General features: G+C 31.3%; 3 protein-coding genes and 1 long non-coding RNA gene across 4 annotated transcripts; 1 reads left to right on the forward strand and 3 right to left on the reverse strand.

The window, feature by feature from the left end:
* Positions 1-4,890: 4,890 nt before the first annotated feature.
* LOC143053643 (uncharacterized) lies at positions 4,891-10,919 on the reverse strand. Its single transcript, XM_076226431.1, has 6 exons — positions 10,799-10,919; positions 9,041-9,160; positions 8,025-8,108; positions 7,351-7,656; positions 5,643-5,714; positions 4,891-4,910 (listed from the first exon to the last, which is right to left on the reverse strand). Exons 2-6 carry the CDS (start codon positions 9,156-9,158, stop codon positions 4,891-4,893), a joined length of 600 nt encoding a protein of 199 aa, XP_076082546.1. The 5' UTR covers positions 9,159-9,160; positions 10,799-10,919.
* A 15,588-nt stretch (positions 10,920-26,507) lies between these two features.
* Positions 26,508-69,930, reverse strand: LOC143055535 (caspase-3-like). The gene is made up of 9 exons (XM_076228689.1): positions 69,535-69,930; positions 69,016-69,306; positions 63,858-63,908; positions 62,513-62,644; positions 59,699-59,741; positions 49,353-49,606; positions 39,304-39,482; positions 33,110-33,266; positions 26,508-32,432 (listed from the first exon to the last, which is right to left on the reverse strand). The coding sequence occupies exons 1-9, from the start codon at positions 69,629-69,631 to the stop codon at positions 32,188-32,190; spliced, it is 1,449 nt and encodes a 482-aa protein (XP_076084804.1). The 5' UTR covers positions 69,632-69,930; the 3' UTR covers positions 26,508-32,187.
* On the forward strand, positions 30,280-31,041 carry LOC143053644 (uncharacterized). The gene has a single exon (XM_076226432.1). It carries the CDS (start codon positions 30,280-30,282, stop codon positions 31,039-31,041), a length of 762 nt encoding a protein of 253 aa, XP_076082547.1.
* A 2,123-nt stretch (positions 69,931-72,053) lies between the features above and the next one.
* LOC143054735 (uncharacterized) lies at positions 72,054-77,246 on the reverse strand. The gene is made up of 3 exons (XR_012971809.1): positions 77,152-77,246; positions 75,471-76,358; positions 72,054-72,254 (listed from the first exon to the last, which is right to left on the reverse strand). It is a non-coding gene; the product is annotated as an uncharacterized LOC143054735 (long non-coding RNA).
* Between the last annotated feature and the right edge of the window lie 66,933 nt (positions 77,247-144,179).

Here is a 144,179-nt window from a genome sequence, read left to right on the forward strand (position 1 = left end):
ACTGATGTTCTTTAACCCTGCTGACTGCCATTGGCGATTGCCAAATAAAATTGATCACAAGATGTAATAAAATGGATCTTAATATAAATTTAATACTAAACAAAAACAAAAATTAATTTGTGGCCACGATGATATGCCACAAACATACGGTGTCAATATTTTTTTAGTACACAAGATCCGGATTTCGACAATAAATGTCTCTTTGGTGATGTTAGGGATCGAAACGGTATTTGGAAGGCCATATAAAAAGTATCCTCATTTTTGGAAAAAATACCCTCATTTTTAGATAGACTCTTGAATTTAAAGAGTCAATATAGGATGAACGGATAATATAAACCGGCGGGAAAATATGATACAAGCCCAAACGAAAAAATATAAACGAGTCTAAATTGAAAACTACGTTCAAACCTATGATTGCGTTGGATAAAAACCGCAATTTTTATACGTGTGCATGTAAAACAAATTTCGTTGTAGAAGGGTTTTAAAAAATCACAAACAACATTTTCCAAAAGACCAAAAAGTGAAAAAGTATATTTAAACAAAACGCATTTGACTAACAGGTCGAACAACTGATGTTCTTTAACCCTGCTGACTGCCATTGGCGATTGCCAAATAAAAGTGATCACAAGATGTAACACAAGAGTGCACACGCTGAAATGTCTCGCCTTCTTTATTAATCATTGATATTATGTTGACAGTCCTAAGTATAAAGCTTTATTACAACTGTCACATAAACTAAACATTTACCAAGATAACTAAATAAAGACCAATGAACCATGAGAATGAGGTCAAGGTCAGATGAACCATGCCAGGCAGACATATACAGCTAACAATGCTTCCATACAACAATTATAGTTGACCTATTACTTATAAACACAAAAACTTAACACTAATCAATGAACCGTGAAAAGGAGGTCAAGGTCAAGTAAAACCTGCGCCACTGACATATAGATCATAAAATATTTCTATACACCAAATATAGTTGACCTATGGCTTATAGTATTAGATAAAGAGACCAAAACTCAAAAACTTAACTTTGACCACTGAACCATGAAAATGAGGTCAAGGTCAGATGACATTTGCCCGCTAGACATGTACACCTTACAATCATTCCATACAACAAATATAGTAGACCTATGGCATAAAGTATGAGAAAAACAGACCAAAACACAAAAACTTAACTATAACCACTGAACCATGAAAATGAGGTCAAGGTCAGATGACACCTGCCAGTTGGACATGTACTCCTTACAGTCCTTCCATACACCGAATATACCAGCCCTATTGCTTATAGTATCTGAGATATGGACTTGACCACCAAAACTTAACCTTGTTCACTGATCCATGAAATGAGGTCGAGGTCAAGTGAAAACTGTCTGATGGGCATGAGGACCTTGCAAGGTACGCACATACCAAATATAATTATCTTATTACTTATAATAAGAGAGAATTCAACATTACAAAAAATCTGAACTTTTTTTCAAGTGGTCACTGCACCATGAAAATGAGGTCAAGGACATTTGACATGTGACTGACGGAAACTTCGTAACATGAAGCATCTATATACAAAGTATGAAGCATCCAGGTCTTCCACCTTCTAAAATATTAAGCTTTTAAGAACTTAGCTAACGCCGCCGCCGTAGCCGCCGCCGCCGCCGGATCACTATCCCTATGTCGAGCTTTCTGCAACAAAAGTTGCAGGCTCGACAAAAATGGATCTTAATATAAATTTAATACTAAACAGAAGAAAAAAAAATTTATATATATATATATATATATATATATATATATATATATATATATATATATATATATATATATATATTTATCGAACTATCGAAAGTCTTTTTTCTTTTGTTTAAAACAAAAAATGATGTGTGATGCATTAAGTACACTAAATAAATTGCATTTTAAACATATCAGCAACACTAAAAAAAATACTAAAAAAACTAGACGTGTCAAACACGAATGGCCCCGTCCCAAAAAGTTTAAAAATCTGCAATTTCAATATAAATACATGTGGACACAAACATGATGGTAGTCTCACATATCAAAAATCAGCTCAAAATCTGGAGGGGAATAGCGAAAAAAATCCGTATAACTGTGATTTTCAATAATTTATCAAAGTCCAAAGCCCGATATTTCGGCAAAAACAAGCGGAGCGGAACGAAACTTAAGCTTGACCTATAATTCATCATGGTTAACTCACATACCAAAATTCATCCCAATATCGGAAGGCGTTTAGAGAAAAAATCCGTATAACTGTGATTTTCAATCATTTATCAAAGTCCAAAGCCCGTAATTTCGGCAAAAATAAGCAGAATGGAACGAAACTAAAGCTTGACCTATAACTCATCATGGTTAACTCACATACCAAAATTCATCCCAATATCGGAAGGCGTTTAGAAAAAAAATCCATATAACTGTGATTTTCAACAATTTGTCAAAGTCCAAAGCCCGTAATTTCGGCAAAAATTAGTGGAGCGGAACGAAACGTAAACTTGATCTGTAACTCATCATAGTTAACTCACATACCAAAAATCATCCTAATATCTGAAGGCGTTTAGAAAAAAAGTCCGTATAACTGTGATTTTCAACAATTTCTCAAAGTCCAAAAAGTAAAATCACAAAAATATTGAACTTAGAGGAAAATCAATTCGGAATGTCAATAATCACATGGCAAAATCATACAACAATATGCATCAAAAACGAATGAACAAGAACTGTCAAATTCCTGACTTGATACAGGCATTTTCAAATGTCCAAAGCCCGTAATTTCAGCAAAAATTAGTGGAGCGGAACGAAACTTTAACTTAATCTGTAACTCATCATAGTTAACTCACATACCAAAAATCAGCCCAATATCTGAAGGCGTTTAGAAAAAAAGTCCGTATAACTGTGATTTTCAACAATTTCTCAAAGTCCAAAGCCATTTCGGCAAAAATTAGTGGAGCGGAACGAAACGTGAACTTGATCTGTAACTCATCATGGTTAACTCATATACCAAAAATCAGCCCTATATCTGAAGGTGTTTAGAAAAAAAACTCCGTATAATGGTTTGTTGCGGAATGACGGAATGACGGAATTACGGAAAGACGGAAAGACAGAATTTCAGACAAGGTTAAAACTATATGGCACCGACAACTTCGTTGCAGGGCCATAATTTAATGAAACAGTTTTTGGATGTCATTACAGTGATTGTTTAACACAACATATAGTTAAATTTATATTGTTACAACGCTTTGTTCTACAACCTAAGTGTTCGGCTTACCTTGGACACTGTCTTGTGCACCTTTTACACTGTCTTTTGCCTCTGGTTGTCTTAATATCTTTATGCTAGTTGCTGGAGTATCACTGTGCAGAGCTACATGTATCTTTTCACGCAACAGTCTGTTTTCCAAGGCTAGCTTTGATCTTTCACGATCTTGCCACTCGCCAAGTAGCTCCAGCTCAATAATTAAAAACATCAAATCTCGATTTTTACATTCTAACAGACCAATAGTTGTCTGCTGAATAATGATGTCTGTCTTCAAATTTTCACAATTCTTGCAATTGTCTTCTATGTTAACTTGTCTGGCGTTATTCTGGCAAACAACTGCGGGATTAAAAGCAACAAAATAAATGGTTAATATATATACTAACAGTTGATTTCATGCATTCTTTTTTTATGTTATGCTTTTCCATTTATGTATACAATCAGTAGTAGAGTGTGATCATGCTAGGATACACATTATACGAGGGCTGGGACAATTTATTTGTTTTTAAATTGTTCGTTATATTCTCAGGATTGTTTTGTCTATTTTTTGTTTTATTTCTTTTCATAAAAACTAAGTTTTATTAACTTATTAACATTTGTTGATAGATTCATCAAATACCGGTACCTTATCCCGGCCTCGTTATCATCAGTATAGAACATCTATTATGGTTAATTATGTTAATACACACATTTTCATTAATCCGGATATAATTCATGTCTACACCTGAATAATTTTTTATATTAGTTTCTTTGTTATCAAAGAAGCTAGCTTACACGTGTAGTGCTTTATATGGAATATACATTAGTGCAATATTCAAGGAAATTTTCCAATATATTTGTATTGAAAGGATTATTAATATGCCGTTATCTTTTTCTGTTGTATTGGCTAATTTGGATCGAAGCGATTCGAGTTATCTTCATTTTATACCTTTACCAAATAAACTGTTGGTATGTTTTTAACATATTAACCGTTAGACCTATAATCCTGTAATCTTTTTATTTCAGGTCCCTAGGTCCTAACTTAGGAAATAAAGTCAAGGCCACAGGTCAAGTTTTCAATTTTTACTTTTCCATGCTTTTGCATTTTTTCCAACACTTTTATTAAGAGATATTTAAAAGTACGAGTGCAAAATGATTACTTTATTGTAATGAAATATGTTACATTTGGTCTGAAACAATTTAATGGTATCATTTAGAAATAAGTGCCCCTGAAATGTCTAATTATAAGGTTAAATGATTATCACTTCAACTTGGTTCTTTCTGAAGCCATATGACTTTTTACTAAAGGTTAGCGACATATGACCTTAAAGATAATACAACCGGAAGTGAACTCGAAAAAAAACGGAAGTAGCCATTTTTGCAATGTCTTCATAGGAAAGTACTCGGAATCAATATATTTAGTAATTTTATGTTGGCTCGCGACTTTTCGAATTTGCTATCAGAAGTGTCGTATTTTTTGTTATCTTAATCTTTATAAAGGTTAAACCGAATTGGTCGAAAAAAGGGGGATCACGGACCATTTAAGATGAAAAATATAACTTTAAAACAAGTATGTAAATGGGACGATTTTTCAATGAAATGATAGGGGAAATGCGGGTGTTGACATATTTTTATCGGAATATCCAATAAACCGTCTAAGACACTTGGTCCAAAACTGTAATATAAAAGCTGCAGTATATTTTCAAATAATAGGCAAATTAAAAATATAGGTCACCAATAAGGAAAAACATGTTTTGCCTTACAACCCAAAATTTTGGCGGGAAAATGATGAAATTTGGTGAAAAGCCATTTTGAGCTTTTAATAATAATAATATTTTTTTGTGACAAATATACAATAATTTAACATTTTTATTAAATAAAAATCTTAAAAAATAATAGTTAATTTGCGATACTAACGTTTCGTGTGCATGGTAATTCATGCGTGAAGTTATGCGCAGTCGAATAGTCCTAATCCACCTTAATACATTAACTTATCAATAAAGACTATAAATTACTTTCGATACATGCACCGGAAGTGGCCAATTATCTCCTGGTTTACAAGCAAAACTATATACTAGGTACTTTATATTTTTGGAATTAGTGTGAGAAAAACTATCATGTGAAACCGGAAGTGACATTTACTCCCCAGAAGTACCTAATTATCAACATTATTCCACTCAGAAGTATACCGAAGCCACTTGTTTATCGCGTCAGTACTAACAAACTGATGATATGATGCCAATTTCAACTTTCAGTAAACACGAACTAGCTTCTTTTCAATAAGTTTGAAAATTGTTGTGGTAAGACCTTCAATTGTTCTCTGAACAATTGGTTTTTAATTTTTATTTAAATCGTTCTTCGGGTTTTTATCTTGTAGCTGCGTCACTTAGTTGTCATGAATACTTACAATTTGCACTTGCAACAATCCTTTGCGAATGGAACAATTGACCAGATGTCTCTTTGATTACTTTGATTTCATCTGTAAGAAATGAAATGCAAACGATAAATTTACAGAACAAAATGCTGTAGCAGATTTAAAATATTAGAAATCTCGTTTTTTTATAACATGAATACCAAACACCTCCGAAAAGAAAGATGACTTTTTCACTCCTCTAATTGGTCATTCATTTTTTAGTTCTGCATCAATCCTGCTAACATTCAACAATTTATAGAAGGGAAACTATATATGAGAGATGTATGTATAACGTATTCTTTCATGTACAACGAATTATACATAACAAACATGAAATTAATGTACAGTGACGAACTTAGAGTGAGATAATGTAAATATTGACCGCCAATATTGCTTGAATATGAATGAAAGCTTTAAACTGTAAAAGATGTGTCTCATTAATTTGCAGACATTATAACTAGAATGCATAAGAAAATAAGAAGTTTTGTTAAAATATTTGATCAATTCTAGTTCAAATGTATGAGTACCATTTATCATCTTTGTACACATATGAAACACTGATTTATACAGGATCAATTACAATTTCGATAGTTTCTTATAAAAAATGTAAATCAAATTCATGCAGCTATCGATTATAATTTAAGAGAAGATATGAAAGATAACTAATAGACACTCAAATTCCTATGTCGAAAACAAACTGGCTACGCCATGACAAAACCCAAAACCGACAAAGACGAATCACTGTTGACGAAACAAAACATAAAAAACTCAAAACTGAGCAAGGGAACCCTACCAACAATGGATTTGATCTCATGAGCTCCTGAAGAGTAAGCAGATTCATTTCAACATTTAGCACCCGTCGTTTTACTTTTATGAAATATGTTAATACGTTATATTGAGTGTTGAGGCTATATACCAATACTGAGATTCGAAAGATAATGTTTATAGATACAAATAAACTCATCATAGATACCTGGATAACAAAATTGTATTTACGCCAAACGCGCGTTTCGTCTACAAAAGACTCATCAGTGACACTCGAATCAAAACAAAATTAAAGGCCAAATAGAGTACGAAGTTGGAGAGAATTAAGGACCAAAAATTCCTAAAAGTTTTGACAAATACAGCTAAGGTAATCTATTCCTGAGTTAAAAAAGCATTAGTTTTTCAATAATTCAAAGTTTTGTAAACATTTAATTTATGATTATGAAAATATCAATGATAGCTCAAGTCAACACAGAAGTGCTGACTTCTGGGCTGGTGATAGCCTCGGGGAAATACAAACACGTTAAAAGAATAAATGAGTAATCAGCATTTTGTAGTGAATGAATATATTATAAATATAATTAATATATTATATAATATTGGTCTTTTCTTTTTAATGACGAATTATCAGTACACTTATTACATGATTAAAACGACTGCTGTAAGTGTCGAAATAAAACTTTGGAGTATCTTTTTTGATATAGATATGAATCTATTCATCAATGATAAACACGATTCACTCTATCTTGTAGTAATATCTATCTATCTATCTCATTTATTTATTTTTTTGGTAATTGACGAGCATAAATCAATTTGATCCTATTAATAATACACAACTGTAATAAATGAATAGGTTTCTTATATGCTTTTGCTAGATGTCATATTTTTATACCACTTAACACTGTTGGTTAGCTGATTGATAACAATAAAAAAATACCTTCTGTAAGGTCATCCGTGAATATTAATTTCATAGTCATTGTACTTGGCGTGTTGATATCAATTTGTCCAGCATGAGCAACTTGAATAATCAATGCCCTCAAAGCCATTCGAAATGATTCTATGTCTTTTAAAATTTTTGAGGGTGCTTTTAACTCTAGAAGAAGGCACTTCTGCTTAGCTTTAATAATGTTAAAGCACAAGTCTGGAGGAAATCTTTGTTTGTTTTCTTGCAAAAATTTCACAGCTGATTCTTCATCTAATTCTTCACTTTTGATAATACAGGTGGCACGAGTGTGCCTGATATCTGCAAAAAATATATGTTCATTATTATTAAATCAAATATTATTGTTTTTAATATTGATAAACTGTTCTTCCAGTTTCCTGTTGTTTGAAAGCTGTCATTGATATTTTTTTCATTGTTTTTTGTTTATATAACATGAACTAACTGAGTTCAATTTTCTCAATAACTGTCTATCGTATATAATGGGATTGATTCTCTATTTTTTATGCAACGTCGTCGACCACGTTTTGACAACACCGATTGTTGTATGACGTCAGAGGAGAGACATCATCAGGTTCATTTCCCATGGTAAATTATCGGGTTTTATTTCACTAGGAAAGATATGCAATTCACCTCAATCAATGTAATAATAATATGTAATTAAAACATACCTTCAGTCTTTCTCTTTGGTTTTGCTCCTTGTTGAGTATACACCTCTTCACTACTCGTTTCATCCGTTCTATACTTGGAACTGTCTGTTTAATATATGCTATATGTCATTTTGGTATAAAAATAAAGAAAATATGCAACAAGTCTCGAACAAAAAAGAATATCTCTGAAAGTGTGGGTGTTATCTATTCGGTTGATGCATTTAAGCTTTCGATTTCGTTATTTGAGAAGGGACTTTCCGTTTTTGATGTTTTTGTTCTTACCTTGTTTCACTTTCATCAATAGCTGTCTATCCTATATCTAAAAGAATTGTTAAATTCTCGATTTTTGTTTATATCAAACGTCAATAGCGTCTTAACAACACCTATTGCTGTAAGACATCGAAATTAGGTATTTTCGTTATTTTATGTTTTAAATCATTGTGTATGTATTCCTTTTTCCAAGTACAATCCTTTGTTTCCTTCGACAAAGTAATATTGCTGATACTATATACACAATTCGTATCAGATGGTTAATACGTAAAAGTAATAGAAATAATAAATGTTTCACTAAAATGATTAAGATATTAAAATATTGATATATACAGGTAGGACCAACAATCAAGTTATATCATATGGCTGTATAGATGGTAGACTCCAATACAGCTACCAAGGATTATCTGGATTTGATTATGAAAAAAGAAAGATAACAACAATACCGAACTCTGAAGAAAATTCAAAGCTGAAAGTTCGTTATCAAATGGTAAAATGGCAAAATGAAAAGCTCAGACACATGAGCGACTGAATTATTTTGTATACCGAAATCTATATATTGTTTTCGATATTGATACTATCTTTAGGATAAGATTAATTGATTATTTACACTTTTGCTAAAAAAAAAAATTCTTGTAATAGAAAAAAGCATTTGTAACAAAATTTTCATGGACAAAACTCATAAATCTATCACGTTTGAGATTGAGATCTGGTTGTCATTATCATAACCTACATATTTTGTAACGTTTTTGCTTTACAATATTTACCTTTGTGTTCATCATTCTGTGTTTTTTGTGATTTAGTTCTTCTTGTATTCTGATCTGTTAGAATACTAATTGTTGCCCTCAGCTGCTGTATTTGTTCACTTATTTCAGCTTGAAACATTTCTGTTGACATCATATACAAATCAACATTAAAAAAAATGTATTCGATATTCCTCACTTTGCTAGAAAGTCTAGAAATTCCGTAAGCACCATAACAAAATTCATTTTTTCGAAATAGAATACTTTATCAATTGAAAATCACATATATAGTGGCTTGCTAATGTAAAGTCATATGGAACGAGTTTTGATAATTATAATGAAATTTTTTGAACCAATGCATGCATATATTTTACATTTTCTGGTTGAGAGTTGTGTCATTGGCAATCTTGCCACATCTTCATCTTTTTTTATGTGCTTTACAAGAACAAATTTTTACAGCTTTTAAATTCGCAATTTCATAACGTATGATCAGCAAACATATTTCATTGTATGTTTTTAACCTGCATCTGTGATAGCATATTAACATTCGAGTAAATGTTTAGAGGTTTACCGATCATGTCTGTGATATACAAGCAGCACAAAATCATGGAGTACGTACAAAATAAGTGAAAAGATAAAGCGATATTTTTTTATTTCTTTTTCAAATCTTCCATTTGTTCTCATTTGTAAATCAATTACGTGGATCACCAGCTCAGTATTTAGTACTTACATGCTTTGAAACAAAATAGATTCCACTGAATGCATTTTGAAATTATAAACTAAGTTTCAACTCCATCGTGCAAAGTTGACCTTTTTTGTCATAAAGCCCGTAACTGTTTCGGTTGTGATACATCTTTGGTTTTCAAATATTCAGCTTTGAATGTTCTGGATGAAGGTAAATCAATAAGCTTCGGACGCATGAAATTTATAGCGTGTTCAACCCTGCAGTTGAATAATGTGTTTCCGGAAAAGTCCCAAATTAATATTAAATGTATTCAAATATATAAGAAAGTAGTATCAAACTATGGATTATGTTCTTTCCTTAATGGATATCGCTAAAAATGAACCACTTACATAATTAGCATAAGGGAAATGAAAAAGAGAAAAAAACATAGTATTGTTTAACCAGATAGACCCATATCATATGGTGAAAATAGAAATTAAACGATAGATCCTCTCACTTTTTATTTTGAATGTTCTTCATTCGAATTGCTCTCAATTTAATTTACCAGAAACAATGTTGACGTATGACATGTTATTTTTGGTATTGCTGATTCATTTGAAATGTTAAATCCAAAAGGCATTCATTTTTATCAACAAAAAATGAAGTTAATGACTTTACGGTAAAATAAAAAGCGCTTTGTAGGTAAAAGGTAAAATTAAACGTCACGCAAATAAAAAATAAATCTAAAGATACAGCATCACATTTTGAACTGGCAATTACATTTTTAAAAATCCAAAATATTTAATACTGTAACATATTTAAATATTTGTTTATCATGCAACAGAAATTACTTTTTGTTGTTCCGTTTTATAATTTATAATTTATATAAAAACAAAATCTCATCAAAGTTATTCAAATTAAGACAGTCGCAAAGACAAACAAGTTTTATTAAGAAATCAAACAGATTGAATAACCTTGAAACAAAATGTCTCTTGCTCCGATAGTCGTCATAGCGAATACAATTTTTCATGTGCCTTTAGTTATAGCTATTTTTATAATAAGGTCGTTAATTTGCCTCAATCACAAAACAAAAATCTTTGATATTTTTTTATGCATACCTAATTTAGTATCTGTGTTCTCTATTATTTCCTCTTTCGCTTCGAAGATTTTACTTTCGAATGTGGTGAAACCATTTCTAAGTATATTACTGCTTTCATCCTGCTTGCTAGATATTTCAAGTAATACAGGCAATATCGCAATATTATAGTATAAACCAACTTGTATTCCATTTTCAAGTAAAACAACTGTAAGCGACAATAAATAAATATTGGTCAACAGTGATGGATATAAATAAGAAGATGTGGTATAACTCTTCTTCAAATTCACAATGTATAAAAAGTAAACAACTATAGGCCAAAATATAGTCGCCAACACGGAGCCTTGGCTCACACCAAACGGCAAGCTATAAAAAGCCCCAAAATGACTAATGTAAATCAATTCAAACAGGAAAAACTGTCAAATCTAAATAAACAAAAAAGAGAAATGAAAAACGTTTATGAACCACACCAACAAACGGCAATCACTGACAATACAGTTCACGAGACATCGATGTGAACTTGTTGTGTATTCAGTAAGGGTTATGTGTATCGAACTTATCATTTATTGTTTTTGTGTCTAACGCTGTATTGTCTTTAAGGTGGTATGGGTGTCATTAGCTATCTTGGGTTGTAAACAACAGTTAATCTAAGGTCCAATTGTTCAATCAAGTTAGTCAGTTTTTTTTTTGTCATACAGCTCTTCAACTGTTTAGGTACTTATACATCCCTCGGATTTCAAATGTTTAGCTTTGAACGTTGCTGATGAAGGTAAATCCAGAAAAGCGCGTCGTACGCATGACATTATTAAACGTGTTTTTTTCAATTTTTTAATGCACGAATGCAGATACCTAATGTGAATTTGCATTTGAGTGCATTTTAAAGAGTAGAAAACTCTGAAATAGTGTGTTTTCTGAAGGAATCTACATGGAATTTGACTATTTTGTATTTTAGCTGAGGAAAAAAAAGCACGATGACCCTATCTATCCTTTTGATAGTTTAAAAGCATTGTCTAAAAGCTATCTTCTCATATTTAATTTTATAATTCTATCTTTTAGTTAAGCTTCTAATCCCTTAATGGTGTTTTTTTCTGTACAATTTATACAAAATGTATAAAATGTGTCATTTTGTTCCATCCTATAGTTTTGGAAAATGCGCGGTGACTATAAATTTTTACATTATTTTTGAACATATATCAATATTAATACGTTTTGGCAAAGTATGAACCAATTATATCGTTTTTCATTTAGACTCCTATACCAAAAGTGTTTACATATTTTGAATATTAAGCAGTTTGAACCTACATTTATATTTGTATTGTAATTCCTCATTTGTTGATGTAAGTTGTATTCAGCATTTAAACTGATGTACATTTGTCGACGGAAATAATCAAATCCAAAGACCTATTGATCTTGTATGGCCACAGTATAAATGATACACACACATTGTCTTCATTTATTTTAAAGCATTGGGTTGCACGGTTTTATTATTAAAAAAGATTTACTCTTAAAACATAAAATATCATTAAGTAATGAAAACAAAAATTAATACGCATTTGAATGAAACGTTTCTAACATCTGTGCCTAAGTAATGTTGTTGAGATTTGTTATCTGTTCAAATGTGTTTAATGTTGTTTGACCAATAATAATATTAACTTCTATTACGCTTTCAATACTAGTATACTGTATTTTAGAATCTAAAAATTTCACGTATCTTAGTATAACAGAACGAATATAAACGCTAACATGACGATTGTTTTAAATTAATAAGGAACATTTGAAGACAATAAAGAAGGGTTTCTTGTTTGTTTGTTTGTTGGGGTTTTTTCTTTATTGTTTTTTAAAGGTTATGGTTTAATCATCGTTTGGTTATTTATCGATGTGCTTTTAAACAAAAGCAAGGAAGGGAGAAAAAGAGACGTTTGATAAATGTCAATTAGAATCACATAACTCAGGACAAAGGGCCTCTGTACAGTTTTGGGCTGTATTTTCTCTTTTGAATTAAAAAAACCTTTTTCCAAGTATCGGTACCCCTACCGAGAGGAATTGTGCTTGATTTTAATATGATTAAGACATAATCTTTCAGTCAGCTTAGTTGAGGGTGGGGATGACATGTCAGTAACTGCTAGTAGTTCTTTGTTTATTTATGTATTATGGTTTTTTTGCTGAGTTTATTTTGATACTTTTTCTGAGTCTAATGTGACGCCAATATTCATTGGTCTTGCACAAATTTAGTTTAGGGACAAGCTGAATCAGGTCTCTGGGTGAAGGATTACACTGATTGAATGATTATGTCTTCATCTTATGAATACAAGCACCATGCCTCCAATTAGGGGTTTATCATATCAACATGAAATACTATATAGTATATGAGAAGAACATAACCCGGAGCATTTCAAAAACTGGTTTTACAATAAATGAGTTTATTTCTGATGCAAATTCAAACACTATGATTGAATCAATATTCATACCAAATATGACAACTTTAATGTTAACAGTAACGTTTCTACTTCTGAATGTTTGGTTTGCTTTTGAGGTAAATGTCAACATTTTAGTGTTTTGTAAAGACATGCAAGCGTTTTTCCTTTGAATAGACAAGCAAGTATTACATTTCCATGTTTCTTTTTTTAGATAAAACTCTTTAATCCAGGAAAAAGCATGATCAGTAAAAATACACAACTTGAAATTGCAAATAGTCTCAGTATAACATAACGTTTGTGAGAAATTAAATCTGATACATGCCGAAACATACCAAAAGTTGTGAATAACTTTCTTTATCTTCCCTCTAAATTGCATGTTAAATGTAGGATAAATAAAATAAAAGAAGAAATACAGGGGAGAGTTATCAATTAATAATCAACAAATAAAAACAATGTTTAGCTTTAGACTTGTTATCTATATTATAAAACAGTGATAGTCACATACTAAAATTCCTGTAAAAACATAATTCATGCAGAAACATTTTCAACAGGGAAAAACAGGTAAAGGTGAAACAATACTAATTTCTTCTAATAGAATTACTGAAGATTCCACAACTATGACCAGCCTATATGAAATTTATGTTGTAATTATAATGAACATCAGGGTCTGTATTGCATGACTTGAAAAAGAGTTTTTAAGTCTTAATTGACATACTGTGGATTCATTATAATTCGTTGGATACCAATTTTTATGGGTTTCTTGGGTACAGGTGAACCTCGAATTTAAATGTTCAACGAAATATAAATTTATAATAGGCTTTGTTTGCAGAGGTTGTAAAACCACGAAATCAAATATCCACGAAAATGCAGGTTTTCCTCAATCCACGAAAATTAATACCCATGAAAATAAATGAATCCACAGTAATATTTTTTATCTCATAACCAATACAGATTCATTGGTGAACAAAAGATAGTGATGACTCAACAGTCAACAAAGTTAATGATTTTTAGGTAAACGTTTTGTTAAATAATCAATGTTTTCCCTCAGCTGAATACCAGCACACGTGTAAAGCGTATACATTGTCAAATGATATGTAAGAACTTACCCTCCTTTGCTAATGAGTCAGGTTTTTTTCAAAGAACATATTTTTATTTAACTCAAGTCTTTATGAACAGAAGTATGGTCTAGATATTCCAGGTGCTAATATAGTGCATCTTTTTATTCACTTTAGCAGTCTTCATTGTTTAATGATGCAGGAAGACCAAAAGTGCCACTTCGGTTACCTTACATTTTATTTATGTCCATTCATTTTGTTATCCCCTTATTTATATCTTACTAAATGTGTACTTTATTGGGACAGTGTGTTTTTATTATGTTTTACTATTCTAAAAAGATTAGAACTGATTTCAAATTAAAAAAAAATAGAAGAATCTTTGTTTGATGCTATATAGTTTTTTTTATTTGATTTAGTTATGTGTATGTCTATGATAATGTTTATACGGTTTTACCTGTTTTTTCCCAATGATTTTCTAATTAAACCAATTCTGTCCGTTTGAGTTGCGCACGCAATTTTATCAATATCACGGACCTATATACAACTGTCATACAAATGAGAGGTTTAGTAAGCTGTAACACAAGGTTTAACTGAACGGTTTCTAGAGATAATTCAATGTCTGGGATATAAGTGGTTTTCAAAACGTTTGGTGTTTAATAGTTTTATTGATTTCCTTTTTCTTAATTTACCGTGTAGTTCTATATTGTTGTTCTTACAATTTTAAAACAAATAATATACAGATACATGTATATAGCGTTTGTTAAAATACATTAAAACTGAACATCTGGTTTTTCAGTGGTATTCTAACTAAATAAAGGCAAAAGTAGTATACAGTAGTATCAGTAGTATACTTATCGTATTAAAGTGATATGACAAATATCAATTCTCTCTTGATATCGTTTTTACTGATTTGACATTTTGTCTTAGTAACAGACGACCTGGATCTATCTTGTTCTCATTTTTGTTACTTTCAAGTTATTTTTTTCATTGTTTGTTAGACCACACACTTACTTTCTTTTGAATTAGTTATGATGTTTTTCCGTTATATTTCGTTTTTTTTTTCTTGTTTTTGTAATTGTCGCTTTTATTATTATAATGGACAAATTTTATTCCATAATTTAAAACAAAATTTTAATAACACTCTGTATACACATTGTCCACCCATAGCGCTTTTCTGGATTAAACTTTATCTGGAGTGCTCAACACCAAATAATTGAACGCCATGGGTTTATAGGAACCGAAATTAGTAAAGAGGTATCTGACTAAAAGGGACATAAAAGTAATAGCAATATATCATAAGGTCGCTTATGCCTTTTGGACTCTTTTTTCTAAATAATTTTTCAATTTATTAGAAGACAATTTTAGAACGATATGGTATAAATCATGACAGGACGGAAGCACTGGCTTTGGAGCTGATGGTTCCATTGTGAACTATAAGTCAACCAGCATCGGTATAAATCCAGGGCTGTACAAAAAAGATAGGTAAGGTTAGCAGTGATGCTCTATCACCCTATCAGCTATGTGTTATCTAATTTAGCATACTGTATGATTTGTCGGTATTGTTGGGGTTTTTTTACATTGACATGTCCAGGGTTTCCCCTGGGTCAATTATTTTTTCTCTACCTCTTTCGCCAAAACAATATATTTTTCGCCACTTTATTTATTTCTTTTCTAGAACATCGTAAATAAGTAAAACTATATGCTTGAAACACGTGTGTCACTGAAACGACTTTGAAGTACCCACTCAAATCAATGATCTATATGAAAGTTAAATGTTAAAGTTTTAAATCAGAGACCTTCTTGCTTTTGAACATTTTTTGTCATAACAACAATTTTCTTTTCTGGACTATCATTAAAAGAAGGAGAGGAAGCGTAAACATTTTGCTTCAAACACGTGCGTCGCAAAGTGGTTAATAAATCCCTTTTGTGACATGTGACAGAAGCTATTTAACTATATCATTTTGTCATATCATACGATCAACACCTTTATTAATTAGTCCTTTGATGTCGATAGCTATGAATGCAATCAGCTGATTCTTGATTTTCTGTCAAAATCTTAACGAGTTCAAGGTGAATTACGAATATTGTCTGATCGGTAAAGTCAGAGAAACCCGAAAAAAGTAAATAAACAAGATGGCTGAAAATAAATCGTTATATATATTTCTTTCGCCAAATTCTTTCGTCAATGACGAATTTTAATCGCCACAATTACTATTTTTTCGCAAGTTGCGAAAATGGCTACTGCCAGCGGAAACCCTGGACATGTCTTTACTATTACGTCATGTACATAACAACGTTACAGTTATTAGCAAAAGACATAAGTGAAACAAGATTATTTCTTTTTATTTTGCCAGTCTCTAAAAAAAACTTAACATAGAACTTAAGGGATGTCGTTTAAATTATTTATGTGAATAAAATCCATTCTGTCTAAGTAGTTACTACTGTAGTCACTAGCCAGTCAACACTGAGGTTGTCAGTTCTAACCCCGCTGTGCGGGTTCACTCGACTCCAATCTTAATTGACTAGGATTGTCAGTTTTCCTATCGAAGGTCGGTGGTTATCCTAGTACTCCGGTTTCCTCCACCAGTGAAAACTGGCCGCCACGAAACAGCCTAAATGCGGTGCTTAAAAGTGGCGTTGAAACACTTAAAATCAAAATTATTTCAAAATCTCTCGATATTTGATCTGCATGAGAGGGTGACGTTCATAAAATTGTCTAAGCCATGAAATCGAGTAAATTATCTATCTCGTATTTACCAATCAAAATATGGCAATTTTTCGTGAACTATAACAAATTTAATGAAATGCCAGTAAAACAGATTGCCAAACTTCTAACTATAACAAAGGGGGAGAAGGGTAACTCCAAATAATAATTAGACAATACTATTGTATAATTTCAGTAAGAAAGAATCTTTTAGAAAACGTAAAGAAAATGTAAAGCTCCTGCATTTGAATGGGAACGTGTCAAAAAGATGAAAAACACCAATTGTATTTACAAAACCTGATAATACAAAAGCAGCTCAAACGTCAATCATAAACAATGAAAACGCATTTTTTTAAGGGAAGAAGGATTATGTAATGTCTTTCAATATTTAAAGTATATCTTGCTGAATAATCTTCCTGTACAAAAGTAAAATGAGGCTTTGTTTCTGCTTATGAAAATTTAGATGTGAGATTGAGACTAGATTAGATTAGTCTTGTTCCCTTTTCACAAATGTGACATACCGAATTAGACTTTTTACCTTTATTTTTGACATTTTTAACTATTGTGTCTGTTTATTTTGTTCACGCATCATTTATATCAATATCATTTAATTTGATGCGACTGTCGTACAAGTGAGAGGTTAAGCACTATCAAACTATCAAACCAGGTTCAATCCACCATTTTCTTCATTTGAAAATGCCTGTACCAAGTCAGGAATATAACAGTTGCTGTCCATTAGTTCGATGTATGTTATCCTTTGATTTTGCCATTTGATTAGGGACTTTCCGTTTTGAATTTTCGTCGAAAATCAGTATTTTTTTATTTTAATTTTTAGTATCACAATGTTACATGTGTTATCCGACACTTAAGTGGACCAGACAAATATGTCTGATTAAGCAGGGTGTTGGAATACTAAGGGTCTTTCTCTGTAAGGATTAGCATAAATTAGGTTCATGAAAATGTTTCGGTTAAAGCAGGATGTTGAAATAATCAGGATATTCGGCTCAGAACAGAAAGTTATATGATACAAAATATTCGCAGGGATACATTTGTTTGTAATGAAACGCCAGTAAAACAGATAGTCAAACGTCTAATATCAGGTTTACATATAACAAAGGTGGAAAATGGTAACTCCAGATATTAAGTAGACAACTTACCAGTTTATAAGTCCACTCAGTAAGAAAAAAAACGTAGAGCTACGCCATATGAATGGGGCCGATTCATAACAAGAAAAACACCAATTATATTATCAGAACCTGATAATACAAAAGCAGCTCAAGCGTTAAACATAAACAATGAAAACGCAAATTTTGAAAGGAAGAAGGATTATGTAATGTCTTGCATGATTTAAAGAATATCTTGATGAATACACTTCCAGTACAAGAGTAAAATTAAGCTATGTCTATGCTGATTGGAAATGAAATGTTTAGATTAAGACAAGATTTTCAAACAAGGTATAAAATAAAACTTGAAATCAACATCAACTTTAAAAATCCTCCATTTCTTTTAACTGCCTAATTTCATGATGTGAGTTCAATTATTTTTAAATTTGATGTAACTATCTTTTTTTCTTTTTAGTTGATCTTTTCATTTTCAACCTATTTATTATGATTTAAAGACATATTATGGAGTAAGCTTAGTTCCTAAGTGTTCATGTTTACATAACTTGGAAAGGTTTAGTCATACTATCAAGTGTTTGCAATTTATTTCTTAAGGTAAGTTATAATGCACAATATGTCTTTAAATCATAATAAATAGGTTGAATAAGAAAAAAAATATAGTAACATCAAATTTTAAAATAATTGAACTAAAATCATGAAATTAAGCAGTAAGAAGTTATGCAGGTTTTCTAAACTTGATGTTGATTTCCAGTTTAGTTTAATACCTTGTTTACAGTGCAAACTGTGATATCCGACACTTTATGGGACCAGCAAAATGACAGCATAGTGTCGGATTACTGGGTTTTTTGTTTGCAGAGATAGCAAGTATATGCATATATTGGGACCATGACAATGTGTCGATTAAAGCAGGATGTTGGAATACTCAGGTGTCGGATTAGGCAGGTGTCATTGTACTCATAAAAAGAACTATACTTGTTTGCATGGTTTGATTGACTTGTGTTTCAACAACAAAACAACTTTAATTTAACATGTATTTTGATCGAACTTTGTTGCTGATGGACAATAATTGATAGCACTTTATATGATCAGATTTATTTCGTTGTTTATAATTTTTTCTTAAACCCAACCTGTTTATGCAAAAAACAATAAAATAGTTCAGTTTGTTCCATGTTAAACCCAATTATCAAAACATCATACGCTCTGTTGCTTATTTTAATACTTTAAAGTATGCCAGAAGTCTTAACTTGACTTTGAATCAAACTTTTGACTGCAGTTTTTTTCCAAACATAAGTTCAAACTAGTTTTAAGTTTAAATGACCAATCATGTTTTTTATTAATGAGTTTTTCAGCTTGAATGTTTTTTTACAGCATACTTTACCACTAACTATCAGAAACGGTTGCATGTAGTGGGAAAAGTATATGATTACCCTTCCGGAGAGCCTGAGTTGACCCCAAGTTGTTGATGTGATTCGTGTTGTTCAGTCGGATTGTTTGTTTTTGGTTTGTTGTTTTTTTTTTTTTTTTTTGGGGGGGGGGCTATGTCTTAGTCCTTTTTACGTAATTTGCTTTTCTACAATTACATTGGCAGTTTATCTTCGACTAATATGTTTTGCATTAACCCGTCGTGTCATCCGTTGGTTTTTAAATACATGCAGGTATGTTTAATATACATGTAGTTTAAGATTACATTTAAAGTTTTAACAGTCTTTTAACTATTTAGAATTGTCCTATATTGTATTTATTTACGAGGATATTACATTCACCTGTCGAGATGTAACCTATCAAAAAAAAATCAATATTCGTGATGCACACCTATATCAATATTGATTAAAATAAAGTTACTATTACAATTATAGTGTTACTATTAAAATGACTGAGAAAGTTATGTTTTAGTAGGGTATAAACTATCTTCAGACAGACATGTAAATAAACTCACCATAGATACCAGAGTAAATCATCCTCATTATATGATAATGTTAAGACAGCATAAGATTTACAGTTGAAGACATATTTATATATAGTTTCTGATACATTCGGGAACCTTTCGTTCGTAAAGCAAGCCCGTGGTAAATGGTAATGGCTTGCTCATAAGTATAGATATCACTATAGCTAGTGAGCATTGCTATATTTTAATAGTGATTGAAGCACATTATCTTTAATATACCTTCCATATTAATATTTCCAACACCTTTTAAAAATTCTGTGACTTCTTCTTTCTCTAAATAAACTTTGCGCACGTACTCAATATGTTTTTGGATAATCCGTTTGTAAGGAGGGTCCGCTAGATCTACTAAAGCATTCTTGAATTGAGCCCACATTACGTTAAAACATGACATGGAATAGCAGTTAGTAGAATGAGCATGGCAAATCTTGCTTCTTGTATTGGTTATTATATCCAATGCAGATTTTTCGTTTGCGGATAAATTCAAACAATTCCGTAGAAGAAACGATATTGTACTAATATCCAGCTTGTCAATTGCAATATTTCGTGTGACATATTTGTGTAGACACACTTGTACACAATTTCCGCCATTACGGATAATATGTGCTTTATTTACAAGACCATTATCATCATAAAACTTTTTAAATATCCAGTCGTCCATACGACTCTTGTGTTTAAAGTTGTAACCGGCTGGTGGACACTTACAACATAATAGTTTTTGAAATTGCCAGTGGTGAAATAATTCATGCTTTTTTTCCTCAAGAAATTTTTGAAAAGTTTTGTTCAATGTCATTTGTATTCATCTATTTACTATTGTGTAGAGTTTCATTGTCCTATATTTATATTGACCTTTACATAAAAGAGTTATATTCAACAGTTTAGACAGAGTTTTAAGGTCATACAAGGACGTTTATTCAAAAGTAGATGTTGTTGAATTAAAGGTAAAGGTAAAAGAATCGATAAAATACTACATTTACATTCATATACCACTACAAACCATTAAAGTCTGAAATGGCCTATATCTGTACTCGAATGTACTGATTTTTACTCGACCAGTCTGAATTGGTCTGACTTTTACTTGACATTACTCGACCCCAATCTGAACCATACTTGACTGTACTGAATCATACTTGACCCTTATCTTTGCCGTTGAAAATAGTCTGAACTATTACTCGACCAGTCTGAAACAGTCTTAACCCATTCTCGACATGTACGCGACCTATTTTTCCAGTCTAAACAATACTTAACCAAAGGTCTGAACAATACTCGACCAGTCTGAACCATACTAGACCATAAACCTCTACTTTTTTAACTGTTAAAATAAATTTCTTTTTTAACTGACATATATAACAACAGCCAACAAAATTTATAAAAAAATTTAACCTTATAAAAGAAATATATCTTTGATTATATTTAGGATAAAAAAAACATATATATTATTTATAGCTTATATTAAAAAGGAATAAAATTAAATAAATGAATAAAATTGTTTTTCTGATTAGTGTTGAAATATAAAGTATAACCTCTGCTTGGGGGCAAACTCATAAATAAGATCACACCTGGTCAGAGGTATTAAATTCTAAATAACATTGATTCAAAATTGCAACATCCTGTTTAAGTTAAATAACAAGGCCTTTCGAATATACATATATGTACTAGATAAGTAATATATGAATCTAAGAAAATAGGGCTTACTTTTTACCTGTAAAACAGACATGTACTGAGGTAATTAGAACATATTAAGGGAGCTGGCTTCTCAGTTTCAAAGTAATTAACTTTTCAAAACACTAGCATATATTGATAGGGAATTAATAAAGGAATCAAAAAAGCCAAAAAAATATATAGGACACCGTGCTTGTTTTCGAGATATTAGCCATTGAAATTTTGGCGGGAAAATGTTCTCTCTTGACTTTTCATAGCTTTATCATTGACACGTTGAAGTCTTCAAAAACTATTAAAAAGTAATTAAAATTTTATAAGACTTTAACAGACAGCTTATCATTATACATGTAAAAGAATTATAAAAAGAAAAATGGGGGTCACCAGGCAAATTTTGTTAAGGCATTCAAATGGATAAAACCAGAGGATTCCAAAAATGTGACCAAAATTCCAAAACATGACAAGCGAGCTTCCTTAAAGTGCTTTATATACGCCATGTTAATTTGACAAAAAAATACTTAAATTAATTGAAAATTTGTTTTACTGTTATTTTGGAATACATTTCCTTTTTTGAAAAGGTTAACAAGGATTGCTATGGAAATTCTATTATAATGATTATATAAAATTCTTGGTTTAATAAAACTAAACAATTAAGCTCTCATTCTTTTAAAATTTACTAAGTTGTTTTAAATACTATTTTATATATATCTTAATAAAAAAAAAACATTCACTGCATTATTACCTGAACTCAACTAACACTATAAATCTATACTAGGCTTAAGTTAATGGTGAAAATATTCCAGTTACCATAAGAAACTTCCGAAATATTCATAAAATTTTGAATAATATTGAAAATATTAGTCACAATTCATTTTTTTAGATTATTTGATCAGCTTGTTTTATTAATATTTTAAAAGTTGATATTATCATGTAAGTGTTGATTAATATTGAGTTGAAGTTATATTATGATTGATTATTGTGAATTTTTAATTTCAATACTGTATTGAATACATTTTTAATTTCAAGTTGTTGTTCAAATTTCATTTTTATTTAAAAAAAATCCTAAATTAATACAATTCAGTTGATAGATACAAAGAATAGGTCTAGTTTGGTTAAGACTTGGTCGAGTATGGTTCAGACTAGGTCGAGTATGGTTCAGACTAGGTCGAGTACGGTTCAGACTAGGTCGAGTACGGTTCAGACTAGGTCTAGTACGGTTCAGACTCGTATAAAACGATTAAATACTGGTCAAGTACACATTCAGACTGTTAAGTATGATTCAGACTACAGTCGAGTATTAACAAGTAAATCTCAGACGAATTCAGACTGGTCGAGTAAAAATCAGTACAGTCTAGTACAGATATAGGTCATTTCAGACTTTTAATGGTTTGTAGTGTACTGTATGCTTGAACAATCTGCCATTAATTCAAACAAAAAAATGATTTTGAATAAAAGGGCAATATGACTTATCATTGCCTTTCTCTGATAGTAAAACAACAGTGTAAATAAAGTATTCAATTCAGTAAAGCAGGAATGTTTATATAAACATGTGATAAAGTCGATAGAACAGGATAAAGCGAAATCATATTCAATTTTCAAGATTTACAAGTGTTATTTAATTTTATCTGAAATGTAAACTCTGTAAAGAATTTATAATCGACAATTTGTTGTTTTACCAAGCTCGAGAATATATCTACACAATGAAAAACAATAATACGCTTTGAAGGTCATTGTTAAAAGCAATAACAGATTAACGAAAGTCCATTTAACAAGGAATTGTATATTCTAAGTACTTATTAAGTAAAAATAATATAATCAGTTTAATTTAATAAATACCTTTTTAAACAAGAACACAAAGTCAAACCAGATCACAAAGCAGCATTAAGTAATTGTTAACACTGTAAATGGTTTTTAAAGGCATATTCATAAGAAGTCACTGATATATTCAACCATTCACTGAGGGTCACAAAAGGGTACAACGAATTTGTTTTTCTTTAGAAACATTATCTAGCCATGTAAGTATTTTTGGGATACTCAGATTTGCAACTGAATACTCTATCACATACACCAAGTTATCTAGTCTGAATTAACCAGTTGAAGCAATGTACTACTACTAATATGTGCACGAGAGAATCAAAACAAAAATTAATCTAACAAACAAAAAGAAACGTCTATAAACTAAAGATAATTCATAATAAATATGACTATAATTTAATAATGTTCGTAATAAACATAATTAAAATAACTATCATGTATCAATTTTCATAGTACGACTATACTGTATTAATTTTCATAATAAATATAACTATAATTTATTTATGTTCATTATAAATAGAACTTAAAATCATTAACTTTGAATATCATGTTGATTCAATTTGTGTTGCTCCATTACAAAATATATTAACCAAGCTAGGCCTATGAAATTAATCCGTTCTGAATTGATAAATATAAAAGAAAACTTATTGAGAAAGAATTAAAGAGTTTGAGAAAATAGAAGGATGGAGAAGTTTACAGAATTTCATTCTCAAAACAATTGGCTACAAGTATCGACATGTAAAGTTTTTTTACTGTTGATATTTTATTTGTTTTGACATTTTATCATTTATATCGCTAGAATTAAGAGCTTGTGCATTATAAAAAAGACTTGTCCTGCTTGAAATCCAAAATCCAGCTCCCTGACTGTGAACAGGAGACTAAGACTCACAGAAGTGGTACTTGTATTTTTAAATAGATAATTAAGTATTATTATCAGTATTGGTTTATTCCAGATTGTTCTACGTTTTGAATGTTCTTATATAAACAAGGTAACCGTTATTTGATTTTCTAAATAAACAAGAATTGATAAGTGAATGTCCAAAATTTTATTTGATATTGATTTAAAATAAAGTTATACCTGTTATTTGATTCATGTACCTTAGCTACTGTCGGGAATCACTATTATGGATTTGTTTCCAATATACCCACATTCGTTGTAAACTTTGTCAACAGAACTTGTCACCAACTCGTAAGAGCAATCAGGCTTTCTACCACTTACACACAAGGTAGCAATCCTACTACTGATACCAAATGCATAAATAGAAGACTTATGGTTTCGTCTACTTAAATCCTGGAAATTTCGGACTAAATAGCAAATAACACTACCTACAAGGACTATTTCATAAAATAATAGCTTGAAAGAAACAGACAGCTATGACACTATCACCAAACCGAAGAACAAAAGACGACAAACCATCACAAAAAAATCATACACGCTACTGACAACCTCAAAGAAGAGCACGTATCAAAGGAAGTGGCTATGATTCCGTATCAAGACTAACAAAGAGAAGGCAATACACACAATTCAATTACAAAAACTGGAAGACGTTATTCCGCTTCAGTATTCTAGCATTGCTTGTTATTTTTACACTTGGGATAATGTTGTTGCTATTATATAATGAGTTTTGATGTTTATGTTCTGTATTATTCGTGCTTAATTGTTGTTCCTTCTGCATTATATGTGCTTTTATTCTTCATGTCGTGTTTGTGTTTTTTAAATCAATTTAGATGTTAATTAATAATCCGTAAAAAAGTAACATCACAAAAATACTGCACTTCGAGGAAAATGTAAAACGGCAAGTCTCTTATCTAATGAAAAAATGAAAAGCTTAAACACATCAAACGAATAGATAACAACTGTCATATTCCTGACTTGGTACATTTTTATGTATTGCATGATTATAAGATGTGCATGATGTCTGTCTTGCTTGGTTTATCTGACGTTGACCTCATTATCATAGTACATTGATGTTATGGTTGTGAGATACTCTTAAACCTTCATGTTGGATAAGAGGGACGAAAGATTTTAGAGGGACAGTCAAACTCTTAAATCGAAAATAAACTGACAACGCCATGGTTATTAATGAAAAAGACAGACAAACAACAGTACACATGACACAACGTAGAAAACTAAAGAATAAGCCACACGAACCCCACGAAAAAACTAGGAATGATCGCATGTGCACCGGAAGGGTAAGCAGACCCTGCTCCACATGTGGCATCCGTTAAAATGCTTGTAAAATAGGCGAGACATTTTAGCTTGTGCAATCTTGTTTAGAGTGAAATGAAAGAAGAAATTTTATGAGGACTAAGGTTTTAGAAGAACTAAGTGATTTCTTATATATCATAATACTGCAAAGTTATGGTAAAATGTTTTCAGAACCGGAAGTTTTAATTAAACTTATAAGGGTCAAATTTGATCAACATGATAATATGATTTTGTGAATATATGATATTGTTGTTTTAGACTACAGTCAGTATTTAAGCCCAAAAATGTCTTAACTCACGAAATAGCAGTAAAACAATCTAATAATAAAAACAGGATCTTAAGAGGAAATTATACCTGTCATGTAATTTTTATCATTGTATCACAGGTAAATAATTCAGTTTGGAATTTCGTTACCACGAGTTATTGATTGACAAGTTTGTATTGTTTTTCATATCCCAGGGCCTTTTTATAGCTTGGTTTGCAATATGATATTAGCTCATAATTGAGGGCTATAGGGTGACCTATATATGGTTGTTTACGTCTCTGTCATTTGGTTTTCGGTAAAAGGTGTATCATTGGCCGTTATACCACATCTTCTTATGTTCACACTAGTCTAACCATCTTCGTTGATCAATATGACCTCAACTCTTGAAAATTTTTGTCCATGATCAAATTTTAAATATTATGAACTAGGTCAAAATTCACAGCAAGTGGTAAAAGTTATTTTTCATAAAACCAAGTACCTTTTAAGGATAATGGAATGAGGTAAAATAATGTTTTGCTCAAAATGAAACATAAGCAAGTAGAATTTATATTATTTTTATTTGAAAGCAAATGTGTATGGCAGCTGTATAAATTATTCATAAAGTCAATGAACACAAATAGATGTGTACAATGGTGAAATGGTTAATTTTCGTCACAAAGACATGTGTAAAAAGAGTGTCATACAAAAGAGGCAGAAGTTACATGTACCAAGAAAAGGTAACTTTCTGACAACTAAACTTTAAGTTACATCGAACAATGGCACAATTTCATAAATTAATCCGTTTCAAGACGATAGGTAAACACAGTCTGAATTATGCTGTAAATAAGATAAAAATGTTCATTTTTTGGGTAGGCCAAAATTAAAATAACAATGTTTATATTTTACCAGCTTTTTTCCTTTTACCTAACCTTAAGATTTCATACAATTTTTTTATACAGCAAATAATATGTGTTGTGGAACAAAATGACTGTACCTCTTCCAAAAACAAAATAAGGAAAATGTATCCTGTGTCTGTGCACATTTGAAGTATACTAATGTAACTGTATTAGCAATAACAGAATTTTAAAACATGGCAATATTGTAAACTCAGAATTTTTGGCGTTCACTTATTATTGTGATATTTTCAAGAATTGACAACAATGGACAAATATATTTGAAATTTATATTTTTGATTTTAAACAAAAGATGCCGTAAAAATTTCAAGTGTGATTTTTTTTTTATTTTTGCATCACCTATTTTGATGCAATTTTTTTCAATTACAAAAACATTGCAAAAATTTCTTAATCAAAACTACCTTAAACCATTATGGAGCTCAACTCTAATTCTAACATTTTATTTACCTTTTATTCAGTATTTCTAGAAGAAGGAGGATTTGAAAAACATTAAAACCTCTAAAGAAAACTCTTTCAAGAGTAAGGTACTTTTTGATTGAAAAGCATGATAACGTTGATAAAAATAGTTTTTTTTTTAAGCTGAGCGAGTTTCTCTCCAATTTCATGATTATTCAGATGACAATTTACATCATGGTATCATAATTGGGACTGAAAAAATACCATCAATTTTATTGTATTACTATAACGAAATTTCTCAGTAATAATAATACCACTGTCAAAGGAGTAGGTCCGGTAAGGACCGATTTTGGCCTCAAATTTCAGGTTCATATGACGAAAGATTTTGACCACTTTTTAAACACTTAAGTGACTATTTTATTTGAATTAATTAGTTTATGTGAAATATTTTAACAGATTTAGTCATTAAAAACGATCTGATTCAACCTCAAATATGAAAAATCTACCTAATATGCCGAAAAATGTCACATTTCCGATGGTTTTTGGTACAAATGAAAGTGGCCGCATCCGTGTTCATCCTCAACCTTTATATATGTTATGTATTATCATAAAATACCACTTACATTTCAATATTAAGGATGAACACGAATGCGGCCACTTTCGTTTTACACGAAAACCGTCTAAAATTTAACTAAAATGCTAGAATTATGAGGATTTCAGTAATTTAGCATGACTTAATGGTGCTAGTACCGGATATATATGCATTGTATTGTCAAAAACAGCCCATATTTATGTAGCATAAGCATTCTACTGTCCAATAAATAACTAAAGGTTTACATTTTAACAATTTTGTAAAACTGCTATATTTTGGGGCCAAAAAGGGGTCTTACTGAACCTACTCCTTTATGTTACAGTAACTTTGTGGTACAATTTAATAGAAATTCATACACTTAAAGACAGGTTATTGTCATAAAAAAGATACATGCTAGTGCTTGCCCCTTATTTCTAAACAGTTAAGACAAAACAAAATCTATCCCAATTTCCCGTTTGCGGTTTAAAACCTTGTGATACAGTTTCATAGAGATCCATACACTTATACTGAAGTCATTGTCTGGAAATCAAATGTATTTTGGAGAATAGTTTTTTGTTGTGTTTTTGCCAAAGTCTGAATACAGCCTACATAAACTTTGTACTTTATCGAACATTTAAAGCCGAGGTTCACCACCACCAATAAAATCCACGAAAATAAGTGTCCCACGATTAGTAGCCAATCAACATTATAACAGAAATCACAAAATAAAAAAAATAAAATAAAAATATAAAACAAAAAAATGTTTAGCAGAATTGAGCATTATTTAACATATACAGCTTCAGATTGTGTTAGTATGCTGATACTATATACAAGTAGAAAAATAAAGAATATGGGACTGCAATACGATTGTAAGTACTGACCTTAACATTGTGGTCAAACCTGGTCTTTGTTTACAAAAATGTTGTTCATTGAATATTACCTTAGAGTCTGTCCACAATGTTAATGATGAACTATAATCATAGTTTTAAGTATATGAACAATTACATAATAACCACATAAACAAGCAGGTTACAAGAAAGAAAAAATATCTTAAAAGGTTTTTTTTAAAAAAACATTCCAATGTCACTAAATACTTAAAGTATTAAGTAGCATAAAACATAAGTAATTTTCATATAAGAGAAAGCATATATGTGGCTGTAATATGATAATGAAGTGATAATGTTTACTACCTTTTATTGTTAAGAACTTCTAATTCATTTGTTTAAGCAAAAGAAAACAAGCAAAATTCAAACTTATCAATTACTCAATTCAATATGAGTATTTTACGTGGCAATGTACTCAAAATTAAAACTGCTTTTATATTTTTATATTGGTTCCAGCTTTAGCTGTCAAATTGATGTTCATCAATTTGACGCAAATTCTCAATTCAATCATGCCAATGAATTATCATTTAACTGCACAGGGTGAAAAAGAAACAGGCAATAATTTGAGGAATCATGATATTCCTTTATCAATGTAAAGTATTATGTAATGTGTAAAATACATCCACTCTATATAATGATCTGTAACTGCGTTTTAGGATCCTTTGACTTCCTAACCCATACAAAACAAAAATTCGATAAAGTGTAAACATTGAATCTAAAATTATTTGTAGGTAGTTTTTCAATCACATAAAAAGGGTTCTTTTGCCTCCCATAGTTCATGAAAAAACTTGCACTTAGGCTAAACTGTATTTTTCGGTTCATCTCTGTAAGTTACTACACAATTAACAGTAAACAGATGAATACAATTATATATATTAACATAGAAAGTAAATTTTGTTATTTTTTACAATCTAGTTATAAGTATGGACATATATATAATACAATTCATTTAATTGGTTCCAGTATAATAAAGTAATAAGGCATTTTAAAGATGTGTTAATAAATCGTTATTATGCCATCACCTTTTCATTTTATCAAAAGTTGTATGAAATGTTCTCTTATGTTGAAAATATGAAAACAAATAGGCAAAAAAATGAATAGTAGAGAATAATAGGGTGTAAAACATATAATGAATAGAAAAAAAGAGCAAAATAAACAAAGAATAGAGAAAAATTACCACGAAAATTAAGAAAAAAGAAACATAGGACCCGTCGAGGACCTCATGCATAAAACAGAACATACTAAATAAAGGCAACAGTAGTACACCGCTGTTCGAAATTCATAAATCGATTGAGAGAAAAAACAAATCCGGGTTACAAACCAAAACCGAGGGAAACACATCAAATATAAGAGGAGAACTACGACACAACAGAAACACAACATTAAAATGTAACACACACAGAAACGAACTATAATATAACAATGGTAATTTTCCTGACTTGGTACAGGACAATTGAATAAAAAAAATGGTGGGTTGAACCTGGTTTTGTGGCATGCCAAACCTCCCGCTTTTATGGCAATGTTAAATATAACATTAAAATGACAACATTACATGATAGGACTACAATACAAATGATGATTTCTGATGCCGGAACGCAGTTAGTTGCTGCAGGAAAAGAACTTAAGCAAGTAGTACACACATGGGATTGGGACGATATTAAAACATTTGGAACTAGTAAAGGAATGCAATGGAATATAATAAAATCAGCTGATGCACCATGGGAAAATGGTTTTAGCGAAGCTCTTATCAAATCTGTTAAGAAATGTCTTGATGTTGCCATAGGGGATTCAGTGATGACATTTTCAGAATTGCAAACTGTATTATTTGAGACTGCTAATGTGTTAAATGAAAGACCGATAGGTACCAAGAACTGTGATCCGAATGAAGGGACATACCTATGTCCGAATGATTTATTGCTCGGGAGAGCTAGTATTCGAGTTCCGAACGGACATTACAATCAGGATTGTAATCCAAGAAACCGTCATGTATTAATCCAGAACGTAGTGAATTCATTTTGGCGAAAGTGGATTCGTGATTATTTTCATACGTTAATTATAAGACAGAAGTGGCATACATCATATAGAAATCTCAAGAAAGGTGACTTGGTTTTGGTACAAGACAGCAATGCTTTGCGTGGAAAATGGAAACTGGGGCAAATTGACGAAGCGATTCCGAGTCTTGATGAAAATGTTCGTGATGTGACCGTGCGTTACAAAAACATAGGAGGTAGTGGAACCGATTATCAAAATGTCACAGATACAAAGATTCGTCGTTCAGTGCACAGACTAGTCTTACTACTGCCCGTTGAAGAACAAACAAATGTAACTGTTTAATCTGAAGTGTTCGTGGCGGGAGTGTATCGCAAGGCGATATAGTAATTTACGTTCCTTTCCCGATACTAAATTTCCCCTGGAACAGAGAAATGTTGACATTAATTTGCTCAAGCTATTTACATATTGGAGCCCGTCAATGCGTAAGTTTGTTTGAATAAAAGTGACAATATACATCGGACAATACATGGCATAATATAGACTTATCATTCTGTTATGTTTATATCTTACAATGTAGTAAATGTGGTTTGTTCTTTATTTCAGGGTGAAACGTACATCATAATAAAACAATAAATGTTAAACAACCTGGCGTGTATTTCTTGAGTAAAACACAAATAATGGGAGAACATATAGGACAGAGAAATACGAATAATAGCTGACAAAAGGTACCAGGTTTAAAATTAAATACGCCAGACGGACGTTTCGTCCACACAAGACTAACCAGTGACGCTCTGATGAAAAAGTTCGAAGCCAAAATAAGTACAAAGTTGAAGAGCATTGAGAACCAAAAGTTCCAAAGAGCTGTGCCCAATACGGCTAAGGTTATCTGTCTGGGATAAGAACATGCCTATTATTTAGAATAATTCTTACTTTTGCAAACAGTAAATTTTTAGAAAATGATTATATAATAGATATAAATGATAAAATCGGTGACTAACTACAGAATAAAAAACGGATAGATAAAACAACCTAGATCCAGCACATACATAAAACTTCACAGCCGCGTTAGCCAAATCGATAAACGCTCAAAGTGACGTAACATTTGAATTTCTAAAAATTTCCCAAAAATAGGATAGAATTAGGATAGATTTCAAGATTAGGTTTGTAATGCTGGTGTAACATTTATTAATAACAATGAAAATTACAATACTAATTAATATCAAATTGTGATAGTAATAAGATAATTAATTTATTATCTAGCTATGTCGGTGTTTCTTCTAAATCAAACTGTTAACCAAATATATCGAATAAAAGTTGAACCAAACTAAAATCTTATAAATGAACTGGATGATTAATTATCCTTACCATAACACACGAATACAACAGAAAAAAATAAGATTTACAACTACAAACGATAAGACATTAGACACAATCCGATGAGAATAACAAATATAACATCAAAACTAAATACTAAAGCCTATATACTGATTAACCGTCAAATCTTAACGGACTTAGTCGTAAACTTTTGGTTAAATGTGACACAAAACAAGGCATCTGAACTTCATTATTGAGCTTGGCTTCACCGGTATTTGTCTTGTAAGTCATTCCAACTGTTTTGTTCACTGTAGTTAGTACAGAACAGAAATCTTCATTTTCTTCCATTTTTTCGATGGCTTTTGACAGATGTCTAATGAAAGGAGTAACTTCTGCTGCATTTGTAAAAGCATCAGGACCTGCAATATGATAGTTTCTAAAATTCATATATCATCACATGGAACTTTTTTTTTAAATAGTTCAAAATAAAGAACATTAAGACTAACTGACTACTTAACGATACAGTTTCTGAGAATTTATCTATTTTCCTGTGTATCAGTTTTTGAGAATTGAGGACAACTTGCATTTTCATGAATACTTGAATTCTTGGTTCTACCTTTTCTGCATTGAATACTATGAGATATATGTATTTTGTAGCGCTTTAACCCTGCTTCGTATTTATGTGTCTATACCAAGTCAGGAACCTAGTCAGTTGTTTATACATGCAATATCTTAATATTTTCCATAATTCGGAGATTCTGGATATAATAGCTGATATTTGATTGTTTCTGACATAATTGTATATACTGTTTTAGAGGACTCTTTGTTATCCGCTGGATATCTTTTGGTATTTTGACTTATTATGTTCTTTTCTCATTGATGTTTATCTCATATTTAAATTTATTCATATAGGATCATCTCCTTTATGGTAAGTCTCTGCTGAATGCTATAGATCTCCATCAATTTGAAATCTTAAAAAATTCTAAAGATTCTAAAGCATTTGCTTCTCATTGGAACTTGAAATTTACCTCTCTCATTAATGTAATACATGAACCACCTACTTCTAAATCATTTTTGTATTAACCAATTAAAGTACCTTGAACTGTTGCATATGCAAATAAAAAGTCAGCTTCATTTGGAAGAAAAATGCTTGGTATTCCCAACCAATCATTATAATCACTAAGGTCAGCAGGACAATCAGGTGTGTTTCGATCTATAAGATTGACATTACTCCTGATTCTGTCTCTGCTGGACTAAAGAAAATGAAAAACAAAAAACAAATGTAATTGTTATTGTCTATTTGTCTTCCTTAACAAAATACTATATGACCTTCTGCAAACCAAATTATATGTTGCGTAAACTTCTAAATGAAAACAATAATAGATCTAGTAAAAAGTAATCCAGTACCAAATCCTCAAAACAACATTTTCCCCTACAAACCCCTCAGCCTACACTCCCCCAGCTGTACAATGAAATATTTTCACAAGATATCTATGATTTTAAATTTTTTTAAAGAATGTGCAATACAGTATATTTCACAAGATCCAACATGTTGTCAATGTTTGAAGAGACAATCAGTTCTGTTTGACTTTCATATATTTGAACAAGTAATATGTATAAGAATTAATGATAATTATTGAACAATGTAAAGTAGTGTACTGATCAGAAATTATGGTGTAGAGATATACATTGTAAAAGGGAATTAATCTAAAATTTTATAAACTGCTGTCAATTGTTAAAAAAATAATGGTTTTTAAGATTGTTGTAGTTGCATGAATTTCTAGAGCCTATTTTTGTCTTAAACAAGTACTATTAAATTCATTATTTTTTTTTCCATTTTTGAAGGTATAATGAGATACCTGTATATTTGTGAAGAATGTGGTGAAGAATAGATATTATATAACCCACCCTTGCATTATGACTCATTGACTTTGACACTTTTACATAGTTTAGAAGTTAATGTTTGTTTATGTTTGTTTCAAGGTAATGACTTATGAAAAGTCAGCGGTATTTTGTATTCAGTTGTATTAGCATTGAAACATCACATTTCCATGGATATGGTTAAGCCAAGTACTTTCAGTCATGGTGCATTGACTTTTCGAATTTGCATAACTTGTAAAAGTATAGGTATTTTGATTTCAACATTAGTATTATCAAGATAACAAAAAGTCGAGACGTATCTTTGTGTTAACAGTTTATTTGCATTATACAGCTATATTTAGTGACTGAAAATAAAATTGACGGGACATTACATACATAATCGATTTAAATCCAGATTTAGCATGTCATGATTGGTCAATATAAAACTAAATTCAAGCACAAATATAACGTGTGTAGCATAGAAGAGGACAGTCGATACACTGAAAATTGTTATTTAAAATTCTAAACCCTTTTGAAAATTACTACACATCTATTTGAAAACGCTTGTACAAATACATTAAAATATTAGTCTTCCTTAAATGTAATTATAGCTGTTAGAAATGCGATAAACAATAAGAGCGACTCTTTTCAAATTCTGGGAATGATTTCTTTCCGATTTCAAATTATTTTTTTGTGAACTTGGTAATGAATGTTCTCTCTACACATGAATGTGGATATAGTTTTCTCATAACTCGTCGAATTCTTATAAATTATTGTTCATTAATCATGCCATTGAATTGTATGAAAATATTCGAACATGGATTAAAGCCGGTACTAGCATTCATATCTTTTTGTATGCCCCATTCACGATAGAATATGGGCATTATGTTTTCTTGTATGTGCGTCCATCCAGTTGTCCGTCTCTATGTCCCTTTGTCATATACAAATATTGTTCAAAATGTTGGTCATGGTAGTTTAAGAAAAAAATAAAGATGAAATTTGTTAATATATATGTTTTCTTACTGAATTGTATATCAAATAAGGATTTTATACAAGTTTGAAGGTTCGTGGAAAATGAAATGAAGTGAGAGCTGGGTATTGGGACTGTGGACACCTATTTCTATTTTACCGTGCAAAACCTTTACCGGAATACCAGCAATAAAAGGCACAACATGAAAAATTTAAAGCAAAACGAGCTTATTCATATAATACAATATACTTACAGGGAAAAATATGACAAACATAACTGTTGACTTATTTTGTGTGATATAAGTATTTATTATAAGAATAAATGTTCACTTCTGTACTCGTACCTCAACAACAAATTTATTTTCTAAAAAAAAATTACTTTATCTTACGCCATTGTGTCCTTTTTTGACTTTGTTAGATCTTTTAAATATATTTTGTGTCATAGACTAAAAACAATTGGGATGGCAACGTCGGAAGGCCGAGTACCTGAGTATAATTTCGTACTCGGATACTTGATTGACTAGATATTTACATTTCTCCTCGCGTTAGTTCCCTTTGAAATATCCTTCATAATACTAATGAAAATACTATCCATTCACAACGAAAATATCTTTATCCTGCGACTTGTATGTGTTAAAATGTAGTCTCAGGTTTATCTATAATAGCACATCGTGTTATAGCAGTACCAGCATAGTCCGTTTCTTCCGAGAGGATTTTTTCATGTGCAGGACCTTTTGTAACAAAACCGAGAAACAGACTTTCATCTTAACTTGTAAGTCAGATCATATTTCTGAACAAGAGTTAAATCAAAGTGCCCTGCAGTGATCCATATGCAACTAATTAGAGACATTTGTAAGGGCCGGGTGTTTGTACACGGATTAACACTTCCATGGAAGAACAAATCACGAGCCGTTAACTTATTTATGTATGTTAATCAAGACTTGTGTAAACGTGATTGGTATGAAATCTACATTGAATGTAATAAAATGACTATGTATTATTGTTTGATTTATTATTAAATACCGTTTCGTATAGTAATTTGGGTTTCGTATAGTAATTTGAAGTCCAATATTTTGTTGTCAAATTATGAAACAAGTCGTAAAGTAAAATCAATTAGCTCCACAGGAACAGATGATATAGATTGTGTATCAAGTCGGACTTTATGAACATATTGATGGTTTTATTGTCATGTTTCTGATTTGGTTCAACTTTGATAAATCTTGAGATATTTCTCCTAACATTTCCCCTCATGTTGGTTCCCTTTGAAACATCTACATACTACTAATAAAAATTCTATCTTCTAGTATTCATAACGTTCTTCGTACTTTATTTGGCCCGTACTTTATTTAGCCCGTAAACCTTTTTTTTTATTCGAGCGACACTGATAGGTCTTTTGTAGATGAAACGCACATCTGGCGCAAATACAAAATTTCAATCCGGGTATATATAAGTTTAAACACACAAACAAAAATCGCCAATACGATAGTTTATTTTGTAGAAAGGTGGTCCGTTATTCCTTATTATATTGACCCAAAAAGGACTCGAGATACACATAACCAAGAATCAAGTTATATTTTGTAGTCGTCCAGTTTGAGTTCTGCAACAATACGTATGTCTTTCGTTGAGATTTCAAGCCATGTCATCATAATATAATTAGGTTTATGAAAGGTAAAAACCGAAATACTTCATCCCAACAAAAATCAAACATTTTCACAAGACGTTAAAGATTTATCCAAGTACTCGAGCACTCGAGAGTATCATGACCGAGTACTCGAGTGTTATATTTCTGGTATTTTGACATCCTTAGTTTATATGTAACACTCAGAAACGTGTCCTTCTCCCAAAACGTGTCCGATTCCCCCAAGCGTGTCCACATCGACGTCACTGAATTGCAAAACATGTCTATTTTTAAAAGGGTGCTAAAGCGCGTCATTTGTATAAACGCCCAAAGGTGTTCATTTTTTATTAAACACCCAAACGTGCCTAATCCCAAAAACCTGTAAGGTGTTCATTTTTTATTAAACACCCAAACGTGCCTAATCCCAAAAACTTGTCTATATCAACCTCAATTGTTTTCTTTAAATGAACTATGAAGTCTTTCAAATAATGCAGGAAATATTTGGCACTGAACGTAATTTTTTCTTTTGTTTGTTCGTCTTTGTTGATGCTCGAAACCTAAAATTTATTAAAAAAAACCTGATAAACGGTTTATGATTTGAAGAGCTTTTAAAATATCAGAACTATTGAAAAAAAGAAGTAAATTCTGCTGCAAGCCCGCCTTCGGATTAATATAAAAGGCATCATCGGAGTTTATTAGTAACAAATAATTTTCATAAAGTAAACGATTAATTCAACTGCACTATAATTTTGTGTAAGTTCGCTCTAAATGATCATGAAATACTCGCAACTGGACAATAACAGCAATTCCAGTCAAAATTTATTGATATGTTACAGATTAAATTTGCAATTATGATAATCATCAACAACCGGCATTAAACAAACACATGCTAATAATTGGCTACCTCATCAACTGTTTCCCCCATCATAGAATTGCCGTAAACGTTATTGATTTCATTTAGGACATGAATGTATTAGCGCTAAAAGACGCGAGATGTTCTGGCGTTAAAAAGTGGACACGTTTGGGGGTTATGAAATCGGACACGTTTTGGCAAAATTGAATAATACGGACACGTTTGGGGGAATCGGACGCGTTTGGGGGGAGGACAGGTTTGGGAGTGTTACATATATGTTTGATCGAGATGAGCCATTTCAATTTATATTTTATTGTGTGCACTAAAGTGTTCCAGTGTTACACAACTGTTTCAGGTAAGGGTGAAGGTTGGCGACCGTTCAAACGTTAAAACCTGCTGCATATTTTGCATCTGTCCTAAGTCACGAAACTGTTGTTCAGTGGTTTTCGTTTGTAGGTGTTGTTCATAAGTATTTTTCTATTCTATATCGATTAGACCGTCGGTTTTCCAGTTTGAATTGTTTTACATTAACATTTTGGGGTCTTTTATAACTTGCTGTGTGGTGTGAAAAAGAAATATGTTCATGATGTATATCTACAGGGCTTATATACATATCATCAAAGAACAAACAAAATTAAGTGAGCAGTTTAGATATTTTAATATAACTGTCGAGAGCAAATTAATATCGTTTTATTGACGCGTAAGTGGTAGGATATAGCTGTTTCTCATGAATTTTAACGAAATGCATACAATTCAATCCTGCAAAATGATCTGAAAAATGACATACTCTTCATATATGGTCGCTCGTTTCAATTCAGAGGAATGTAAGAAAATGTGACGGTCATAATCGATTGTTGCCCGTTACAGAACTTAAAAACATAAAAATAATAAACAGGTCAAGAAAAGGATAAATCGTGTAAGAATTAGAGCAATTTAATAGCAAGACAAGTTAACAGTATTTTTTCTCATTGATGCTTTTGTTTTTGCAAGAAAATATTTTCATTCAGCCTTTAGTTTATGAACACTTCAAAAAAAAACTGATAAAATTTCTCTTTCCATTTAAAAATTGTGTAATTTTTTTTTCAAGTAATTCTGTTTTTTTACATAAAACATGCAATTTTGAAACTTGAATATCTAAAAATATCAGTCAAATAGTTAGCAAAGGTACCTGATTTTTAAATTGATAGCCAGACGCTAGATCAAAATAGATTCAAAGCCAAACAAGTACAAAGTTGAAGAGCATGTATGACCAAAATTCGAAACAGTAAATTAATAAAAATTACCATATAATTGATATTCGTGTGAACACCGAAGTGCTGACTACTGGACTCGTGATAACCTCGGAGGCGAAAAGTCCACCAGCAGTGGCATCGACCCAGTGGTGTAAATAGTTAAACCAGGTGTAAAAGGTACCAGGCTTATATTTTGATACGCCAGGCGCGTGTTTCTTCTACATAAGACTCATCAGTAATGCTCGGATCAAAATAGTTTCAAAGTCAAACAAGTACAACATTGAAGAGCATTGAGGACCCAAAATTCCAAAAAAAAATTGTGCCAAATACGGCTAGGGTCATCTATCCCTGGAATAAGAACATTCTTAGTATTTTGAATAATTCACTATAAGTAACATCAAAATATCAGTTCATAAGCTTATGAAGGGAACGCATTTAACAGCCATTTTCAAATATACAAACGGTCGTAACTCCAGACCCGTAATAGTGAAATCATCAATAATAACGTGACCTTCATTTTGTCATTTGTAACAATATTTCATAATTTGATTCACATAGGCTGAATGGTTCATAATTTATTGCAAGGAAACTGTCGGCATCTGCCCCCCCCCCCCCCATACTTAGCAATCTCCATGACGTCTCTTTCCCTTCGAATGGGGGTCCATGATCACGACAACAGGAATGAGAGACAGAGGTAAGGACTGATTGTAGGCGAGTCAAATTGTTTGGGGAATTAAAAACGTATTATAATTTCTTACCTGTATAATTACAACTTTTGGTTTTAATCTCAACTGTCGACAATTTGTAGCATTAAAGCATTCTACAATGTCTACAGTCTTCATCAATCGATCTGTGGCATAAACTCCATTCTCTGTTCCATGGGACAAAATCACCAAAACAAAACAATCCACTGGTTTGGTAATTAACTGTCTCTTTACTGCAATACATATTAAAGGGAAATCACACTATTGTTTATACGCATCGCTCTCGGCGCCGCCATAGTGTCGTAACTGTATTATGACGTCGCCGTTTTCGATTCCGCCGTAAAGGTTGCTAATTTATGAAAAAGCGAACGCTCGAAGGGATGTTCCACTAAAGCAGGAGAAATGATAATGGACATATCATATTTTTTACAACTGATATGTTGTACTAGCGAGTTTCTAGATTGCATTGGGGTTTACCTGCGGAATACAAAATAATGGGCAAATACTGCAGAATAAAAGGCAAAAAAAAGATTGAATGATGAGGTGCTAACTGAATATAAAGAATAAAAAACATTGGAAACACAAAATAAATGAATGACCCACTATCCAGACCATTATGATAAAAAGGATCTACTAATACAAAATACATAATCATCATGCATAATCAACACTAAGAACGTTGGAATTTCATAGCATATTCAATGTAACTTAGTACCCTCTCCGACCATTTTCTCGATAACGAAGTCGGTGACATATTTTTTTTTAATTTTCTGATGTATCATGTGTATATATGTTCAATATTTAATTGAATTCTAAATTTCCAAAAATATTATGGACTCATCTTGACCTTAAGTGCAAAAATGAAAATGCTACTCGAAATGGACAAAATGTATGGCAAAAAAATAGCCGAAAGTGGTCATGAAATGGCACAACTTTGGCAGCGTGTCGCCGCGATGCGGTATGTATGGTTCAGCGTATATTTTCGGGGGGGGGGGGCATATAGACCAAGAGTACCAGCATGTTAGCGTATAGCTATCGGAATCTGTAGTTTTCTGTTCAAAAGAGGGTTGTAAATAACAACAATGAGTTTCAACTTACAGTTTTCTCATATCACATGCATGCAACGTCATAACTATTATAGTCTTCTATACTACATGTATAAATAATTCATCAAACATCTCATTTCATATAAGTATTTATCCGGCTCAGTTTGTCGGGTTTTTACAAAGCAGAGTCAAATTCATTTGTTCTAGTTCTGAATATGCATTAACCTTGCCACTGGACGTAAATGTGTGAAGTCCAATTTGAAATCGTTATTTATTTCACATGTGACGACAGAAATGATCTAAGTGTCGTCAATCATTCCCAAATGTTCCTTTGATATCTAACGCCTCTGAACCCTGAACAGTTAGGGCAAGTTTGGATACAATATCAAAGCTTGATACGATCTAAATTAGGATTGTGATAAAATTTTTGACATAATATAGGTTTCTGACACAAAATAAATGTGGTTAAAGGTATTAAAAATTTATTGTGCAATACTTTTGCAAAAATTTGCAAAAAAATATGAAACGCCACCCCATCCCCTCTTGGAGTAATTACAATCAAACTCAATCCCAGCCTTCCCTGTGTGGTATGGAACCTTGTAGTACAATTTTAGATAGATCCATAACACAAGTTATTGTAAAATAGTAATTTTAGTAAAATGCTTGTTTGTGGCCCATAATTCCTGAACGTTTTGAGCAATTACATGTACCCCTTAAATCAATTTCAGCCTTTCATTTGTGATATGGAACCTTGTGGTACAATTTCAGAAAGATTCATTACTTCTCAATGTCATATTTGGAATTTATGAAAATCAAAAGGGTATTTACATCAACAGATATAAACAATTTATCAAAGTTGTATGACAATTGATGAAAGCGATATTTGGTTATAATTGTCCGAAAACTGGAAAGTCCCCCTTTTTTAATGGATAACTCGGAAACGTAAAATCAAATTTTATTAAAAAAGAAAGGGAGCTCACGTCAATAGATATAAACAATTTCTTTAAAGTTTTATGCCAATTGGTTGAAGCGTTTTTTGAGTTAATGTCCGACATGTTGAGGACGGACGGACGGACGGACAGATGTATACCATAATACGTCCCGTAACCGGGCGTATAATAATTCAACACGTACTATACATTTGGCTTTACCAGTCTCCAACAAGAGAAATGTTTAACACACACATAAATATATTTATGTAGAGATATACACATGTCTCACAGAGTACTGCTAAACTGTAACAAACACATTAATGGTCCGTCTGGTGAAAGAATATTCCACTCATATAGACAAATGTTTTGTGCTGATGTTCATGTAATATTTGCCACTGAAAGTTTTGCAAAAATCAAGAAAACAATGGTAAAAAAAAATAATAAATAGTAATAAAAGTTCAGATGTCAGAGGGGTCCTGTTCCCGAAATCCCGGGCTTAAAAACATGAAATCCCGAGGTCCTGACATCCCGAACATCGAAAAAAGAAATCCCGGATCCCGAAAGGGTCAATCCCAAAATCCCGAGCTTAAAAACACTTGATCCCGACGTTCCGAAAAAGGTCCTGCCCCCCCCCCCCCCCCCCCACACACCTCATTAGTCAGTATTGGCAAAAAATAGGTGCATTTACCACAATGAAAGATAAATGTCATAAAAGAATATACATTCAAACAAAAAGAGGTGCACCAACAGAAAATAGAAACTACATTCTTACTCTTAATTTCATCGGATCTCAAAATTAAAACTCTTACCAGAGTTATTACTCTATCTAACAGTATAACTCGAGAAGTTTTTAAGTGGAACTCGAGCTTAAACAAGAAATCTTACTGGAAAAAATATTCAAAATCAAAATAAAACTAGAACTCGAACTTAATTTGTGTAGATTATGGAGCGTTGTGTTATAACAGAAATGTTAGCCAATTTAAAATTTCTTCCGAAAATGGTGTCACTGAGGGCTTTTTTTTTAAGGTGCCGAGTTTGTGGCATTTCGGGTTTTATCTTCCCAGTGCAATGGACAAGTTAGTGAATTTATTCTGTTTGTAGTCTAAATGAAACGTGTTACTTTTCAGCCCAGATACCCTCAATCTTCCGAAGTAGAAGATTCTAAATCTGCAAGCCGTAAATTAATTCTTTAATACGGCATGAGGCACACATTAGTTTTTCCTATACAACAAATGCAATTAAAAATTTTAGATGACTCCAACTTTGACAATTACTTTTTAATAAACTGTTACTGTATGTTTAATAATAAATGATAAAAATACCTTAAAAAAATATTATTATATAAAAAAAAAATATATATATATAATTTTAACCCAATAGTTCCAAGCATTGCAAGAAACTGCTATGCTAGCAACGTCGTTCTATAACGTTAAGAGAAAAAGTTATAATTCCCGCCAAAAATTGATAATAAGATTATTTCCATTGTAGCGGATTTAAAACATCGGTGACCCCCCTTTTTTATTAATGCTTTTAAAACCTCCCCTGAAGCTGCAATTAATGCAGAAGTTTGAAGGAAAAAACATTAGTAGATTTTTTTTATTTCAAGAAAAATCTATAATAAACGGCAATTAAAAATGGCGGGAATTGTAAAAAGGCCTTAAAAAATAAGGAAACTGAGAAAAATAAATGTGTAAAAGATAAAAGTTACAATTGACTGTTTTAGTTAAACCAGTTAAACATCGTTTTTCAATAATTTTGCCTTCTTTTAGCATTTTTGAGCGCTATTTCTATATTACGGTATAACGCAATTCTTTAGTTTTTGATGACGTCATATCTCGAAAACAACATCGGCGACCCCAATTTTTTTTTCGCCTAAAATATTGAAATAAGTATGATCTGTCTAAATGCAAAATTTCAATGAATTATTATTAGTAGTTTAAATAGTGTGATTTCCCTTTGAACACACATTTGTGTACATTGCAAAATAAAAAAAAAATAAAACGAATATTACAGAATTGCCCATCCTATATATTGTTTGTATACATATTCATAGAGCGTTTGGCTATTTTAAGCCATGGAATATTTCAGAAAAGTAGTTTTAACTTATAGACCATATTCATATTAAAATTGAGCCCAATTGATTGAAATATATAAACCAATTTTTAGTTTAACTATAAGTAATCAAATACTGTTCTCTTTCGAGGGGAGTTGACAACATATTTTCATTTGCAGGTAGGTAAACTTTTCAGCGCAGGACATTTTAGAGAAAAAATTTGAACTACCACAGGACATTTATGTGCAGGATTAATCCATTTACAGGTGTATTTGATATCAAGCGCCAATTACATACGTTCTTTATATATGCAATAATAAATCTTCCAGGCTAGCAAGGAACGGACAATTAACATTTGCCTAAACCTTTTAGAAATAGAGTGCTGTATTCTTATGCACATGATATTTATTAAAATATGCTTTCTTTTTTCTATTAAAATTTATTCTTGATGATTTCATAGTAGACCTTTTTCACAAAGCGAATGTTGATGAAAACATTTAATGTTAACGAAACCACATAATATGTAATATGTTTCTCAGCTCGGTTTATTCCCGATTGTCCCACTTTTTAAAATTTTAGAGTTCTGATTGTCCCACATAAAAAGTTCTGATTGTCCCACACTATTTTATGTAGCAAAATGTTCTTAGATAAACAAGGTAACTGTTGTTTGTTTTGCTAAATAAACAAGAAAACAAGAATTAATTACTGCACATTTAATATTAATTTTATAAAAGTATAAATAAAATGTTTTTTAAATCATTAGATTGATACACTTTTGCTTAAAAAAATATAATATTTCTGATTTATGAAATAGATCTTTTAAGGTCTTGAATGAAACTTTTTTTCTGAACCTGATTTTTGGGTTTATATATGACTCTAGAAAAATAATTGTTGACGAAAATCATATGCTGGGGCACTTATTTTTGCTACAGCCATTTGAAAGTACCCAATTCTGATGATTTTCTCAGTTTTCATCACATGTTATCTATTTGGGCTATTATCATGAAAAAAATCACAGTTTTACAACTAAACTTTATTTTTTTCATACAAAAACAAATATGTTACACGGCAACAAACGACAACCACTGACTTACAGGCTCCTGGCTTGGGACATCACCACAACAAAGACACTAAGTACAGATCTGAGAGTACTCGCAGTACTGACTGCTAGTTCAAAGCCAATAAAAAATAATTTAGAAAAAATATGCATCTTAGACTAAAAAAAAAGTTTTTTTTTAAAAGACTTCATATTATTTTATATGATACTTCAATTTTACCTACTATGAGCAAAATAAAATATGTAAATATTATTATTTGTTCTTATTTTGTTCATATTTTATAAGTAACATTGATTAGTAACCTTTGATTAACAGCAACACGCTATAAAAACAAATTAATCACTATAAAAACAGTTCCCAATTGTCCCACATTTAAACTTCCCAATTGTCCCACAAACATATTCCCGATTGTCCCACAAAATTTCATTATCTTTTTACCCGTAATTTCAAAAAGTGGGACAATCGGGAAGACACCCTCAGCTCGGGGCAGGATCTTAAAGAAACATAATTAGTATACATGTTTTTTTTTAACAGTAACTCTAAATCAGTAACATGAGTAATGCGATCAAATTTTACGATTTACTTCATTATTTCGTTTCTGATCTAATATTGTGTAAACCTACATCTAATGTGCAACCTCCGTCTTGCAAGGCTTAGTCTTACTTTAAACGAAATGCTAACTCAAAAATTGTGAAATGCAAACCAATGTGAATGTACTCAATGTATCCATGATAGTACAGTAACATGCAAACAAAGTAAAGAAACAGGCCGTACGGTGACCTATAGTAGTTAATTTCTGTGTCATTTTGATCTCTTGTGGAGAATTGTCTCATTGGCAATCATACCACATCTTCTTTTTTATAATTAATCATTCAAACTGAAACACTCCACATCATTTTCGGAGACAACAAGTGAAAAGGAAAGAATAATCAGTTTCAGACATATTTAATTCTAAGAGATCAAGAAGTCTTTTTTTTCAATCTAAAATTGGTACAAACGCTTTTGTTGATACAGTGTAGTTGGTTATTAAAAGTCAAACTTCGCCAGAAATCCTCACAGACAAGCCTTATAATGCCAGAGGACAAACTTCAATTCTAAAAGCGTAAATTTATGACTTGGATGAAAGGTTGTCAAATTGACTATCATACCACATCTTATATCTAAGTGTAGGGTACTACAAGCACCAACTCAAACTACCGGTTAACCGGTTAATCGGTCGAACGATTATCCGAGTAACTGGTTAGGCAAAAGTGTACGATTTGACAACACTATATGTAATAAATGCGTATCTACACGTCTCAATCTTCAGAATCGCTTATCTAAAAATACTACAATAGCTAACGTTTTTAACAATAAAAATCGTGGTTACCCTTCTATCGATAAGTGTCATGCCAAAAAATGACTTACGTGTCCCCGTCTTTCCACCAACAATACAGTAAGGTCCACATTTAATGGTCGCACATTTTCTCTAAATTTTGAAACTGATATTACTTGAAAAACAAACAGTATTATTTATTTACTCACATGAAACAAACCGGGATGCGGTATTCAGTACGTAGGTGAAACTGGGCGATATTTATCTAAACGCACGCAAGAACACCTGTATCGTTTTAAAAGACCCAATAAATTCAAAAGTATCATTTATCAACATCTTAAGAAGCACAGTCATCCTATTAAATATTTAACAGTTCAACCTTTAGAAGTAGTAAATAAGCAGCCTGGTGAATCTCATTCCAAGTTTGTACGATCACGAAAAATAAATGAATTAAATTGGATTAAAAAATTACAGACAGTCTACCCTCTCGGTCTTAATGATAATATCATGGGAATTGGCAATATATCAAGAACCGATTCTGTTAACATTTTGGATATAGTTTCTAAAACTGTTCGTAAAAATCGTTCTCATGGACGCAGAAAAAATCGCAATCAAAGAAAATTTCGGACCAACCATACAAATATTTCGGACCTAATTTCCATTTCAAAAAACAACGGCAGACATTATCTGTTAACCAAGCTTTGTTCTTTACCTATAAATAAATTAAATAAAATTTTAGAGGATTGCAACACAATTTCATATTACAGTCCTAAGTATGAAATTGTCCAAATTATAATGGCATATTGTTATTCTAAACTGTTTCCAAAAATTGATCGCCCTGAAGATCATAAAAAACATTTTATTAAAATAAAGTATGTCAATAAAGGTTTTGATTTTGTAAATATTGCCGGTATTTTTAACGACCATTCTGTTAAAGACCAAATTCCTGGATATTTTGATAATACTGAACTCCCTCTCATTTGTTATATTTACAAGAAATCTACCCGAAAATATGTGTTTAATTATAGCCAATTGTGTAAAGATGTAAATATCACTGAAAATACACCTATGTCGTGTAATTGCAGTAATTCAGAATACACCTATGGACCAATTTCCCATGTTATAACAGGAGACCTTAACATCGTTCGCGACCGAGAGTTAAAATCATTCCTCAGTAAAGGACCTAAATATCGTCCCCCGTCAACTGTTAACTGGAATGAGTGTCGTAATATCATCAACGACTCACTCCGCGCCTACTGTTTGAAATGGGTAAAACGGGAAAAAGCTGACAAAAAATCTTTGGACTCTTTTTTTAATTCAGTAATGAAGATAGTTGATATTCGAATACAACATTTTAAAGAACATTTTACCCTCAACAAAAACTATAAAAACCCTATTTCGCGTATCAAAAATAAACTAACAGAACTAGCCAAGGAATTTGTTTTTGTCCCGGCTGATAAAGCTGCTAATAATATCATTATTGTTTGACGTAAATTTTATATAGAGGTTCTGCAAAAGGAAATCACGAATTCACCAACATTCCAACTGACTTCATTTTCAGAAAACGACATCTGTAACAAACATAAACTTTTAGCTACTTCTTTACAAGCAGAACCAAACACAATGAAAGTCCCAACTATGTACTGGCTTCCGAAGCTGCACAAAAAACCTTACAAATATAGATTTATTTCATCTTCCAGCCATTGTTCAACTACTAAATTGTCTGTTTTACTTACTAGTACACTTGGTACAATAAAAAACCTGATAATAAATTGTTCAAATAAGGCCTTTGAAAATAGTGGAATTAATTACTTTTGGAGTGTCAAAAACTCGTTGGAAGTACTTGATAAATTGCATGCATATATTGGTGATTTTGAATCTGTTCAAAGTTTTGATTTTTCTACCCTATATACCACTTTGCCTCATATTCTTATTAAGAAAAAATTCACATCCCTAATTAACTGGGCATTTAAAAAGTCGGAATGCGAGTACATATGTTCAAACTCTTTTAGATCATTTTTTAGTAGCAATAAACAAAAGAACTATGTCAATTGGACATGCTTTGATACTATTTATGCACTTGAATTTTTACTTGATAACATTTTTGTTCGCTTTGGAGATTCCGTATATCGTCAAGTTATTGGAATTCCAATGGGGACTAACTGTGCACCACTTATTGCGGACCTGTTTTTGTATTGTTATGAGTTACAATTTATGACTAAAATTAGCAAAGACCCATCAAAACAACATTTGATACAAAAATTTAACAATACTTTTAGATATTTGGATGATATATTGGCTCTAAATAATGACGACTTCAGTATGTATACTAAAGAAATTTATCCTGTAGAACTTACTTTAAATAAAGCTAATGATAACAATGACCACTGCCCTTTCCTCGATCTTGATATCTATATCATAAACGGGAAGCTTAATACAAAAATTTATGATAAAAGAGATGATTTTTCATTTCCTATTGTTAATTATCCATTTTTAGATGGTGACGTTCCCTTGTCACCATCTTATGGTGTTTATATATCTCAACTTGTACGATTCGCTCGTGTATGTAACAATGTATTAGATTTTAGCGAGAGAAATTTATGTATTACTGAAAAATTATTACACCAGGGTTTTCGATATCACAAACTGGTCAAAACATTTACTAAATTTTATCACCGGTATAAGGAAATAATTCGTAAATATAACTCAACATGCAGACATCTTATACGTTCAGGTATTTCACATCCAAAATTTTATGGAAATATTCTTTATAAAGCACAAAAATGTCAGTATTCTCCTCAGAAACTAACAAAACCTTTAAATAGACTTATTAAAAGGGGATATAGTTACGATACTGTTGTCAGGTCATTAAAGATTGCATATTTTGGCTTTAACATTGATTCACTGATAGGGTCTTTGCATCGGAACTAAACACATTTATTTCTAAAAAAACAGTTGTTGGCATGACACGGGTTATGTTCTTCTCATATATTTTATGATAGTATGATACTAAACCCCTAACGGGCGGGATTGTACCTGATATTCATATGATGAAGACATAATCTTTCAATCAGTTTAATTGAGGTCTGGAGCTGGCATGTCAGTTAACTGCTAGTAGTCTGTTGTTATTTATGTATTATTGTCATTTTATTTATTTTCTTTTGTTACATCTTTTGACATCAGACTCGGACTTCTCTTGAACTGAATTTTAATGTGCGTATTGTTATTGTTTTACTTTTCTACATTGGCTAGAGGTATAGGGGGAGGGTTGAGATCTCATAAACATGTTTAACCCCGCCGCAATTTTGCGCCTGTCCCAAGTCAGGAGCCTCTGGCCTTTGTTAGTCTTGTATGATTTTAAATTTTAGTTTCTTGTGTATAATTCGGAGTTTAGTATGACGTCCATTATCACTGTACTATTATGCATATTTTAGGGGCCAGCTGAAGGACACCTACGGGTGCGGGAATTCTCGCTACATTGAAGACCCATTGGTTGCCTTCGGCTGTTGTTTGCTCTGTGGTCGGGTGGTTGTCGCTTTGACATATTCACCATTTCCTTTCTCAATTTTATTTTCTATGTTAAGGAATATAACGTGTAAATGTTAGTGAAGAATATAAATATATTTAATCATATGTCATTCTTTAAACATGGCTTTCAATTAATAACTAAATATAAGTTATATCGAATACTATAATTACCCTTTTCAAACCATTCAACAGTAGCAGATTTAGATAAATCTGTTTTCAGTTCATATTCAAATCCTAACTCTGAAAATCGTTGGGCTATAGAAGAAGCATCGATATCACTACCAGCACGATCTCCTAAACATTCACCTGGTACATGAAATTCTTTGTTGTTGAGTACAAGAACTAATCCTGATTTTATTTTGTAGTATTTACTTTCAAATTCATTCTTTGTTATTGCAACTGACATAGGTGGTTCTGTTCTTATGCTGTCAAATGAGAAGATATAAAATTAAATTTTGAGAATTCTTATGTAATTGGTAAAGTATTACGGTAGGAATTATTACTACAATTAACATTTGTAAATTTAGATAAAATGTTTCGCGGGGGCATCTTGATACGACCGCAGAGGATGAGCCCTTAACAGTTAGGATAAGAATAGAAACTACATTCTAATTCGATACAGCTCTGAATTTGGATTTTATTAAATATGTGACAAATCATAGGATTCTGACACAGAATTAATGTGGTCAAAGAACTGAGAACTTTCAGATTTGATTTTTACCTTTTACAAATGTAAGGTAAAATAACCAAAATCAAAATACACGGTTCTATTCAGCATATCATAGAACCCAAAGATTTTTTTTTTAATCAAACTAAGTTTAATTTTGGACCCCGATTTGTACAAATTCCGCATATTCAAGTACACAATTTAATTTATGTATTTTTCAATGGACAATATGAGGATATTTTGCAAATGGGTTCGCTTCATCAAAGATAAATATACATAGTATCCTAAAAATAAAGTTATACAGAATAACATACAAACCTTCCACAAAATGTACAAACAAAATGTACAAACAAAATGAGAAAAAAAAGAATTTCCAAAATTTCACTCCTCGTTAATACCGCCCAACATTTATCCTCAAAAAATCACATCAAAATGATAATAGATTAAAACAAAATACATGTTTATTCAAATACATTCATGAGTGTGTTGGTTTATGAATACCACATTGTAATAGCTCCATTAGTTATTAAAGTAAATACACAACATCAATAAATGTATTAAAATGTAAATACATAACACAAATTGTGTGTAGTTTTTATAAGAAGAAAAATACATTTTTTTTAATTCTTTTTAAATAATATTAATGATAATAATGATACATTAAACATTAATTCTTTATTCGAGGATGTTACACAGTTAGCTATAAAACTATTTTATTTGAGGCCCTTATGAAATACATTTTATTGTAACAGACATAAAATAACAAAATAATCAAAGAATTACACACACATATCCAATACGTAGGAAATTAATACATCCCAAAGTTTCCTTCATTTATTTCAATTTTTAATATTTATGATTAATTATTAAATGTTTAGAATGATTAAAAAAATCAATTAGCTTCATTGTTGCTTCCACAGAGTTGTAATTTAAGAAACTGCAACCATTCATCTTTACATATAACCACACTTTTTGTTTGGTTTTTGTTTAGTTATATTATTTGTTCCTATTACAATATCATACGACAAATTTACAGCTCTGAATTACCATTACCATTTTATTATTGAAAGTAGATATGAAAGGTGAAGGGCAATAAGGTCCTTATGTGGCCTAACTGTTCCTGCAATTTTAAAGTATTCATACGTATCGTGAAATTTGTCATAACTAGACTAATGTATCAAGCAGTCAGAAAATTAAAACAACTTTCATGTTTAATGAGTTACCATGGCAACAGACCATTTCGAAATTTGTACATTTGTATATTCCTTGTGTTTCATCACATTTTAAGTATATTTTAGATTGGCAAACATGTGCGTACACAAGAAACAACTTTATAGTTGGTCAGTTTATACTAATAGTTATAATCTAGCTTCTCCTAAATAATTTTGTTGTTTATTGGCTGCACACGATGTTTCCGCAATGGAAATTCAGATGGAAAAATTTTGTATTTTTCCTTGTTTTCATAAAAGCTGATATGATAAAAAATCTTATGTTTTTCATTTATATTACCTTATTCACTGTATTTTCTAAAAATATGTGAACATTTGAAATTGTTGTCAAATATTTTCTTTTCGTGGGTAAAAACCGGGCCTCACTTACTTTGCATTTTGAAGGGTTATGATAAAGCTTAAAAAGTTAAATCACAAAAAAACTGAACTCCGAGGAAAATTCAAAACGGAAAGTCCCTAATTAAATGGCAAAATCAAAAGCTCAAACACATCAAACAAATGGATAACAGTTGTCATTTTCCTGCCTTGGTACACGCATTAGACTATGAAATTTTAAATTATATTCAAAATATCTGATAATGAAGTGTAAATTTCAAACTATATACATAATTTCTTCTCTGAAATAAGATTTGATGCTATATCTATTTTCAAATATGACTCTACTTAAAATTTCTATTTGTTGCGCAATACAGCTCTTAAAGACCAAACAGCCTATTCATTTCTACCAGTGATTTTTCCTTAAAATTTTGTGTGAAGGTATTTCATGATTTGAGGAACAAAATATGATGAAAAAAATTGGGGGTCACCGACTTAGTTTTGTCGCTATAGCAACCTCAGTTTCGCGTTTTTCCCGAATATTAACATAATATGTGCTTGTTATATAAACTCTCCAAAAAATACTTTATATCAAACCTACAAACATAATTCTTGTTTCACGTTAAACAGTAGATTTGTATCTATCAAGTACAGGTTCAAAAGTTTTAGACTCGTATTGTTTTGATCTTTAAAAATATGATTTATTTCATTCCTGCCAAAAATAAAACGTAAAAATGAAAAACGTTTCCAGTATTAAAAAATATCTACCAGTGATTTCTTCATAATAATTTCAAGAAGGAAAGTGCCATGTGTACTCTTCAAAATAAAGCATTAAAAAGCGTATGTCACCGACCTTTCAAAAAAGTTATGAGTAATTTTCATGTATTTTTTTCGTTCATTTTGAAGAAAAGAGTTGTCTTTCTTTATAACATTGCATCTGACGTCATAGTACAAACTTTCCTTGCTGGCGCACTTTTTGAAAAAAAATCGCAAATTGGACGTTTTAAACCCACATTCAAATTTCCAAGAATGACAACTATATTCAGCTACTTTATTATCCCTTAATACAAGAGATTAAATGCATGTGTCAGTATCAGATCTTACGATGTTGCCGCACAATATTAACCTTCAGAAACACCATCCGTCGGAATGGAAAATTGTTTAAAATAACCTTTCACGACGCTTTTGTTAGGAAAGTCTGCTTTTGTCCTCTGTCCCACATAAGCAAAATGATTGAAAATAATAAAAGAAATGAAAGATGGCACTGGTTAACTTACAGAGTATTTGACTATACCAGACTAGATGTGCTTGTGTTTTTTTCGCGTCAATTTCAGAAGATTGACGTAACGAACTCATTTGGTACTGTTGAAAGACGGACATACAAAAGCATGGACGGAGTTCTTTATACCATTATTTTTGCCGACCTAGGACAAACGTTTAGAAATTATTGCATCGAGTTTGGGAATTCATTATTTTAGAATATTCAAGATATAAGGAAATTAAAATTATAGGTATAATATATGAATGAAAGTTTTAATTCTAAAACGTTATACATCTATCTTAAAATACAATCCTTTTATTACTACCTCGTGTGTTTTCAATAAACGAGACAGAAAATATAAAATACAAAAAGTTTTTGATTCAAAAATTAATTTAGAAATAATTTTCCGTTGAAAACTACAAAGTAAGATTTCTCCAAAAGGATAAAATATAATAAATCTAAATTGCTCATTTTGGAAATTAAAACAAAGAAAAGGTTGTTGCCGGCATTGAAAATCGAAATTTGTTTTCAATCTTTCCGGTCACAGTTGTAGCTAAATGAAAGGGAGCGATTTTATTTAAGATATTATTCTTGGAGCAATTGTTTTTGTCATAAGTTAAACTTACAACAATTTAGTTTTAAACACCGAAAATTTTGATTTTAATTCACATTCGCCGAGTATTAGTTTTATAAATACTTTTTGCCTTGCAGCTAATTTCCTAATGCATGTAGGGTGAAACTTTGGTTGGCTTCATTAATGTTAACTCAAGCTCTGTTATTAAGATTGACATCTTTATATATAGGTATGTAAACTTGTATACATGCTATTTAATTGAATTGGACGTTATCAAAATATAATTATACAAAATATACAAACAAAGCAAGCAGGCAAACCAAAGTGTTGATCTACATACATTAAGAAATTAGCTGTAAGTTTCAGTGAGATTAGACAATATGTTTATCATTTCTCCTTAAGGTAGCACAATACAAAGATTTTATAAGTCCAACTCCCAAGTTTTAACATGCTGTAACTTTCTTAATAATGCTTGGAAATTTATAAAACTGGTAGTTTTGGATAGCTAACAGATTACTCTTTCAAGTTAATACAATGGTAGTATTATGCAACAATTATGTTACCAATTATAATGTTAACTGAGTCTAAAATATTTTTCACCAAATTTCCACTTTCAAATGAAATTAGCTTCTCCATATGTATCCCTAGAGGGTTGATTTTATTATATGTTGTTCCTATGGCCATTATCTACAAAAGGGTGTCTCAGATTTCAGATAGAATGTATAGACCAAATTTTACACCTAATTAAACATTTTCTACTTTAATGTGGTTAGGATGTTTACACTAATAAGAGATTTATGAGAGAATGGAACACCATAGAGACAATCTGAGACACCCTTTTGAAGCCCATGAAGTGTTGATTAAGATTTGGTTAAAATTTTCTGTATAGTTAAAGAGATGATAGAGCTAAATTCATTCAAGTGAAACTACCCAGATTTTGCCACTAATTACATAATAATTGATTACATAATGATTGCATAATAAAAATATTGCATTCATTTAAAAGATTGATCTTTTATCAATCTATATATACCTCTTTTATTATTTTCTATGCATTCATAAGAAAGTTGCAGCATTTCAAAGGTTAGTGATTGGAAGTAAAAAAATCTTTGTATTGTGCTACCTTAAGACAATTTGAAATGAACCAAATGACAAACAAAAATGACCTTTTGTTATCATTTTTTTTTTACTATAAGATTTTGTCAAATAAGCAGTATAAATAAATTTTAACTTCATTGCAAGATCGGACATCATTTTACGAGAATCATCCAGACATCAGTAATACACACATGTTGCCAGTATGTCAAAACTTTTAGGAATATTTGATTATCGGCCTAACCTTGTGAATACTCTATTTTTTTAATTTTTGAAAAATTGACACTAAAATTAGAAGGATCATTGCATAAGGAACATGTTTACTAAGTTAAAAGTTGATAGGACTTCAACTTCGCCAAAAACTACCTTGACCAAAAACTGTAACCAAAAACTTTAACCTGAAGCGGGACAGACGGACGGATTGACGGACGAACGAACGGACGCACAGACAAGAAAACATAATGCCCATAAATCGGGCAAAAAAAACCTTTCACCTTACCTGTACACAATCGGCGCAAACGAAAGACAAAATCTACGCAAGTGAAAAAGAAAAAAAATGAAATGCAGATCGACGCAAATATAAGACAAAATCTACGCATGTGAAAGAATAAAAAAAAATGAAATGCAGAACGGCGCAAATGCAAAAAGTCGAGATCAAAATTTATATTTTATTATTTTTATTAGAACGAAGGTTAAATATAGTGTAGTATTTTATGTGTCCATTTGTGTTAAATCTCCACAGGATATTAAAGTAGCGCGACGCATAATAGTTCCTCTTTTCTTGGGAGACGTAGCGTACCTTCTTAGCGTACACCATGTTGGAATCCGTGAAAAACGCGAAATAGGACGTTATAATTTGACGTTTTTTCATTGCTAGAAACAACGTCATAGAGCTTTTATGTCACTACCAAGTTGCGTTAGCTGATGCGCATAAACAATAGGCTGTTTGGTCTTTAATTTGGATTGTGATTATATATCTGACAAAGCATAGTTTCTTAAATATAATTAATGTGGACTAAGAACTGAAAGATTTGAAATAGGATATTTATTTATTATGGTCCAAAATTCAAAATCTAAACACATTGTTAAATCGGCGTTTCAAAGAACCCTATTTTTTCCATGGAATCAAACAAAGTTTAAGTGTGGACCCTTTAAACTTCATTGTCAACATGTTTGAAAGGGGCACAAAATCTAAAATTGTTTATTTTTGTTGAAATCAAATAAACGTTTAATTTTGGATCTTAGTTTGAACAAATTTTAAAACTGGGCCCAAAACTCAAAAGCCTCAATACATGTTTATATTCGGCATATCAAATAACCTTTGAATTCAATCTTTATTAAAAGCAAACATAGTGGATCTTTTGGACTTCAAGTCAATTTAAAAACCGGTCACAAAATCAAAAATATAAATACACGGTAAGATATAACATATTAGATAAACCATAGAACAAAGTTGAATGTTGGATCCTTTGGACCTTATTATGGACCAATTAAAAGACAGGTGCTTAACATTAAAAAAGTATATAAATACACGGTTAGAATCGGCATATCAAAGAACACCAATAATTCATTGTTTTAACAAAAACTAATTTTGAACCCTTTAGACCTTAATATGGACCATTTCAACAACAAGGCCCAAACTCCTGATTCTTAATACACGGTTCGATTTAACATAATAAAGAACCACAACAATTCAAGACTATTAATTGAACCCTTAATCGAAACTGACCACCAAAAAAACAAATTGATACAAATTACTACAAAAGTACTATTTATGGTCCTTTTTCCTAACAAGTGATCATAACCCCATCAATTAATCCCTACCTTCTGATATGATGTGGAACCGTGATATATGATAGCATAGCGATCAATTGACTTATACTCAAGTTATTGTCCAGAAACCAAAAAAGCATAGTTTTTTAGCTTCTTTTGATCCCTCATTCCTAAACTATATTGATCATAACCTCCAAAATAAATCCCAACCTTCCTTTTTAAGGAATAGAACTTTTTTGTAGAATTTCATAGAAATCCATACTTTTATACTCAAGTTATTGTCTGGAATCAAAAGTGTCTTCGAACGACAAATGTCTTCAAATGACGAGGCAGACATTGCAATAACATAATACATGCAATATGAACGGTCATATGCAAATACACGGTTAAATGTGACGACGCTGATGACACTGATAAGTTACACATTATTTGAAAGCAAAAAATTTTTAGGTGGTATTTAAGATGAAAATTTTTTTTTTCTAAAAATGGTATTCCTCATTAATACAAAGCCTTGTATTACCAATGAAACCAATACAACTTACTTTTACTAATTTCCAAAAATAAAACAATCAATTTCAAACAATATCTTAACACAATTTCTTCTCTAAAATTGGATTTGTTGCTGTTTATTTTGATTACTATTACTATGTTAAAATCTTAACTATTAAAGTAGCTTCATGGTATACCTTGGATTGTATAATCACAGTACAAAATCGGTCAAGTTATTTGCCCAAATCTGTAAATTTAGAGAAAGATTTGCAATTTAATGGTTAAACTGTTTATTTAAATATCGCAAATTTTGTGATTTATTGTATTATCCAAAATATTTTAACAAATATCATTTTTTGTTGTTTTTAGAATCGTTCTTTCAAATTAGCAATTTAAGGGGAGATAACTCTTTTGGTAAAAAAAATATACTAGACTAATAGGGAGTTTCTTACTTTTACTTGTAGCAAGAAAACAAGTTCGTTTTTTTTTTTATTTTTATTTTCTTAAAACATATAATAAAACCTATCTTCTCACAATTTATTTCAAAATTCTATCTCATAGAATTTTTTTATGCACACAAATATGTTTTTTCATTAACGATCTAACCAAATTTAGGAAATTTTCAACGGCTTATAGCTTTAAAATAGCACGGTGACCCATACTTTTTATTATATTTTTGAAAAATCTTCTCTTAGGCAAATTATAAGAAAATTCTGTCTTAAAAGGTCTATGATCTACCTTAATATAGCATAGTTTCTAGCACAGAACGAATGTGGTTTAAGTACTTACATATCTAAAATTTGACATTTACCAACTATGTTCCAATATCAAAATTCTAAATACATGGTTAGATTCAGTATATCAATGAACCCCGAATAATCATAATTTTTTAGTTGAAATCGAACAAAGTTTAATTTTAGCCCCTAATTCGGATCAACTTGAAAAAAATGCCAAAAATAAAAAATTTAATTATATGCTTTATTCAGCATATCAAAATATCCCAAGAACTCATTTTTTGTTAATTTTAATTTTATATACTTTGGACCTTAAAGTGAAAAAATGTGAGGACAGGCCCAAAATCCAAAATCTTCAACACAGTTAGATTGGGCGCATAATAAAAACATCATCAGTTAATCTCAGCCTTTCTTTATGGAATACAATCGTGTAGCACAATTAAATAGCAATCCATAAACTTATACTCAAGTAATTGTCCAGAAACTAGCCTCTAATACCAAAACGACTTGGGCCATTCTTCTGTGGAATGGAACATTGTAGTAAAACTTCATATAGATCTATTCATTTATATACAAGTTAATCTCTAAAACAAGCAAACTGTGTCCCTTTATTACTAAACAACGACAACAATATCCTCCAAATTCAAACTGAACCGTTCTATTGTGATATGAAATCTTTTGCTAAAATTTCATAGAGATCCATAATCTAATACTCACGCTATTCTCTGCGAATTAAAATGTCTTCTGACGAAAAATGTCTTGGATTAAAGACGCAGACATCGCTATAAAACATGAAACGAATTGCGCAAAATTTAAGCTGTCGTTTGAACGCCTTAACTAAATTCTTTCAATAATATTAAGTTTCTGTTTGGAAGGTTAGCTGTACCTTAAACATCAAATGATCAGATGACCAAATATTCTTAGTTTTTATAGAAAAGCAGCTACGTACTTTATAATGATGTGAGGGGGGTTTAAAATTTAATCATCATTCTCCGTTTTAATAAAAAAAAAAAAAAAAATGCATTGCCATTCAAAAGAAAATATTTTGAAAACTTACTTCGATGAAAATGTCATGAAAAAAAGAAAAAAAACAACATAGCATCCCCGTTTGTATTTTTCTTACACCGTTTCTGGTCGCAACAATTGTTTTGTGTCTTGCTTATGCAGTTATAGTGATATTTTTGTTGTTTCTGGAAAAGGATTTGTTAAGTCCATATCTAAAATAATTAGTAAGTTTTGATTCACATTACTAATTAGCCGTAGGGCGTATTCAAACCCTGAACGCATCAGAAAAGAATGTATCACTTTAGTTTGGTCGGTCAAATAGGATGCACATCCTTCTCAAAGGAGTAGGTCCGGTAAGGACCGATTTTGGCCTCAAATTTCAGATTCATCTGACAAAAGATTTTGACCACTTTTTACACACTTAAGTGTCTATTTCATTTGATTCAATTAATTTATGTGAAAGATTTTAACTAATTTAGTCATTAAAAACGTTCCGATTCAAGCTTAAATATGACAAATCTACCAAATATGCCGAAAAATGTCACTTTTCAGATGCTTTTTGTCAAAAATAAAAGTGGCTGCATCCGTGGTCATCCTCAACCTTTATATATGTTATGTATTATCATCAAATACAACTTACATTTCAATATTTAGGATGAACACGAATGCGGCCACTTCCGTTTTACACGGAAACCGTCTAAAATTTAACTAAAATGCTAGAATTATGAAGATTTCAGTAATTTAGCATGACTTATTGGTGCTAGTACCCGATATATTTGCACTGTATTGTCAAAAACAGCCCATATTTATGTAGCAGAAGCGTTCTACTGTCCATTAAATAACTAAAAGTTTACATTTTAACAATTTTGTAAAACTGCTATATTTTGGGGCCAAAAAGGAGTCTTACTGGACCTACTCCTTTGCAGAAAATAACATTGTTTTGACATTAAAAAGTCAGATAATAAAGTTTCAAGGCTTTTCTTGTTCATTAAGTTCATTAAAATCATACCAGAAATGACCTCATACCAGTTTTTGAAATAAATAACAAAAAATGGTAAGTGGTGAATACTTTTTGAATCGAGTTGTATGGTTCTACATCCTGTTGATCTGTTTGCAATGCACAGCTTGTGCTTTTCTTAGACTGTTTTTGACACCTTGATTCTAAATAAGTTGCATGTGACTTAATTGACATTTTGATATGAACTACATTTATGACTTTTCAAAACCTAGCAGGCTACGGACGAGTGATTCTAGTGGAACTAAATTCAGTTCTCTAAGATGCAGATGATGATATTTAATTATGAGGATTTACGTCGGATAGGTATAGAGAACTGGATGTGGGTGTTCAATGACTAAACGTAAAGCTTAATATTACCTTGTTCTGCTACCAAGTTTAGGTATAGGTCTTGCATCCAATACTGAAAATATTAAATACTAGTATATTAAAATAGCTAAACATGAATTATTAGTTGTTGTTTACTTTACGTCCAATTGAAAATATTCCATGTTTGTTAATGACGAGAACTGATTAACAATAAATACTATAGGAAAGTCTTGTAGTTGGGGTCAGCTGGGATGAAACGAAGTAAATTTTAAATGCCACTAGAAAGTGAAGTTATATTGGATAAGGAAATAAAAAGATCATTATAAAACAGACCACCTACGAATACTCCAAAAAAGTGTTGCAAGTGTGCTCAACGTACAGAGTGTTCTGTTGACAAAATAATATTTTACGTCCCAATTTTGACAGGACGTTGCTGTGAAGTTATATATCCTTCATTACACAAAAATGGTTGTCACATCTTTGAAAGGGTTTTACTACCGGTCCGAAGTAGACCATGACATGCCCATATTTTTATAATTTAGTCACCCTTTGAGAAATTGATTATTCTACATAAGAAAAAGTCAGTGCCTATGACAGTTTTTTTCATTCGTTGATGTGTTTGAGATTTTGATTTTTCTAATTTTAATTTTCATTGGAGTTCGGTTTTTTTTGTTTTTTATTTTAATTTTAATTTTTATTGAATTATACAATACAGGAAATTACAAACGTAAATTAACTTAAGAATATACTTGAACTACTGTGTATCTTTACACCTAAACTAAAAAAAATAAACCTTGCTTAAGCCTACCTTTCTACGCCCATATAACTTATATCATTCAGTTTGGAGTTGTTTTTTTATGCTAAATTATGCTCACAGTAGAACACTCAGATGTGCGCTTACCCACTATAGTACGGTGACAGGTAATGTAAATTTAAAAATCGAATGGACTGAAATAGCTCGCGGATAATTTTATTCGTATTCTGAAGATAAATAAAATACGATTTGATTAAGGCCTCTCATACAGTGCAAAACTGTCGCAATTTTCAGACATTTTGGACAATTTCTCGCTAATCCCTCATGATGACCGAGATACATCTACTATGGGTTCTTGCTCTGGAAATGATTTACGAATTCAGCTAGTCATATGTGTGCCTGATTGCCGATATAAGTGATGTATACCCCTGCTTCGAACATGTAAGAATATGACGAAACAAATCTATTGAAGTTTTCGACCAAAAATATTCATATTTAATATACGACAACATATGGAGATTAATTTATTTTGAAAGTTCTGTTAGAATGTCAAAATGAACATAAAAGTAATAAGTACTGTAAATTTAACACCCGATTCATGATTTAATCATTATTTCAACCCAAAAGAATGTTTAACCTTAGAAAAATAGTATATTTTGCATGAGTGTCAGCATGAAGTTTATTTTATTTGATAGGCCAATCAGTACAAAAACACATATGTCCTCCTTTTTATAAATCAGCAAAAACAATTGAATATATAGCAGACTTGATAAAAATCGATTTGAAAGCCCGATTTATAAGTAAATTACAAACAAACACGATGCAAAGATATTTTACGTTACAAAAGAAGCTATCTATGTCTATATTACACCAACACTAGACATTAATATGCACATTCATTTGAAAAGATAAAAGATAACAGAATACTTATTAAAAATATAATATAATGTAACGTAATACTTTCGATACAAATATTCGATACAAAAATATCTCTAGTACGTTTGAGATCTTCCTAACAACATCAAATCGGAGGCCACTAACAGCAGAAAGAAATATTTGACATTAAGATTAATAGTTCAGTCAACATCTTTATCGTACCAATCTTCAAAAACAATATTATGATAACAATGGTTGTAGTTAATGCCCTGACAATAAGAAATGAAAATTCTGTTCGTAACTTACACAAGATTTGCTACAAATAGGTTTGTCTTTAAATGTACAAACAAGGTCCGATAAAACGTCTGAGGACATTGGACTCAAAATACTAGTAAACTAAAACTATGGAGCTTTTTCTCAATATCCAGTTTTTTTCAAAGATGACCTAGGTGCTTGTTTGGCGGTATAAGCATTCACCCAGACGTTTAGAGTGAAACTTTAAATGTACTGTCTGAATGATACAAATGTAAGAGGTAGTTTCACTAAGTAAGCACTCTTAGAAGGCAACTACTTCACTCTTGGGTTTATTCACCATTTACTGATTTAGCATTGCTTCTTAGTTTAAAAGGTTTCTCAATGAATTGACTTTTCACCGCAACAGATGTATCAATATTAAAGCCATCTAGATTGACAAACATTGATACGTGCATAGGTTTTTTTTCGACGCCTTATTATTGACTTTATTGCAAATTCGGAGTAAAGAAGACGTGTCACATCTGTAAGATCGTGAGCAGCTGGTAGTGTGCCAGATATTAGTGGTCCAAAAACTAAACAAAGTTTTTATATATTAACATCTGGTCATTAGCAATCAGGGACGGCAGCATATTTCGTATATCTCCCTCTTCAATCACTTACAGATCCGGGACAACATTGCTGCACAGTCCATATACTTTGAAAAGATCCCGCTATCAATATTTCATCATGGTCTTGCATATAAAAAAAAAGTAGTGCGGGAGTGCGTAGTTATTTACAAATATTATTAATCCCCGTTTATTTTCGGGTGCACAAAGAAATGTCTTATAATCTCAAATTGATCTAATGCCTTGATGAACCTTAGATTTACCAACATTTGAAATAATTGTCCGTATTCTTTCTGCTAATTTTGTAGAATATTCAACATCATTTCATGATAATGGTCACAACGATCATATTTTATAACAAGTGCTGTCACTTACCGTCCGATATGGTTTGTTCTAACCCTAATGTTCCTCTTTCTTGATTATGTTGTCGTTGTTCAAATAGGGAGAGTTGTTCATCCTTTTTAAAGCAATTACTGCATTCATATGGAGAGGTTTGGGAGGAAGAATCTGAAATTTAAAATTTGAAATTTTGATTATTGACACAGTAGAAAATAAAAAAATCACCAAAAGCATCAAGACATATCAACAAATACAACCAATGCATATACGACAAAAAAAAAAACAAAATAAAGTTATACAGTTACAACAGGTTAATAAAAAAGAGCAATCACTGGAACTACATTATAAATACTGGTTTCAATTTGGTACCATTTCTACGGTACTGGTAAAACAATTCAAAATAAGCAAAACAACTACAATTGTCTCATTGTACCGAAGTGCTGAAGGTGTTTCATCATATTTATATAATTATATGTGCACGCTTATAAAATCTTCTTTTCTATTTAAATAAAACTTATTGACATATAAAAACTAAGATTCCAATTCATTTATTCTGCCCTCCTCACGTTCATTCAAATTGTTATATTGACTTTAACTTAATGAAAAGATATTTCCTCAACGGTTAGCTATATCAAGATTAATCTTAATTACTTCCAGTAAGCTACATACATGTATACAATTGCAGGAATGATTGTTTCGAAACGCATTTTATCACTTCCGTTTTAAAAACAAAACCATGATTCTTGAAAGAAAATTCAAACAGCTGCATTTGAGATGTGACGTCAGGAAAGGCCAAAAACGAATAGCTTTGAGATAGTTAAAGCCAAAAGCGATATCAAATTATCATTCAAGTAAAATATTTTAGAATCAATGATGTTTTTACTCAAAAATCGACTTCAAAGTAGGGCCTAAAATGTCTAAAGGTTTATTGCTACCATCACAATAAGTTTGACTGACATGATATAATAATGGCTAGTCCATACTTCTAAATGTGTTTAGCGCACATCTTTTTCATACTCTGCCTCCTTTCTTATTTTATTTTTAATTCATATTTCTGATATCTGAATGTGTCAATTGATATATGTATAAAAGAAAACATACAAATATAATACTGATAATATATGTAAGGTATATTCTTCAAAATAAATCTTTTTCATACTATGTCTCTTTTCTTATCTTTTTTTTTTTTATCTTTTTAAATCATTTATCAAGGAAATCAAGGCTGAAATAGTTTCTCAGTTTACACAAACTCTGAGTTTTTCTGGTTGATCTTTACTGCTTGTGAAGATATCTGAAGGTGTCAAATTATTACATGTTCAAAAGAAAACATATAAATGTAATACGGATAATATGTGTAAGATAAATCCTTCAAAATACATACGTGAAACGTGTTTATTTTGTCCTTCAGGCGGAAGTTCACAACTAATAGATACTGCAAAATAATTTGAATCAGTTTTACTTAATCTTCATTATAGCAGAAACATTACCATTGAAAAGACATATAAGTTATAATCATGATTTTTTTCCTGCGTTATAACAATTATAATTTTGCATCTTATGAATGGCAACTTATACACCCATTGTGTCAATATTAGCCTTTTCGTTGGCTATAGTTTCTTACAACACTTTATAAACAGTCAGGGGCATTACTTAAACAAGTAACAATTAAAATTACCTATACAAGTAATGTTGAAAACGAGGCTTATTTAAATATAACTTATATAAGTTATTTTTCTGAATATTATTTTTATAGGTGTCCAAGAATACAGATTTTACTAGCTTTAACTAATTTTCACAGTTATCTGGTTATTTTTCCCTTGATATATAAAAACTAATTCTTCAGAAACACTAATCAACTTTCCGACGCACTTATCTTTCGTACCGACGCTTCTGGGTCAAAGATTGGTCTCTTGGGACTATTAAATTATCATTTTCCTCAAAAATCTTGAAGGTAGACTGATATAAATAGATAGATAGTTGTGAATTAATTAAGACCTGAAGTTATTTATAATTTGTAACCTAAATCAATTACATATGTGCCTTAGATAAGTGTAATTGCTATTTTTTTCAAAAATGTTTAAAATAACTTATTCAAGTAATATTTTTGTTATTATTTTCAAAGTAACCCTTCATCTCTATACTCCTCTCAAATTTGATAAACTCTTTATTTTATGATATAAAATGTAGTTTAAAATCATGAAATCTACATTTAGTCTATGTTTCTATTGAAAATTAAAATAACTCTATTAAGTAATTTTATTGTATTTAAAATAAAAAATTACTTACATAAGTAATTAAAAAAAATAACTTGTTTAAGTAACGCCCCTGACTGATAAATAGGTGGCTGAAATGGAATCACCAAGGTGGGCCTCTATTTCCAATAAAATTGCAAAAAACGTTCATCCCTTCCATGCTGACCCAAAGGGTAAATATCGGTATGAATATATGATTATCGATGGACTTATTTCGTACAAGCTGTATTATGTTGCTAAACTTTGGCTGTCCGTTTAACTGTGGGATGTATAAATACGCAGTCACGTTCGGTCAGTATGGGGGTGTTATCTCCGATGCTATGTGTAAATTGGGTATGCTCTTTTTACGTTAAAGAAACCTTATTACACATTTTTGAGTTTATCGGTGGCAAATTGCAAGTCTTTGTCCTTATCAATATAAAAAAGAAGATGTGTTATAATTGTCAATGAGAAAACCATCCAAACGATACCAAATAACACATAAATTAACAACTATAGGTCACTGTATGGCATTCAACAATGTGCAAAGCCCATATCGTATAGTCAGATATAAAAGGCCCCAAAATGACAATGAAAAACAATTCAAACGAAAAACCCTACGGCCTAATTTATGTACAAAAAATGAACGAAAAAGAAATATGTAACACATAAACAAACCTATCAAACATAGTCTCATTTTTAAGTTGTAGCCAACATGTACCGCCATTCGTCACGGTAGATCTACCTAGCAGAACTTACTTAGTGTATGTTAATGCGTTCTCCTCCTCAATATGCATAAAATATTTCGAACTAAACGTTAAAGATCACAATCATTCTATCAATAAATCAAACATTTCTGTTAATTGCCCTATTAAACATGTTTAAGTTTGTTAAATACAAATGTACCTTTCGATTTTTTCCATATAAATGAAGATAAGACTAAGCATATATTTTGCAGGAATTTTCATGGTTTTTTTTCTCTGGTAATACGTAACGTTAATGGTAATAATATTATTATAGCATATGCGTTTTTCGACATATTTTCTTTCTTCAGTGATGTTCGAGGCTAAAATATTCGAAAATTCAAAACTTGTTCAAATAAGAACAGCTGGTAAAACAAAAAAAGAAACAAAAGTGTAAACAAAGCTGGGTAATGAATAATCGCTTTGCAGGAGAGAGATACGTTCCAAAAGTTAAAATAATTTCGTAACTTCAAATTGCAATAATACAATATCCATATTTGCGTGCCAATTACGAAGTACATGTTACTGACCTGGTTGTGCACTCGGGGACTAACAGTCTACTTGCATAGGTGTCACCCCTTTTGTAGTTATAACATTAATGATACCGACTTTACTTTTATAGGTGCGCACGATAGTTAGCTAAAATTGTGATTGAGAAAGAAAAATGTGACATTTTTCTTTTGTTTTATTGAGCTTTCATTGATATTTAAGTTGATTGGAAGTTTCTCTTTTAAACAACTCCTATTGGCTTTGTAAATTTATAAAGCTTACTTAATTTAAGCGTAGAAATTATACGGAATATATATCAAGGGGACATTCAAACATCATAAGTCGAGAGAACCTGACAACAACATGATAAAAAACAAAAGACGACACAAAGTCAAACAAATTCACAAAACACTATAGAAAAAACTAAAGACTGAGCAACACGAAAACATGTGAGGATCCCATGGTAAGTTCATATTCTGTTATGTCATAATCAAGGAAAGAGAACGTAGTATGTCAATAACAATTAGGATTACCAGACAAACAGATGAATAAATATATACTAAGAACTACTTGAACCATATTTGAAAACAACTTTAACCGTTTCAGAGGGTTTTTGGTGAAAGAAAATTACGGACGCCTGCAGATCGGACGCAACATATTTGTAAACGCTATTTGTTTGTCCTTTTGGCCTCAAGCTTAACAAGAAAATAGAAACATCTAAGGAAAAGAGTTAATTCCCAAAGCAAACACTGAACTCTTTAAATTTTGCAAAACACTCATTTGCAAATCTGCACCGCATTTTCTTGAATATACGGTGTCATGTTAATAACCAAAATATCCAGATACCACTGCCTCCATATGTAGCCTTTGCTTTTCTATTAAAAAAACATTTAATTCATAAGATACCAAGTTTTAAAGTTCTAGACTATAAAGTTCATTTGTAATTTAAATGTAAAACATGATAATTTATAACCCCAAGGGATTCTTGGTTAGATACCATTAGATCTGTGTAGTTACATGTGATTTATTTATCACATGGCACAAATAAAATTCTATTGAGTTCCAGTTATGAATATATAGTAACATGTTAGTTAAAATAAGTTTTGTTTAAAAGTAAACTGATTTGCATTTATAAATAGTTTATTTAGTATTAGAAAAGCAAGTCACAAAATTACAATATTTAGACTTAAAATATAATATTTTGAGTCATAAATACGATATAATTTTTGTTTAGCAATGTTATAACACCCAAAGAATTAGATGTACTTTATCATTAAAGTAAAAGAAGTGTTACCGAAGCTTGAAGTATGATTGTTTTCTGTTGTTGGTATTTTGTATATTTCAAATTCTTGTGAAAAATAAAATGTTATTCTTATTTCTAAAGTTTTAAATAAACTCATCATAGATACCAGGACTAAATTTTGTACATACGCCAGACGCGCGTTTCTTCTACAAAAGACTCATCAGTGACGCTCGAATATTTAACATTAATCTACTAGTAGTATACATTTATCTTGGATACCCAAATGTTATAGAGAGGAATACATGATTTGATTGTTATATAAAAATAAAAAAGAAGATGTGGTATAATTGTTAATTTGACAACTCTGCATCAGAGACCAAATCATATAGAAATTCTTGACACCCTACCACCTTCAACAATGAGAAAAATCCATACCACGTAGTATCTGTTTGGTCCTAAAATGGAATTTACATTACCATCAAAATGGGTTTTTGTTAAGGATAAAACTCTTTAAGTCTATTGAAAATCCTTTTTAGAAAGTTACAACCTTGTTCCTTAGAAAATCTATTCAATTTAAAAAAAAAAAAAAAAAAAATAAGAATTTTAACAAATTTCTTGGCATATCAATTTTAGTTGATAAAATGCTGTCAAATGTTTAGTAAATTGACTCCAAATAGAATCCTTCAACCCTTGAATATTGTAGTTTCCATCATCTATTTTATAAACTTATAAAAGAGGGACGAAAGATACCAAAGGGACAGTCAAACTCATAAATCCAAAACAAACTGACAACGCCATGGCCAAAAATGAAAAAGACAAACAGAAAAACAATAGTACACATGACACAACATAGAAAACTAAAGAATAAACAACACGAACCCCTCCAAAAACTAGGGGTGATCTCAGGTGCTCCGGAAGGGTAAGCAGATCCTGCTCCACATGTGGCACCCGTCGTGTTGCTTATGTGATTACAAATCCGGTAAATAGTCAAATTCGGTAGGTCACATTCATGAAAGGGAAGGGGATTGTAGTTACGACGTAAGGAACATATCCGATATCATTTGTGAAACGGTTATTCCACAACGGTCAATATAACAGTTTACTACCAAACAGATTTCATTTTAACCTACAAATTACTGTATATTCATAACGTGATTCCCAAGGGATTTTATTTGTCCCATGGGATAACATAAATCCAATGGGCCTACAAAAATTCAATGGGATAATGTTTAATTACATGGAGTTATGGTAAATCTCCCATTCAAATTACAAAAGACCTCAAAGGTCAAGAGCTTTACAACTTGGTATTTAATGAAAATTTTATAAAAATATCAAAAATTCGTCATCAAAACACTAAAATGGTTATGGCCAATTTTGTCTAACTTTTGGACTCATGTTTGACCTGTTTGACTGGGGTATTGGTTTCAATGCAAACTGTCTGTCTCCATTCAACATACTATCATTTTCAAGTGGCAGTCAAAATTTTCTCGCAGTTATCCTGGTCGACCCCTACATTGCAGAACCTTCCTGTCGTATTCATTGTTAATTTGTTCTAGTCCTGAACATGCAAAAAATATATTTTTCACTAGACGTTAGGAAAACAATCATCGATCAAAAAAAAATTCTTGTGCATTTTGACAGGCACGTTATGTATACTAGTATATGAAAATATATACACAAAAAAAGTTTTTGCATACTTCTCCTTTAATATGTATGTACTGAGACACTGTATAAGCTAATTTGGATCATATAGCATACAACATATAATGGTTTGAGGCCATAGTAAGGCACTTAGTATGTTGCAAGTACAAATGTGCAAAAAGATTAACAAACCTTCATTAGCATTCAAAATATGAAGCTTGACTTCAACTCTGCCAGGTATTTCTGTATTGATATCACAGTCTTCTATCATTTTCGTAAGGAACGACATGACTGCAGCTTCAAATAATTCAGAATCACTGAGTATGCTCGCTGATATCGTTGTCAACATAATCAATGAGCCTTTCCTCACAAATTTTATCTTAAATAGTTTGTTTGATTGATCTCGAAGAGTTACTATTATTGCTTCTGGGTTCCAGTCCTTAGGAATTTCCATGTGCCATAGAACAGGACATTCTGTCGTATCTAGGTTAAGAACAGTACAATTTTATCTCTTTGTGTATAATTAACAACCAACATTATATTTAATGAAATGATAGAATCTTTATAAAATTAAGGTACATATTGTTGCTTTTAGTTAAAGTTATTGCACTTTTTTTCATTATTTCCTCTTTTAAAATACTACACATGTTAATATGAAACATGTTTTAAAAGACTTGTTGCAAATGTGATACATTTCTTAATTAATTTTACCTGTACATGCTTTCTCGGGTACAAATAAGTTAACAGGTCTTTCACACTTCACTGACAGCTCTATGTTATTTATTTTTCTATACATTTCCATAAACATGACTAAAATGAAAACCAAGTTCAGCAAATACTAATGATAAAACATTGAAAGAGTATGCATATTAACGAGTTTGTAAACGGAGATGAACGGCCTAAACATTTATGATTTCTTTCCGTCCAATCGATTAAACGCTATGCCAATAGTTATCAAAGGTACCAGGCTTATAATTGAATACGCCAGCAGCGCGTTCGTCTACATAAGACTACCCAGTGGCAGATCAAAATAGTTAGAAAGCCAAACAAGTATAAAGTTGAAGAGCATAAAGTATCCGATATTTCAAAAAGTTGTGCCAAACACGACTAGGGTAATCTATCCCTGGGAAAAGAAAATCCTTATTATTTGAATAATGAATACATTTGCAAACAGTTAATTTATGTAAAATAAATTGCTTCGCTGAGCGCAGCTCGATATGACCGTATATGTCCAACCCTGAACAGTTGATGCAAAAATTGGCACAATATTAGCACTTGATACAACAGCGAATTGACTCCCCCCCCCCCCCTTTTTATATGCAAAAAAAAATATTTGAAGAAATTTTCTTTTTAATTTTTGAAATCTTAAATGAGAAAAAAATTGTCCGCTCCCACTATTTCTTATTTAACTCCAAGCACCCCCCGCCCCCCCCCCCCCCCCCGATTTTTTTTCACCTGCCTCCCTTTTCCTTTTCCAAAAAAAATGTTTTCCGTCAAAATATGGTCATAATCTCAATTCAAATATCAAATGGAGTTATGCATCCATAATTACCCATTTAAATACATTTTTCATTAAATGTCATTGGATTACCTTCCTTACACTGATTTAAAGTTGTCTTAAGTTTCCATTAACCAGGACGCCCTTGTTTCCCCTCTTTTGCTCCCAATTCTTTAATGGTTTGAGCCATAACTCCTAAAAGTCAATCGTACCCATCCCTTTGTGGTATGGAACTTGTGGTATAATTTTAGAAAGAATTCATACAATTTAACACAAATTTTTTTCCATTTGAAGTTATAAACCTTGTGTTTAAATTTCATGAATTTCTATTCACTTATACTAAGTAATTGTCCGGAAACTAACTGTCTTCGGACGACGCGGACGACGACGACGACAACGTGATACCAATTGTTTGCGGTCGTATAAAAATGACTATATAATTGATATTCATGTCAACACCGAAGTGTGACTACTGCGCTGGTTATATACCGGTACAAAACGTCCACCAGCAGTGGCATAGACCCAGTGGTGTAAATAGTTATCAAAGGTACCATGCTAATAACAATATCGCGTTATACATAACTAGACACAATTAACAAATAGAAGATTAAAAAAACAACCAAATGAACTGAAACTAGAGGCTCCAATGAGCCTGTTTCGCTCACATGATATTTTCATTTACAATTGATGCATGAAATAATACAACCGTTATACTTTTGCTCTAGTTTAAGATATACAAGTCAAAAACTGCATTTTTTCCTATGTTCTGTTTATAGCCATGTCTGCCATGTTTGTTGACATCGGACACATTTCTAAAAACTGAAAAACCTAATGCTTATTTGTGGCCAAGTTTGGTTAAATTTGTCTCAGTTATTTCAGGAGAAGACTTTTGTAAAAGGTTGCAAAAATTTACGAAAAATTGTTAAATTTCACTTTAAAGGTCAATAACTCATTATGGGGTCAATTGACCATTTTGGTCATGTTGACTTACTTTTAGATCTTACTTTGCTGAAAATTGTTGCTGTTTACAGTATCTCTATTTATAATAATATTCAATATAATAACCAACAACTGCAAAATTTCCTTAAAATTACCAATTCAGGGGCAGCAACCCAACACCGGGTTGTCTGATTCGTCTGAAAATTTAAGGACAGATACATTGTGAACAAGTAAACAATTTTACCACATTTCAGATTTGCTCTAAATGCTTCGGTTTCAGAGATATAAGCCAAAATTTACATTTTACCCCTATGTTCCATTTTTAGCCATGGCGGCCATCTTAAACTAAATTCCCCAATGATGATTGTGACCAAGTTTGGTTATGGCCCAGGAGTTTCAGAGGAGAAGATTTTTGTAAAAGTTAACGACGACCATGGACGACGGATGCCAAGTGATGAGAAAGGCTCACTTGGCCCTTCGGGCCATGTGATCTGAAAAAAGTAATATATTTAAACGCATTGTTAAGAACATCGCCATATGAACAATGACTTTGAATATTTCATACCAGTTAAAGGAAACATAAGATCAACGCAATCAACAAACTAATATGTAAATATTATTGAGTAAAAGATTGGTCAATACCAAAAATATACTCTTCTTGTTTACCCTATACTATTTATCTACAACAACATAACTTTCCAAACTCAATAAATAATATAAGAAACTCCATGCCTTGTTTTTTTTCTTCTACCTCCTGCATCTTTGACCAGTGTTCATGCAATTTGGTTCCAATCTCTTTTTGTACGATATCTCCTGTATTTTGTATCTTTTCTGATAGTGCTTGTTGCGCTTGTGCTGCAAAATAGCTTGTTTCTTCAGTTGTGTGTTGTTTGATATCTTCCGTATTATTGATTGATTTATTTTCAAGTCTGTTTTCCATGCCAACTAAATACCCGACATTGTTATCAGAGGAGTTTTTCACTTCTAGTAGTACCTGCAATCAAAACAAACTAATGTAAATTGAACTGCCAAATATTGAGTAGGGTCTCGGAGGGTTACAAACGGCCTTGTCTTAGAAATTGATGAAATTACTGCAGATATCAATATAACTAGTTTAGTTTATTTAATGAATGGCTGTTATTTATTTTGAATTTATTGAACCATAAAATTAATTTTTGACTCTTCACATTGAATAATCCGCTAAGCGGATTATGTTAAATGTGAAGAGTCAAAAATTAATTTTATGGTTCAATAAATTCAAAATAAATTATTGCCATTCATTATAAATAAATTTCTATCAAAAATATGGCTAAAAAAATATATGTAAGAACGAATAACAACGTACACAGATGTTTGCGTATGAATACACAACGTTAGAGTGGGCGTGTCTCCATAAAAATTGATAACATTGAAAATAAAGCTAATTCTTTTAAATAAAGCTAATTCTTTTAACCAATCAGAAGACAGTAAATACACCAAATTTATTTATTTAATTTTGGTTTTTTGTTGCACTTCAGAGATTCTGTTGCTTCGTTGTTTTCCTCCTATAGTTGGCAAATAGTAACAACTTAACAACTTTATTTGATCACTCAGCCACAATTAATACGTGTAACAAGAGGAATACAATATTGACATATATACAAACAATACAAAACAATGGTGGGTATAACAAGGGGGAATTAAAAATACATTTTTAAACAATCATTTTACAAAATGTTCTTAAGTTTACTAATAAACAGTGGTATATTTTCTAATGCTTTTACATTACTTAGTGACAATAAGCCTACATTTTTTTGATAACAAGCTAGGATATCTAGTAAAGTAAATGTTAGGAATATGTATGTTTCGTATGTCTACGACTGTCGGAAACTGACACTCAAAAAGGTAATGAAATTCAGTGCCAATTCCTATATGACATAAGTGGTACATTCTTTCTTCTTTTGTAATGTTTGTCCACCTTCCGGTTTCTATGGGTATTTTTAAATTAAAACACCTCAGTTTTGTTAATAATTGTGGTTCTCTTGGAAAAAAAATTAGAAGGTAATTTTCTAGATCAAATTCTAATTTTAAATTGACCATAAAATTTTCCTCTTGATGAATTTTCTATTTGGCTATGCCATTTTCGGATGAACTGATCTACGAGCCTTTTCTTTACAGTAACTTTTAATTGGACTGAATGGCCTGGAAATTGCTGAGTCCATACATAGCTAAGTCCCGTGTTATCAAAAATAGACTTTAAAAGATTGATCCACTTTAAACTAGTATTACCTGATTGACTAAGCTTATACATTATTCTATATAACACACTGCTTAATTTGTTTAGTTGACAATAGGTTAGTTCCAAAAAAAGATCGTTTAAAGTTAATAGCTACCTCAATTGGAGTTCTTCCAAGTTCTTCATAAGACATAACATTAGGAGTAGTGGTTCTTAACTTTAGTATATTTTTGCAAAATTGTAGGTTAACTTTTTTTATCATCTGAATGTTTTCAAACCCCCACACTTCGCACCCATAACTCAGGATGGGAAGTACGAGGGTATCGAATAAGCTAATCTGTAAATCAACAGGTAATAATATAACAAACCTCTGTACACATGTAGAGAATGTCAACACACAACATTTTTTTCAATTTTAGACGTTACCTGTAATATATGAGGATTTGAATATTCTTCAAATATTCATTTTTAATTTGTATCAATATCCATAATTTTAATGATTTGCCTTTCTTTAACATTTTAGCACTGTCTGAAAACACTATTCTTTAAAGTTTAAATTAATTTCTGATAATTTTTGTGTGTTTTGTAAACATCACCAAGTCCCTCATATAGGCTAAACATTTTATCACAAGAACTATTTTTCAACATATTTCTTGAATCTTGTCCATAACCCTTGTATTTTCAACATTCTCTATTAACAGAAACTTTCTTATATTTCAGCAGTGATCAAGCGCTTCAATAGCATTTTGTATAAATGGCCCGAATACTCGTTTCCTGTATGGATATTCAGGAAATAGAAGACCAGATTCAAATTCAATATTTTAGTATAGTCTGACGACATACAATTACATATAGTTACACAATAGAATATGCATACAGGTTCACAAAACAGATTACAAGAAACGTTATATATATATATATAATCATTTTATGTGCCAATCTTTATAAAGATTTATGAGAGACTGTAAATCAATATTTAAATACAGTTTGATATATATCATACATGTTATATACATTAGAATACAGTAATTGGTAAACATGAATGCGACACTACGCTTTAATTTTTTTCCTGAACTATAATATTGGTATGAATGGATCTTTTTCAAGGTATGAGAATATATTTAACAAGTCGCTATCGCCAGAAGAGTAAATAATTAACATTCATGCAGTGGTATAATAAATTACAAAACGGTTTGCCATAAGAAATAGTTGCTTAGTCTATATATTCAATTTAAAGGATACTTTAATTCAAAATTTTATATTTAATCATTTATAATCAGTGAATACTGCACACTTTCTTTAAATACGTGTCTGTGTCAATATAAGATGGTCCGAGTTGGCTTAACACAGTCGCTCCAAAATTTCTCTGGACCGACTTGTCCTAAAATTAGAGCGATCGGCAGATAGTGATAAAGTTGATGTTGTTCAATACATATTTTTTAATGTGAAAGATCAGCTTATTTTCTTATATTACAAATCAGCATATTATTAAATATTGAAAATTCATTTGACTTTCTCAAAACATACAAGACGGGACTTCTTTCATTTATATTGTCATAAGGGTACAACGCAAATTTAGTTTCGATTGTTATCCAACAAAACGCATGACAGTCACAAACAATGATTACGTGTGATGCCGATAGATTCTTTTTTATTGCTTTTAAGAATAGGCCGATATAAAAGGTTTATTACAGATACAAATGTTTTAATTGACTTCTTCTTGAGATGGAAAAGGAATATTCCTGTATAAGTCTATGATTTCATAAAAAATTGTTCAGCATGAAGCTCGATAATTTACATAGAAAAGATATACAAAAATGGTGTATAAGCTTGGATGTATGGTAATCCCCCTTTTTTTAAAGCGGAGGGGCAAAATTCTTTTTTGCTACATACTAGTACCCTTTTGTTGACATTTAAGAATGGAGGTGCATGATTGCTAACTAACCTTCATTATTTTGGTAGAGAATCAATCACATTATCTTAGATATACAATACCCTATCAACGTTATTTTTTAATTCCGTTATTTCTTCCTTCTCTAATTCAGCCTTGCGCAAGAACTTGACTTGTTTTCTGAGAATCCGTTTGTAAGGAGGATCCGTAAGATCTACTAGCGCATTCTCTAAGTCACTCCACGCTGTATTCATTGAGGCCATGGTATAACAGTTCATTGAATAAGCATGGCATATCTGATTTCTTGTTTTGGTAATAATATTCAATGAAGTGGTTTCGTTTAGGGATAATATGGCCAAATTCCGAAGAAGAAACGTTATTGTACTAATATCAAGTTCTTCAATCGCAATGTTTCGTGTGATATATTTGTGAAGACATACTTGTACAATATCTCTGCTATTACGGACAATATGTCCTGTATTCTCAGGACCACTATCATCATAAAAAGTTTTAAATATCCAATTATCCATACATCTCTTACGTGTAACATTGCAACCGGCTGGTGGGCACTCACAACATAATAGCTTTTGAGATTGCCAGAGGTGCAATATTTCATGTTTTTTGTCATCAAGAAATTGTTTAAAATTTCCGTTGAATGTCGGTAAAAGCTTAACTTTAGCAAAGGCAGCAAGAACGTCAGTACCTGTGTCGACGACACATTTGAATAAGCGTAACAATTCACGGGCTTCGTGAGTGTTGCTACTCATTGTATGGGTATATTCAAATAGATATTAATTTTGTTTGAATGCGTCGATGTATGAATAGATTTATCCCAGATCAGTGTGACACATAATACTTTGAATGCTTTCACTTTTTCACTGGGCGAATATTCTCCGCATTAACATTCCATTTCCTATGATAATTGAATGTTTCTATGGCTTACATACCGTCATCTTTTCGTTTCATGTTAGGCACTGAATTCATAAAATATGCTGCAATGACAAATTGAAAATCAGCAATGGAAAATCTAATACACAAAAAACATGGCTTCTAATCAGTATTGCTATATGTGAATGCAAAATACGACTATAGTATCTGTAATCTTCCATCTGCTATTGTTCAGAGTTTCATTTTACATTTTATATGTGCTGACCTTTAATTGTGAGTGTTGTATTCAGCAATTGAGATATAGGTGAACAGGGACGTTTTTCCAAAAATAGATGTTGTTGACTTAAAGGTAAAGGTAACAAAGAAGTGTGTATTTTCTATTTTATTCAATAAACCGATCAAATACTACATTTAAATCTCACTGACTGCATGCTAGAATAATCAGCCCTTAATTCATACAAAATAAATTGGAATAAAACTTCATTGGGACTTATTAATACCTTCTCAAATTGTAAAATCAAAGTAAAAACAGTATTCAATAAGTAAGCAGGAATGCTTGTATAAACGTGTAGTTAAGTCAGGTCTCGGTCAATAAAACACAATAAAACTAAACCATATTCAATTTTGGTAAAGTTGTACTATTCATATTTATGTCTATATGAGATGTAAATTCGGTGAATTATTTTTAAACGAGGACTTGTTTGTTTAACCGAGCGATACTTTAGCACACGCTCGGAAATACATCTACAAAATGGAAACACATTTATACGCTTTGTAGTCGTTGTTTAAAGCAATCACCGATCCATCAATTTATCTGATGAACGAAACCCAATTTGAGAATAATTGTGTAATATATTTAAAAGCGCATTTATAAGTACTAATTAAGTCAATAAATACCTTTTCCATCAGGAACACAAAGTTTAACCAGATCACAAAGCAGTATTTAGTTAGTGTAAGGAAAACACTTTAAATGATAAAATTGACAACGAAATACACTTTAAATGGTTAACACATGTATGCGTATTCATCAGAAGTCACTGATGTATTTAACTATTCACTGAGGTTCACAAAAGGGTGCAAGAATTTATTTTTAATTTAGATACATTTTCTTGTCATGCAACGATATTAGAGATACTCTGTCACTTCAAATTATTAAGTATGAATTATCAAAGTTAGGGCAAGTTCCTACTCAAGTGTACACGAGATAAACAAAATAAAAAGGAAACAAACCAATAAACAAAATCGTCTATAAATATGGGCGCATTATACATGCGGGCATTTGGAGATTACAAATAAAAAAGCTTCTGATTACATTTACGAGCATTTATTCTAAAGGTAACACAAGTGCAACTAAAGATAATTCATAATACATATGGCTATAGCTTATAAATGTTCATGTTAAATATAATAATAATGACTATAATTTATAAACTTTTATAATAAATATGTCTATGCTTTATTAATTTTCGTAATAAATATGGCTATAATTTATTAATTTTCATTAAAAATTTGACTAAAAATCCGTAATTTTGAATATCTTTTGAATTCAATTTTTTTTTCTCCATTCCAAAATATATTAACCAAGCTAGGGCTATGAAATTAATCCGTTGTGAATTAAAATAAATATAAAAGAAACAATTATTGAGAAAGAATAAAAGAGTTTGATAAAAACAAAGAAGGTTGGAGGAGTTAACAGAATTTCGTTTCTCAAAACAATTGGCTACAAACTGTCTACAGTGTCGACATGTTAAGTTAGTACTTTTACTGTTTATATTTTATATGTTTTGACATTTTATCATTTATATCGCTAGAATTAAAAACTTGTGCATAATAAAACAGACTTGTCCTGCTTTAAATCCAAAATTGCGCTCCCTGACTGTGAGCAGGAGACTTAGACTAACATAATTTGTACTTGTATTTGTAAATAGCTAAATAATTATTATCTGTATTGGTTCATTTCCGATTGTCCCACTTTTCAAATTTTGGAGTTCTGATGGTCCCACATTATTTTATATTTATTTTTAAGTAAAATGTTCTTACATAAGCAAGGTAACAGTTGTTTGATGTGCTAAATAAACAAGAATTAATAATTGCATGTTCAAACTATTATTCTGATATCAATTTGATAAAAAGTAAAACATTTTATAGATTAATACACTTAAGCTGCTGTCAAGAATCACTTTTTAGGATTTTTTAGCCCAATATACCCAGTGTATCTGTCGTCACCAACTCTTAAGAGCAATCAGACTTCCTATCACTTACAGGCAGGGTAGCAATTTTACTACTGGTACCATATGCAGAAAAAGAAGACTTCCAGTTCCATCCACTTAAATCCTGGATATTTCGAACTCAACAGGACATAACACTCCCTTCAGGGACTATTTCATAACATACTAGGCTGAAAGCAAAATGCAGCTGTGGAATTATTACCAAAACGAAGGACCAAGGACGACAACCCACCTCAAACAAAATTATAAACGCTACTGAACGACCTTAAAGAAGAGCAGGCAGCAAACGAAGTGGCTATCATTCCGTATAAAGACCAACAAAGAGATGGCAATAAAAACAAATCATTCAACGCCTAAAAAACTTTAGAAGTTAGTGTGTTACAGTATGCTAACATTGCCTCTTATTTTTACACTTGAGCTAATGTTGTTGCTATTTATGTTATGTACTATGCATGCTTAATTGTATTGTATGTGCTTTTAGTTATCTGCTCTTCATGTCGTGTTTGTGCTTTTAAAATCAATGTTTATCAATAGTGTGTAACTGTGATTCTTAGTGCACGTATATTTAGTATTGAGTATTGCTAGATGTTTTATTGTATGACTTCATATTATGTTAAATATTATATGATACTTCAATTCTCACTTTTACATGTAAAATGAAATATGTAAATATTATTATTTGTTCATGCTATTTCATATTTTATAAGATACATTGCTTAGTAACCTGAACTTTACTGCTACCACTATAAAAAAACAAATTTAATACTATCAAAACAATTCCCGATTGTCCCAAATGTTAACTTCGCAATTGTCCTACATAATTTCCTTACTATTTTGCCTGTTATTTTAAAACTGGGAACAATAGGGGTCATTTGACACCCCTGTATTTACTTAGTTTACCTGTAAAAGAAAAGCGCGCAAATGTAATCAAAAGCTGTGGGTGAACGTAATGATGTTTTAGTGCAAATGAAACGCATCGGCATCTATTGCACATATAGTACTCGCATTGTTTAATTATAAGAATTCTTTTTAAATAGAAGTTAGGATGTCAGCAAGAATTGAGTACGAGTATCGAATACCTAAATTATCTCGACTAATCGGTTTTCTTCTAGAATAGTTAACTGACTCTAGTCTTGCCTATTTCTAATATATGAGAAATGTAATCTCGGTGAATTATTCTTAATCGAACCTTTTGGTTTTCCTAACATTACTCGAGCACATGCTCGGATATATTATCAAAATGAAGTTCCAATTTTATGTATTTTACGATATTTGGGTCGTTGTTTCATTGCGAAAATCGGGTTGCTCGGTCTTCAACTTTCTGTATATTTTTTTCATAAACTGCCGTTGTTTTTTTATGCTTATTCTATTTGGCTATGGGTTTGATTGTTGTTTTACTCTAACACTTTTCGAAATTAATATAAAAATGTTCTTTTTATTCAAATCAATAAACACAGTTTCTTGAGAAGCAAATCACTAAAGAAATAAGTGAAAGAAATATTTCAAATCACATTTTTTATGGAAATGTTTATCATTCATAGATATAGCTGTACAGTGGTAGGTATAATGTCCAGTTGAGATTTATTTCTTCGAGTAAATCGAACCACTTTTTTCGGTAGGCCATTTGCCAATTCCCGTAATAGTCCATTTGCCAATTACCGATTTGATTCTGTTACTACACACTTTTAAGCAAATTACTTCCCTTTGTCAATCGTCGACTGGTTCCATACCGGACAAAAATGGCATTTTCCAATGCAAAGCATGCTGATTTGAAAGTGAAGTATCGTCGGTTTAACTAATTTTTCATTAAAAATAATTTCTGATGTCAAAAGTATTTTGTAAATAAAAATTAATTTCCTTCATAAGGGAGACAACTAAAAAAAAGTATCTCTAACTACAGGGTCAATTACGGGAATTGGCAAGTAGCTAGCCTATTGACCCTCATGCCAAGAAATTCTGCAAATATCACATAGAGCAAATTACATGGATGATTAAAATTGACCATTTGGTATATGACCGTGTTCTAAGCGACACGTACATAAAGGTCATACATTAATTTGTTGAATGCCTTGAATGAAATTAAATCTATATCTACTAATGAGTGCCGTAGGAGGTCCTACGGAATTTTTAGCTAGGATTTCTTGGCATGGTAATTAAAGATCCCCTTTTCAGTTGTCTCCCTTCTGAGGGACATTAATTTTTGTTTATTATGAAGAGCTAGCAGAATGAGCAAATTTACCTGTGCGTAATGTGAGTAATCTTTAAGTTTTTCAAATCTTTTAACTACATTTAATTGTTGTTAAACTAAATACTTTTGACATCAGAAATTATTTTTCATGAAAAGATTCATCACTTTCAATTCATCATACTTTGCATTGACAAAATCCCATTTTGTCCGGTATGGAACCAGTCTACGATTGGCAAAGGGAAGTAATTTGTTTAAAAAGTGTGTAATAACAGAATCAAATCGGTAATTGACAAATGGACTATTTTCAAGACGAAAATCGCAGTATGGGAGACATATGTATTTATTACCAGCAGTGGCGGCAGAGGCGCAACATATTTGTATAAAGCTTTATATTGCATAAGGTAGAAGACCTTGTGATCCATATCTTGTATGTAGATACCTTATATTATGCAGTTTAGGTCTGTAATATGTCCTTGGCCTCATTTTCATGGTTCAGCGACTGCGTGAAAAAAGTCTTTTTGTAATGTGAATTTGTCACTTACTATGAGTATATGAGTAGTAGGATAATTATTTATCTGGTATATGAGTTCCTTGTAACGTCAGACAGGATTTTCCAGACCTCGACCTCATTTCATGGATCAGTACTCAAGATTAAAGTTACATGATTATGTCTGTTTCTCAAATACTATAAGCAGTAGGCTAACTATAGGTGGTGTATGAAATGACTAATGAGCACATGTCAGTCTGGCAGGTTTCATCTGACCTTGACCTCATTTTCATAGTTAATTGGTCAATGCTATGTATTTGTGTTTTAATCAGTTTTTCAAGTACTATAAGCAATAGTCAACTGTTTGTTGGTGTATGGAATGATTTTTAGGGGTACATGTAAGTCTGGCCGGTTTCATTTGACATTGACCTAATTTTCATGGTTCATTTGTCAATGATGCATTTTCGTAATTTTGTCAGTCTATCAAATACTATAACATGTATAAGCAACAGGTCAACTTTATTTGGTGTATTACATGTATGATTGTATGATGTGCATGATGTCGATCTTGACTTGTTTATCTGACCTTGGCCTCATTATCATAGTACATTGTTGTTATGTTTTTGAGATCCTTGTTGAAAACCTTCATGTTAAAATGCTAGTAAAACAGGCGAGACATTTCAGCTTGTGCACTCTTGTTTAGAGTGAACTGAAAGTGGAAATTTTAAGAGTAAGAAGGTTTAAGAAGGACCAAGTGATTTCCTATATATCATAATACTAAAAGGTTTTGTAAATAGTTTTCAGAACAGGAAGTTTTAATTAAATTTAAAAGGGTCAAATTTGACCAACATAATTGTATGATTTTGTAAATATATGGTATTGTTCTCTTAGACTACAGTCAGTGTTTAAGCCCAAAAATGTCTTAACTCACGAAATAGTAGTAATAAAAACAGGATCTTAAGAGGAAATTATACCTACCATGTAATTTTTATCTTTGTATCACAGGTAAATAATTCAGTTTGGAATTTCGTTACCACGAGTTATTGATTGTGTTTTATTTCCCATGGCCTTTTTATAGCTTGGTTTGCAATATGATATTAGCTCATAATTGAGGGCTATAGGGTGATCTATATATGGTTGTTTACGTCTATGTCATTTGGTTTTCGGTGAAAGTTGTATCATTGGATGTTATACTATATCTTCTTATTTTCACACTAGTCTAACCTTCTTCGTTAATCGATATGACCTCAACTCTTGATTATATTGAAAATTTTAATCTTAGTCCATGATAGAATTTTAAATGTTATGAACTAGGTCCAAATTCACAGCTAGTGGTAAAAGTTGTTTTTGATAAAGGTATGTATGTAAAAAGGACAGTAGAATATTTTAATAAAACGACAGCATATAGAATTATTATTATATTTGTTTGATAGCACATGTGTATGACAGCTGTATAAATTATTCATAAAATCAATGGATACAAATAGTTGTTTACACTAGTGCAAGGGTTAACATTTTAACATTTTATTTACCTTAAATTCAGTGTTTCTAGAAGTAGGGGGGAATGTTGATTTTTTTTTTATCTAAGCAGGTTTCTCTCCCATTTCATCACTATCCAAATGACAACTTACATGATGGTATCTTAATTTGGACTGAAAACAGGCTATTAATTTATATTTTATAGTTTTAATAAAATGTCTCTGTAATAATTATACCACTGTCAAATTTATATTACTACAGGAAATATTTGAATTATGTTTATCATTCTTAACAGCATGTGTCTATTGCATGAAAGCTGCTGTTTCTAATACTAAAGTTATTATCAAGAAACGATCCGTTTTCGGACGACGCTGACAATGACATGAAACCAATATACCACCATTTTTTTTTTATTTTTGCAGTCATATAAAAAGTAATACATATCTATTGAACTTCTATGTCATTTGGTCACTGTTCAAAAGTTGAATCATTTGCCATCATACTCCTCTTCTTATTTTCATACTAGGAATTTTACCTTCTTCGTTGATTGATTTGATTTCAGTAAACAACTCTTGATCATTTAGAAAATTCTAATCTAAGTCCAAGGTCATATTTCAAATGTTAGGTCATAAGACCAAGTTCATAACAAGTGATAAATAAAGGCAACAGTGGTATACTGCTGTTCGAAAGTCATAAATTGACTGAGAAAAAATAAATCCGGGTAACAACTAAAATTGTAAGAGGACAACAAGAAACAACAGAAACCTTGAAGTACAACAAAACACCTAAATGACAATGCAACACACACAAAAACCACCTATAAGATAACAAATGTCATATTTCTGACTTGGTACAGGACATTTTAAGACAAGAGTGCACACGCTGAAATGTCTCGCCTTCTATACTAATCATTGATATTATGTTGATAGTCCTAAGTATAAAGCTTAGCTTTATTGCAACTGTCACATAACTTAACATTAACCAAGATAACTAAACAAAGACCAATGAACCTTGAAAATGAGGTCAAAGTCAGATGAACCATGCCAGGCAGACATGTACAGCTAATAATGCTTCTATACAACATATATAGTTGACCTATTACTTATAGTTTAAGAAAAATAGACCAAAAACACAAAAACTTAACACTGTGCAATGAACTGTGAAAATGAGTCAAATAAAACCTGCACGACTGACATAAAGATCATAAAATATTTCCATACACAAAAATAGTTGACCTATGGCATATAGTATTAGAAAAAAAAGACCGAAAACTCAAAAACTTAACTTTGACCACTGAACCATGAAAATGAGGTCAAGGTCACATGACATCTGCCCGCTAGACATGTTCACTTTACAATCATTCCATACAAAAAATATAGTAGACCTATTGCATATAGTATGAGAAAAACAGACCAAAACACAAAAATTTAACTATAACCACTGAACCATGAAAATGAGGTCAAGGTCAGATGACACCTCCCAGTTGGACATGTACACCTTACAGTCCTTCCATACACCGAATATACTAGCCCTATTGCTTATAGTATCTGAGATATGGACTTGACCACCAAAACTTAACCCTGTTCACTGATCCATGAAATGAGGTCGAGGTCAAGTGAAAACTGTCTGACAGACATGAGGACCTTGCAAGGTACGCACATGTCAAATATAGTTATCCTATTACTTATATTAAGAGAGAATTCAACATTACAACCAGATGCTCCGCAGGGGGCAGCTTTATACGACCGCATAGGTTGAACACCGAACGGTTGGGGCAAGTATGGACACAACATTCAAGCTGGATTCAGCTCTAAATTTGGATTGTGATTAAATAGTTGACACAGCATAGGTTTTGGACACAGAATGAATGTGGTCTAATGAACTTAAAATATTTTTTTTTGTCTTTGAGCAATCACTATGCTGTTGAATATTAATCCTCTCAAAAAAATGTTTGAAGAAATTTTCTTTTTATTTATGAAATCTGAAATGAGAAAAATTAACCCCCCCCCCCACCATTTTTTTTCACATCCCCCTTTCCCTTTTTTCAAAACTGATCTCAATTCAAATTTCTAATGGAGTTTGCAACAATATAACTACTCATTTAAATACATCATAAAATATTAAAATGTAACAAAAAGTTCTTGTTATCACTGAATGGTAAAGAGTGTTTTAATTTATCAGTTGGTAGTAAAAGTGAATATACATTGTGCATTGTATAAAACAATGATTTAAGTTGATTCAACTACTATTCTGGACAAAGAAAGATAACTCCAATCAATTGAAAATTTCTTGCTATTGCACACTATTGTGCAATTAGATATTTCTTGCTATTGCGCAATACTGTGCAATTGAAAATATTTGCTATTGCACAATACTGTGCAATTGAAGATTTCTTGCTATTGCACAATACTGTGCAATTGAACATTTTTTGCTATTGCACAATACTGTGCAATTGAAGATTTCTTGCTATTGCTGAATACTGTGCAATTGAAAATTTCTTGCTATTGCACAATACTTAATATAGTAATTTTGGATCCTGATTTGAACCAACTTGAAAACTGGGCCCATAATCAAAAATCTAAGTACATGATTAAATTCAGCATATCAAAAAAGCCAAAGAATTCAATTTTTATTAAAATCAAACTTAGTTTAATTTTGGACCCTTTGGTATTTAATGTAGACCAATTTGAAAACGGAACTAAAAATTAAAAATCTACATACACAGTTAGATTTGGCATATCAAAGAACCCCAATTATTCAATTTTTGATGAAATCAAACAAAGTTTAATTTTAAACCAACTTGAAAACTGGGCCAATAATCAAAAATCTAAGTACATTTTTAGATTCAGTATATCAAAGAACCCCAAGGATTCAATTTTTGTTAAAATCAAACTAAGTTTAATTTTGGACCCTTTGGACCTTAATGTAGACCAATTGGAAAACGGGACCAAAAATTAAGAATCTACATACACAGTTAGATCCGGCATATCAAAGAACCCCAATTATTCAATTTTTGATGAAATCAAACAAAGTTCAATTTTGGGACCCTATGGTCCCCTTATTCCTAAAACCCTGTTGGGACCAAAAAGTCGTAAACCTTGTGTTTAAATTTAAAAGATTTCTATTTACTTATACTAAAGTTATGGTGCGAAAACCAAGAATAATGCTTACTTGGGCCCCTTTTTGGCCCCTAATTCCTAAACTGTTCAGACCTCAACTCCCAAAATCAATATCAACCTTCCTTTTGTGGTCATAAACCTTGTGTTTAAATTTCATTGATTTCTATTTACTTATACTAAAGTTATTGTGCGAAAACCAAGAATAATGCTTATTTGGGCCCTTTTTTGGCCCCTAATTCCTAAACTGTTTGAACTAAAACTCCCAAAATCAATCCCAACCTTCCTTTTGTGGTCATAAACCTTGTGTCAAAATTTCATAGATTTCTATTTACTTAAACTAAAGTTATAGTGCGAAAACCAAGAAAATGCTTATTTGGGCCCTTTTTGGCCCCTAATTCCTAAAATTTTGGGACCAAAACTCCCAAAATCAATCCCAACCTTCCTTTTGTGGTTATAAACCTTGTGTTAAAATTTCATAGATTTCTATTCACTTTTACTAAAGTTAGAGTGAGAAAACTAAAAGTATTCGGACGACGACGACGACGCAAGACAATGCAGGACGACGACGACGCCAACGTGATAGCAATATACGACGAAAAATTAAAATTTTTGCGGTCGTATAAAAAATCTGAACTTTTTTTTAAGTGGTCACTGAACCATGAAAATGAGGTCAAGGACATTGGACATTTGACTGACGGAAACTTCGTAACATGAGGCATCTATATACAAAGTATGAAGCATCCAGGTCTTCCACCTTCTAAAATATAAAGCTTTTAAGGAGTTAGCTAGCGCCACCGCCGCCGTAGGTTCACTATCCCTATGTCGAGCTTTCTGCAACGAAAGTTGCAGGCTCAACAAAAAAATGGTGGGTTGAACCTAGTTTTGCAGCTAGCCAAACCTCAGGCTTTAATGGTAATGTTAAATACATATATAACACTTAAATGACAAAAGTTGTTTTTTTTCATAAAAGCATGTACCTAAAAGGATAGTAGAGTATTTTGTTAAAAGAATAAACAACAGCATGTAGAATTATTATTATATTTATTTGATAGCACATGTGTATGGCAGCTGTGTAAATTATTCATAAAGTCAATGGATACAAATAGTTGTGTACAATGGTGCAATGGTTAATTTTCATCACAAAGGTTGGTGTCATACAAAAGAGAAAGAAACATATAACTCTAAACTTCGACTTACAACTAAACTGCTGCCTGATTTCGATGGCACAATTTAATAAATATTTATCAGTTGCAAGATATTTGATACCACATGTTTGACATGTGTAATAAGACAGTTGGAACACAAATATATTCCTGCCAGATGTATATTTGTAAACTCAAAAGGTTTCTGTTCACCTTTTATTACGATCTTTGATGAATGGGAAAAACTTCTTCATTAAGCGATATCATTTCCAGGAAATACTGCATAGAAATGCTGTAATTTTTTTTTAAATATGAGTTTTTAATTTTACATTGCCTATTCTCATACAATTGTTTCAATATTTAAAGTAATTGCAAAAATACCGAAAATATAAACTGTACATTCAAAATTGCTGCAGCTTAAATCAAATTTGAAAATCATATTTTTAATCAAATCATTTTCATCTCAGTATTTCTAAAAGGAGGATTGAACAACTTCCATAAGTCAGATCCTCTTTTTTTGTAAAGCCTGATGAAAAATTTAAGATATAATATTTTACCATATCTGATTTATAATTTCAACCACTTACAGAAATTATTTAGATACTAAAAACGGACCATAAGGCCAAATAGTAGTTATTTCTTCTCTGTTATAGTTTTATCGAAATTATCTGTACTTATTTTAACTGGCAACTTCTACAACAAGGAGAATTAATTCAATTGATTTGTCATTCTTAAAGAGCATGAAATATTTTAAGAATCATGAGTGAAGTGGGGTTAAGTCTTTGTCAAACATACTCTTCTAATAAGTTCTGAAATTGTGATAGTTACTGTATGACAGAAATTTAGTAAAGTAAGTTATAGATTATGTTAACCTACAGTTTTCAAAAATTTCAAAAAGTATTATGAAGTTTAGTCTAAATCATCTATTTTTGTTTTATTCTTTAAATCACTACTTTTAGACAGGTTTTAGTGTAGTCTGGTTTAGTTCATAAAATATCAATTCCTATATTCATCCTTTGTCAGGTTTACATATTCAATACTTAAACATTTAGATTGTGTTCATGTATTTACAAACATATTTCTATATATGAAACAATATATACATGTTTATCCTGTACATAAGTTTAATAAATCTACTATATAAAATATTCAATAGAATATATAAACCTATACACTCACCCAATGATGCAAACCAGAGATTGCTTTTTTTTTGGTCCAAATTTGCATGTATATATTCTCTTAACCACTTAATGAAGACCAATTCTAAATCTACTGGTGATAAAGCTAATTCAGCCTTAGTAAGAAGACACTTATAGATCCCATGCAACAATTTTCCTATTAAGAAAGAATCCCGAAAATAAAATGTCCCAGGGGAACCATGCTCCTGGGAATATTTTTCAAAATATGCATCAAATCTTTGTTCATTTACATTTGATACCCAAACCATTAGACTAATTTTATTTTCATTTTGGCGAGAAAATAAATTTACCCACTATCGCTTATATGATAAAATGGCTGATTGTATGTTGTATAAAGATTATTTTATACCAAATTTTTATAAAAATCTTCAAAAAGGAACTTTACAAAAATCACTTTCTAATTTTTTATTTATATAACCGCATTTATTTATTACTTAGTTCTACATAATCTTTTTCACATCCAGAAATCTTTGAAAAAAATACCCCAAGAAAATCTGGTCTTGCTAAATTGAATGACTTCTAATTTACATAAAGATCACACAACAAACTGTACAAGAAAGATTTACATGTAATATATATTTACATTCTGTTGGGTTTCTTTGATACAGTTCAAAAATCTATTTCTATGAACTCACATGACAATTAAATTTAATGTGAAAAAATCCTATGTTAACTTCCAAAACTACTTTAAATTCAGAAATTATATTTTAATCAATGTGTAAAATGTGACAGTATCTGGTGCACAATGAAAAAAACATGCGTTTATTATTTCAGAAGTGATCTTTCTTTATAAATCTTTGATCTTAGAATCTGCATTTTTTCTATAGGTCAAGGATTCACAATTATAAATGCATGCTTTAATTTCTGAATCAACCGTATATGCCAAATCCCTTTACATACCAATTGAATGTCAATTTCTATACTTTTCCTTTACTGTGCCATAAATTAATTACTTTTGGTGTCAGCTTAAATTGTGACATAGAAGAAAATATGGTCAGTAAAATAATTGCAAGGTTTAATATTCATATCTTAGTCTTGACCAATGTATCTTAGGTTAAACATAATATTTTTGTCAGGTATAATTTTACTTCTACAGAGCCAACCATGAAATGCAGCAAATGTTTATGCACAAGAAAAAAAATAGCGATATACTGTATATAAAATGTACTAAAACAAAATCTCTCCACCAAAGAGTGGTCATACCAATACATATTTGTACATTGTGATATAGAAATTGATATATATATATATATATATACATATTGCACATCATAACATAACAATATACAAATAACAATGAGACAATATATTCACACCAGCATTAGAAGAATTTCTTCAAAACAAAACCAGTTGGTATTTTTTCTTTCTATTTTTACTCTTTCAAGTCCAAAATATTTTAACTGTTCAACTTTACAAAGAAATTCATGTCTGGATGACAAAACCAGTCATTTTTTTTTTGTCCTCATATTTTTACTCTTTCAAGTCAAAAATATTTGAACCTTGAACTTTATAAAGAAATTCATGTCTGGATAATTGGTTCTGACATCTTGAATAAATCTTAAATAATGATTATATAAAGTTTTTCTCCTATTTATCTTAAATATATACTTAATATTTCCCCTTTTATCATAAATATATACCCCAATTCTGTCAGTATAATATTGGATATATTCCGATTTTTACACACATTGTATTATCAACAAAAACTCAAAAAAATATACAATTGAATTTAAATAATATATTTGTACATCTTACATATTTCTACCCTACTGAACACCATTTTGAATTCTAAGGTTTTGAGGGGGATACAATTTACGCAAGATGTATTTCCCCTCTACGGGCACACATTCCTACTGCCATATTCATCTTGTTATTCTGACTGCGAGAACAATTTTAACTTCTTTTAGCCTGGCTTAATTCATTTCTACAATCTAGTTATATTCTTTTATCAGACTTGTATTTCATGTTTATATTTGGATAGTGAATTAAGAAAATCAAACATTTGACACCCTGCTTTTTTTTACAAATGGCGGCCAAGGGCAATAAATCAAATTCAAATTACATTCTATCAAAACATTTCAATAGTTTGAGTGAAAATCAAAAATATTTCCACTAAACTGTGACAGTAATTTAACTTATTTGATAAAGAAAACAGATATATTCTAAATGGTTCATATGATTGTTTAGTGCTGTGATAAACAAATATAATAATATAAATCGGTATACATGTATCTAAAGCTGTGTATATTTAAAACAATAACAATATATATAAAAATTCTTATTAAGCCACACCAAATAACTATATGATTTCAGTTGTATGAATTTTAGACTCTTTATTTGTGTATTAATTTTAAACTCTTTATTTATAACAGATCATATGATGAATTTATGAACAAAATAACATTTCAAAAATAAATATTCTTGACATTTTCCTCAGAACATTTATATAGATTAGCTCCATCTTTTGAACTAGTCATATAAGATTTTATTCAATCAAATTTCAATGTTTCCTTAATCAAAACTTGCATTAGTCTTTCAATATCCAAATAAACTTTTTTCTCATTTCATGTAAACTGTCATTGACTTTTATTACCATACATTTTGACTTTTGACAGATATTTGATTTCTGCCTATATCATCATACAGACAACAAACATGTCACTTTCCAATAAAAAAAAATAATAATCTTCTTTGGAATATCTGATAATATCAAGGAATGAATTACCTATAATCACAGCAATTATTAACAAATGGTTACAATTTGATCATAAAAATAATCTCTAATCAAATTCATAATAAGGTCAATAACTGACCTCATGAATATTCATGAGCTCAGATAAATTCAGTAACAATAACTGTTTGGGTGTTCTTTGGGAGATTTAAACAGGTTTTAACAGTATTTACTATTCAGGAACAAATAGTTTTATATAAAATAAAGTTAATGAATTAACAATTGATTTAATTTTCTAAAGACCTAACAATTGATTTACTTTTTCAAAATTTGTAAATGTTTATCTGCCATAACCTCAACTACATATAACCATCACCCTCACAACAACGGATCTTGCATGGATCGAAATAACATTACAACAATCCTATATCAAATTTGTATTTAACATTAAAATTGTTATTAATAATAAAACAAAAATTAAGTTTTAATTAGTTTGATGCCCCATGACAAATTTCATTTATCTCAACCTAATTCTTCCGATTCAATAAGTGTTGAACTCAATTCAAAATCTCAGATTCTTATGCAAATTGGTAATATCTACAATGCAAATACATAATGATATAATTTGCTACCTATATTCTAAATAATGACTTGCCAACACATGACATAGCATTACTTCATTTTAGTGTACAAATAATAGAATTAACCATAATTCATCAGACTCTGGATTATCTAAGGGTGTTGAGATATTGTCTTTATCACAACCTACCAAAGTTAATTCATGATTCATTTCCTTAACATTTCATGCTAATTTATTAATATATTTCAATCAAGTCAAATCTCTTGAGTAATTGTGCTGTATGATGAAAATCATAAACAAGATTAAAAAAACATGACAATAAAATCTGACTAACAAGTTCTGCATTGGCAATTTGACAAGAAATTTAACTCCACGAAAAAAGACTGCTTAACAGTATTTTTCAAAAAGAGGTTGATATGTTTAATTGATGTGTCAATGACTGATAATATTCAAATCTAGACTAGCTGATTATTTCCAATGATTATGCTAAAATAGAATATTGCACTGAAATTTTACCGGTATTAATTGCTAGTTGCACTATGACTATCCCAACCCAGGATAAAGGGGGGCTCCAGCTATATGTCCCCATTCAAATACATTGATCGGCCACAAAAATGGGGGTTCCAACCCCCGGATCCCCCTTCTAGATCCGCCAATGTGACACTCCTTAGTGTTACAAGGTATCAATTTTTTTTGGGAGCCAATGAAAAAGTGTGTTACATGATTGCATTTGAAGAAAGGTCAGTCATTGCAGTCTTGCAACATGAAATTGATGTATAACGACATCTGAAGCAATACATATAGAAGAAGTATCTCATTGGCACTTATACCACGTCTTCTTATATCTAGTCCTGAATTCCTGACCTAAGGAGAAACTTGACTCCTACATGTATATATGTTATCTGTATTTTCAAACGTTTTCACATATACTAAAACGTTTTGAACCTTTCTTTTTCAAATTAAAGTTAGATATATAGAGTAACCCCTATTTATTTTTATTTTTCAATTTCTATAAGGCTAAAAACTGTGAACCTCTTCCTAATAAATTTGTTAGAAAATAATAGTAAAAGATTATTAGATAATACCCAAAACAAACCAAGGCACACGTAACAAAAGCTGAGCTGTGAAATAAATTGTAATACTGACCTGTTTCCTCCATACAGGAATATTTTATATATTAACTATAAATAAATTTGTTTTTAAATACAATCTGTATAATATCATTACATTGTACTGATTAAAAAAAATAGCCATTTAATAAAAATTTTGCCATGGAAAAAATAAGCAGGAAAATTGAGGACATAGTATCTGTTAAATATATAATAGTAAATGGTAGCACTATGAGTACTGCAAACTGTATTCATTTTTTTTTTACAAATCAACAGATTTAAGCCATTTGTGATAAGCAAATATTATAAAGAATAAATATTATGCAAAAACATTCCGAGTCTATGAGACTATCTATTGTGTAGAAATACTTTTCTCTTCAACTCCTTTATGAACTGTATACATAAAACAAAGAGGTTTCCATATATGGTTAAATCTCAAACTTTGTCATCTGTCAATGCAATTCTTGTCGTATCACCATTTCTCTGACCATTAGACCTCATTTCACAAATCGACTCAAAAAATATGTACACATGTAACATTTGACAACACCTATCTTATGGATGTTTTCTTGAAAGTGGTCAGAGCCTTTCTAAATTTAAGATAATTAGTTTTTATTCTCTTTTTTTCACATTAAAATAGACTGCATTTCACCAGCTTCCAAACCGTGTACAAGTTATATCTATCAAAAAGGTATTCTGGTACCGTATCAACCTTCTTGATAAAGGGTTGAGTACAAAGACTGTCATATTTCATATCATTTCGGAATACTCTATGATATACTGTGTTACATCTTTTTAAATTTTGAATATAAACATTCATGACAAGACTATGAGTAGTGTATGTGGGAGAGTATGACCCCCAAACCTCGGATGCGAGACGCGAGCTGCCCGCATGCGCCGACGCTTTATTTGGGCCTTAGCGTGGACGCCGTAGTTGACTCTGAAATCTAAGGGTATGACTCACAGGCCGACGCCATATTTGGGCCTTCGCGCGGACGCGAGCGCTATAGTTGGACCTGAGCGCAGACACGAACACTATATTTGGGCCTTCACGCGGACATCGGGACACCAACTCCATATTTGGACCTGAAATCGGGATGCTAGGCGTTATAGTTAGACCTGTGCGCGTACACTAACGCTATATTTGGGCCTCAGCACAGACATCAGAGTTGGACTCGACATGGGGATGCATACCTAAGGATATGACTCACACGAACACCTTATTTGGGTGCAGCGGCTATAGTTGGGCTTAGGCGCGGGCGCTATACCTAAATATTGGACCAAGCTACCCTTCAAGGTGGACGTTACGTCACACCCTTAAAAGTGGACGGTATACCCTCCAAAACGGACGCGCAATTTTTCTTTGCTAAACGCTTACCCAACCCCTAGATAATAAGTCTGTGATAATTCTGAAGAAAAAAAATATTCTACCTCTTAAAATAGTTACTGCTTATACATGCTTATAACAACTGTAAGAATTCTCCAAAATATCCTATTTATATAAATCAGATAAACTGTCACTCAATCCAGTAGGCGGTACTATAACATGTATAAATAGATGCACGTGTAAAGATCAAACTTGGATAAAAAATGTTTGATATCAATACATAAAATATTTATCTTCTTATTTCTAGTTTTTGGATTACTTATCTTATTAACCTGACAATCGTGAAACATTCAGTCGTATTGCTTTTCTATTTCTTTCAACCATTTAAATAATATCATATGGTGCTGATTAAGATGACACCTTAAATAATTAGATGAAGAGATAAAGCACATCTGGTGATTAAAAAATCAGTATCTTTATACACTTTGTTTCAATAACATGTTTACAGGTGTACACCGGTTTTTATCTGCTCCTAATTAACAGACATAAGCAACAGTTATAATGATATCGTCTGTGACATGAAATATTTATCGTTTTTGAAGTTTTTCGATTTCTTATCTCCGTGAAACATTCAGTATTATTGCTTTTATACTTCTTTGAACCACTTATAATTAATATCATATGATTAAAATTTTACCCCAAATGATTAACTAAAATCCACATCTGGTCATTAAAAATTGTTTGTCATTTATTAATATCTTATCGTCAACGGCCGTAGTTGATTTTTATCTTCACAAATACACGGATAATGTATTTAATCTATCTATATTTATATACGAGGTTTTGATGGAGTTTATAATAATGAGCATAAATAAAAAATATAAATAAAAAAAAATAGAGAATAATGGACAAACAAATAAATAAAGAAAGAATAAAGAAAGATTAAAAAAATATTAAGAATAAATATTGCATGCTAATCTGTATGGAATAGAGAAATATACGGCTGCTAAACTATAAGGAATAAAGAACTATGGGCTGTAAAATTATATAAAAAAGAATACAAACAAATATGAATAGTATGCTGTAAGATTTCTCTTTACTTATCCTTTTAGTTGTTGTGCACGTGAAGGAATTATGACTGTGCAGAGAAACCAGAACCGGTTTGAACCGGTTAAAAATAAGCAGATACTGGCTCTGTAGGTAGGCGGTTCTTAGCATACGGTCCAATCAAACAATTTCTATGTCTATATATTCCTCTACATAAAACTGTGTTGAAGATAACAAAATGTTAAGGAAGAGAGATAGGTCAGGACGAGTACAGAAACCATAAAAGTTGTATTTATAAATTTTTTCAATCATATAGAAGCTAAATTCGTCTACTGTACTACTATATTTATCCACAACACGATTTAGCCTGTTCACAAAACGTTTGTCTTTATCCAATGTTTCCTCATTTTCCGGTAGTCCAAATTTCCCTCGCTTTATCACAAGACCTATACCTATTGTATTTATTGTTAAATTGCATGAACTATTGGCCACTGGACGTTCAGCATCCAACTACGTTTTACGTTTATTTCTTAACTACGGGGTTGGGTTGAATAAAGCTATAAGAGAGAGACTAAAGGTTAAACTGAAATGAATATTATGGACCAGTTTTGTTTATTTATTAATAGCGAAGACTCGCTTTCAACGTTTGTAAACAATGTAGGTGGCAATTTCAAAGTGCGGCTGCCCAAATGCTATACGTTAGATGGATCGTGGGAATGTGCATTATTGGAGGTGTCGTTCTTACCGGAATTAGAAGCCTCAACGAGACGTATGTTTTTCTGTTCCGATTTCGTGCACCAGTCGTACGTGAGGGAAACGGCTCTCCCTATTCTCCAGTCGATACGGTTATTGAATGAAGATATCACGGACGTGACGTTTGAGAAACCAATCTATTTTCCGGTCACCAGTAATGAATTGTATCACATCGAATTTGTGTTGAGAGACGATCATTTGCAAACATGTCGTCTAAAAGATGACCACGTATTTCTCTTGCTACATTTTCGAAAGAAGAATCTATAAGAGGAAACTACACATTCATAGTGTGGCCGCACGATCTTCAAAGACATATGAGAAGTAAGCATTCTTCCGATGAGTCACTATACCAGCCTGATGTTACCCAGCAGCAGCAGCAAAAGCAGCAGCAGCAGCAACAACAGCAGCAACAACAGCAGGAAAAGCAGCGGCAGCAGCAGCAGGCTTTCGTGTTTAGACACCCTTTTACCATGATCGTGTCTGGTCCCACTTCCTGCGGAAAAACTCATTTTATGAAAGATGTGCTTCAACACACAAAAATACTGTGTAGTCCCAGTCCAGACAGGATTGTTTGGTTGTATAAAAGGTGGCAACCTCTTTACGAGGAAATACAACGAACAGTGCTTCCACGCGTTGAATTCATTCGTGGAATTCCTTTTGATCTCGAAAGGGACGATTTTTTCGATCCCAACATTCGAAACATGATCCTACAATGTATTAGATGATCTCATGTCGACCTCGGCCAAAGACTCCAGAATAAATGATTTGTTTACGGAAGGGAGTCACCATAGAAATTTATCGGTCGTCGTTTTGAATCAGAATTTATACTTTGGTAAATACCCCACCCAGAGACGAAACTGTCATTATCTCGTTCTCTTTAATAACCCCATTGATCGTCAACCCATCATTACTCTGGGCCGACAGCTGTATCCTTCTCGAGGAGACTTCTTTCTCCGTAAATTCGAAGAGGCAACGAGCACACCTTTCGGATACCTTCTGTTTGACCTAAAAGCTAGAACCCCGGAAGCCTCCAGATTGCGCACAGAGGTCTTGCAGATCGGCCAAGGAGAGACACCAGACCGAGATATGGAGGACATTCGTCTCTCCGAAGACGAAAGTTCGGTCTCGTCAGAAGAAGACATGGCCGATGAGACAACAGACCTATCGTCAGACGATGCTGAGAGACGAGAAGATCTCATCGCCTGTCGGGATTGTGGAGTAGTGTTTGCCCACCTTCGTGGATTGGAAGCCCATAGTCAGCAAGGATGTGGGAAGAAAAACGGCATTGTTCTCCCGAAAGATGTAGAGGATGCTTTGAGCGGATTGCCCGTGACCGTGTGCTGTGCAGAAGACTTACCTAGCTATGTGAGCGACATACCTAGAACGTTTGTGGTCAATACGGACAACTGTGACCAAAAGGGGAGTCATTGGGTGGCTTTTCATTTTCCCGCATCGGGTCCACCCAAATTTTTCGACTCCTTAAGACGATACCCGGAAACGTACCAACGCTATTTTAGAAATGTACTCATCGTGAATGGACCGGAATACTGTGTGGCAATCAAATTCAACCCGATGATTCAAATACCTGTGGCTTGTATTGTATTTATTACATCAAATTGAGATGTCGAGGACTCGAGATGAAGGACATTATCAGCACCTTTTCATCCACTGACTTGATTAAGAATGACAGCAAACTCGTAGCCCTATTTGGTTAAATACACAAAAAAAAGAATGATACAAAATAAAAAAGAAGAAAGAAATAGATAATAAAACAGGAAAAGAAAAGAAAAGAAAAGAAAAGAAAAGAAAAGAAAAGAAAAGAAAAGAAAAAAATCTTACACCACCTACATGTATATGTAGCAGGTCTCAAGTCCTGAACCAGATTTGGTATCTGGAAGTGTGAGAGAGATTTATCCGAACACCACTTTCTAGAGTGTGACATAACGTCCACCTTGGAGGGTAGCTTGGTCCAATATTTAGGTATAGCGTCCGCGCCTAAGCCCAACTATAGTCTCTGCACCCAACTAAGGTGTTCGTGTGAGTCATATCCTTAGGTATGCATCCCCATGTCGAGTCCAACTCTGATCTCCGTGCTGAGGCCCAAATATAGCGTTAGTGTACGCGCGCAGGTCTAACTATAACGTCTCGCGTCCCGATTTCAGGTCCAAATATGGAGTCGGTGTCCCGATGTCCGCGTGAAGGCCCAAATATAGTGTTCGCGTCCGCGCTCAGGTCCAACTATAACGCTCGCGTCCGCGCGAAGGCCCAAATATGGCGTCGGCCTGTGAGTCATACCCTTAGATTTCAGAGTCAACTACGGCGTCCACGCTAAGGCCCAAATATAGCGTCGGCGCATGCGCGTAGCTCGCGTCTCGCGTCCGAGGTTTGGGAGTCATACTCCCCCACATACACTACTACTATGAGAGGCATTGCTATGTCTCAAGTGACAGTATTTTCTTTTAAGGTCTAAACCAGAATAAATAATAAAGGTGGTACAACAAGAATCACTATGATCTACCAGTAAGTATATCTATATAATATACATCTATATGTTTTATTGATGCTAGGACAATGGCTGTACAAAGGTTTTGGGGAAAAGTCCTCTTCTCTCTGGGTGACCTTCTATCGCTCCCTCCTACAAATATACAATATACATCATAATTAAAGACATATCTTGGTTAGTAATTGTGGTCAGTTATTGATTTCCAAACTTTATACAAAAAGATAGAATACTGTAGTTTCATTTATTTTCATGGGCATACCTGCCAACTGTCACTATCTGCAGGGGATTTCCCCCATAGAGGCTCCAAAATGGAAAGTTTGAAAGAGCAATTTTTCCACAATTTCACACAAAACAATTAATTTTATAATGGCTATAGGCTTGTAAAAGTATGAAGAAGCCAAAAAACAACATTAAAACATATTTGAAGGCCCCCTTGAAGGTTTATTGGGACTATGATATTTTTTTGCGTGTAAAACCCCCATGGGCATTTTCAAAAGTTGGCAGGTATGCATGGGTTCAAATTTTTGTGAATTGGAGAAAATATATTTGTTGATAAAGCTTTATTTCATGGTTTTGACAAAGTTTGAATACAAGCCTATGAGATTGAATATTCTAATTCTTGTTACATCTATATCCATAAAAGACATAAAAATTGGAACCTAACAAATAACAATTAGTACACAGTACATGAACTATGGAATTTCTGATGGTGTACAATGCTTTATGAAAATCTCAACAATTATTTATTTGTGACAAACAAAAAAAAAACACTACTCAATTACCTACCATTAACATAGTTACCTTTTAATTTATTTTTTTAAATCTTTTTAAAGGAAATCAGCAAATTTGGAGAATATGAGACCAACAGATAAACAGCTCAAGAACTCTAAATTCTTTAGGTGCTGGGTGAAATTCTTAGATATCACAAAATCAGAGTAGTGTTATGAAACAAAAAAAAGTCTATTTTATAAATACTTTCCAACACTTCATAATATCTTGATGTTCATCCATGTTATTTCTGATCATGTGACTACTTACCCACCAATCATTTTCCTCCTCTCTCAATACAAGGATTATCTCCCCTTCTGCAAAAGTCAGTTCATCATCATAGCCTGCATCACAATCGAATAATGCCTGAAACGTTTGACCAACTGGTGACTTCTTCTAAAATCAAAAATTAAATCTTTGAACTCTTCATGTGAAATGTCTATCAACAAGCATGCGTTACAGCGAAATGACTTGAGTGTGTTGGTAAAAGTAATTTCGTTGGCTAGATTGCTTACTAGCTGAACTGTGAAATCATTGGTAGGTTAGGTATACTACCCTCCTTTAGGAGTAATCTAGTCCTACATGATCATACAGATATATTGACTATCTATCAGACTTGTCTACTCTTAAAGGAAGGTAGTGTACCTGACCTAATTATGGTTCACAATTCAGCTACCAAGTAAGCTAAAACATTAGATTAGTTCTTGTGTACTTAATAATCGATGTAATTTTCACAAAGGTTAGGATCAAAGCATACATTGTATTTTCAATACCCATACCAATCGCTCTTCGATTCTAGCCGTTAAGTATTCTTAAATTTCAATAACCAGTGTTATATATTCAAAACTGCATCTCAAGAACAATTTTATCTTATGTTAGTTCATTAGTTATAGAGCTCTATCAGAAATTAAAGTAATTGATAGAAATATTTGTTATATAGTAATTAAACTGTAAAAGCTTGAAATAGATAAATCTTAGTCATTCAAGTGGTTTTAATTGCAATACAATTAGGTCTAGAAACAAAAATGAAAAAAAAGTTCTGTATGATATCAACGTTCTAAAGGGAATGTTTCAAAATTGGAAATTAGCAAACATTTGTAACAGACTAAAGTTAACAACAACAGTTTTCAAAAGTACTAAGAAAAATTTAAACTGGTTGTCACATACAGCAGATTCGGTTATTTTTTGTGGATACAAATTCTTATGGATCGAAGAAAAAATGTATTTCTCGGTAAATTTGATTTGATGGTTTTCTCAAATTCTGCATACACGCCTATATAACATTTGCACTTTGTAGAACATTTACCAAAAAATATATTAATATCTCACGATTACTAATGAATGTATATTTCAACCATGGTCTTCATAAAATTGCTACTGTGGAAAACACATTCCTAGCTACTATAACATGTCTAATCTAATATCCAAGGTGCAGAACTGTTGAATTTAAAACCTTGACTGACGTTTCTATTGGTAAGTGCACTAGTTTAAAGTTTTAATTCATGATTTCTTCAGCAAAACCTAATTGCAATTTTATTAGTGTGCAAGGTGGTGCGTGTATAAATCTTATGACTGAAGATGGATTGTTTGTGCTTCAACCTACTTTCAGCAATTTAGTTGGCACGGATGGTTCCTTTTTATAGATTTACAAAAAAACATGATAAAGATATACCACAACCTACTTTTCTCTAGGATGCAACTGTGTGTAAGCAGATTAGAATTTTGTTCTCAGGATGCAAAAATGTTTTGGAAATCAAATACAAAAAGTTGGGGAAAAGGAAAACAAATTGGCAAGAGAATACTGTTTCTAAAATTTCTATGGTGCCTTTAGTTTTAATATTTACCTAAATGTTACTCGCATAGAAAAGAGTTTTTAATAAACAAATTTGTTAATGAACAAACAAAAACTGAGCAAAACCAAGCCGCCGTATGAAATCATTCATTAAAACAGAGTCCCTGGTGGAAATAAATCTACTAAAATGCAAAATAAAAGTTGTAGTAGAAAGCACAAAGAAGGTGCAGTGAAAATAACAATCTTCATACCTGATTTTCAAACAATCTCATAAGCAAAGTTAAACATATCATTTTAATGCAACATTGTCTATAACATTCATTTTGATTGGAGAATGCCACAAATTTCAGGACATCCATTTCCGAATTGATTATCTGAAATTATACTTGTAAGCAATGGTGTGTTGTGAAAGACTAAGTACTGTTTTAATTCAGTTACAATTTGAAGTTGATTTGAGATGTGGTCAGAAATAAGTTAAGACAGATTTCGCTGCAACTTGATCACCCATTCTTTTCTTCATTAATTGTCTAGAAAAAATCCTTCAAGCAACAAGTATAAAAGTATATAGTAACTGTTTTAGTACAGCACAAAGCAGTAATTTAACAGCTATCAAACAAAACATTACAAGTAAAGGCTATTCCATTAAAATGTATGTAGGAGGGTAGGAAGCAGTTTGATTATAAAATGTCGGTCATAGTTATTTTTCCAGTGTGTGTCTATTACCATTATACAAAATTATCTAAAATATGGTTCTTTTTACCCTGCAACATACATTTTAATGGAATAGCCCTAAACTCATATTTAATGGCATTAGTCACTTCGCAAGACGTTAAAGAGGTTATATATATGAAAGCCTCAATGTGTGCAGTTTGAATTAATGCATACAACAATAAAAGCATGAAAAATAAAAATAGTCAATCAGAAGTACTTTTTTTGAAATGTGATGTAGTTGGTTTACTGCTGACAATAAAAGCTTATGTTTGAAAAAATACCATGACTACTGTGAATTCAATTATTTTTGTGGATAATATTTTCGTGGATTGAGAAAAAAATGCATTTTCGAAAATATTTAAAAAAAAATGGTTTTGCTAAGGTCTGTATAGAGGCCTATAGATAATTGACATTGCTTTGAACACCTAAATTTGTGATTTTCCTTCACACACAAAAACTGAAATTTGATATTCCACAAATAATAATGAATCAACAGTTACAGTAATGAATGTGATATCAGTAATGTTTTACCTTGCGAGGTAATGGTAATGACGCTGTTTCTGTCCCAGATGATTTGGAGTCTTAAATTAAATAAAACGAAAGAATGAATCTCAATTTTTTATAATCACAGTCTTTAACAAGTATACTATACAACATTGTTTTTGTTTTTTTTTTTGTTTTGTTTTTTTTTTCATTTTCTCTCTCCTTTCAATATCTTTTATTAAGGTAAACCTTTACAGAAAAGTGTCAATCAAAATTGAATAAAACTTTATTACATATATATACTACGCAAACGTTGAGTCAACGGCATGACAATCGTGATACTTAATGCTATACCAGAGTGTCATTTTTTTTTATAATATATGCTGGAATAAAATAGCTAAAAGAAAAACCTTTGATTATTCTCTATAATTTTGACCTACCATCACTGTTGGACTTAGCCCTACGTCTTGGTGAGGGGGTTACATCAAGAGTTGACATTCTAATTGCCTTTTCTCCACTATGGATGTGAATAAATAAAAATAAATCTAGTGTATTAAAGGTTTGTAAACAGTGTATTCAAAGAAAATATACTGTAACAAAGTCTAAATGTCATGATTTCTTATGCAGAAATTGTCTGTGAGATTCTATCTTTTTTCATGTTTTTTTTTCTTCTTCTTCTTTTCGCGAATTTTCGTTGTACAGCAAATGCAATTAAAAGGAGCTTTTTATGCAAAACTAGTGAATATTAAAACCTCCTTCTTAAATGCAACTTGTTTCACGAATGTTTCAATTGGATTCAATTTATCAAAATGAGAGAAATCAAATACTTGCTTGCATTCATTATTGCTATGTTCTAACAATACCAGGTTAATCATTGAAATTTTAGAACATGCTGCATACAATAAAGCTATCTAAATGTAAAATGTAAATTTTCATTTTTCCCCATTGCACTGTTCATACAAACAAATTATCCCAAAAGTTTCTGAATTTACAGGTAATAATATTTACCCTACTCTAGATGATAATAAAGCAATCGTTTTCCTAAACTCTGGAGGCGGAGGTCTTGGTGACGGGTCACAGATTGACTTCCTATGTATGACCTCTGTTGGGAGAGGTTCAGATTTGCTTCTCCTATGCTTTTTGTCACTTGGTGGCGGCGGTGGTGGTTTCTTTAAACTTGGCGGCAGCGGTGAGCCATTATCACTGGATGATATCTTTTCATGTGAATGTAATGCATTTTGGTGATTAAATGAAGCATTCATGGCTAAGTTTGGCTGAGAAGATGTGATATTTTCCATGTTTGCAGCATAAGGCACTCTAAAATCTAAATATAAAGTAAAATGAAATAAAATTGGAATAATGATCATTTGATAAACTTAATTTTAAAAGGACTAACTTGACAGTTAATTAATATTTCATTTGTAAGGGTCACATTTGCTTCAAAAAAAGGATGTGTTGATAAGGTTTTAGAAAGCACATGGAAAATACAATTGAGGGGAGGTGTTGGGAAGTCTCTGACTATGTTTTACAATATGATTTCCTTACATAAGTTGTATTTTGGAAGGTGAAGGTTATTTTAATTCTTCCTATAATATCCTTAAAGGCCTTTAAAGCAGACTATACAGTATAGGCTTTTTTGAAGGTCTAACAGTAACCTATAAATGTTCATTTCTGTCTCAATTGGACTCTTGTAAAGAGTTGTCTCATTGGCAATCATACAACATCATTTTTTTTTATATTGAGACTTAGAACTTTACTTAATTTAAAATTAATCCTTTTGCTTTTTTCTTTCACTTTAAAACAAAACTGTTTAATGTTTGTATAATAATTGGCATGCACATTTTTTTATTATTACATGTAAAGTAATTAAACTCTTCAAATCAGTATTTCATATTGGTAACCACATCATTGAAAGGCATTTTAGTAGCTTAGTTATTGTAAAGTTGATAAATATTCATTTTTTTCTCTATATGAAGCCCTAAACAGGCATGGGGTAATTGTAATCAGTAATTGTAATAACATAAAATCGATTACATTTTGCAGTGTTATCCTATGTTATCAGTAGTCAAGTCATTTCTGATTACAAGTAATCGTAATTTAATCGATTACTTTGCAAAAAAAACAAATGTTATCATGATTACTTTAAGATTACTTTAATATTACAGTCATATGATAACTTACTGATTACAAATATATATAAAAAAATGTATATATATGAAAATAGTTTTTGATAGACAATATGAAAATAAGAAAATGTAAAGCTTGAATGAAAAATGGGACTTAATGTGATAAATTGTATCATCTACTAGTATATAATAAGTTTTGTATAAGTGTTTCATTTTGGTAAACCAGACAAAATTATAAGAGAAACAATTGCTCAAATATTTGAACTGGGCGTACTTAGATATAGGAATATGTGTTGTGAGTGCCAAAATGAGACAACTCTCCATCCAAATAATTTATCAAAGTAAAACAATTATATGTCAATGTACGGCCTTCAACACGGAGCCTTGGCTCACACCGAACAACAAGCTATAAAGGGCCCCAAAATTACTAGTGCAAAACCATTCAAACGGGAAAACCAACGGTCTAATCTATATAAAAAACAGGAAACGAGAAACACGTATAAATTACATAAACAAACGACAACTACTGTACATCAGATTCCTGACTTAGAACAGGTACAAAGCATGTTGAATCTAAAACAATATATCAAAGGATTGAATTAGAAGAATAATAAAACAGACCAATAATTACTGAAAACAATAGAATAAATGAATTGTTCTTGGTAAATCCAATAACACAAGTACGAAAGCCTTCGTGGCATACGTTTTCTCCATATGAAGCCCTAATGTCCCTAAACAGATGAATTATATGACAATGTAGGAGACATATGATAGTATAAATGAAACAAAGACTGTTGACTATGAACATATACTAGTAATTGAAAAAAATGCTTCAGGACATACAGTAATCATGCTGATACATGTGTCATATAAGATTTCGTCTGTATAAACCAATATTTATTTCAAGGAAAAAGGAAATTGGTTATACAGGCTACAATAAAAATTCAAGGTTCCACAGTTACATTGGTTTTGTCTCGATTGGCTATCAAAATGTCTGAAGGAAAAGTCAATTATATTGTCGATCCATCAAACCAATTTATGTGATGGTATACTCTCCTGGTGTCATGCACGAATAACAACTGGCTCCCAATATAAAAGCCAATATTATCTTAGAAGTTAGTGTCTTAAATTATTTTTACATGTAGTTGTGTTATATTTGTTTTTCCATTCTTTGAAAAGATATTCAATTAAATGAATGTAGCAGCGAATGTATTTTATAAAGAGATTGAAAACAAAAATAAACATGCTAACATCAAGTTAAAATTGTTATCCATGAGACAAAAAGTTTAAATTACATAACATTTATATATTTTTTTAAAAACATCTTATGCGTTTACGGTCATAAAACACAAGATGAAGGGAAATTTCATGCAGATTCTCATACAGATCAATGAGTAAATTCTGATGCATTTCTGATACATGAGAAATTACTTACTGCTTCTTACACTGCTTCTTTGTCTAGTATGGGTAAACTCTTTGAAACAAAACATTTTTTAAACTGGTTATTTTTTCAAAGGGTCCTTTCTTGAATCACAAAGTTAATCTTACAACAGACGAAGTATCACAAAAAAGGAGGAGTTAGTTAACATTATATAATTTGTTTTTACTTGCACTTTCTTGCAAATCCATTTACTTTTCTTTTTTATTCATTAATTATTCTGCATTATCATGTTAATTGTAGCAAGTCATTTAAATTTTCTGCATCTATTGCTCCAAATCTAGAACAACCTACGATCAATCGCAGTTTGTATCAGTCTGTCTGCTTTCACTTCTTTTTTATTTTCAATGCTCTTTTTGGAAAACACTTTCCTCATTTTTACTATTCTTTTTTTTATTCATTACAAGTGTGGCCTGATTTCTCTTTACTTTGTATGCTGACAGAGTTTCATGTGATTTTCTCAGGTGATAAATATTTTTTATCAAATCTTTAGAATCTTTTAAAATTCTATGCAAGACAATATTGATAACATAACTTATGTAGGATAATTTACAAAATATGTCTTTCCTTTTTTATAAAGGGTGATCAAATTTAACGTTGTGGCGATTTTTTTTTTCATAAGGGGAGATCATCCTTAATGATAAGGTGATTTTAAGTTATGAGATGTAATTGTAACGTATCTTACGTGTGTTATATGAACATTTTATAATTCCAATGGAAAAGAGAGTGAAATCTGGTAATGTGCTTTCTAGAGGACAGGAACCTAATAAGATGGGGTTTTTTTCATCCCTAAGCAGTTTTTTTTTTCTCTATCGACTATAAATTCCTCTAATTAAATTGACGATAATTACAGACACCTCGTTAAAAGACGACCCTAAACAGTTCCAGAGGCAAGTTCTAGCTCTAAATACAGTGTAGACAATAGTTTATAGTGATAGACCGCATAATGTCTTTAGTGCTTTTTGTGAGGTTTGGTATCTGTGTCATTGGTGCATACCCTACATTTCCTTTTAAGCAACTAAGCTAAGAACAAGAGCTTGTTTTATAAATAAAAATATGACTTACTTTTCGTTTTCATGTATGAAGACTGTGACACAGCATGAAGAATCATTGCACCTAAGCTAGGTGGTCGTGACCTATTTTTATAACTCCTTTCTGGTTTACTCTGGTATAAAAATAAGTATAATATAAGGTACTGTTGAGATTTGATTTAAAATAATGTTTCATTATTCCTTTCTGGAGTACTATAGGGAAAGAATAAATATAAAATGTAATATTGTTTTCAATTTTTTGTATTAATATTTCATAAACTTTTAAATATTACTTAAGCTATATTCGTTTGTCCATAATATTCCATACATTTCAAAATCTATGTCATAAATCATTGGTTTGTGTGCTGTTTTGGAATTCAATCAAAATTTGTAAAATGTTAGATAAACAAAACTCTTTTTCTTTTATCAAAATTTTCTCTCAAACATGATATGCATCACTGTACAGAAATAAGTTATCTAAAACTTTATTTAAACTCTTATTTTGACTTGAAACAATGATCAATTCTGCACAATGTTTTGAAAAGTACAAAATTAACAAAGGCTTATAGAGGAAAATGATTAGTTTGATAGAAGTAATTGATCGAACATTTACAATCGCTTTGGCGACGTACATGTATAAAGCATCGTTTACTTCTCAATTATTTTTTTTCTATGGCACGGTTGTTATGACGAAAAATGTTCAAAAGTACATTTCTGACTTCAATATTTATCCTTCAACTAGACAGGATTTATATATACGATTAAATTTTGGAGGATGAATCTCGTGTACCCAGGAGCCAAAAACAATTTCATGATTAATATAGCAATTTTACAGTATCTATTAAAAAGTAAATGTTAAGAGTTTATTTATTACAAAGTAGATGGAAAAAATAGATATATATATATATATACTTGTTTCAGACAACCATGCAGTTAATAATTGTTTTTTGTTAGAAAAACAGAAATTTCTCATTGATTAATATGTTAATATTAGTTTTCAAAAAACTGAAAGACGCTGAACGATTTCTGCCAAAAGAGGTGGCAGCAAAAAGAATATTGTCCTCTCTCAGGAAACCTCATCATATCAAAAACTAAATAAAGACAAATCTTCCGAGAAAAAAATCAATGATATCCTAAATAAAATTTCAATTACCTCGGAAGTACCATGTGTTGTAGGGTCTTGTATTTCGAACACTGAAATAAAAATTACAAGATGAGTATCATCCTGAGTACCTGAACTTCCTACATTGACGTATTGGGATTAAAAAGAAAGTGTGCCTTTGTTGTTATTGAAAACCATGTCGTTGAATATCCTATAAGTACTGGCAAACAAAATAGGAAAAAAACACAATTTAAAACCGCAATTAAAGCTGTCTATATATGCTAATTATTAACTGAAAATTTGTGATAACTACGGAACATTTCAACCATCTTAATGGATTTCTCTTACTGTGATCACTGTATCCACTGTTAACGTTACCGTGATCACTGTATCCACTGTCCCTTGTTTCTTTCCAATTGTCTGAAAAATACAAGGTTCTTGCTGAAAATAATTAAGAAATAATTCATGAGAGCTTGAATAGATCGTAATTTTACCATGGGTTTGCCGTTTATGCAAAATAATTCACCCTGAGCGTAAGCGAGGGTTAAAAAAATATCGGCATAAAGGTACAACCTGTGGTAAAATCACGATTTTTCAAGCCCCATGAGTTGTTTCCATTCCTATAGGACATTTGGCACAACTTTTTGGAATTTTGGATCCGCAATGCTCTTCAATTTGTACTTGTTTGGTTTGATAAATATTTTGATATGAGAGTCACTGATGAGTTTCATGTTAACTAAACGTGCGTCTGGCGTGTAAAATTATAAGCCTGATACCTTTTATGACTATTTACACTACTGGGTCGATGCCACTGCTGGTTCGATGTTTCGACCAGCCCAGTAGTCAGCACTTTAGTGTTGACATGAATATCAATTATATGGTGATTTTTATAAATTTCCTATTTGGGTCACTATAAAAAAAAGTGCAAACGAGTCTTATGAAGTCGAAACGCGCGTCTGGCGTACTAAATTATAATCCTGGTACCTTTGGTAACACATATACGGCAATTGTTTTTTATCGAAGTTCTTTTGGTGGAGGCAAGTATTTGCCGTTCCAAAAAATAAACGCACTTTCAAATTGAAGTAAAAGAACGGAGCAAACTGAATTAGTGACATGCTTAAATCATTTACATTAACGTATTTAGATAGTTTTTGGATGACTTTGAATGATAATTTACTAATATGTCTTATATGTTTAAAAAAGATATGGCTAATAACACATTTTAGCATCGTTTATTTACGTTTCTTTGTTGAAATGATTTCGGTTTCACAAGCTTGTATTTTCCCGTAACATGCTTGTATTCTTACGGCATCGTTCTAAGACGTCGAGAAGGCATTTGACGTTGTAGTAAGGTTGGAACCGCCCAGGCAATGATATTCATATTTTACCACGGGTGTGTACTGAAATCATTTTAAGGACGTCATGTTAGAATCTTATGCAGTTTCTTCTATATATACTATATTACACCAGTATCTATAAGTACTGGAAATTATGCTGAATATCATTTTTATTTTATAAACAGCACATTTTAAGATTGCGGAGATGTTCTTTCACAATTATGAGTTTGACTGTCTTTCTGGTATCTTTCGTCCCTTTTTTACAAAATAAAAGTGCCGATTTTTATACATATAAGACATAATATCATAAACATTAACCAAATTGAACAAACTGAAATAAAAGAAAGTAGACTTAAGAAGATTTGGTATGAGTGGTAATGAGACGTCTCTCCATCCAAGTCACAATTTGAGAGATTAAACTATTGTAGGCCAAAGTACGGCATACAACACGGAGCATTAACTCACACCCAACAACCAGCTATAAAAGGCCTATAATAATGAATAGTGTCAAACCATCCAAAAAGTACAACCAGCCGTTGTCTATATAAAAAAAACCACTTATGAACTTACTACATCAAGAAACTACAATCAGTGAACTTGAGGTTCCAGAATGTAGAAAATAAATGCAGCGATTTAAACGTTTTCATAAGTATTAACCTCCACCCTTTCATGAAGCAATAGTGTAATATCACTACATAGATAGACACTATAAAATATCAATTGAAATGGCTGAACTCAATCAAAAGATATAGTTAAGAAAAACAAGTGAACAAACTCTAAAGGAATACATTTGTTATATGACACAATGGAAATACAAAATCAATAGATTTAGTTGAAGATATTAGCAAGGAAAATCGAGGGAATTGTGCAAATGATGATACAACATGAAAATTACCACAAAGCATCATTATTATATACTTTGTAAGAAATAACTGCTGGCCTTTAAAAAAAAAAAATTCAAGATGGCCACGGCCAGTTTCTAAAATGGCTCCTTTCTTTAGTTTGAAAATACTGATTTTTCTGGAAAACTTTTCTTTGAACTTCTTTTAGTAAAAACCAATTACCAGGTTTGGTGCCTGCCTTCCTTACATCACATATTTATTAAAAATGAATATTTGACATATCCATGCGCGAAAATGTAACAAAATTCTTTCAAAAACATTTGAACTATTTACTACATATTTAGTGTTTTTGGATTTTTAATGATATTATGAATTGGTTTAATTACATATTTCAAGGTTATGATACACATGTGTTTCACACTTTTGCGCACGTGCAAACTATTTATAGACATCAAGAGCGATTTGTATGCACTACCAGGCAATTCTCAGGTATTCGATGGTTAAGGCGAAAATGTAGTTAATCTGGAGAAACATCAAATGTAACTGCAGATCAGCCACTTTTGGAAATGCCTAAGCAAATTCAGTGCGAATGGCCTGATTTGTAAGGAAAATATAAGTGTATCGTCATGTTTGGTGGATTGCACATTGAAATGACTTGTTATAAAACTCTGGGTGATATATTGCGTGATAGGGGATAGAAATGTTGTCTTACTGAAGCCAATATTGCAACACCAAGCACGGCAGATTCTTTTTATGTATGTTCAAATGTACCTAGGACTAGACAGGCGCATCAGACAACTGCATGTATTTTGCTTAAAAATTGTTAATTTCAGATTATGAAAGCTAAACTCAGAATATATAATTATGTCATGACTCTGTGACGTTCAATGATTTAAAAGACTGTTGTAAGGAAATAGAGTCATCTCGACCACAGTTTAATTCCTGGCGTTCAATTATAAATTAAATTAACTTCTTCTGATTTTGGTATTATGCCCATTTCATGAGTTAGACAGTCCATATAAAGCATGATAGCGTATTGTTTTAAGTCTTGATCGTGTAAATTATGCTCGATCGTTACCGACTCATCTCCGAGATATGACTTCCCTTCCCGAACATCACCCACAGGTGGCAATGGAATTTGAAAATTATAATTTCACTGTACGTAAGACCAGTAAATTTCTTTCTTGTAACACAATTGATCAGGCACAAAAACAGAATAATGCAATTGTGAAGAGCGATATTGTTGCCATAGGATTAACCGAAGATCCCATTTAGACAAATGGATGGTAGCTGGACCAGGAGTCAATATACTAGAAGATTAATTGGAAAGATCTGGTGGTTTGGGTCATTCTAAAACAGACGAACGACATAATGAAGACTCTACGAAAACACAAAAATATTTTTTAAACAACTTGAAAGGCTTTGCAAGTATGAACGAGTTTGGAAATTCATTTCTAGTAGAGTCGTCAGATTTGTAAAAAAAAATACTTCAGGAAACAGGTAAGATATGTAAATAAACTCCAAGATATTAGTTCAAACAATACAAAGATCTTTTGAAGTAAATGCAAAACGAAGGAAAACCTGCTTTGTATAACCAAATAAAAAAGAACGACTTCCTATTTTGGCCGCAAAATGAAAGCGGAAACGTCTTTGTCAAAAACAAAGCTAGAGAACCTTAAAAGTGATCGCGATATCTTTTCTAGACTTTTCATTTCTTGTCACAGTAGACAGTTTTACTTGGAATATTTCTTTATCAATAGAAACCAAAGTGCTCCTCCGTCTTTATCTCAGGATGTCACTTGAAATAGTGATATTAAATCGCTGCAAATGGGTTTACTTGAAACATTCTGCGATTTGCTGTTCCGAATTCCGACGCATTTATCGTAGGTGGGGCAGCAATGGTTAATTCCAGGTCACAAAGTTGGGCAAAAATATTTGATGATTATGCTAATGATGTCATACTGCCTTATGTAAAATCTTGCATCGATAAGTATTCAAAAGTAGACATTGTATTTTATGTTTACTAAATGAATAATTTAAAGGCTGTGACAAGACAAAGGCAAGGTTCTTGTGCCAGATGGAAAGGTGTTGGTTCTGGTAGAACACTAAGGGTATGGAGTAGTTTTCTCTGTGAAGATGACAGCAAAACGAAATTGTTCAAGTTTCTTGCTGACAAAATTGCTTCTTAAGAGACTAATACAAATGTGTATGTAACTCATGGTGAAAATATTCTTTGCAATTTCAATAAAGATACTTGCTATCTATCCCCTTGTAATCATGAAGAAGCAGATACACGAATGTTTGTCCATGTTCGGCATGATTATGAAAAGTGTTGTAAAATGTAATTTTAGGTAGTACTAACACAGATGTAATAGTATCAAGAATTGCAGCAATCGCAAAATTAGATAGAACAAATTGAGGATAGGTTATGGAAGGAATAACAACTTTTGATGGCTTCCTGCACGTGACTTATCAAATGCGTTTGGTCCTTGTGTAGCTGCTTTTCCTTTCGTCCATGCATTTGGTTGATGTGGCACTTTGTCGAATTGTTATGAGAAATTCAAAAGGTCAGCTTGGCTAACAATGGAAGGTTTTCCAGATGTTAAGGATGTTTTTTTTGGGTTAAGTATGGAGCGAGGTACGATGTGAATTGTTTGCCAGGAAGCAGCGGCATTGTGATGCAATTCCGCCTACAAGAGGTTCTTTTCCAGAGCACATCAAAAGAGAAGTATAAGGAAGAAAAGGAGGAGTTGCTTGTATATTAATGACAGTTGGAAACCAAAATGGACTTCTTTGACTGCCGTTGTATCCTCGTGTCAGAAAACATTGAAATGCGGAGCCGAAAACCGAGCTGTGTTTGTAACTGTAGATGCTACCGTTCTGGCCTTCCTTGTACGGGTTGTTGTATAGGCAACTATCAGATAATTATAAAATAAGCAATCTGTCTTTCTAACCAAACTAGGCATTTAAACTTAACAAAGAGTGTTAACACTTGTTAAGTTGATGGAAATTATGAAAATATTTTCTACGTATTTGCCGCCATTTTGGAACCGGAAGTAACTATTTATGTGTTGTTTCGTCATACTTAGGATTTTTTGAACGTTTTATCATAACTTACATTGGATTATACATCCCTTGTGAAGTTGCTTGAAAGTATAAAAATTGAATTTTTTTACTTTTTTGCCGGCATTTTGAAACCGGAAGTCACCTTTAGTTTCATTAATGTATTGTCTAGTCGTAATTTAGGAACTGTCATTAACTTTTTATCAAATCTAACATTGGATTTTACATATAACACACCTTTTAAAGGATTCACGAATTATTGCCAATTTGTAATGACGCCATTTCCGAAATGTGTGGTGGCCATCTTGAAAAAAAAAAAATTCTGGCCAGCAGCGAATTTTTTTTTTAGTATCATTTAGTCAACTTTCATACCAAATTTCATGCTTGTATCACGATTTGCACAATTATGTCCATAATATCTCCCACTCGATTTAGAAAGGTCTGCACGTTTACTTTTTGCTTTACTTTTTGAAAACAAAGCAGCATACAAGTGACAAAAAAGATAATTCTGAATAAAGAAATTAAAGAAACAACAGACACGGCTTCCTCTGCCTCGAATGATGGTATACAGTGTTGATAGGCCGAAATCGCACTGTTCATAAAAAAAACAGTTGTATTATCAGAACGCCAACGGTATATGTGGTATGTATTCAAAACAACTATTACATAAGAATTAAATATGAGTGGTCATCTCAGTACAAGAATCTTTGTCAAACGAGACAATTTTATTTTTTAAATTATCAATTTCCACCAGCAAGTAGCAATATTTAGACTTCAGCTAATACCAAGTCGTTGTAAAACGTCACAAGTGGCTGAGTAGAAAGTTGATGAATTAGGGTTATGTCAAAGAACCTTTCATACCTTTTCTTAAGTGAACGTCGTCGGCAGATACCATGTCCTTGTTAGAATATATTCCGTATCAGTTTTACAAATATTACATGATGGTCTTGTAGTGTAGATTCTAGGTACTTGGTTATTATCTTAATTGTGTGTTATAGTGTTCTCTTATTTGTCTTTGTAAATTATTAACGTTTACTGTTACATTTATGTTAGTTAAAATTCTTTAGACTTGACTCGGTACTTTTCCTTGTACATTCCGCCATTATGTGTTGTGTTATTTATTTTATTCTTTTTGTAATTCATTTTTGCGTATCTGATTTGTTTATGCCATTTGATTTCTAATTGTTGGGATATTTGTTGGTTTTTGGGGGTTTTTTTGCTATAGATATTGAGATTAAAACAGTGTTGGCTGTTGTACCACTGTTTTTGACATTTTCCATATTATGTCTATTTTTCAATATAACTGAATTAAATGACCCGTAATACAAGTGGGCGCTTTAAGTAATTCTAAATCTAGGTTTTATTTATCATTCTCTAGATAAGTAAATACCTGTACCAAATCAAGAGTATGACAGCTGTTGACAATTCGTTTAACGTGTTTGAGCTGTTGATTATGTCAATTGTTGAGGGACTTTCCGTTTTAAATTTTAGGTTTTTTTTACCTTTTATCTTCTTGAACATTTGTTTGATAGGAAAGAAACATAGCGTGGCTGATAATGATAAATGCATTGAAAAATTCGAAATGTATAAGTTGTACCTTGAGAGTGCCTTTATTCCAGCTTTACGGTCGGTTCTAGGTGATAAAACATCACTCTAGAATTCAGTACATTAGTAATGTCAGCATTCAACTGCTGCATTTATTTTTTTAAATTTCCAATTCATAACCGTATGAACATGTGCTATCAAAATTTCTTACTTTCTTCTCTTCATGAAAAAAGCTGCAAAATTATTCTTTGTGTTTTTGAAACGGTATCATATCTATTTTTTTATATATTGAGCGGTTTCAAGGTAAACATGGTAAAGCTCTGTATTTGCATCTGTCTATCATAAATGCTTTCCTGCTGGGATGCTTTTTCAATAAAGTTAACTAAAACTTTTTTAACCCTTGTTGAAGTGGGGCGTCTGTTTGCATGGGTATGATGAGTAACACGCCGCTAGTTCAATAGAAATGGGGCAGAACAATGGATGTCTTGTGCTTGATGTAAAGAAAAATGTCTGCTGCTTTGCAACAGACCATAGTTTTACATTGTCAATTTTGTAAACGTCGAGTCCTTTGTCCTGGCATGCCATTTGCACGAAAATTTACTTAGTGTGGCTGAAAAATAGGGGCAAAAGATACCAAAGTGACAGTCAAACTCATAAATCGGAAATTAAGTGACAACGCCTGGCTAAAAATGAAAAAGACGAACAGACAAACATTAGAGCACATTACACATAGAAAAGTAAAGAATTAGCAAAACGAACACCACCAAAAACTGGGATGATTTCAGGTGCTCCGGAAGGGTAAGCAGCTTCTGTTTGCAATGTGGCACCCGTCGTGTTGCTTATGTTATAACAAATCCGGTAAATAGTCTTATTTGATAGTTCACATTCATGAAACGGAAGGGAATTGTAGTTACGACGTAAGGAACATATCCGACATCATTTGTGAAACGGTTATTCCATAACGGTCAACCAACTCATGATGGCGTCCGTGAAACTTACGAAGAGATAATTTCATCTTCGCCATTCGGAACACTTGGTTTAATAGCTTCCTTGTGAGCAGCAACCCTCCATCAAGAAAAGCATGGAAGCAAATGCAAGCACGGAAATATCGTATCAATTGGGAGGGATAAACCCCGTATGCAGGTGCTGCTGGAGTGTTTCTTCTTAGAAATAGAAATTTCACAAGTGGAAAGTTGAAATCATCTCTTTTGTGGTAAATATAAAAAAGGAGATGTGGCATGATTGCCAATGAGATAACTATCCACAAAAGACCAAAATGACACAGACATTAACAACTATAGGTCACCGTACGGCCATGTTTTGTTTTCAACCGACCATCATTGTCATTTTTTAGATGTAGGTCAAGATATGAGGCTGACTTAACTGTATCTGTTGTATCCTTTATATATATTTCAATGGCATATATGCCTTCAACATAGTCACCAAATTTGGATTTTTTTTTTTGTGAAAGAAAGTCATCTTTATAGTAGAAAGTAGAGTTAAAGGATATTGCTAACTTCTTATCTATCTTCCTTAGAAGTTCTTGTATAAATCAGCCTCATAATAATAAAGTAACCAGTCGGCAAAAAGAGGGTGCGCAATTGGTTCCCTTTAGAATGCCGAAAGTCTGATGAAAAACACGTCCTCCGAACGTAACAAATATCAAGACATCAAGCATCTTGACAATTGCAGTTTCAGTTTCTGAAAAAATTTGTGATCCTTTACAAAGTAGGATGTATCCCTCCCTAAGACAAGATACTTGTATTTACGTTGGCCATTCTGTTTTATGAAACAAAGCAGTACCAACTATTTCAATTTGTCTTTTAGTTTGGAATGTTGAATACTTGTGAAAAGTGTAGAAAAGTAAAATGTTTTAATACTATTGCAAATAAAAGAGAATTAAATTCTATGTACTCTAAAAGATCTTAGGATTTTTAAGAATCCACATCTGATTCACGCAACCTCTAGAATATGCAATTTCACAAAAACTTTGAAGATCATCCTTGATTTCTGATAAAATAAATGTTAATAATTTAGAAGGATGTTCTGTGCAGCACTTGGAAGACCCAGCAATATACCGTTGTTTGTAAGGACAATTCTGTTATTTTAGGTATCCTTTACAGTGATGGAAGATCCAGTTCTTCATCTTTTTTTGAAATTCCAAAGAAACATAGAACAGACCTATGATTATCTAGAATTTCCTCTTTGGTAAATGTCGTGAGGATATATGTTGAGTTTCCAAGTGAATTGTCAGTACCTAATTCGTTTATCAAGCAGTTAATGTAATGAGTTTTACAAACACAAACGATGATTTTTGGGGCTTTATCGGCGGGGACAACAACATATTTGTTATGGAGGTAGGATAAGTGTTTTGAAACATTTAGGTCTTGTAGCATGGGCATTGATATACCCATTCAGTTTATTAATACAACCTCACCGCCTCAAACCATTCGGAAAGAGTATTTACGTCTTCCTTCTCGGGCTTATCCCATTGACGGGATAATCCTCAACTGAATCCATAAAAATCTTAAAGTTGTATTTCCAATAGATTGATTTAGGCTCACGATATTTCAGACCTTTCCATAACACATTTCGCAGCAAAGATTTATTCACAATGCCGAGGTCACCGGAAATAACGTGGCCAGCCTGATTATATGTGAATTAAAACCTTAAATGCATCGAAAAATTAAAAATGAATTTTGTTGTACCTCGTGCGTGCTTTATGAGTTATTATAAGCCTGTATTTCTGCTTTATTGTCAATTCGAGGTGGCAAACCATCCCTCTATAATTTAGTACATTAGTTTTGTAAGCATTCAACAGATACATTCATTTAAAATTACAATTCATAACAGTAATCCATAAACATGCATATGTGCTTGAAAGACTTCTCTCTTTCATTCATGATTCAATGTTGGATGTAACGCGTCTTATGATTGGCTGACGTTTGATTATCAGCTCATAGACATAACTTTGTCATGTGACTATGACGTCATCAACGTTTGTTCATGGTTCACTTAAGTTGAAATGTAATTAAGAATTAAATTATAAAAAATGACTATTATATTTTTTCTGTCGATTCGAAATAACATAAAAGATGTGGTGCACACTTCAAATTAACCCACTACACGGGTTGCACCACATTTGGTTTATGTCATTTCTTCATAGACAGAAAAAATATTACAGTCATTCCTTAAATGAACAAATTGGTGCCAGATCTTTCAAACTTTTTAAATTTGATTTTTTTCTTCAAATAATGTAATATCAGCAACAAGCATATTGTCAACTCACCATCTCGCAATCTGATCAGTTCTTCTACAAATAAATGAAAGTTCTTATTTGAAACAATAAATGATATCAAAAGTTTAAACCTGGATAGGTAATCGATCTTTAAAAAAGATATTATTTGGCTTGCTTTAGTCCCTTTGAAAAACGGTTAATGTTGTTTTGCTCGTTCTTTGTGTTTTTGGAATGGCATTATAGTAAACCGGTTGAAGGTATTTCTAAACTTATTTTTATTGATTATTTTCTTATATATCATTTGTAATTCCAGTGACAGAACGAAATCAGAAAAAAATATGCTATTTTCTTAAAGTTGTACTAGCTACGAGATATATAAATTATCTAATATATGATTTGTTTTTGTTCAATCATTAATGTAAATGAACTAATGAAATAATTATTCGCTTTAAGCAGTCAGTGTGGATTAATTTTGTCTAAATAAGATACGAAACATTGATGATGAATTTTTCACTTGCAAGTGAATAATTCGACCTCAATGAATACGTATGCATGTGGACTTTAATTTAACCCGTAAGCTAGAGACGGATAACGCAGAAATTGTGTGTGTTAAGTGATTTAAACGAAAAAAAATCAACATTGAAAGTGAAACAAAGGTAAATCATTTGATTGGCTGATTCAATCCACAAAAAAATCATTCTTATACAGGTAAAAACGATGATAAACATACATAATATATAATGAATTTTAAGCCACAATATCTTGTTAAAAACGACATATGTTTGTTTTGTGTCCAGTTTTAAACCCGGAATATAAAATTCGCCATTCGATATATTTTGAATTTGGTTTATCTGGGTTTTCTCATCAATTGCTTTTATAGTTTATGAATAAATGTTATGTGGCGTTTTGTATGTAGTGATAGATAGGATAAAACTGTACCCATTCCTTGTATTTCTTTGTTTGAATTAAAAATGAATTCTGCACAGTTTTGGAAAAATGCTAATTCATTAAAGACTAGTAGGGGAAAACAACAGCACCATTACACATGCAATGTACATAACGAGTTTAGTGATGTTGTTTTCAGTTTGCTCGTGTTCTTTTATTAGTATAGTGTTTCAATTTCCTAGTGGTTATTGAAATCCCAGTGTGTTTATGTTTATGTTTATCTACAGCCATGGAAGCCAATCCTGACCAATTAATCGAGCCTAACTGCATTAAAGATATCCAAGTTTGAATTTGATATCATGTTCATTAATTTATTGATCATTACAGAATTTCACTTATTTTTTTTTACCATTAGAAACATATATCATAATGTGATTACTGTCGTCTCTTTTGGTTTTAGACTTTTAATTATAATAGATAATTCGGGATTTACAACTGAGTTGGTTATTGGAACGTTTGACTGGTAACGAACACACAATAGGAGATGTTTGTCAAATCAACAAATGTTGCGTTTATTCATAAGTAAGTGTAGATTTGATATATTAACACATGTAGAAATATAAAGATGGTGTATGATTGCAAACAAACAGCTATCAACTCATTCCTTAAATGAACAAATTGGTGCCAGATCTTTCAAACTATTTAAATTTGATTTTTTCTTCAGATAATGTAATACCAGCAACAAGCATATTGTCAACTCACCATCTCGCAATCTGATCAGTTCTTCTACAAATAAATGAAAGTTCTTATTTGAAACAATAAATGATATCAAAAGTTTAAACCTGGATAGGTAATCGATCTTTAAAAAAAGATATTATTTGGCTTGCTTTAGTCCCTTTGAAAAACGGTTAATGTTGTTTTGCTCGTTCTTTGTGTTTTTGGAATGGCATTATAGTAAACCGGTTGAAGGTATTTCTAAACTTATTTTTATTGATTATTTTCTTATATATCATTTGTAATTCCAGTGACAGAACGAAATCAGAAAAAAATATGCTATTTTCTTAAAGTTGTACTAGCTACGAGATATATAAATTATCTAATATATGATTTGTTTTTGTTCAATCATTAATGTAAGTGAACTAATGAAATAATTATTCGCTTTAAGCAGTCAGTGTGGATTAATTTTGTCTAAATAAGATACGAAACATTGATGATGAATTTTTCACTTGCAAGTGAATAATTCGACCTCAATGAATACGTATGCATGTGGACTTTAATTTAACCCGTAAGCTAGAGACGGATAACGCAGAAATTGTGTGTGTTAAGTGATTAAACGAAAAAAAATCAACATTGAAAGTGAAACAAAGGTAAATCATTTGATTGGCTGATTCTATCCACAAAAAAATCATTCTTATACAGGTAAAAACGATGATAAACATACATAATATATAATGAATTTTAAGCCACAATATCTTGTTAAAAACGACATATGTTTGTTTTGTGTCCAGTTTTAAACCCGGAATATAAAATTCGCCATTCGATATATTTTGAATTTGGTTTATCTGGGTTTTCTCATCAATTGCTTTTATAGTTTATGAATAAATGTTATGTGGCGTTTTGTATGTAGTGATAGATAGGATAAAACTGTACCCATTCCTTGTATTTCTTTGTTTGAATTAAAAATGAATTCTGCACGGTTTTGGAAAAATGCTAATTCATTAAAGACTAGTAGGGGAAAACAACAGCACCATTACACATGCAATGTACATAACGAGTTTAGTGATGTTGTTTTCAGTTTGCTCGTGTTCTTTTATTAGTATAGTGTTTCAATTTCCTAGTGGTTATTGAAATCCCAGTGTGTTTATGTTTATGTTTATCTACAGTCATGGAAGCCAATCCTGACCAATTAATCGAGCCTAACTGCATTAAAGATATCCAAGTTTGAATTTGATATCATGTTCATTAATTTATTGATCATTACAGAATTTCACTTATTTTTTTTTACCATTAGAAACATATATCATAATGTGATTACTGTCGTCTCTTTTGGTTTTAGACTTTTAATTATAATAGATAATTCGGGATTTACAACTGAGTTGGTTATTGGAACGTTTGACTGGTAACGAACACACAATAGGAGATGTTTGTCAAATCAACAAATGTTGCGTTTATTCATAAGTAAGTGTAGATTTGATATATTAACACATGTAGAAATATAAAGATGGTGTATGATTGCAAACAAACAGCTATCAACTCATTCCTTAAATGAACAAATTGGTGCCAGATCTTTCAAACTATTTAAATTTGATTTTTTCTTCAGATAATGTAATACCAGCAACAAGCATATTGTCAACTCACCATCTCGCAATCTGATCAGTTCTTCTACAAATAAATGAAAGTTCTTATTTGAAACAATAAATGATATCAAAAGTTGAAACCTGGATAGGTAATCGATCTTTAAAAAAGATATTATTTGGCTTGCTTTAGTCCCTTTGAAAAACGGTTAATGTTGTTTTGCTCATTCTTTGTGTTTTTGGAATGGAATTATAGTAAACCGGTTGAAGGTATTTCTAAACTGATTTTTATTGATTATTTTCTTATATATCATTTGTAATTCTAGTGACAGAACGAAATTAGAAAAAAATATGCTATTTTCTTAAAGTTGTACTAGCTACGAGATATATAAATTATCTAATATATGATTATTTTTTTTGTTCAATCATTAATGTAAGTGAACTAATGAAATACTTATTTGCTTTCAGCAGTCAGTGTGGTTCAATTTTGTATAAATAAGATAAGAAACATTGATGATGAATTATTCACTTGCAAGTGAATAATTCGACCTCAATAAATACGTATGCATGTGGACTTTAATTTAATCCCTAAGCTAGAGATGGATAACACAGAAATTGTGTGTGTAAAGTTATTTAAACGAAAAAAATCAACATTGAAAGTGAAACAAAGGTAAATCATTTGATTGGCTGATTCTATCCACAAAAAAAATCATTCTTATACAGGTAAAAACGATGACAAACATACATAATACATAATGAATTTTAAGCCACAATATCTTGTTCAAGTCGACATATGTTTGTTTTGTGTCCAGTTTTAAACCCGGAATATAAAATTCGCCATTCAAATATGTTTTGAATTTGGTTTATCTGGGTTTTCTCATCAATTGCTTTTATAGTGTATGAATAAATGTTATGTGGCGTTTTGTATGTAGTGATAGATAGGATCAAACAGTATCCCTTCCTAGAATTTCTTTGTTTGAATTAAAAATTAATTTTGCACAGTTTTGGAAAAATGCTAATTCATTAAAGACTAGTAGGGGAAACAACAGCACCATTACACATGCAATGTACATAACGAGTTTAGTGATGTTGTTTTCAGTTTGCTCGTGTTCTTTTATTAGTATAGTGTTTCAATTTCCTAGTGGTTATTGAAATCCCAGTGTGTTTATGTTTATGTTTATCTACAGTCATGGAAGCCAACCCTGACTAATTAATCGAGCCTTACTGCATTAAAGATATCCAAGTTTGAATTTGATATCATGTTTATTAATTTTTTGATCATTACAGAATTTCACTTATTATTTTTTTACCATTAGAAACATATATCATAATGTTATTACTGTCGTTTCTTTTGGTTTTAGACTTTTAATGTTAATAGATAATTCGGGATTTACAACTGAGTTGGTTATTGGAACGTTTGACTGGTAACGAACACACAATAGGAGATGTTTGTCAAATCAACAAATGTTGCGTTTATTCATAAGTAAGTGTAGATTTGATATATTAACACATGTAGAAATATAAAGATGGTGTATGCTTGCAAACTATCAGCTATCAACCACGACAAAACAGATGAGAGTGTAAATAAAAAAAGTCAAATTTGATATATAATGGAGTATTGATAGATCCATTATCAACCTAAATCGTTTATAACATTCCAACAAACGTCTAATCACATATTAAACTCAAGGAGATACGATATCATGGCCAACAAGAAACCCATCGAAAAAGGCTAGTGCAAAAGATAATTAACGATAAAATATTCCTTATCAAACATATGTATTGTTTATAGTTTGAAGTTTAAAGGACACTATGTAATTAAGATGATTTTGTATTTCTACAGTGTGTAGTTTACATTTGATCTAAACGTATGTCTAACAGACTTGGGGTCAATTACATTGGAATGTAATTAATTAAATTACACATTACATTGCAAAAATGGTCAATTACACTAATTACACATTACACAGTTTTTGAAATGTAATTAATTAAATTACAATTACTTTACTAAAGTAATTAATTAAATTACACATTACATTTCACATGTTTCATCATAATATTTGTTAACCAATATTATACATGTACGTATAATGTAAGTGTAAAATATTCATGTAAACATAGTTTAAGCGTTTGCATTTGATAATCATGAGTAATTTTAATGTTTTGTCATTTAGTCTGCATCTCTCTGGTCTGTACACTTTGACAGCCATTCTCAAAAGTATTTCTATAGGAGCTAATGTGGTATATATCGTTTGATTAGAACATGGAGGTATTATACTTCCATAATCAGTAGATGTGTTGATAGAAGAGGAAATTAGTTCCTATTAACTTGCCAATACATTAAGGGGTATTCTGACATCTCAGAATGAAGTTATTTAAATAAAACATAGCATGAATAAAGAAATTATAAATAAAAAAAAATCACTTAATAATTATTAAAAGGTATGCTTGTCACAACATTGAAAATAATTTTTAGTACAAACAATGTATATAATGTCTATATCTTAGCAATATTTTGCTAATTAGATAAAATACATGTAATAGTGGCATTGCCCCTGGACATTTTAATCTGATTAATTGCTGTTTGTTTTTACAGCTGTTCATGTTTATCTCAAAATTCTAAATAAACTCTCATAAAGATTTTTCACACATTTTTTTGTTTTTGTTTAACATGGTGATTTATTACTTTTCAATCTATCTAGTTAAAGATCTTTCTTAAAAGCATATGTATTTTTTCAAATCATAAGACTATTCAGAAAAAAAAATTGTTTATCAAATAAGTAATATAAAAACTTTAGAATAAATTACAGAAAGTATGTGATATCAATATTTGAAAAATAAATATAATTTTACAATTTATATTATTAAACATAAATCCTTATCATTAACACCATAAAAGTACATGTAATTGAAATGTAATTCAAAAGTAATTGAGCATTACATGCTTTTTTCATTGTAATTAATTAAATTACCATTACAAGTAATTAAAAAAATGCTCAATTACACATTACATTCAATTACATGGAAAATTGTAATGCATTACACTTAATTACCATTACATTTTCATTTACCCCATCCCTGATGTCTAAACAATATCGTATGAGTCTTAATAACCGATAAATATAAATAATTGTACATTTTAGGATATTTAAGGACATGATAAAACTTTATTCGTGCCAAGTATTTCTTTATGGGAAACAATATTAAATTGTGCACAAGTTTTTGAAAAATGAACATTTAAAACAAAAACCTTATAGGGGAAAACAAATACTCCTTGGAAACACCAATTTTTATCATTTATCTTAATATAGAGATGATATTAAAAATAACAGATTATGAAAAATATTTACCACTCATTTGGAATAGTTCTTTTTGGTATGTATTTACTTCCATTTTTAAATTTGAAATCGTTTCCCGCTGTGCATATATTTCTTTCAAAAGGTGACCATTTTCAGCCTTTAATGTGACATTTTCATTCACAAGCCTGACATACTTATCTCTCAACCAGTCTGCATTGGGACTTTGCTGGTCTGCTGAAGATAATTTAATGTAAATTAAAATTAAATACAGAACATTTTTTTTTCTGTTGTCGCATTATAAATAATAAGTCAGAGTCGGTAATGTATATCAACGACACTCAATCATTTTCAAAGTATTGTTTCGTTGTTAAGGTTTTCAGTCAGTTAATATAATTATAATGTATTAGTAACTATTGTCAAAGAGACGATTGAAATGAGAAACATATCGATATTTGATACATTTGTCCCTCCTATGACATCAATACTTTACGGAAAATTACAGAAAGATACAGATATCCTTACAAACTAGGATATATCTAAAGTGATCCAGTTGAGTATTCAGTTCATGCTCCAATTCATGCATCTTTCGTGTTGCTCTTTTGGAATGTGGATACGTCTAACATGTCTAATGCAACATCTTTGTTGTAAAATATAGTAAATCAAGATTTTTTAATGGTATTCTTAAAATGCAATAATATTCCATTAACAATACCTCGAAGAACCGTTACTTGAGTATATTCCGTGGCAGATCTTTATCAGGAAAAATAAAAACAAATAAAAAAAAATCAAATCAAATCAGAAAAACTGATTGAATCAATTGAATTACACGGAAGTAGTGATATACCACGATGCCCCTTTAACTATAAAGTTAAAGACGAATGTGTAATTGGAGCAGGATTTTTGAGAAAAAAAATTATTAAATTAAAACTCGAGGAATGAAAACTATGTGTATTTAGAGTAGTTTTTTGAATAATTCGATCAATTTAAACAATACATAACGGTTACAAAAGATTTAGATTTTCTAAATATTACTTTTCTATTTCAATTGAAAAGTTATAACATTTAAATCGAAGATACCTTTGTGCACAAGACGTACGTTTCAATATAAATAAGTCTCATCAGTGGCGAAATTATCAGCTTGAAGCCCAAATCATATTTACAGTTGTAGAGTATAAAAATATGAAAAAACAGAGACACTTTTTGCAAAATACAGCTATAACAATACAATTGCTTTCAGTAACTTCTGAATTTTCCTAGTTTTAAAATTGATATGGAAGAATGTGACGTGTATATGATTTGACATTGGGTCTGAATTCACTTTCAGTAATTGAGAACCCATTTATTTGTGATTCGTGTCTGCTGTTTTGTATCGATCTATCGACTTAAGTTTATTGCAACTGATTTTACGCCGCCACGTTCTTTATCTTACTGACCAAATTCATAAGTTTGTTTTTCACTGGTTGCCGATGGTTTATAAGTCATACTTTATTTCGAAAATTGCTCTGTTAAATTTGGCGGCTTTTTTCTTCTCTTTTAAATGTTTCATAATTTTCCCTTCGGGCCATTTTATAGCTTACTATACGGTATAAGTTTTACTCGTTGGTGCATAGATTTCATTCGAAATAACTAATGTCTAAATAAGTACATCAAAAATTCCCCCCTTCATATACAAATAAATTGTTGATTTTCAACGTATGATTGACATCAACAGCAACTAAATGGTTGTAAAAAGTAATGAACAGATATTTCAGGGCTATCATTGTTAAGCCGTCAATCGTCCAACTATTTTTGAAAATAGCCTGCTAACAAGTCTCTCCTTCATCTCTAATCTGCAATCCAGCTGTTGGTTATTGATATATCAGTTAGTTTTGGCTTTTATCTTTACTTCAAAATGGTTTATTTACGCTTATTTACGCTTCGTCAATAGAGATTATAATCATTTTTGACTTGTTCTACAGGAAAACAATTTAAAAAAGGAATTTCAAAGATGAGCTATCTTGCGAGATTATATTTGGATTGATCTGTTATATATCGAAGTTATTACCTGTGCATGTGCAGTGATATCAGTACACACGTAACGTATTTGGTGCTTATTCAGAAAATACATTAAAAACTTCTGTCAAAAAAATTTCGCTTATGCACGTTTTTACTCTATTTTGTTATCATTTGTTTTCAATTTATTGATAATAGGTAATGATCAATTGTGCTGGTGTAATTATTATAAGAACGAGGATGGATAAATGTCCAATAAGTTTTGCCTGTGACTATATGACAATGTGAGTACTATGACAAGTGTGAATCTGCTTGACATGCATGCGGTGTTTTTGGGTTTTGTTTACCCTGTTGTCATGTTCATTTCCGTGTAGTTTTGTGTTTGGGTATTACAGTAATAATTTGTAACCCTTAATTTCCACAAATATAAGAGATCTTAATTACGAAATGAGAGAGGGCTAATCATAGACAACACCACAGTGTCACATAACATATCCGAACTATTCTTTCAATCTTATGTTGAACCACATTATATAATTTTACAACGCCAACCAAAATTTATTTTTATTTATTTTTATTTCTTGACCACTAGGAATTTGCGTCATTTCATTTTTTAGAGTAACTGAAGGCAACAATTGTATACCGATTGTCATAAATCAATTGGGAGAAAAATCTGGGTTACAAACTAAAACTGAGGTAAACACATCAACGAGGACAACGACGAAACAACAGAACTACTGAAGTGCAACAAATTAAAAACAAAAAAGACGATGCAACACCTAAAGGTTATTCGTGGTCCATTTTTCATCTGCAGCTTATATAGTTGGTATACCTGTTAAATACAATTATAAATATTTTCCATCTGTGTACGAGTTTGAAAAGATACTGTAAAATAAGAGCGAAAGATACCAGAGGGACATTCGTACTCATAGTTTTTTAATTGTGTATGTATCAAAAAAATATTGTTCTTGTTTCTGGTTTTAAAAAGTTGTCGGTCAAACTATAAACAAAACAACTGTGGTCACTCATGGTGTGCTTGAAGAGGTGGAAAACAATTTATGTTATTAAATATATTTTCGATATCAAATTTTACCTTTTTTAAGATCATTTTTAACGAATTGAACATGGTAAAAGATCACTCGACAAGAAATTAAATGTGATAGAAACTAACATAACAAAAGAACAGCTTGATGTACTATAAAGTTGAAACTGCTTGATAAATACAGGAAGCTTTTGTGAGAAATAGATAGAGATAAAACAATTACTTTATTCAAATAATTATATATGGTATGGGGTATAGCTATAAAGATCGATAATGATTTCATGCACATGTCCATCTGTACAAGGATATATGATATTTATTAAGATAGATGTTAAAATAATCTATAATGGGAGTTTTTTTTTTTCCTCGTTCGATTTGTCCCCAACACATGAGACTGTAAAAATCGGGCCCCTTAGTTGCTTCCCTTGGCAACCTAGGCTTGATGTAACAGGTGATTATTAATAAAATTTGTTAAATATTAAAAAAAACACTTATTTTAGAAACATTTATAAATTTGCCAGCACTAGAAATGAACAAATGCAAATGTACTTGATTTGTGTAGTTTATTTCCAAAAACAATATTTATAGAGCAGTCCACAAACAGAGGTATCAACTTAATATTGCATACGTATATAAGTTTGTATCCACAGTTATAACTCAGTCAAATAGCTATTTTTGTATGAGTTTTTCTCCTTGTTGAAGGCTTTACTGTGACTTATAGTTTTAAATTTCAATTTTATTTTGTCTCTTATGGAGGGTTCTCTCATTTTTTTTCCAAGAAGTAACAATATTGATTGTTATATAAACTTTATGAAGTTCTTTTGGTAAGGACCAGCATTATCAAATTGACAATGAATTGATAATATGTCAACGAAAAAAATAACCCGACTATATAGCAGAACACAGCTTAAAGCCACTTATGTGTTTTCATCACAGCAATGCTTCGGCTAGACCCGAAATAAAAATATGTTCAAAAATTGTGTACTAATCAAGTGGTAGTGCACGTCATACTAATATATGATCAAAAATCTTACAAGACTAACAAAGGCCAGCGGTTTCTGGCATGAAACAGGCTGAAAATTTTGTCTTCAATTGTTGATTTTGTTATAGATTCGGCCTTTAATCTATCTTGACTCGAATTCTACGGATGCGTATGATGCAAACGATAAAGGTCATATATAATTATGCCAATTTTTTTTTATTATTATTTTTTGGTGGAATAGTTTTTGTATTAAATGACTCTTACCAATTTCAGAAATTTAGAACGCAAATATATACTTTATATCAACATATACTTACATTTAAGCCTTCTGTCAAGACTAAAAGAAATATCAGAGTGGTTTGAAAACTCGTAAATTTCTTTTTTGATATCTGAAAAAAATTAAAATGAGACAGTCATTGTGAAAGTTGAATCAGTTAATAGCATAGCTTAATGTATGAGGGTTATTAACACCGCTTGATGATATTTTTTTTCAATCAGCTAAACATTTTGTCTTTTAGTATTTAATATGTTTGCATATACACTTTAATCTCTATAAAGCAATTATTTCAATCTTTAAGTTTTGTGTCGGTTTGTTTAAAATTCAACTGCAAAATATAAATATTACTTACTAAAATGTTATCTTAAATACAATCCCTATTCAGAATGAAGTTTCACTAAATGTAATTTTTTGTTTGTTTAATGTACAATGAAGATTTGATCGGTTATAGGCTGATTAAAATTACCTTCAGTTAGATCATCGTTAAAGGTCAGGTGTAATATAATTGTACTTTCCTTGTTGAAATCAACTTTTCCTGCAAGAGCAATTTTAACAATCAATGCCCTTAAAGCCATTCGAAATAGTTGTTTATCTTCTAACACTTTTGTGGGTACCTCCAGCTCTAGAAGAATGCATTTTCTTTTAGCAGACGTTATATTGAAATCCAAATCTAAAGGAGATTCGGTTTTGGTATCTGATAACGACTGTACTGCAGCACTTTCATCAATGTTTTTGCCTTCGACCTGACAGGTAGCGTGTATTTGACTTCTATCTGCAATATAAATAATTTATTCTGATTTCCATTATTTTATATTTCTCGGCAGATGAGTTATGCATATCAGGAGCTGTGTCGGATAGAATTCGACCTTAGGGAAATGAATATCAATGGATCTGTTGAATAACTCTATGCAAAGTCCTTAACTGTTTGAAAATTGATTTGATAAAAAAAAAAAAAACGGACCAAAATTAATTTTTTTTTTTATTTTGTATCAAAATCAATCAAAGGATTGTACGCGTAAAAAAGTCGATTTCTTTCTGCCGCAGCTTATATATTTTATGCTTATCACACATTATTTGACTTTCCAAAGATGGTTACATAATTCATTCTGGATCAAATTTACTAACACGGTCATTTATAAACGATATATCATGTATATCATTATAATGGATTTGAGAGTATTATATCCTTTTTTTCGTTGACAGGACTAAGAATTGATATTGGTTTTTTTTTGTTGTTGACGTTATGTTTCTGGTGTCATTTTGGATACTTGTAGGTGATACGTATAATACATTGTTTTAGTTAATTTCATATGTATCAAGATTCAATACATAATTACAGAAAACCAGGATGAATGACATTTAAAAAAGGACTGAATCAAGGGACATGTAAAGGTGCAAACTACAAGTCTACCAAAAACAATATCACATAAAAAGCAAATAAACCTCCACAAAACCATAATGCGCAACAATGAGCCACATAAAAATACCGGCATGTCAGCGTCATTTGGTAAGTGGTTGTTTTATGAAAATAAAACATTACAAAATTCAAAAATCTTAATAAAGATTGGAACAACATATACAAGATAAGAAGCATATATCAAATATAAAATGTATAACACAGACAACTAAATTGATATGGAGAAAACAACATTTTGACATAACGCATATTAAACTGAATCGTATAAATTGAATAGTTTACCAAAAGTATTCAAATTGGTTGATTGATAGTTCTGATTTTTGATTGTTTAACGTACGGTTGCAAATATTTCATGCATGTTCAGGACTGGAAAAAAATAAAATAAATACACCATGCAGGTGCCGTAATTGGGTTCGTCCTTTACTGACGGTTTGAAGTTGTTCTGTGCATGCCATCAAATTTTGGTGCTTTTCACACTCGGATAACAAATTAAATAAATTTAGTAACATTGTGATTTACTTCTTTTTTCCATTTATTTATGCCAAGGTTTGGAGATTTTCTTTTGTCTTACGAAGAATTGATATACGTTTTTTTGTTGCTTTAATCTTCAATTTCAATGTTTTCTTTGTTTATGTTGATAAATAATCTGTTAACATTTATTTTTGATTTGATGGATTCTTTCAAAGCTAAAGCTTTTAGCCATGAGGTTGGTATTGAGTTTTTGACTATTGAAATTTCTGCAATCCAAATTTTAGTGTTTCACAGGGTTTTTTTTAATATTTTATCGTGGGTACTTTTTCCATTGTCGTCAATAATATCATTAACATAAATGTATCTAATTATGCATAATAAGCGGCTTGTTTTGTAAATTTATTACCCCAGATAGCTTGCTGTCTTATCTCGACAAACTTTTTCAATTAAATATATTTCGTTTCATGAATTAAAATCCAAATTTTTATTTTTTCTAAGTAAAATTCTGGAATATCATTAGTCATGTGATCTAGTTTTTTAAAGGTTTGATTTTTTAAATTCATTCTAAAAATGAGGAACTTTTCCCCTAATTTGTTTAAAAATAGCTTTGGTATCAATGTCCAATTTTCTTGTTTTGCCTTGAGCAATCTAGAGACCTATTTTTATTTAGTTGTAATCCTGAAAAAGTTCCAAAAATTCGATTATATTTAATGCTGTCCGGATTTCTTTTCTAGATTTTAGAATTTGTATCATCAGCAACTTGCGTAATTTTCAAGCTATGTGTTTAACTATTAATTTTTAATTTTATGCCTCTAATACTTTTGGTTTGCCTTAGTTGGTAAGTCATTATTTCTACAGACATTACGAAAGTAGAGAAGAGCACGTGGACTACCGGATACCTCTTAGGGGTCTAAAAGGAACCGAAGTCCACCCTTTAATAAATATAGAACAATTTATATTGGTATACAAGGTTTTTATCTAATTTATGCAAGGTTTATTAAAACCAAAATATTCTAAAGTATGATACATAAAATTCCATTTCAATCTGTCGAAAGCTGTCGAAAAATCTATGAATAAAATTGCGCCTTCTATATTAAACTTATCTGCGTAATCTATTACATCTTGTATTTTGCGTAAATTAAAACCCGTAAATCTGTTATTTATGTATCCTGTTTGATCAGCTTGAATGTAGATTTAGATTTAAGATTTTTATTATCCTTTAAAAAGCTAAAGTGTATGAGAGTATTTTGTAATCACTATTTGATAATGATATTGGTCTTTAATTTGCAAGTTCCAAATGATAAGTTTTGAAATAAATTAGATTCAGTTAACTTTGTCTTTGCGTACATGCTGGATATTTATTTTAAAAGCTGAAATTTAAAAAGATTACAAGTACCAGTCCAAGAATTTCTCAGATTTTTTATAAGGTTGAAACTAATCGCGTCAATTCCTGGACTTTTGTTTAGTTTTAGATTATTGAAAGCAACAATTAGTTCTTCTAGCGTTACGTTTCCTTCACAAGAGTTACTTTCTTCTTCTACCAATTTATAATTACGTTTTGTTTCAGCAATGTATTTTTGTACATCTATATCCGGTTTTTGTTTAGTGTGTATAAATAAGAATGAAAATCTCTTTCAAGCTTTAATATTTCCTCTTGATCAGTAACTATTACCCCATTATTGTTTCTCAGTTAAAGTATTGTCTTTTTCGTTTGTTTAGATTTTTCAAGACCTAGAAAATACGCGTTAATTGTTTTTTCTTTTCTACCCACTCTTGCTTTGATCTGATTTGAGCTCTTTCATCTTTGTATTCATGTTGGTTATCTAGCTCTGTCTCTAAGAGCGGAATTATTTGTTTTATAAAATCATTTTCCTCATTATTTGATTTTTCATAATACTGTTAGTTGTACTTCTAAATTACGTGTTACATTTTTTCTATTTTTTGCTTTATTTTTACTATACTGAATACTGTATACCATTATTTCTAATTGAGTGACAGCTCTTTACATAGTACCCTTTTGTGTTTATTAACGGGAAAAATCATCTGAATACAGTACTTAAATTCACAAGAAAAAAAATACGATAATTCAATTTTGCAATTGAAAAAAACGCTAATAATTTGAATACAATGATTTTTTATTCAAAAGACAAAAATAGTACAATATCAGTATATCATTTGAAATCTTCATTTCTTATATTTCTGCGTTAGGTCTTTTTAAACTGTAAAAGTTCATAAGATGATATAAAAACTTATGATTGATTCATTGATATATTGTTGAAATCAAAGTAGTAAAATACCTTCAGTCTGTCTATTTTGTTTGGATTTTCTTTTACTATTTCTGTTTCATCTAAAATTTCCAGAAAATTTTCTTTGCTATTCTTTTAATGTTTGAATGTCTCTCTGGTATCTTTCGCCACTCTTTTAATGTGAATTTTTCCCATTATTGATAACGCAGAGGTATGATAAAAGTTAGCACAACAAAGTACTTTGAAAATATTGTTATCAGAATTTGCCGGTGCATATTACTCGTAAAGAAATTGCTGTTATATCTGAACGCCAACCCAGGACAGTTTAGCTTTAAGATATCTTTAGTATTTGTGACATTTCGTTATTCTTCCGCATAATCTGCGATTCCACGTCTATCCAAACCAGTAGCAGGTAAGATACAAGGAAATTTGGTATATCGAGTCATACTTGCAATTGTTTAGAATCAACCTGTTTCAACATGATAAGACTCTATAAATCTAACGCAATTTTTAATCAATTTAGTAGTAAATTGAGAACCAAATGGAGAAACAAACGTACCTTTATGATTTCCCAATGGTTTGGCACCTTGTTTGATAGGCACGTCTGTATTACATGCACCAACACCAGCCATGTCAGTTTCAGATTGCGTCGACCACCGGAATAACAACTTTTTAAATTTTTCTGTATAGTTTACATCTAAAGTTGAAAAAATTATGTTGTCATTTCTATTTATTGCCGGAAATGTCTCCAAATTGAATCTCCCATTAATGACCAGTATGACAAGAATTTAACATCTCTACATTTTGCACTTCCTGACTGAAACGGATACTTTGAAAGTACTTTGACTTTTACACAGTAATTTGTCAGACTACCTTTCCATTTTACCTTTGTTTTGTATATGTATCACCCCCTACCTAAGACAGTTCAGTCTTTAGATCTTTTTAGTATTTGTAACATTTTGTTATTCTTCTGCATTATCTGTGTATGCAATTCTTCCTGTACCAGTAACTAGTAAGCGACACGGAATTTCTCTAATAATAAATTAAGTCATACTTATTTCAAATGTTAAAAATCAATCAGTTTTATCAGACTAAACCCTAAAATCCTGGCCAACACAACATTCCATTTAATCAATTATCAGTAAATAGTATTTTGATAGATAAATGGAGGAATACACGTACCTCTATGACGTCTCTTTGGTATGTCGCCTTGTTTGGAAGACACTTCTGTGTTACATTTACTAGCATCAGCCATGTCAGTTTCAGATTGCATCGACCATCGTGATAACAACGTCTTAAAACTTTCTGTATAACAATCATTTAAAGTTGAGAAAATTGTCTTTGTCATTTATATTCAGTTGACTTAATTTTCCCTAATTTGAATTGCCCAGTATATACCAGACTGACAAAAATAAAGGTGTAATACTACCAAATAAGTGAACGTCACATTCATTTGCATACGACAAAGGGTAATAAAAAATCCCTTGAATTTCAGAGTTGTAGAAAATTAATCTTACATTTCATTATATCAAAAAAAAATCTGGGTCATAAATATATATCTCGGGTGTTTCAAAGCACCATATTTTTTTATTGGAAATTTATATAGAATATTTTGAAACCTTGAGGTAAATAGTTTATGAAAGGTACAAGGATTATAATTAATTACGCCAGACGCGCGTTTCGTCTACATAATACTCATCAGTGACGCTCAGATCAAAATAGTTGTATAGCCACACAACATGTTTATTAAAGCATGTACACAATTAAAAAAAGAGGGGGATATTTGATTGGTTTACTTTCAGTGATTGTTAAAAAAACATATGCAATGAAGAGTTATGTGAAATTTCGTCTAAAATGCTAAACATGATAAAACTTTACTTATTCCAAGTATTTCTTAATATGAAAAGCAAAGATAAATTCTGCACATTTTTTTAAAAGTACAAATTAAACTAGGAAACCGTTGAAAATCAATGGCGGTATTACACCTTAAACAATTCTACATTTTGCACTTCCTGTCTGAAATGCATACTCTAGTTTCTTTTACACAGTGATTCAAAAGACTATCTACCCAACTAACATTTCGTTATTTCTGACCAATAACAGTGATTCCATATCTATACGACCCAGTAGCTGGTAAGTGACAAGAATTTTTTTTAATAATAAATCGAGACATACGGATTCAATTGTTCAGAATCCATGAGTTTCATTATAGATTTAAGCAGTATATAGACAAACGAATCAGAAATTGTATTCTTATAAACATACTAAAAACTTGGATAACTTATCATGTCTAAAGGAGGGGCGAGAAATGTCAAAGGTAGTCAAACTCATAGATCACACATAAACTGACAACGCCATGGCTAAAATGAAAATAACAAACAGACAATAATGATACAAAGGGCACAAAATAAACAACTAAAGACTAAAACATATAATGACAAAAATACTGAACTTCAAAACAATTGGAGGGGAGGTCACAGGTGCCTGGAAGGGTAAGCATATCCTGATCCACATGTGCACCTGTCGAGTTGCTTATGTTCTTTAAAATCCGGTAAATGTCTTATTCGGTAGGTTACATTCGTGAAAAGAGAAGGGGATTGTGATTACGACACAAGGAATATATCCGATATCTTTAAACTGTATGTTTATATTACAATACAATGTGATTGTTTGCTATTGTTGAAGGCATGGTGAAATGTATATCAGGCATAGGATAGTCGTGTGTACTGGTGGCTTTTGCAATGTTTAAACAAATATGAATGCAATATTTTTATGATTTGAAATAATTTATAAAACTTTTGTTGTCGGCTTTGAGTTTTCGGTTGGGTTTTCGGACAAACAAATCTATCAGTGTATAATAAAAACGAAAACTTTGAGTTTTGTTCTGTTGTATGGCAAAACAGTTTTAGTGTAATTACTGTCTGTTAAAACAGTAAATAAAGTATTTTTGATACATACGCTGACATAAAAGATAAACTTTCAAATCAGTATAAATGATGTTATAGATATAAGAAAATGTGATATCAGAGCCAATGAAAAAAACTCTCCATCCAAATCACAGTTTGTAAAAGTAAACAATTATAGGTCAAAGTACGGTCTTCAACAAGGAGCCTAGGTTCACACAGATCATCAAGCAATAAAGAGCAATTTAAATGACTAGTGCAAAACCATTCAAACAGGAAAACCATCGGTCTATTCTATAAAAGAAATAAAAGAATTCAGAAACACTTATGAATCACACCAACAAACGACAACCACTGAACATCAGATGCAAACAAATACAGCGGATTTAAAGGATTCAATAGGTAAGAACATGCATTTCCATCTATTTACGTGATTGCATTCAAAACTGTTTAAACATGATAACATCTTTTAGGCTTTGATTACGTTGCATCCAGAAGAGAAAGATGTGGTTATAAATGGAACTCTGGACGATTGGAATGGGGAGGTATTTAATTTATCAGTAATTCAAATGGGGTTACATCGTAATACATTTACAATATTTTGCTCTCCTGCATTTCAAACATTAACAAATTATAGCATGTTTGTTGAATATACTCTAAGTCAGTAAATGTGAAATAGTGAAATAGTACGTACCTATATGCTGTCTCTTTGGTGTGGCGCCTTGTTTGACATACACTTCCGTACTACATTCACCAACATCAGTCATGTCAGTGTCCGATTGCTCTGGTAATTGGTATAACAATTTATTATTTTTTTCTGCATAACTCTCATCTTAAGTTGAAAAAGTTGTCTTTGTCATTTATATTCAGTTGACTTAATTTTCCCTAATTTGAATTGCCCAGTATATACCAGTCTGACAAAAATAAAGGTGTAATACTACCAAATAAGTGAACGTCACATTCATTTACATGCGACAAAGGGTAATAAAAAATCCCTTGAATTTCAGAGTTGTAGAAAATTAATCTTACATTTCATTATATCAAAAAAAAATCTGGGTCATAAATATATATCTCGGGTGTTTCAAAGCACCATATCTTTTATTGGAAATTTATATAGAATATTTTGAAATCTTGAAGTAAATAGTTTATCAAAGGTACAAGGATTATAATTAATTACGCCAGACGCGCGTTTCGTCTACATAATACTCATCAGTGATGCTCAGATCAAAATAGTTGTATAGCCACACAACATGTTTATTAAAGCATGTACACAATTAAAAAAAGAGGGGGATATTTGATTGGTTTACTTTCAGTGATTGTTAAAAAAACATATGCAATGAAGAGTTATGTGAAATTTCGTCTAAAATGCTAAACGTGATAAAACTTTACTTATTCCAAGCATGTCTTAATATGAAGCAAAGATAAATTCTGCACAATTTTTTAAAAGTACAAATTAAACTAGGAAACCGTTGAAAATCAATGGCGGTATTACACCTTAAACAATTCTATATTTTGCACTTCCTGTCTGAAATGCATACTCTAGTTTCTTTTACACAGTGATTCAAAAGACTATCTACCCAACTAACATTTCGTTATTTCTGACCAATAACAGTGATTCCACATCTTTACGACCCAGTAGCTGGTAAGTGACAAGAATTTTTTTTAATTATAAATCGAGACATACGGATTTAATTGTTCAGAATCTATGAGTTTCATAATAGATTTAAGCAGTATATAGACAAACGAATCAGAAATTGTATTCTTATAAACATACTAAAAACTTGGATAACTTATCATGTTTAAAGGAGGGGCGAGAAATGCCAAAGGTAGTCAAACTCATAGATCACACATAAACTAACAACGACATGGCTAAAATGAAAATAACAAACAGACAAAAATGATACAAAAGGCACAAAATAAACAGCTAAAGACTAAAACATATAATGACAAAAATACTGAACTTCAAAAATATTGGAGGGGGGGTCACAGGTGCCCGAAAGGGTAAGCATATCCTGATCCACATGTGCACCTGTCGAGTTGCTTATGTTCTTTAAAATCCGGTAAATGTCTTATTCGGTAGGTTACATTCGTGAAAAGAGAAGGGGATTGTAATTACGACACAGGGAATATATCCGATATCTTTAAACTGTATGTTTATATTACAATACAATGTGATTGTTTGCTATTGTTGAAGGCATGGTGAAATGTATATCAGACATAGGATAGTCGTGTGTACTGGTGGCTTTTGCAATGTTTAAACAAATATGAATGCAATATTTTTATGATTTGAAATAATTTATAAAACTTTTGTTGTCGGCTTTGAGTTTTCGGTTGTGTTTTCGGACAAACAAATCTATCAGTGTATAATAAAAACGAAAACTTTTGGTTTTGTTCTGTTGTATTGCAAAATAGTTTTAGTGTAATTACTATCTGTTAAAACAGTAAATAAAGTATTTTTGATACATACGCTGACATAAAAGATAAACTTTCAAATCAGTATAAATGATGTTATAGATATAAGAAAATGTGATATCAGAGCCAATGAAAAAAACTCTCCATTTAAATCACAGTTTGTAAAAGTAAACAATTATAGGTCAAAGTACGGTCTTCAACAAGGAGCCTAGGTTCACACAGATCATCAAGCAATAAAGAGCAATTTAAATGACTAGTGCAAAACCATTCAAACAGGAAAACCATCGGTCTATTCTTTAAAAGAAATAAAAGAATTCAGAAACACTTATGAATCACATCAACAAACGGCAACCACTGAACATCATATGCAAACAAATACAGCGGATTTAAAGGATTCAATAGGTAAGAACATGCATTTCCATCTATTTACGTGATTGCATTCAAAACTGTTTAAACATGATAACATCTTTTAGGCTTTGATTACGTTGCATCCAGAAGAGAAAGATGTGGTAATAAATGGAACTCTGGACGATTGGCATGGGGAGGTATGTAATTTATCAGTAATTCAAATGGGGTTACATCGTAATACATTTACAATATTTTGCTCTCCTGCATTTCAAACATTAACAAATTATAGCATGTTTGTTGAATATACTCTAAGTCAGTAAATGTGAAATAGTGAAATAGTACGTACCTATATGCTGTCTCTTTGGTGTGGCGCCTTGTTTGACATACACTTCCGTACTACATTCACCAACATCAGTCATGTCAGTGTCCGATTGTTTTGGTAATTTATTATTTTTGTCTGCATAACTCTCATCTAAAGTTGAGAAATTGATCTGTTATATTTATTTAAGTTTACGGAAATTTCCTCTAATATTGAATCACCAACTAATAGCTCATATGAAAAGAATTTAACAACTCTACCTTTTGCACTTCCTGTCTGAAACGGATACTCTGAAAGAGTCAGTTCCCTTTAGACAGTTACTCAAAATACTACCTTTTATTTCCTTTCCTGTGAACCCCTTCCCTGGAGAATAAAGAGCTTAGACCTATAAAGTATTTGACATATTTCTTTTTTTCATCGTCCTTTTTGTATCTTTCTTGGCCAGAAACAAGTCACAGACAGAGAAAACCCTACTCTTAAATGAAATCGAGTCAAGTGCAAGAATTTAAGTTTAGAATCAATCAGTTTTAACATGATTTGTTCGTTTAATCACATCCAATAACACATTCATAATTATATAGAGATTTATTCATGGCCTTTTTCCATATCGGGTCGGGTATCATCCCGAGACGTAGTCGAGGTGCTGATATATATGGGTCGAGGGATGATTCTCTTTCTTTCAAAATATGTTTGACATATAAGCAGACTTTTTAAATCCACCTATTTAATATAGATGCTTGTTGGTATACAAAAGTTTGGTAATCAATCGATACATGAGAAAAGTTAAAATTGTTTTGAGTGAAAGCTATTTGTAAGGAACAAACCGTGTGCATAAAATTGATATATTTGAAAAATTGAATAATTTTTACTTACACTTGACGATATATTTACCTTTTTTCTCAGCAGAAGTTGCATACTGAGAGACAGTTCTTCTTGTCTTTTGTTTTAAAGAAACCTTAACAATCGCTGTAAGCTCCTGGATTTGTTCTCTGATTTCAGCTTTGAAAATCAATACATTGAAATGATTTTAACTGTATTCAACAAGTAATGTTAAAATGTAAACGTGTTACACAAAAAATAGTAAGATCAAACAGGTTTTCCTTTTTTAAATGCATGTCAAATGGGATATCTTTAAGAAATTATATTAACGACAAATTCATCCGTCTCATAAAATGACCTACGTGCTCTACTGCTAGGAAACTCTACTTTGGTTGACCCTCATTATTCAAAAGTCTAAAAAATGCAAAAATCTAATATTTAATTATATTTTAGCTGTTTGCATGCTAAATGAGCAAAAAAGTCCAAACTACCCACTGTAGCAATTTGAGGGCATTGGTTTGTCACCAACATAATTTATTTTTCAAAATAAACAGATGGAACATGCTCACGAATGACAAATGTAACTAATGTTCATTGACTTCTAAAATTTGAATTTGTATGATCTTTCTAAGCGGACCCGACTTTGTTGTCCTACATCTTAGTTGTCATGAAGCTTTATACAAAGATGTAGGTGTCATCATTCTTAGCTTGTTTTTATTATAAGTTTTTTTTTTGTATTTGAAGCGGTTTTCAGGATTGCATTTCATTTCTTTTTTCTATATATGATCTTATCGTTCATGTTTGTCAGGTGGTGTGATTATCAGACCTTTTTTTAATTAGATACCCCATTGATAATTCTAGCAAAGTTTGGTTTAAATTGACTCAGTCGTTTCCCGGGTGATGAGCATTGATATACAATGTAGTTGAAAGACAAAGGAAATCATAGACGACGGACGCCAAGTGTGATATAAGCTCTCACATTCAAATTAGATGAGCTTAGAAAAGAGATTGTCATAACCTTTTGTCTTCGATAAATACGTTGGATTCAAACTGCTAGCCTACGTTTTAACTTCAAAATATATCATGTAAAAGTCACCCGGAGAAAGCATAAATGACGGAGCAACCTTCCTAGTCTTAAGCTTTCAACAGTTGGCTAACAATTAGACATGGTATAGTTATAGATACCTAAAATGATTACACAGACAAATGTCATTTTCGAAATGTAAAGAGAGATTTATTTGTAATTATTATTTTGCAGTTTAAATTCGTCGATCATATATGTTAAATGACCCATATCGTTGTAAAAATTATTTTGTTCATTCAATCTTTATCAAAAGTACTAAGGGTTAGCTAACATATCTATACTATTGCTTTAAAGTGGGGTTTTATTAATGTGTGTTTTTGATATGTTTGAGGGACAGAAAAAAACAGTTTGATATTCAACATATTTTCAAAAGTATAAAAAGTGAGATAGCAAAACGCACATCCATTTTGGGATAGCCAGTTTAATTGGTTACGTGGAGCTAGCGTTGGTTCATTTCAAAATCAAAAATAATACTTAAAAAAAGATACCATAATTATTCCAGATTTAATGCCTTGATCAAATATTTGGCAAAGATTACCTTGATTGTGATCAATTAAAAGGCCTGAAGTGCATATTCCAAAAATAAATATTAATTTGAAAAAATAAAGTTTTTATTTCCGAAATTTTATCTTGATATAATGTTCTTATAAAACATTATTCATTTTAATTTTTTGGCCCCTAGCATCCCTGATGGGAAATATACTCAAAAATCATCGGTTTGTACTAGCACTTGCTTATCAATAATACAATAAGTTTTCCATAACTTGTCTAGCATACCAAATTGCGTGTTTTGATTCTGAATCAATTCGTCTTTGACTTCTACAATCCTGCTTTCATGTGTTTTAAACCCATTTCTTATCAGATTGTTGTTGGTAATCTGCATTTCAGATAGTTTATTTAATACCTGAAATCAAACAGTATTGACATCAAACTGGTATTTGTTCTTAAAAAGTACTAATATGCTAAAACACCGGCTTTATCATACACTATTCGTTGTCAAGATAGTTGAAAAAAAAATCTTCGTAACATTACTGATTTCTCTATTTTAAATGTATTTTTATGTTTTAACTGTTCCTATATAATATAACAATATTTCGAAAAAATCTAATCTACATCAATTTTGTATCCGTAATAGATAGAACACAAAAAATAGAATGAACTGCAAATTCGATAAACAAACAAAGAGAAAGTGGAAATTGTAGCAGTAATAAGATTTTTTTAAACAGATAAATTAAAGAGCAGATATTTCATACACAGTAACACTCATTGATGTGCTATGGGGTGAAACTACCTAAATTTTAACTAAATGTCCTCTTAACCATTTAAAATAAACCTTCGTTATTAAAAAAAAAAAGGCAACAGTAGTATATCGCCGTTCATTAGTAATAAATTGATTTAGCTGAAATAAATCTGGGTCACAAACCAAAATCGAGGAACACATTAATTATATGAGGAAATCAACGGAACAACAGTAAGACTGAACAGCTACAAAAACAAACGCCAACATACATAGAAATATATGGACTTGATGTTTCTCGTATTGTATATAGATTAGACCGTTGGTTTCCCAGTTTGAATGGTTTTACACAAGTCATTTTGGGAGGTCTTTTATAATTGCTTTTCGGCCAAGGCTCCATGTTGAAGACCATACTTTGACCCATAATGGTATACTTCTACAAATTATGAGACACGTTTACTATCAATGCAAATTCACGCACGGCAAGCCGTCATATTTTGGAAGTGGTTATGTTCATCAAGACGTTAACCACAATCTAAGACGTAATTAAAAATGTCGTTAGTTAGGTGAGACACAGACACATCGTATAGATCAACCAATTTTAGAAAGGATGCCCATAAAATTTACCGAGTGTAATTTTCAACCTTTTCTCCTCATAACTATGTTTGAGCAGTTTCTGCATAAGGAACACACTTCTATATATGTAGTTCGTATAGCGTGAATATTTACTAACATTACTTATGAGATGTAAACACCATACGAAGGATCAGAGGGTATATGACTGCTGAAAAATTGGAAATCGTCACGTTATTTATAGAATTCAGTGTGTAGTCGTCCATCTGTGTCAATTTTGAGGAAAATCAAGGTATGTAGCAATTTGTTTGTATCAGTGGTAACCTTAACTTCAAGTTCTCTGGGATATATGATATGTAAATACTGACTGAACAATGTGTTATTCAGTGTTAGAAAATCATCAATATATCTGAAAGTTAAATTAAAGAACTTCTCAGGGATCATTTTCTTTTTGTATTTTACAAAAATCTGAATTAATTTTACCCCATACAACTACAAAAACACATCGTCCAGTAGGATGCACAATGAGTGCCTATTTGAATACCGAATGTCTGTTGAGATTAATCTTTTAAACTCATTAAAAATATGTATAATAAGTCCAGCATTTTGATAATATCATCTTCAGTATATTTCAGATATAATCAGTCTGGTTCTTTTCAAAATAAGATTTTTTATAATCAAAAACAAGACATCCATGTCTACCGTTCCTATTTTAACAGAACTTTTAAAAAAACACTGTTAAATGAGATAGTCGATCTTCCAATTGAACATGGAAGGGGAATAGTAATACCAAGCGTAAAAAATGGTTTCAATGTTGCTGCAAAATTACAGATCCTTGTATCTAATATTTAACAGTAGATCTTTGGATTTTATAGGGATCCACATCTGAATGACACCACTTGTTAAATATATATCTTCAATATTTTGGAAGGCCATCTTTCACTTAAGAATGAAAAAGACGTCAGCACTTTAGAAAAATGTTCAGTTGAACAGCTTGATGGTCCATCAATCTATCGTTCTTTATAATGAGTTTTGTGAAGTTTCGGTGCCCAGTATGATGACGGTAGATTTTCTTCGTTTTCTTTGATGTTAATACACACAAAAAAGAAGGACAGATTTGTGTAAAACTTTGTTTTTGTAGATAATGTTTATGAATATAAGCATAACCAATATTGTTTTTTTTACAAGCTCCTTTACGAGACATTCCAAGCAATGTGTTTTAAGGTAAAACAATACAAAGATTTGTTTACTTCCAATCTCCAACCTTTATAATGCTGTTACTTTATTATTACTGCATATAAATTAATCAAAGAGGTATATATAGATAAATAAAAGATTAATTTTTTAAATGAATGCAATATTTTTGTTAAGCAATTATTATGTAATCAATTATTATGCAATTAATGGCAAAATCTTGATCAGTTCATTTGAACGAATTTAGCTCTGACGTCTCTATAACTACACACGAAATTTTAACGTTATCGTTATCAACAAAGCAGGAGCTACAAGAGTGTGTCTCAAATTATCGCTATCGTATTCCATTCTCTCATTAATGTGTAATTATTGTAAACATCCTTAAACATAAAAGTAGACAATGCTAGAAAAATGTAAAATTTGATTTATACATTCTATCCAAAATCTGAGACACCCTTTTGTAGATAATGGCTCTAGACACAACATATAATAAAATCAACCGTCTCGGGGTATCCATGGAGAAGCTAATTTCAACTGAAAGTGGAAATTTCTTGTAAAATTTTGTAGACACAGTTAGAATTATAATTGATTACATAATTGTTGTTTAATACTAGCATTGTATTAATTTGAAAGATTAATATGTTAGCTATCCATAAATACCACTTTTATAAATTTTCAAGCCTTATAAAGAAAGTTAGCACATTTTTAAACTGGGAAATTGGAGGTATAAAATCTTTGTATTGTGCTACCTTAATATGAAAATATTATTGGAGGCTTTATCTGGAACAACGACAAACATGCCATGCAAAGTGGATAAATCATC

The sequence above is a fragment of the Mytilus galloprovincialis genome, chromosome 12 (genome assembly GCF_965363235.1).
Source record: "Mytilus galloprovincialis chromosome 12, xbMytGall1.hap1.1, whole genome shotgun sequence".
Classification (NCBI taxonomy): Eukaryota; Metazoa; Mollusca; class Bivalvia; order Mytilida; family Mytilidae; genus Mytilus; species Mytilus galloprovincialis.

Coding starts and splice junctions, on each gene's coding strand:
- LOC143055535 (XM_076228689.1), bottom strand. CDS start 69,631: ATGTTTATGGAAATGTATAGAAAAATAAATAACATAGAGCTGTCAGTG. Junction 59,742..62,512: donor AGAACAAACCATATCGGACG/GTAAGTGACAGC, acceptor TAATATTTTCAG/TATTGGATGCAAGACCTATA. Junction 32,433..33,109: donor TGCATATGCAACAGTTCAAG/GTACTTTAATTG, acceptor ATCATATTGCAG/GTCCTGATGCTTTTACAAAT.
- LOC143053644 (XM_076226432.1), top strand. CDS start 30,280: ATGATGATTTCTGATGCCGGAACGCAGTTAGTTGCTGCAGGAAAAGAA.
- LOC143053643 (XM_076226431.1), bottom strand. CDS start 9,158: ATGTTTCAAGCTGAAATAAGTGAACAAATACAGCAGCTGAGGGCAACA. Junction 5,715..7,350: donor CACGGATGACCTTACAGAAG/GTATTTTTTTAT, acceptor CATTTCTTACAG/ATGAAATCAAAGTAATCAAA. Junction 4,911..5,642: donor GATTGTTGCAAGTGCAAATT/GTAAGTATTCAT, acceptor TTTATATTACAG/TTTTGGACCAAGTGTCTTAG.